The following is a 144,179-nucleotide window of genomic DNA, read 5'->3' as shown; positions in this document are numbered from 1 at the left end:
AAGTCCTCGATTGCGGAATCGTAGTCAAGCCATCCAGCTGGGAACCAGAAGAACACCGAAACTAGCCAAATCAGGAGTCCTTTAGCTAGGTCAGAACAAGGATGGGTCACAACGGGTTAAATCAATCCAAGGTATAGCAGGAGCAATGCCACAGTCTTACACCAACCAAGGATACTTGAATAACAAAGATCTTGTGTTAATGTAGGCTGTAGGCACAAAAAATGAGGAACTAGCGGTCAGAAGGGGTGAGTGTGACCCAAGGTCATAAATGCGCTGCACTTGTGCGCGGGTAGGCGCGGAGTGAAGTGATATAATGAGCCGGTCGGTCGAGAAGACTGCAGGGTAGCGGGTCCGCAGGGGGTGCTGCTACCTCAGAAGAGTCACTGCCGGTGGGTGAAGCCTTGAGTGGGTGCCATCGCAGCAGCAGGAGCCGTGCTAGACGCAGAGGTGAGTAAGTCTGCGCAGCGTAAATTGTTGGCGCTACATAAATAAAAGATAATAATAATAAGTCTTTAGACTGCCATTGTTGTCAGTTGTGTGATCTTTCGAGTGACTTTCCCTGCATAAACACTACACTGAAATTACTGATTATGGCTGTCCTTAGACTTTTATTAGTCAGATTGTCACACTGGGTGATTAAGAATGAGCCATTCTATTGGTTACCAAAGTTCTAGTTTTCACATAATATAAAGTTTTCAGGCAGCTGCATATTAGCTATTCAGAGTTCTTGCTCTGTTATCTGACCTCAATCTATCATACTGATAAGGAGTCGGGGTGTTTGTTTAGTAGATTGGGGGTCAGATAACAGAGTGAGAACTAAATACAAATGGCTGATATACAGCTGCCTGAAAACATTAAAACAGCAGAATATTTATTTCTTATTCATTTATTCTAAATTTGATACTAGTATTAAAAAAAAATGTTTTTTTTAAACTCTCCATGCCTTAGTCTGTCATTCCATCAGAAGAATAGACCTCCGAGGGGCTTGAAATCCTATCGGATCTTTTTTGGTCCTTTGTTGGTCCAACCTTCCACTGCAGACTCCTTCCAATCATAAATCTGTGGGAAAATAATGAATACTTCTCATGATGGGACCGCAAGATCTCAAACATTTGCTGCATACTGGTTTTAAATGCGTCTTTTTCTCCATGGACCGGGGAGGATTGTGTTCCTGTCGGGTTAGGCTTGTTCCTGAAGGAAGTGCAGGTCGGTGACACTGGGGGATTTTCAATGGTTCTCCTTCAGCTTTTGCAAAGTTTATTTTATTGGCAGGGAACCATCTTCCTGTGGTTCGCTAATAACACGTCATATCGTATCGAATTAGCAAGTAAGCTGAAATTAATTAAAATAAACAAATCCGTATTTTTTTTATACACAGAGATGGGTCCGGCTCCTTTTCTGATAACTCTCTGTGTTTCAGAGAAACAAGTGACTTAAAGTAGACCTGTCACTCCCAGGCCCTGTTACAGTTAAGTAAATTAAGTTGTTTTAAGGTGTTTACAGATAAAAATAAAATAGATTTATTTTTTAACAGATTTTGCCCGTTTCATGCGTTCGTGTGAATCTCCAATAACAAGGGGGCCCCCAACGAAACAAAATTTGCATTTCTGGGAGGGTTGCCAGTTAATTAAAAGATGTTACTTTTGTTTGGGTCAGAAATGTATAAACAAGCTGTGAAGCTGTGATTAGCATTTTGGCAATGTTCCCAGATAATGTGGTTAAGGTTCAAAGTGAGTACCTGTGTTAAGCATTCAGAGTCCAATAAATCTAACAGGTGCTGCTTATTAAGCATTAGCAAATGCAAACTCCACAGGAAATAATCAAGGACAAAAAGTTAAATACAGCAAAAGAAAAAGAAAACTAAAGTTAACTATTGCAATGCCAAATATATCTCTTCTGAAAAAATCCTACACGAGAACACTCTGAACTAAATTTTGATATCTTTTAAAATGTCAACCAAACACACCAACTGATAATAGAGATGTGCAATGATGAGAAAAGTGCTCGGGAGTGTGGGAGAGTGTGAGAATGAGAGAGTGTGAGTGAATGTGGCCCACGAATTTCGGATGAAAATTCTGAGCTGTTTGCTCTGTTTTCATCCGATTTATGGGGAGTCTGGCCTCATTTTCATCCAAATGTTATAAGTTTAACTGTAAATTTGCAATTTGTACAAATGTATATGGATCCCTGGGTTAAGGAACTCCATTCCCCCTCCCAGTGGAAAATCCATGCCAGCTTTGCAAGAGACAAAATGTCTGCGGTCCTGGATTCCTATGAAGCTTGCATCGGGTACAGGTGATGGACATTTAAACCCCTGGAGCCTCGCAATCTTTTGAGAGGAATTCCCTCTCTGCTCCTGGGGCAAAGAAAGGCCCTGAAAAGAATCCCTGACCTGAGAGTGGTATTACCTACCTGAACCGCGTGTGTGCTGTCTGAGGGGGGTTTCCAGAGAAGACCATAGTTATGATGGCTGGAATTTGCCCTTGGCTGCTGGGGGTTTTCATACATACAGTATATACACACAAACTACTGTTCAAAAGTTTGGTGTTTCATTGAAAACAAAGACATTTCTAGCTATAATGAAATGGATTTCTAACGATCAATCAACCTTTTAAACTTACATTTGGATCAGCAAACACAACGTGCCATTGGAACACAGGAGTGATAAAGGAGTGATGGGAGTGATAAGGGGCTGTTGGAACACAGGAGTGATGGGAGTGATAAAGGAGTGATGGGAGTGATACATGGCCATTGGTACACAGGAGTGATGGGAGTGATAAAGGGATGTTGGAACACAGGAGTGATGGGAGTGATAAAGGGCCATTGGAACACAGGAGTGATGGGAGTGATAAAGGGCCGTTGGAACACAGGAGTGATGGGAGTGATAAATGGCCGTTGGAACACAGGAGTGATGGGAGTGATAAAGGGCTCCAATAAAAATTGTATTTTCTCTTTAAAACAAGGAAATTACTAGGTGACCCCAAACTTTTGGAGGACAGTGTTGTGTGTGTGTGTGTGTATATATATATATATATATATATATATAATTATGTCCTCCATAAAGTCATTTATTTCTCATTTTTATACATTTGAACAATATTATCCCTGAAATATCCTTCCCACACTCACAAAAATGACCATTGTTTGAATAAACAAAAGTGTCTATTTATAAAAAAAATATTTATCTTTAAGAGTCTAGTCCACTACGTACAGCTGCTGTGATGTTCCCAAAGTTGTGAATGTTTGTGAATGTTATTCCCGAAAGGCACATTAAATAGTTTTTATGTACTTGCTTATCAGCAAAATGCAGAGTAATTAATATGCCAGAAAACGGCACTTACAGAACTTAACTGCTTTTACGTCCATCGGAATGTTCTGGAGGGAGATAAGGAGAAGAGGGGAGTATTGGGTTGGGGTCTCCTTAAAAGGGTCACGTGGGTCAGTGAGAGGCAGTCTGTGTATCAGTCATTCATAATCCACTCTGATTTAATCATATCTGAGACTCCTGATTGGTGCTTTCCTCAGTGCTACATCACAGCTGAAATTCCTGCTTGAATACAGGTGACTTCATTAAAAATATATTTTTCTCTGGACAATTCATGTTTTTTTTTTTTATATACCGTTCTTAGAACTATTTGGTTGGCACCATGCTGTGCAATTGCATCACCAGTGGCGCTAATAGGCTTGTGCAAACAAATTCATACAAATTAAAATTGTAACGAAATTTACCAATTTCATTCATTCGTACAAATGTCCGACAACGAGGAGGGAGCCCCAACAAAACAAACGAAAGTGAAGCTGAAAGCCCCGAATTTCATTTTCCGCACTCATTGTCACCCTCGATCATGCTCTCACACTCTCTCTCATTGTTCGCATCTTGTTGTCCCCTTCTCCTCCTCCTTCCTGTTCTCTGCGTCTTCATTCTTTCTTCTTTGGTGATCCGCTTCTTCTGGTGATCCACTGCGTAACTCTGGCTTACTGGAGCACTTCCGCATCAGGGGGCGGATCCTCTGCATGCACTGTGGGGACAATCTCCAATCAGAGGACAGGTTGTCCTCGTGATGTGCGCAGATGCTCCGCCCTGATGCGTAAGTGCTCCAGAAGCCCAGTGTAACGCAGTGGATCACTTGGAGAAGAAGGTCACCAAAGAAGACGCGGAGAACATGAAGTAGGAGTAGAAGGCCGAGAAGAATCTGAGCCAACTCGGCTAATGGGCCAGTTATCTCCCTTTTATGGAGGTGAGGACCAATCCCCGGACCTGCCACCCTAGGCCAGAGCCGGAATATGCGACTGTATTCACTTCTTTTATAGTTAATGTTCCTGGGAACTCAAACACTGATATCCCTTCAAATACACTTGAATTCATCTAATAGGATAAGTATTCAGCTTTTCCAAGCACGTTATGAATATATAAACGAGCAATGTGCTATCAATTTTAATTATTACGGCGGCCAGAAATAACAACATTTGTGACAGTGGAACAAAAAAAAGATGTTCTGAGCAGAAAATAGAAAGTATATAAATAAACATTAAGAGTTCATTAAAATATATGAAACAAATATCTTCAGGACATGATCCGTGTTTGAGCCAAATAAATAACTAAAATCTGGAAAAGGTGCATTAAGGACGATTCCAATGTGATGGCGGATAATTAGCATACATGGCTAATATATGCAAGTATATATATTCACTTTTTCCCTCCCAATGGGGCACCAATTAAATTAATTTATTAAAATTGTCTACAGCTCTATTTGGTTTTCAGAAATGTAAGCTTTTGCCCAAAGTGACACTTTAGAACCTTCTTGCTTTCTTTCTCTACCTATAATCCCATGAGACGTATGAAAATCTCAGCAGGTCTGACTGTGTCTGACACCTCTGACCTAAAAGGTTCAAATGTCCTGCTTAGCTTCAGGGCTTGCTTGACTATTACCGTTCATTTCAAGTCTCCCTACAGCCTTCGTCACAGGTTGCGTCAGAAGGCGTCTCGAAAACGCAGGCTAACGTGGAATGCTCTGGTCTGTTTATTGTTCTCTAACCGAGTTTTGTTCACTCTTGAACATGACTTTAATTGATTACCAAAGGAAGGAATTTAACCTTTGACATCCCGTAGACGTGCAAAGTGTCCGGCCGTGTAAGCAGCACTCCAACTTGCACCAGTGCAAGGATTTGGGGTAGTAAGGAGATGAACAAATCCTTTGGCTACATCTCCCAAGTTTTACTTATTGACAAGAAGAATGGATATAGCCTTATAAGCCCAAGAGAAAAACACGTCTTTAGGTGGGGTTCATTCCCTTTATTGGGCCAATAAAACACAATCTTCCATATTTGTGTTCTTTAAAATGACATTAAGGAACTTGGAAAAGCGCAGAGACTGGTCACAAAATTAACAAGGCGTATGGGACACCTTAGAGAGCTTAGAGAAGTAACATTATTTTTAAAGTAGGAAGACGGCATCTTACAGGACATATGATGAATACATACGGGGGGAGATAAAAACTGTTGCCTCATTACCGGTTTGTTACGAGGAATGTACAAACAACAAGACGTCATCTATTCAGACTTAAGGAAATAATTATTTGCCTAAAAAGAACAGAAACAGCTCTTTACAATAAGAACAATAAAGATGTGGAATCAACTACCTATAGACAAATTCCCTGGATGCCTTCAAATATGGGCTGGGTGATTTTTTTTTAGCAAAGAAGAATATATATATATATATATACATAATATGTAGACTTTGGCATTCGGATTCATATGAATTCTAATTAAATTTGCCAATTCCGTTAATTTGTAAGAATCTCCAACAGCGAGCAGAGACCCCAATTAAACAAACGAAAATGAAGCAGAGAGCTCTGTATATTTATTTGCTTTTCGTTGTTTTTTTTTCACTCTCTCACTCGCACTCAACGTCTCCAACCTCTTCCATGTCCCCGTCTCCTTTTCCGCAGCTCAGCTTCTTTCCTTTCCTCTTCTGTTTTCTGTATTCGTTGTTCCGTCTTCTTTCTTGATCTTTTTTTCTCACCGTTATCCGCTCCGTTAAGCTGGCCCCCCCGGAGCACTTCACCAAAAGCCCTTTTGCGGAGGTACCCCAAGAAGCCAAAATAATGCAGATAATAATGAGATACAGGATAGTGAAAAGTTTCAGGACTCAATGTTTTTTTTTTTAACCTAAATTACTATTTTTGATGGGAGGAATCAAAATCTAAAATATAAATAATTAACACACTGACATGCTTAATTCCCCTAATCGTTGAGACGTCTGATCATTTTCATCAGTGGGTCGTCGGCCTATCAATCTACCATTTTATAAAAAGGTTAATGTTTATTCTTTAATCGCGGTCTCTTGCATTCCACCGAAAAATATTCAGCTATCTTAAATAAACACACTGAAAATGTCTGAATTTCTTTATCCTTTAATGTGTATTTTTCACACATTTTTCTCTCTCTGAAGTGCATTGCTCACTTTATTTATTGGCTTGGGTCTGGACTAAGTCAGATCTTTTTTCTTTATCTAGAACGGTATTTACTTTTTCAAAGTGTAGAAATCCGGATCCATTAAGCTCGTAATCTCCTTCCCGGACTATTTTATATATTAAACCCTTTAGATGCCATTGGGATGAGCAGAACAATGTTTTGCTGTCATGGAAATAATTGAAGCGTTTTGGGCAGAAGGTTTAACGTATCCTGGTTTATTTTGGTTATATACAGTTTCTATAATACATACGACATATTGGTAGGCCAAAGATATAATAATTAGCGCTTGGAATGACAGACTATGGAGGATTGTTTTTAAGAGATCTGCAGTGGTAGGAAATACATATTTTTGTAATTGTATATTTTCGACATAGATTTTACTAATTCAGGGTTTTAGGGTCAGTTTCCTGAGAGAAGCCATGCCTCACCCCATCATCTTCACAGTGTGGGATGTGGATTTTAAATTAATGTTAAAGCATCCCTACCCCTCCCTGCCCCGGGTAGATGCCCCATTGTCTCGCTTTGACGGAGAGTTGGGACCTTGGGCTGGTTGGGGAGATCCAATGATCCATACCTTCTGCCCACTTACAGGGCCAGTCCTGCCCCTCACCTTATACTACATAACACAGCCCAACTCAAAATCTTGTGGGCTCTATAACCCAGTGTTGTTAATATTATTACTTTAGAGGTTTTGTATGGAGTTAGACATTTGTAGAACATTTATCCTCTTTTTTTAGACTTCAGGAGTAAAACGTTGCTTTGCGGTACGTTACACATGGATCTGGCACTGAAAAGTTTAGAGGTTTAAATCGCTGTTTGATCCTTAACAGTGCTATGCAAGTCACAACTGCGCTGGAAACAATGTTACGCTCATAATACCAGACATTTACTAAGAACAAAGGGCAGTATTGGGTGTGGAGGTAGTGTGCTGGGGCAAGATAAAAAGGGAACAATTATCTCAAAAGTCTAGCAGGTTTGCAGACAAAAATATAAATATTCGCTCTGTAGAACAATGAATTCTGGGAAATGCTAGGCAGGGTTAACTGGGGAATACCCGACCAAGGAAAACAACATATCTGCTCTTTCTAACACTAATGGGTTTCTGTGCAGTCGTAGTGACATGCAAAAATGTAATTCACTAACTCCAGCATCCATTATGGAGGGCCAAACCCAGCTAATATTCACTAAAATGCGAGTTGTTTGCGAGGGCATGTGATGCTAAATGTTGCTAATTTTGTGAATTCAGTAGAGTTTTTATGTTTAAGTGTGTTACTGGGTGTGTTACTTAGTGTGTTACAGTGTGTGTGTATGTTACTGTGTGTATCTGTATGTAAGTATATAGCTTTGACTGTGTTGTGTGTGTCTGTGTGTATGTTACTGTGTGTAAGTATGTGTTACTGTGTGTGTATGGGTATGTGTGTGTAAGTAAGGTATTGTGTGCTGAAGGAGACATACCAAGACACCTACTTAACATTCACTTACAGGGAAAGAAGCTATTGCCGTTCCCCTTGTTTCCTAAAAGCTCTAACAGGAAGCAAAACTAATTAAAAAAAACATATAATGGCTCTTGAAATCCTAGAAAAGCTTTGGAGATTATTGCGAAGTTCTTGTTAAGATGATATCGTTGGGTTGACATGTCAAAAACTGTTTTGCTTTCAATCGTCAAAAAAGGTTGACAAAATATTGCATTAGAATGGCTAAACTGGTTTGGTTTGCAAATCTTACCTTTCCTGTTTTCTGCCAGGAAAATGATGATTAAATAACCTAATGTCAGCATTCGCAAACAGGTATATCCGTCATATCACGTAACATTCTTTACTGGTTATATTCCTTTCCTGCTAACTTCACAACGAGACTTAACAACACACCATGCGATCAGTCCGACATATTCCTTACATATTCCTCCCGCTAACACCTGACCCAAACAGTTTATCTCTGTACTGTGGAGAAATAGTTTTAATATAAAATATTCATTATTCGAATCATTACATCTTTATTAATGCTGGAAAGGCAATGCACAGAGTCCCATCAGCCCAAGAAAAAAGTCACTAGTTAAAGTTGATATTTTTTATCGGGGCCAATATAGACAAAGATTTAAAGTTACTTTTCAGACCTCACAGGTACCAACGTTAATGGTGAGGGTTAAGCAAACGTACCCACACATGCCTTCATTGCATATCTGTAAGTAAATTTCATATATTTGTTAAGGGATACAAATCTTAGTACTAATGCTCAAAGCCTTCCTAGAAATAATTGTTAAGTGGTGTAAAACATTGCCTTATTTATTTTTCTGGGAATGCTTAATTATCATGTGACATGAAAGCAACCACTGATAGGCTGTTGCCATAAATCCCCCCAAAAAGAGGGTTATTGTGGGTGTTAAACCTTCTGATTAAAAAATAAAATAACAGATCTGTTTATTTGCTTAACATACTAGATTTTTGTCTGTTAGGCTCAGGGCCGGCCCAAGGCAAAATGCCGCCTGGGGCGAATTTTAAAATGCCGCCCCCCCCCTTATCTACCCTTCCTCTACCTCTGTCCCTGCCCCCCCATTATCTACCCCCCCATTATCTACCCTCCCCTCCCTTATCTACCCTTCCTCTCCCTCCGTCCCTGCCCCCCCCATTATCTACCCCCCCCCGTACTTACCTTTCAGCAGTCCTGCGGGGAGTCTCCCTGTCGGAAATCTTCCGGCACTCAGCATTACAAGCCGGCACCGAGACCGAACAGGAAGACTCGCCGCAGAGGAGAGAGAGAGGGGCGCCGAGCGGGTACTGACAGCTTGGTAAGCGAAAACCACTCGGCGCCCCTTTCTCTCTCTTTCGCTTTAAAAAAAAAAAAAAAAAAAGGGCTGGGGCGGCAAAGTGTCGCTCCTTCAAAAGTGCCGCCTGGAGCGGTTGCCCCACTCGGCTCCATTGTCGGGCCGGCCCTGGTTAGGCTATCAGTTCCGTTTTCTTTCTGAATCTCACGTCATGTTTTGATTTATTGTGTTCCCCGGATAAAGAAATAGCATTCGTGATCTGGACCTTTGTGAATCCATCAAAAAGCTAGCTGTGTGAAATGGCTTATTGGACTCTCGTGTCAAGATTAATGGGTCATCTTGGTTGAAGGTCAGCGTTGTTTGGCCAAGCCTTGCCTTGTCTCACATCCAGCATGAATCCAATAGGCTCTTATGCTTAAAGCAACAATTACACAGTGAAAATTGAAACAAGAAAAAGAAAAGACACAAAAACAGGAAGTCTTAATAAATTATTTTTTACGTATATCTTCAGAAACGCAGTTCCCACAAGCGTCCCGTTCTAAGTGGAACAGATTTTCAGGCGCTATCTGCTGAAGATCTCCAGCATAGACCTCAATCACAGCTCTCACATGGACAACTTGTCATGTGTCGAAGGAGAGTATTGTGATATGACATGATATGATATGACATCATACCCCAGTTCCAGAGTTCTGCTTTAAGACATAGCAAGGTAGCTGGACAGGTAAGCTGGTCCTGTCCACAGCTCAACCTCTAACGGTGCCAAGAATTCTGTTCATAAGCAAATAATTTAATGAATTTTTATTGAACTGCTGGGAGTTCAAGCTGGGATATCAATAAATTATGACCTGTTTGTGGACCTGGACTTCTTCATCACTAGTCTAAATATTTTATAATTTTTTTTAATGCAAATAAAGAATTTGGCTCGACAATAAAGAGAAAGGTGTGCATTTGGGGGGCAGCCACGTATCTTCTCAAGTTGTCTTTGAGCTCCGAATTTTTGTTGTGCATCACAACTCAAGGCAAGAGTATATATATATATATATATATAATATAATTTCAAAAGGTTGTTAAATAAATTGTGTGAGTGTGTGAGCATGGAGCTGTAGTTGTGTGTGTTTGTGTGTGAGCATTAATATCTGATTGTGTGTGAGCATGGATGTCTAATTGTGTGCGTGCATGAATGTAATTGTGTGTGCATGGATGTGTAATTGTGTGTGTGTGTGTTGATGTGTTATTGTGTTTGTGAGCATGTATGTGTAGGTGTGTGTGAGCGAGCATGGGTGTGTCATTGTGTATGTGTGTGTGAGCATGAATGTGTAATTATGTGTGTGTGCATGGAAGTGTAATTGTGTATGTATGTGTGTGTGCGTGCATGAATGTAATTGTGTGTGTGTGCATGGATGTGTAATCGTGTGTGTGTGTTGATGTGTAGTTGTGTGTGTGTGAGCATGTATGTGTAAGTGGAGTGAGATGGAGTGTGGGTTAGAATTAATGTGTGTGTGTGTGTTAGTGGGTATGAATAAGTGTGTGTAATTTTTGTAAATGTGTTTACATATGTGTGTCAGTGTTGGAGGGGGGTAAAGAAGGCACAGACACGTTGTTTGGAGGCAATGATGGCACAGACCAGCTGTTGAGGGCACTGGAGCAATGTTGGCACCAGGGCCCTGTGGCTTCTAGTTATGCCCCTGCATATATATATGTTAATGTCACAGAAAACTCAGTAACATTTTCCAGAATTCTGTAACCTCATTTTCCACTTTAAACATAATACACATTCTCTACGTTCCAGGGAGGTGAGCAACTTTTCACAGCACTCACCTCTCCTGTTATGGAAAGGTTATCGTCAGCGGACCTGTCAGCAAAAGAAGAAAAATAGTTAACAATAACTCTCGAGGCAAAAGAACCTGCTGTATCCATATAGAAATTTAGATGGTTAAGATTGTTTTAAAAGCTTTCAACTCACCTGCCCCAGGGTTCATAAATCTCATGCCATTTTTTATCCTAATATCTATAAACAAGCTATAGAGTAAATACCGTAGTTACAGAAAAAACAGCAGCCAAGAAATATTATTATTTTTTTTAAACAGAAACAAATTTATTCAAATCTCAATTTACATTGTTGGTGAAATCTAGAATTCCTTTTGCTGACATAGCGATTTCCTGCCCCTACCTGTATATTGGCCTCTTCCAAGAAGTCATCATATAAGCATGGAACATGATATTTTTTAGAGGTTCTTAAACATTTTCCATAATAATGTAAAAATAAGAAAAAACATATTTTTACAATATTACCGTCTTTTAGGGTCGTCCTAAAGAATTTCACAAATTAGAATGATGGCCCCCCCTTAAATGCTCTTCAAATAATTTCAATATTTTCTTTCATTTCCAGAAACCAATATAAAATACTGAGCTTCTTTCATTGTTTGACGTTTATTTATGACGTATATGTATATATTATATTATATTTATATATATGTATATATTATATTATATTTATATATATGTATGTATATATACGTATGCATATATAGAAATATATATACACACACACACATATATATATCTATATATATATATTAATAAGATTAATAAGATCTGGTGGTTTTATATATATATATATATATATATACGCACACATATATATATATATATATATATATATATATATATATATATATACTCCGATTAATAAGATCTGGTGTTTTTAATATAGTTAATGTGCTATCAGACATCAAACACTGTTGAAGAAGAGTTCACACATGATATGAAACATTTGTTCTTACAAAGTTCCTTAGTTCTAAAATATATTCTGAGAACATTCCAGTTTTCAAGAAATTATGCATTTTGGTCCCCAGGGGAATTTTGGCAATGATGGGAAAACTGTAGGCTTTGAGTTAACCCATTGATAGGGGGGCGTATGCTGCATGTCACTGGGACTGATCCCGTAGGGGTATTTTACAATAGGGTCTCCAGGGTACTTAATTGGTGTGAAAAGGGGCAGAACTCACACCGTTCGGTTATACGCTAACCTTTTGTAGGCGCTACTGGAAGTTAATGGCTCTTAATTAGATAGCAAAAGTATAATTGGAAATTTTAGCTATGAATCTAAATAAAACGTATAGTTATGTTTGGGGAATTTAGGACCAGGGTAATTATATTGCTATGTATATAACCCCGATATCCTCCTTTTTAATAGTGTACCCACAAAAATGATATGTAGTATAGGTGGGGATTTCATTTCAAATCATATTTATACCTATAAAATGTAATATTCATAATAAAATTATAACAAAAAAGACAGGCAGTAGGAAAAAACTAAATATATAAGTGCACGGTATAAAAATTTGCTTTATTTACCTAGAGAAACATCCCCGGATTACGGTAATAGCCGACATGCATAGGTTTTTTTTATGGTTAGAGGGCCAAAATGGCTCACATACTGACTATACTTTTTACATTTTTGTTATTACTATTTGGTTGGAGGGCAGCAATTTTTGTGAAGAGTGTCTAGTGTTTAAATACATGTGCACAAATATATATATTTTGCACTTTTTTTAGATACCTCCTGAAACGAGAGACTACCCCGATGATGTCATAATGACATCACTGGAATCCCTTTTTTATTTTGTTCTTTTTTTTTTAATGTGCTTTTATGGACTTCAGTTTCCATGATCCTCAATCAGAATGATGACAAAGCTAATGGGAGTTTTTTATTTGTGCATTTTTACTATTATATAATGTGATGTACATTTTTTTTTTTTGACCTGGCCTGATATATACCTTTCCATAGGTAAATGGTAACCTGTTTATAAGGTTGCCAACTATGAAAGAAGCCTCCAGGTAGGTAAGGGGTAAAAGGTGAGTATGTATGCATAAGTGTGTGTTAGCATGAGTGTGTCTGTATAAGTGTGTCTGTTAGTATGGGGATGTGTGTTAGCATGAGTGTGTCTGTATAAGTGTGTCTGTTAGTATGGGGATGTGTGTTAGCATGAGTGTGTCTGTATAAGTGTGTCTGTTAGTATGGGGATGTGTGTTAGCATGAGTGTGTCTGTATAAGTGTGTCTGTTAGTATGGGGATGTGTGTTAGCATGAGTGTGTCTGTATAAGTGTGTCTGTTAGTATGGGGATGTGTGTTAGCATGAGTGTGTCTGTATAAGTGTGTCTGTTAGTATGGGGATGTGTGTTAGCATGAGTGTGTCTGTATAAGTGTGTCTGTTAGTATGGGGATGTGTGTTAGCATGAGTGTGTCTGTATAAGTGTGTCTGTTAGTATGGGGATGTGTGTTAGCATGAGTGTGTCTGTATAAGTGTGTCTGTTAGTATGGGGATGTGTGTTAGCATGAGTGTGTCTGTATAAGTGTGTCTGTTAGTATGGGGATGTGTGTTAGCATGAGTGTGTCTGTATAAGTGTGTCTGTTAGTATGGGGATGTGTGTTAGCATGAGTGTGTCTGTATAAGTGTGTCTGTTAGTATGGGGATGTGTGTTAGCATGAGTGTGTCTGTATAAGTGTGTCTGTTAGTATGGGGATGTGTGTTAGCATGAGTGTGTCTGTATAAGTGTGTCTGTTAGTATGGGGATGTGTGTTAGCATGAGTGTGTCTGTATAAGTGTGTCTGTTAGTATGGGGATGTGTGTTAGCATGAGTGTGTCTGTATAAGTGTGTCTGTTAGTATGGGGATGTGTGTTAGCATGAGTGTGTCTGTATAAGTGTGTCTGTTAGTATGGGGATGTGTGTTAGCATGAGTGTGTCTGTATAAGTGTGTCTGTTAGTATGGGGATGTGTGTTAGCATGAGTGTGTCTGTATAAGTGTGTCTGTTAGTATGGGGATGTGTGTTAGCATGAGTGTGTCTGTATAAGTGTGTCTGTTAGTATGGGGATGTGTGTTAGCATGAGTGTGTCTGTATAAGTGTGTCTGTTAGTATGGGGATGTGTGTTAGCATGAGTGTGTCTGTATAAGTGTGTCTGTTAGTATGGGGATGTGTGTTAGCATGAGTGTGTCTGTATAAGTGTGTCTGTTAGTATGGGGATGTGTGTTAGCATGAGTGTGTCTGTATAAGTGTGTCTGTTAGTATGGGGATGTGTGTTACCATGAGTGTGTCTGTGCAAGAACCAGGCTTGTAAGTTAAAGAGTGTAATGTCCCTGAGAACCTCATGAAAAAAAAGTTCTTTGAGTATTTTAATATGCATTCTTGAAAGGGTAAAAATAATTTATTAGCATGACCTTAGAAGTCTGTGGGCAACGTCAAGATGCCAATCTTCCGAAGTCCTTTAATACGGTAATATTTGTTAAATAATGTAACTCCACTCTGATACTTTCTTGGTGGTCTTCTTATAGTTTCAGAAGCTCATAGCTCTGGCCCAACTGGCATGTTTGCTTGATACTTTGTCCTGGCAGCTGGAAATTATGGTAGACAAAGTATCCTTCTTTAAGGGCCATCATATGCAATCATATGTGTGGTGCCATTAACTTTTTGTGTATTCCGCCAACGCATTGCCTCTTTCCTGCCCCCCAACTCCTAGGCTTGCTTGAGAAATGTTCGGCCAAATAAAAGCTTTTCGAATGCATATTAAAGCTCTTACAAAGAAGATACTAGCGAGACCCGAACGTTCATTAACAATTCCGAGAATTCCGATTCGGGTCTTTTACCTGCTTCTGGAGTTTAGTAATAAAGAAAATGATTTTAGAAATGTATAAACTGGACACAACTCGCTTATTTTGTGCCGAGAACGAAATGCATGGGAATGGGAACATCTAATATTACACCGAATTTTGAGGTTTATTAAATTTCTTAAGAAAACAACATGTTGGAAAAAAAAAATGTTTGGGAATGTAAGGCGTTCAGCAGCATGTTAACAGCATGAAGCCTGAGTAAGTGATTAAAAATGATGCCGGGGGATCTATTCACGAACCTATGGGATGGGTATATTGAAGACATAATGATTGTTTCTGTAAGTCTGAATCGTTACATTACGTTACCTGTTATGTAGACCCACTTACTTAGGATCCGTAACAACTATAGTGAAGCCAGCATTCTTAAATGAATTGTGCTTTTGATAGGTACAGATCGAGGATTCTTAAACTCATCTCCTGGAATTAGAAACAGACCTGCAGAGATTAAGGTAAAACAGGTAGAGCTCATATATTTTATCTGGCACATCATACACGTTACGACCCTCGTTAATGGGGTCCACAGAAGGCTTTAGATTGCTTGAGGGTCTCTTTTGGGTTAAAATGCGGTGCAGTCCCACTGATTCAGCTCCTTGGTAAGCAATATAGCCGTGATAACGGACATATAGTGTGACGGAATCCCCAGTATTTATGCATTATTATGTTGTTGTTTTTTAAATAGCATATGCTGGCTGTTGTGTGTACATGTTAGTCATTTCAGCAGCACCCCTGAATCTGAATGTGTATGCTTTTTTAGGGTGTGCTATCTGCATTATTCAGATATCACAAGCTATATGTGCTTTCAGCGCATGTTCAATTGATATCTCCTTCCGAAGTGTGCCGGCTTTTAGTATCTCCTCTTAATCTCCTTTCATCGCGTGTTCACCGTTAGTCCGTATCACGTCTCCTCGCTATGTACTAAGCGCACTTAACATTTCCTTTCTCCCCGATGATTGTTTATACCTAATTTCCAAGTTCAAAGGGCTTATCCATCAAACATCTGCGTGTTCTTAACCTCCTAATCTGCTTTTCCTTTCAACATTAATTCAGCCTGCCGTTTATCCAGCGAGGGTTATGTGAGCTGCTATGGAATTTAAGGGAACTCTTAGGCCTGCTCAGCACCACCTTAAATAGGCTGTCGCCTATAGACACCCCGCCAGTCAACTGCATGGATCTGTTGCAATTAGCTATGTGTCCCATCCGTCCTAGCAGTACGTGCTATCTATAGATCATGCCCTATAGGCATATTTTGAACCTTTACATCTCAGGTTCCTGAATCTAGAGGCAGGATTGGGACAGACCAGGGATAGTACCGCCAACCCACACCTTTTGAAGGGCCACCCCATTGACTGTACTGGCCATCTGGCACACTGGGTAAATACCCAGCGGGCCACTGGCCATCGGCTACCCCATTCCCACCTGATCTGCCACTACAGCGGTGGATTGGGTGCTGCAGTGTGTGTGGCCAATGCCACAGGTCACCTGGCCGGGCATATCCAACACTCAGCCCTAGGTATGTCATCAGTTCTACAACGTTTAGCATGAGACGTACCGAAGCAGAAGACAATGGGGTGGCTCTGCTGGTGTTTGTAGCTATAGAATTCTGTGAAAACAACACGCTCAATTCATATACAAAAAGGACATTTTATGGGAGGATGTACCCACCAACTGATAAGGAACACCATACATGACGCCTGGAACTGCTCAGGCTTCCTGTTTTTACCATCACGCCTTTGTTCTTTGTTAACTTTGGAAACCTATGTACTATATCATCACCACAGTATACATTTAGCCGGCGGTGGACGTTCTTTATTTCACATGAGAAAAATAGCTCTTGCATAGAATAATATACCTTATTATCTCGCTGGGTTGAAAATGTTCCTACGTCCTGTTGATCATTCCAAGTGAAGCTCCATCATATAGAATATCCCTTAATCACATAGCTATGGTTTATATTATAATACGTCGGCTACCAGCTGTGTATAGTCTATAGCGACCACGTGCGAATGACTACAGAATAATATTATTAGCAGACTCGCCTGTAAAACATGGTGTTGGTCACTCACCATTGCTGCTGCTTGTGTGTTTGATAGTTTCATGTGAAGCTGGGTTCTCCCCAAGATCTCCACTGCCTTAAAAAAACCAAAACAGGACAGTGCCCAAAAACAGGACAGTTGGGAGTTATGGGCCCCCAGCCTACTCGGTTCTCCTATTCTTGTGAATAAAGGCTTATTTGATCACTGGTAAAAAAAAATTGAAGCTGTCCTAAAAGTAGACATTTTTGATTGTGGTCTTAAACTATGTTTTTGCTCTAAATAGAAGACTTTTTACTCTATGGTCAGTTCCCATAGTCACAGAAAGTTCACATTGATTTGTTTTTTTTTCCATCAAATGTACTTCCGACTGTTTGTTTTATCTTTAATTAGAAACGTTTGTGGACAAAGGGTAGTTTATTTATCTGTCCTACACATTTATTTTTCACTAGGAATGTTTGCACTTTCACAGTCCTGTAAAATCAAGACCCGTGAAACCAAAAAATCCAAAATATCAGCCATAACATTATGAGCACCTGCCTCAATATTGGGTAGGTCCCCCTTTTGCCCTGACCCGTCGAGGCATGGACTCCATTGGACCTCTGAAGCTGCGCGGTGGCATCCGGCCCCGAGACGTTAGCAGCAGGTCCTGTAAGTCCTGTAAGTTGTGAGGTGCGGCCTCCAGGGATGCGTGGGCACCCTGACTGGTCTGCAGCTACACAACCCGACACACAACAAACTGCGATGCTCTGCGTGTTCTCACTCCTTTCCATCAGACCTAAGATTAACTTTTTCAGCAATTTGAGCTGCAGGAGCTTGTCTGTTGGATTTGACCCCACGGGCCAGCCTTCGCCCCCATGTGTCTCAATGATCCTTGGCCGCCCATGACCCGTTTGCCGGTCACCGCTTTTCCTTCCTTGGATCACTTTGGACAGATACCGAGGAGCCCCCCCACAAGAGCTGTGGTTTTGGAGATGTTCTGACCCACTCATCTAGCCATCACAATTTGGCTCTCGTCAAAGTCACTCAGATCCTTACGCTCACCCATGATAACAAGAGTGCTATTCACATCACCGGTCAGCGCTGAGAATGTTACGGCTGATCGGTGTATATTTTCATATAATATGAATATTTGGTTTTGCGTTTGGTATTATCCGTATTCTTGGAATAGAATGAATTCCTTCGATTAACTTGACATTAGTTTCCCAAGGGTCACCTTTGAAGGTTTGATCATCACTTCTTTGCACACTATGAGATCTCTCTCTCCTGAACTGGATGTAAGAAATTTTGGGCACTTGAAACGTCGGGGTGTAAGTTAGAAAAACGCAACTAAATTATCCAATTTCAGGAAAGCCTTCCCTTTACAAACTGTGCAAATAGCTGCCCGTTCTGGATTCCCATCTGGGGGAATTTATCCAATACCATGACACCTGATCCATTAATCGGAAGTCAGAGGAATACAAATAGTCTCTTCAAACCCAGCGTTCCCATCAATGAGGACAATAATCATTTACCATTTATCTCATAGAAAATCCTATTATTACAAATAAATTGTTCTCGTTATTGTAGCTGTAAAAAAATGTACTTTCACATGTTTTTCTTGATGTCTTATAATTCATCAATGGGGGTGGCTGCTGGGTTGGAACTTAGAACTAGATCAGGAGCCAAAGCGTACTAAGGATCCAAAACGGAATATTTGCATCTGAATTTGTTAGTTGCGCAATCATTCATTTAATGTTTGTTTAGTGAATCTGGGCACATCTTTAATAACAAAAAACATCTTTTTTTGCACATACGTTTTAAAGCGTCTATAACACGTTCACAACTAAAAGAAACATAATAGCGAAAGTCTATAAACTAACGTTAAATAATATTAAAGGTGCCGTCCCACTTAGACAAACCATCGAAGCCACTAAACCTGAGAAGATCTGTCATCTTCTGAAGCTTTAATCTCATAAATCTAACATTAAGGCACCTTGGGGGTTCTATGGAACCACAGATATAATGACAAAGTTGTCCTAGAGGTTTGCATGTATAGTTGGTCATCTAATTTGTCATGAAACTCGTAGACAGGAGATCAGTTACAAGAAAGAACAAGAGTAACGCAAGTCGGCGACTATTGATGACCAAGTATATTGGGAAACAGAGACACCTCCTGGTGCAAAATTAAAACACTCCATTTTTAGAGCTTCTACTAAAATTTCAACATGTCAGTGTGCAAATTTGGGGCTGCGCACAGGAAGTGTACCCAGGTATGCTTCCTGTCGTCGGTAGATTAAGCAGGTGGGGGATGAGACAGAGAAGTTACGTAATGTCGGCACTTTAAAAAGAATAATTTAGAAGACCGGACTGTCCCTTAAAAATATTTTACTTTATAGAATTGTTCTTGGGTTTTTGATTATTTAACCTCTAAATCACCAGAAGGGAATAGGACAAAAAAACGTTAAAGCAACATATTTTATGTTCAATCCAAAATCAGAACAATTCGGTGAGTTATGTTCTAACAGTGCTTCACAGACATTGATTGGGGGGGGTCCAGGAATGTTTGGGGAGCATCATGGAGGATGGGTGGTGTAGTTCGTGACATAGAAACAGATGGTTTTAATCCGGAGATATGATTTTCTTTAAGGTTATAATCTTCAGGGGGGGGAAATCCCTGATGAAGCACACATTGTACTGCGTGTGCCGGGGGGGGGGTATTATATTGCCGGACAGGGGAGGAAATATTATATTGCCGCAGAGTGCAGGTAGGAGCGTTGTGTATTCCTGAAATGGTCATCTTATATTGAAATATTTGAATGTTTTTTTGGAGGGGGGGATCACATTATATGTAAACGTTCTTCACAACGCAGGATCTCATCTAGTCTGCATTCTCTTACTGTATTAACCTCTACCACCTCTGCTAGGAGGCTGTTCAGCTTATCTACCATCCTCTCCATGAAGCAAACCTTCCTTACATTACATCTAAGTCTCTAGCCTGTTAGTTTTAGACTGTTGTCCTATCATTCCTCCTCCTTTAAAATGTTCTGTGATGAATACTTTATGTATTTAGGGGTCTCTAACATATCGCCCCTCTCTCTCTCTTCTCTGATGGAAAGACAGCCAATGATATCAGAATTGTTTCCAAATAAAGCAACGCTGGATCTCAAAAACATCGTGAAAAGTGTTAGTGGACGGACACCGATCATTAATGACAATGAGTAAAGTTAAACATTATTAATTAATTTATTCATATTAATTAATGGTACGATGAAATTCAAATTAATTTTTATTTCAATTATTGATATAAAAAATTTCAACTGTTACTGAATAAGCCATAAACTTCTAAGCAGCTTTATGGGCAGGAAAGCTAACGGCGGCGTATCTGTGTATCTCTATAGAATACCAGGAATCATGAATAAATGTCAGGACTGTCCCAGGAAGCACAGGACTGTTAATTTCTATTGGAACAATGAAAGAATTAAGACAAGGCATGTGACACGGTGTGAGCCGTAGAGAGGAAGAAAGCACAATGGGATAGTTTAAAACAGGCTGTTCCTTCTAAAGGTATCGGAATTCTGCTGTCAGTTATTATGATTAGTTATTTTTTTTATATAGCGCCATCATATTCTGTAGTGCTGTACAACGGGTAGGACAGTAAAAGGACAAGAAAATGCTCTCTTTGAAAAAGAATTTATATTAAATAAAACACATAAAAAGTATAGAAAAGTATCTTTTGCACGATTTCTGTTGGACTATCGCACTTTTCACGTGGGCAGCGGATCTGTGATGTTAACTCAAAGGAAACTTCACGTTACGGAGGAACGGATGGATTGACAATGGCAGGAAATAGCTTCCCGAGATACGGCAATCAATTAAATGCAGATAGAATTCCCAGGGGACGGGCCGTGTCAGCGGAACGTGTCCGAAAGGGAGAGCTCAACATACCTTAACGGTACAAGGAGGAAAAAACCCGCACAAGAGGTGACCGACGGTCCAAAACTGGAGCGTACACGACCCGGCGGAGCTGTGTGCCACGTATCCATACATAGCACGGGGCTAGCCCAAAGTCTCCTTGAAGGGGACGGGGAACGGGTGGAACCCGGGTGAGGAATGGGACTTCTGCAATCTACCCAACAGCCCAAGTTCTCTGCTGCGGCATTACCCTTAATCCCTCGCCTTCACTCCTCACATCACGTTCTGCCACCTGCGAAATATCCCGAAGTGTCGGTCCCTTCCTCGCACAAGAGACTAAATGACTTCAATAACGGAACGTGTCGTTGTTACGTGACTGATACGTGGCTGAGAAGTCATTTCGAAGAGTAATAGTGCGTTTTGTAGGTTACAATTTAATTAATTGATGTTTCCTGCTCGTTACCTGCACATTAGTAATAATTAACGGCACTATAGTGACATTGATCTGGACTATACTAATACCGGCAAACATTCTAAGCTAAAGGATAAGAGGGATAAACGTCCCAAAGCGAGACTAGTCCTTTTAAGCAGGGACACTTGGGAAGTATGGATAGCACCTTGCATTATGGTAGCGTCCTGGCATGGTTATTATTTGAGAGTTTGGCTGACGAAGAACTAGAGAGCCTCTGTTTTTTTTATGTCCTTATGTTCTTTTATGGTACCGATAAGCTAGGGCCACGCGTTCCTAAAGGGCTAGCGACGAGTGCCATGTATATAAGCATACCTGGGGACTGGGGGAGTGGCTTTTGTGAGGGGTGGGACTGGTGTGGTGTAAGTGGGCGGGGCTAGCCCCCAAACACTATAAATTGTTTGTGGAAGGAGAGAGAATCGGGCAGGGAGTGGGTACTCCTGCAACCCGGGGGTTAATGAGTACGGCGCTGTACCTGGCAACGTGTGCCCTGTAGGTTTGTGCTCCTTGATGCAGAAGAGCAGGAAAACATCCAAAAAGCGTTTCACTGCATGCAAATAGGTGTAAATAATATCCTTATGTAAATATTCCAAAGCTGCACGCAATGAAAGCAGAGAGCATACCGAGGTATGCCCGTGCACATGCGCAGTCGAACCCCAATTCTAGCCAATGGGAGCTCAGCCAATCACATGTTTTAGGAATGTAGTGTTAGCGCTACTGAGCATGTGCAAAAAGTTTACAAACTAGAGCTCCCTGCGTTCAGTAGAGGCAGTTAAGGAGGAATAAAATTGCTGGGACTAGACGATTCCTTTTAATTTTTATAAAAAATAATTAAAATCGGATATGGTCACATACATTAAGGGACGGGTTTTATTTTGGGACGAGAGAATAAAATGTAATAATCATTTCAAGCAAGCAGTAAAATAATGTTCATATCACATTGAGACCAAAACTAGCATTTTGTAGAAATTGTATTTCTAAATTTGTAAATTAGCTTTTTGTGCCGTTATTTAATTTTTTATGTCCTGCCCTGACGTATTCTGCCAACTTTGCATGATTAATGGAGTCATTTCCAAAAAAAACCAGATAACAGTAATAGAGAAATTCATCATTTGCCTGACGTTTGCAGAAGACAATAATCCATATTGTCCGCTGATGAATAGCGCACTGTCCGTCCCTTTAGCATCTGACAGCAAGCAGGTACCCGGCCCTTCTATTAAGGAAATATTAGACACTTCAATTGTAAATGACTTTCTTCCAGGGAAAGGGTGGAGAGCCGCATGCAAGACTCCAGCGCCTTCCACCGGAAAGGGTAAATGATCTATGATCTGAACATCGTCATATCGTCACATCGTCAACTTTATTTTAGGTCTTTTATTTGATAATAAAATGGAAATTTTAATCTAAAAACCATTTATTTGATTAAAAAAACCTTCAGCATTTTTATTTTCTGATCCAAGCTATACAGCCCATAATATTACTTGTCAGGTGGCCTTTTTTGTCCCACTATGTAACACTTTATGTTGTTAACATGTATCACGAGGTCTTGTTTGGTGACATATTATTTTGTTTATATATTGGAATTGTGCAGATTATCACAGATAAGGGATGACATTTCATTCTTGGTATATATAAATTGTATAGTTGGGTGAGCCAGCAAACAGCTCGGCAGAATAGGAAGAGCGTGAGCTAAAGTCAAATCAATCGTCTCCTCTTTAGTGTTTGGCTCCTCGGGGGCGGGCACACATGCATTATGACTTCCTGTATTGGGTAACATAGAAACATAGATCAGACCCATTCGGCCCATCTTTGCCTGTTTAACCTTCAGTAAAGACTCAGACCTTGATCAGTTGTTGGTCTCGTTTTTAGATTCATGAGCTATATGCTGACCCCATGCATGTTTAAATACCTCGCTGTATTAACCCCTACCACCTCTGCTGGGAGGCTGTTTCACTTATCTACCAACCTATTAGTAAAGTAAAAAAAAACATCGTTTGCACGGTTCAAACCAGCATCAGGAGACCCCAATGGATTTCATGTCCATCGTTTTAATCGCTTGGCCACGACTACATTGGTAAAAGGAGCGTATATAATCACAACTTTCTTCATCACAGTACTGTTTATTGTTTATAGATCCACAAAATGTTTTGCCGCGCTGGATGGGACATCCCTTCCACTCCGAGATAAGCGGGAACTGGTTGCCATAGAACAGAGGTTGGTGGTTTCTATGAATGTAAAATGATGAAAGGTTTCCCCCTACTGCTAAATTTCCCACAATGATACACTGTGGTTCCACGCGCTAGAGCTTTGCATATAGGGTTTCCTATGGCCCCCTGTGACATCTGTACTGGCAGGGAGGACAGACAGGGGGGGCTTGTGTCTGGGCCGCTCTGATTTGGAGACCCCCGGATATACATCAGCATCCTAGTGAGTCGAAACATTGCCACCTGTGCAATAAACACCTCCTTTTTTACACTGGAGAATGTTTATTTCGAGAGTTTATTGCACTGAGGATTGGCCCTTCAGCAATTAATTTAGGCAAGTTTTACTCCCTGACTATATCCTTTCTGTGCTCGCCTATGCAGCAGTCTCTAGCTTAAAAGTGTATCTCACCTGCTGTTTAGCTTTATGGCAAGTAGCCCTTCAAGCTGTCAGTGTGGGTTACCTGGTAGTCCAGCTCCAGCGGTATAAATGACAAATAAAATACATATATTGCGTTACCACAAAGGAACATGATCAGTTTACTTGGACCGGCGCATCTCCAGGTCCGTTAGCATTCAGGTAAATGGATCTATTCTTTGCTACAGGGTAACAATTCCATTGCTTCCACCAAAAAAAGACCCTTGAGGGTTTAGGGCCAATCTTGGAACCTTCTTTACCATCTCCCATAGACACTGATACATATTCAACTGGAAGAAGACAGTCATCATCATCACAGCTATTTGTTTTAACCGTTTGAGAGCCATGGGTTGGAGCACATTTCATTCTTTCAGAGGCCAAGCACATTTTTTGAGTTTTGCTATAGTTACGCTCCTATACACTGCTTATATTGTAACGAAGGAAATCAATATATTATGTTTCTCAGCGCAAGCTACGCTATTCATAGATACATATTCTAGGGTAAACCGCAGGGGGGGGCTGGCACCTTCTGGCTCTGGAGGCAGGTAAAGCACTATCATACAGATATGGATTTACACACTGTCACACTAACACACGTTACACATACTTACATTAACACACAGTTAATTCGCCCTCGCTACCATGTCTATCTGGTTGTAAGTCTACAGCTTCACACCCATGCACATAAACTGCCCTTATACATGCCTGTCCATACATACAGTACACATATTTACTGCCCTTACACACACACATACACTGTCCATATATATATATAAATATATACACATGCACTGCCCAAATACACAACCCATATACACACACATATACACATACACTGCCCATAGATACATATATATACTGCCCTTACACGCACCTGCTAAAACACGCACATATATACATGGACTGCCCTTACACACGCCTGCCCATTTATACACATACATACTGCCCGTATGCAGGTTTGCCCGTACACACAAATATACTGGCCCGCACTTGCTCTTACAGCACCCATTTCTCTCCATCATCGACTCCCTTTTTTCACTATCCCCTACCCCCTTTCTCCATCACGGTGGAAAGGCTTGATGACATAGGTGCGGCAAGGGCTGGATATGCGTGGCAACATGCTATGTTTTTATTCTTGCGTGGTACTCTATCTGGTAAGTGTGTGGCTTTTGGGTGAGTGTGTGGCTTTTTTGGCCAGCGGCCCACCGGACTGGGTGGCACTCTAAGGGCTAAATTTTTTTTTTTTTCACATGCCACTTGAAATTCGAGTTTCTCTCCACTAGATGGCAGTAGCGCCTGCTGCTAGAGATCAGCTCTCGAAACGTTAACACTCCGTAATAAGACTGGACGAGTTCCTCAACATTCTGCACACATAATTATTGGTTTTTTTTTTCTTATTGTCGTTATTATTAAACCACCTTGTCTCAACATATTATACGGTAACACACAATGGGGAGCCGTGAAAAACAACAAAGTAGGTGGTGATTCATCTGTTCCAGCTGTAACAACTTAATGTCCCGTTCTTTCTTCTGCCATACGTGACACTTAAATGCTAATAAAAAATGTTTATGTGTGTAATATTACACGGGTCATTGGTTTCATCGAATGCAAAAGCATTACACCCACGTTTCCATTTTATTTTAATTTTAATTTAAAAATTCTATGGCGGAGAACAGATACTGGGAAAAAATAATATTTTATTAATTACGCATCTTATTAATTACATTTTTTTTTGCTTAAAATGTATTTATTATCATTTAAATTAATTAAATTTAAATGATGATATAATTTATATATTTCTTCATAATGCCCACCATGCTTTGTACGCTAATTAAAAAATCGCTTAAATATTTGCTTGCTTTGAATGTTCATGTCGGGACCATGACCATGGGGGGCTGGAGGAACTGGGCGGGTGATGACGAGGCGGCCCTGGCACTTTAAGGCCAGCAGATGAGGTAAGCATGTCCGACGGCTGGATATAATGTAGCCGCGCGCTACATTATTACGCTCACGTAGCGTGCGGCCAGCTGTGACCATGAGGTACCCACTTATCTGTCACCTTTCTAGACATGCGCTGCGGCCTAATTATGGGTCCTTCCCGCAATTAAGAGATTATTGTCATCAGAGGGAAATATTTTTTGGAAACATGAGTCTTATTATATAATTATAATTTCTCTGCTGCTAAAATGCAGTCATCTCAACATTACTTGTGTAATTTCCTGTTACGGATAACCATCGTTATGTCTACCTGCTCGGAGCAAAGGTTTGTGGTGACCGGCGCTTGGAATGGGGATTTATGTTGCCTACTTGGTTGCCTTTATTTTAAAACTCCCTTCATAGTAAGCGTGTGGGGGGGGGGGCATCAGGCGAGGTATCATCATTTGGACCAGTCTGTAAGAAGCTCAGACGAGTAGAGTCCATAGGTGTCACTTTCAAGTGGTCCAAATCTGGGTATAGATAGTTTCCATGCAAAGGAATTCTGGAAAATAATGTTCCTCCTAAGGAGATGCTTCCAATTCTATTTCAAACGTCAAGAGAGAGGGGACAGAATTTGAGACCCTTGGGGATGCCCTGCAACTGGCTTGGTTTGATATTCTGCTATCATTATTAAATGAATAATAATGCCATGACACCAATATGCGGGTAAGATCGCTGGCCACAGCTTTATAATCCCAGCGATAACAACATACAGATATATAACCAACCATAAAAGACCCGCCAGCTACTGGGCCATCTTTGGTTGAAACTGGTGGTCATGTTTAAACCAGCGTTGGCGCCCATAAACTTTGCTTCCTTAGATTTAATTTCACAAACTTCTCGCTCAAGTTCCCTGCAAATGAACATTAAACAAATGAAGCCCTGTGGCAACTGGCGGCCTTTTTTTACCCTCCTCTTTGGCCTGTCCACCGACTCCTTGTCTTGTTGGTCTAAGGTGAGGACATCCGCAGAGTACCCTCTTTGAGGTGATGGACACACCACTGTTGCCCCTGTAGAGGTTAATTGAGGCACCCCAGGGAAAAAATAGCCCACACTGCTCTGATTCGGTCTTGACAACCTATCTACTACTACATCCACTACATAAGTCCCTCTACCTTCTCTCTCTGTGCTCCTATCCTCAGCTACTCCTTATTTGCCTCTTCCGAGCCCTGCACCCCAGGGCACCATTCACCTGGTGTCCTCTGACTTATAGAGATCTGTCCTGGGCCGCTGGTACCACCAGGCAGGCTGCGGCTTATCTCATGAAGCAATGTTACCATACCTGGGAACTCTCTGGCTCCAACTACCTGGAGCCCCCTTTCAGGATGCAGGTAGGTGGTCCCACTGACAACACCATTTTTGGGGGTAAGTGAGTGAGGAGCGGGGTTGCTCACGCAACCTGGACTTCCCCCGCAGTGACCTGCAGAAGCAGCGCTTCACCTGGAGAGTTCCCAGGTATGGATGCACACAAGGCAAGTGGCATTGGGAACTTCATCCTCTATGGTGCTGCGCTGTAGCGATGGGTTGCCTTGGTCTGCTCATTGCCCGGCCAGCTCTGGAAGAAGAAGAAGGCCTTATCCCTTCAGGTAAAGCCCTGGAAGTCACTCAATGTCCGCTTCTCGGCCTGTGGTACAGCAACAGGCCCGATCCAGGAGGTATCCTGCTGCACCATCCAACTTCTGCTGCGAGCTGCAAGGGTAGGACTGGAGCTTAGAGGTGAAGGAGGCCTCAATCTCCGGGCCCTCTTCACGCTTCTACCAGAGACTGCTTCAGCAGTCTCAGGGGCCGGGGTCACACAGCAGGAGCCTGTGCCCTCCCCAGGATCTGCACCCACCGGTGTCAGGACTGCTGGCATGCCTATCCTAGGAGAACAGTCCAGGGGGGCCTTTCAATAAAATGACATTTTGCTTCTGCTTTCTGACGATTAGCGTAACTGTTTTGTGCATATTTACTTTAAATGTGTATCCGTTTGTTGTAGAAACAGCTTAACAAGCCTGCCTGGACCACTCACCTGCTGCAAAACATGGGAGAGATAACCTAATGGGGGGGAATAATCATGTAGATCCACAGGAAGTTAAGGTGGCTGCTCTGATTGTATACTTGTTGCTTATTTTAATCTGTAATCACCCAGTCAGGCATGACTACGGCCCTCACCCTGTCACCATCTACACGACATGCGCGTGCCGGCAGACACATGCTTCCAAAAGTACAAACATTCCATTAGCGCTCTCGGGTTTAACTGCAGCAATGTCTCATCTCTCAATATTATTTTTTAATAACTTTTTTATTTATTTTTCAGCTTGACTAATCACACAAACGCAGGTGGATGCTGATGCCTGTGACATCACGGCATACCTACAGCACAAATGACAAATGATGTCATTAATTAATACTGACAATATGACGGCAGGGAACCCGGCCGATGTGCGATCGCATGGATTTACGGCCGGCGTGCTGAGTCACGGACAAGAGGCTTTCCTCTTACGATCTGCTTACGCGGCTGGAGTAAATGACTCCTAAATTATACATGAAAAGTTACCTTGCGCCAACGTCCTCATCTGAACCGGCCGCAGATCTCCCCGCCAGCTTCATTTTAAAAGCTTTTTTAATTATTAAGTAAATTCCATATCACTGCGGCCATCATAATACGCTTTATAAATCCACCTTCACCCGTTGTGCTTTCCAACGGCAAATTATTCTGAAGTGTAAATTAATTACATTTTTAGTCCTTTTCTATCTTTTTTTGCAACAAATCTCAGTTGGCTAAAAAAATTGTGTTAATATTTACTTTTTCTAGAGGTGAAAAAAAAGAAGGATAAAGGGTAAATTCCCACCCCATTTCCTCCCTTTTTTCTGGTACTTGGGAGAGAGGAAGGTTTCTTATATTTATACAGAACATCATCCATAGAAACAGTGAACCTGATGGACAGTTTTGCTTTGTAACGGCACAGCTGAAATTTGCCATTTTTCTGAGAAGAAACTCAATATATAAATAATATATATATATTAATATACTTTTTTAAAGATATTGGGCCATTTTTGTTTTTTAAACATTTCTAGTTTCAATAATATAATGTTTTCAGGCAGCTGCATATCAGCCGTTCGTGTCTGTTATCTGATCCCTAATCTACTAAACCCCCCGACTCCGTATCATACTGCCTCTGGGAAACAATAGAATGGCTCGGTCTTAATCACCCACCCGCACACTCTAACTAATGAAAATCTACGGAAAAACAGACTTCATTAGCATCGCCATAAAGCACAAGCTCAGTGTGGTGTTTGAGCCAGGAAAGTCACCAAAATATCAAGTCTGCAGATAAAGGAACTTCTCTTTTTGAGATAAAAACAGTTTTTTTTTTTTAGCAATGTTGACCGAGAATACCGTATACAGTAGGGGGTTATTACTGTATACAGGGCTGGAGGTTATTACTGTATACAGCACTGGTGGTTATATTACTGTATACAGCACTGGTGGTTATATTACTGTATACAGCGCTGGGGGGTTATATTACTGTATACAGCGCTGGGGAGTTATATTACTATATACAGCACTGGGGGGTTATATTACTGTATACAGCACTGGGGGGTTATATTACTGTATACAGCACTGGGTGTTATAATACTGTATACAGTGCTGGGGGTTATATTACTGTATACAGCTCTGGGGGGTTATATTACTGTATACAGCACTGGGGGGTTATATTACTGTATACAGCGCTGGGGGTTATATTACTGTATACAGTGCTGGGGGGTTATATTACTGTATACAGGGCTGGAGGTTATTACTGTATACAGCACTGGTGGTTATATTACTGTATACAGCGCTGGGGGGTTATATTACTGTATACAGCGCTGGGGAGTTATATTACTATATACAGCACTGGGGGGTTATATTACTGTATACAGCACTGGGGGGTTATATTACTGTATACAGCACTGGGTGTTATAATACTGTATACAGTGCTGGGGGTTATATTACTGTATACAGCTCTGGGGGGTTATATTACTGTATACAGCACTGGGGGGTTATATTACTGTATACAGTGCTGGGGGGTTATATTACTGTATACAGTGCTGGGGGGTTATATTACTGTATACAGCACTGGGGGTTATATTACTGTATACAGCGCTGGGGGTTATTACTGTATAGAGAGTTCTGGGGTTATTATCAAGCACTAAAATTTAGGTTTTTCATTTTTTTCTTTAAGAGGTTGTCTGTTCTTGGCTAAGCCCAGCACTTTTTACATATTAACTCTTTAAAAGCCAATTACTTTTTGTAGTGACTCCGAAATCATAGCAACCAAATGGTTCTGTATTTAAGCAGGGATTTCAGCTGTGAGTCAGGTTAGGACGATGTGACCTGAGAATCTGCCCATACACACTGACAGGGCAAAAAGGGGCAGCTGCTCAGGACCCTAACGTTATAACACCCCATTCCTCTGTCTAAAGTCAGGTAAGTAATCTGTTTTCTTCTCACTGTGATCATGAGCTGGAGAGAAACAGAAAACATTAAGAAAAAGTGAATCCCTGGGGTTAAACAAAGTAATATATATGCCTTTTAATTTTTCTAAATTATTATTATTATCTTTTATTTATATAGCGCCAACAATTTATGCAGCGCGTAATACAATACACAAAATCAAGGGGTCTGACAAGACGAGAATTGTCAGACTAAGACAAACCGATACATTAGGTGGATAGGGCCCGGCTCACAAGTTTACAATCTTGAGATAAGATTAACAAAATGTAATTATTTAGACACATGTAAATATATGCATATACTTTAGAAATAAATGCATGCATCACAAAATATTCTTATTGTGAGTTAAAAAAAACCAACAATAATAAATAAATAAAAAACAATTATCCACATATTTTTAGGATCCAAAGTCAGGACTCATCAGAATGAAAAAAATCCAGCCTATTTTAAGAAATACTAATATTACAAAAAAAAACCTGGATATATTAATTTGATTATTTGTTGATTAAAAATTATTAACCAATTACAGTAGTTTGGGGTAGCCGTATTAGTCCAGTGTATAAGAATGCAAAAAAACAGAATGTTGCAGAATCTTGTAATACCTTTTTTATTGGACTAACAGTATTTAAAATAATAGACGAGCTTTCGGGAGTCCTCCCTTTATCAAGTCAAAAGCAAAATGCTTTTGACTTGATAAAGGGAGGACTCCCGAAAGCTCGTCTATTATTTTAAATACTGTTAGTCCAATAAAAAAGGTATTACAAGATTCTGCAACATTCTGTTTTTTTGCATTCTTAACCAATTACATTAACTGATGACCTGGTCCCTCTCTGACCACTAGATGGTGCTATCACTCACATAAAGAATGAACAGTAACAACACTGCTGGAAACATTACATCATTTTATTAAAACAATATAGTATTTTTTTATTACCTTAAATCGTGAACCGTTTTCCATTCTGATGACGATGAATTAGAATTTATTAGAACTCAGCGTTTTTAAAGTAAACGTGACGTATTAAGAAGGTAAGGAAGCTAACCTGGAAACAATGAACATGATATCTTTGCCTACGTGTTTCTCGAAGAGTATTTGCACTTGAGTTGAATGGAATGCAGGGAAGGCTAATGAAATACAATGTCAGCTATTCATAGGAATGCTATGTTATTTACATTAGACTGAACATTTCCATTGTACTTGCTGCACGCTAAGTAATTGCTGTAATAACATGCCCATATAGCCTCAGTGTTTTCACTAGGAATAATAACCGTTTGAATCTGCATTATATAAGATCTATACATTGTGTAGTTGGGTGAGCCAGCATAAGACCAAGCCGGCTTGGCGGAATGGGCAGAGCGAGAGCTGCAGCCAAATCAGTTAGAACCTCTGCTCCCCTTGGTGTTTGGATCCTCGGGGGTGGGCATACATGCATTGAGACATTCTGTATAGGGTAACATAGAAACATAGAATCTGACGGCAGGTCCAATTGGACCATCTAGTTTGCCCGTTTTTCCTGCTGTAAAGACTCTGAATTTAATCAGTCGTTGGTCTCGTCTTAGAGCGAGGAGCCGTATGCCTATCCCATGCATGTTTACATTCCTTACTGTATTAATTTCTACCACTTCTGCTGGGAGTTTGGGCTCGGCTCATGGTGTCCCAGCTTTGACTTTTGAACCTCTGCCAAGTTGCCTTGAGAAAATAAAATAACAAGGTATATTCATGCTCTTTTCCATATATGCTTGTTTTTGGTGTAAATAAGAAAAATTGATTTAGCCAGTTTAGTCCGAGAGAGAATGGAGTCTTTAATCTGAGACCTCTGAGATCTGAAAAGCTTAGGTAACAATACAAAATAAATAATTTGCTCATTAAAGCAAGGGTGCGCTGTATTGTTATGCCCTAAATACAGTGAAAACAACACGTGGGAATTGCTATATGATGAGTTCTAGAGACTTGGTGGGAGTGGAGCCAGTCACAGGGTAATGGTTACCTTAAGATACAAGCTCCCAAGTGCTGTCCTTCTCGCTGCCTCCGCTAGATGAAGGCTTTGGTGCTTTCCTTCCCCAAAGGAAGGTCGGAACACACAAACCTTTCCAACGGCTTTAGGTATGAAGTAGCTGATAATAATATGACCTCCTACACTAGGTCCAGATTAGGGACCAAGATCAGCCCTGCAGCTTTAAGGCCAGTGATCGATAAAATGAGATGCTTGCAGCCACCTGCTGGATACATGCAGCCCACAGTACGCATAGATTGTGTATCCACCAGGGGCCACACGAAAGGACGGAATCTGACAAACGAGTAGCAGTAAAGGTACGGCGGAGGTGCCATTGGGCGCAGACCCTCCAGGCATATGAAGGGCCTAAAAGATCCACAGGATCTATCCAAAAGATCCATTCTTTGGCTGTGGACTTGAGCGCCATACTAACTGGCGTATCTCAGCGTGAACGTATTCAGCATCAGCAGTGTCTCAGACAGGGGGTCTAGTTATTTTCTGGGCAAAATGATTCAACTGGAAGAACCACTAATTTGGTGGATTTTTACTCCACATGTTTCATTTAAATGTATTTTTTTATATTCTTTATTTACCCTTTTTTAATTATTGTATTCTGTTACATGAACCAAACAGAAACAAACTAACACTACAGTATAATATATCATAATTTCTATTATCTGGTTCTGCCATCTTTTTTCAGGTTCTCCGAGAATAAAATCCTTTTTTATGTATAAACAAAATATCTAAAAGAATAATTACACAGACAAAAGTGCAAAATATGGGTAATTTTAATAAATTACGCTAAGAGGTATAGCAGAGAGAGGTTAATAAATTGATAGCTAACCCCCCCCCCCCCCCCCCCCCCATTGTCTGCCACCTCAATGACTTGCTGCAGAACCTTACATGCCCTCGGGATTCAGATAACCTCGTTGAAGCATCAGCTCGCTGATATCTGCTTGGACAACCAGTGACATTGAAACTGTACAAGTGATAAATGGGCTTTGAGACAAAGCTGAAACAGAAGGGCCATTAAAATTATTATTATTTCCAGAAAAAAAGCAAGTAGAACAAGATAAGGACATGTTTTTAACAGACGGTGTGGGTGGAAGATGTATGGTGTGGCAATAGAAGGTATTCTGAGTTGCTCAGCTATAATGGTATTTTATATATTTTTTCATTAAAAATAGTCCCAGTCATACATTATAGGACCGGATCTGCTGAATGAGCTGCAGTAAAGGTAAGTGACCTATACCATCTGTCACTAGCCCATGACAATTTGCCTGGGTTGCCAGGGGGGATACCCCTCATTACAATTGTTTTTCCGATTTTTGTCCATAGTAGTCCATGATCCACAGCCTCTCAAAAGCCTACCTGTCGCTTGCTTGGATACACCCTGAGTATACCCCAATACAATGATAGGACTCCTTTTAGAATGTTACAGTTCTGTAGAGGACTTTATCAATGGGACTAACAATCAGAAGAGAACTGACTGTGAGAAGGAAATGAAGCTGGAGGAAGAAGGAACAGAGCAGGGTCTCTTAAACTCCTCCAGATAAGGATGGCCTGTTTGCACCAGGTGGCATTCTTGTTGAAGTTCTAGCACAGTGTGTAGGTGAGGTGCCAACCTCCTGTGCTTGGTAGCTCCACCAGTTGACCAAAAAAGGTAGAAGAATATCTAAAAATAAAGAGGTCTTGTAATAGCACTAGCTGTTTGTGAACAGACCACCACTATCTTACCACTTATTACAGATCTGATAAAGAACAAAAAGTGCGAAGAAAAAAAAATCTTTAGGGGAAAACAGGGAAGTGCTAAGAAGAGACTTGGCTTAAATGCACAGTTTACATTCCTATGTATCCCCATCAACAAATAATTCATATTAAAGTGCTTAGTAAGTACTAATGGGGGTGTTTTCTGTACATGAGCATAGGTGGCCTTAGTAGACCCCCTGAAGCTCTTGATTAAGCCACCACTGGAGCTGACTTGTGGTGAGCGGTAAGGAGAGACGTTCTCAGTTGAATGCATGTCCTTCAAGCCAAGGAGCTGGGGATAGACACATTATTAATTTAAATGAGTGGTGGCTGGAATGTCCCTGATACAAGAAACTCGTGTAACATTTACTAATTCATATTGCTGACCTGTAAGACTCTTTAGTCTATTTGTTAAAGAACCTCAGTTGCCATTTGCAGCCTGGATGGATTTTTTGAATGCAAACAGCGAATGCAAATTTTGTGGATGCAAATTGCTTTGCAAATCCGGCGGGGACGGTCAAAGTCAGACAGGATCCCGTGTATATGCAGAGTACGTAGAAATTAACAAATATTAACAGATACAAAGTGGAGCATTTAACAGCAAGCCCTTGTTCAGTACGGTGATAAGGCTACTTTTCAAACTTTGCACCAGAATCACTTTTTCTACACAAATCTGTTTCTGGTAAAAGAGAAGTGGGAGCAGCGAATGAATGGCAGGAAAGTTCATTCATTGAAACCAATTGGATTACTTTTCATGCTGACTGGCAATAATCCCTGCGGGGCAGGGAAAGGGCAAATGCAGATAGGAGGATTGTGCAGAATACCTTCATGCATTTGGAAGGGCGTAGAGTGTGCCTTTAATATGTGGTCATTCAATGTTAACTTGCCAAGGAGGCCATTACTTTCTTGCAGCCTGGACTCTCCCCTGTCGACAGAAGCCGGCATTGCTGGCTCAAGGTCATTCAGGGCTATGGAGCCCTGCTTGCTGATCACAGTGTGATCAGCACAGACAGGTCAGGAGGAGGAGAGGGAGAAAAAAAAATAAAAAAAGTAAAAATAAGTCGATGAATAACAAAATAAAAATAATATTATTGGAAGCCCAGTGATGTCACATGACCTCACAGGCATCAAAAACGTATGATAGGTCCCCAAAGGGATCTCGAGCCATACTGAACTGGGAAAAAGTACAGAAAATAAGGAAAATAACTAAATAATTACACAGGATCATGGGGACCCAATCTATCCATTTGCTAAATAAGATATATGTCACTTCTCAATCAAAACTATTGCACTGTATATTGCCTTTACTTTCAAATTACATTTTGGGCTAATTCTTAGATTGTTTTTAAACTTCATTGTATTCTTATGAAAAACAGCCTGCACTTTTACAATTATTTTGTTCTTATTTCCCCCCCCCCTACAAATGGGGTTTATTAGGTGCAGGCTAATAAAAGTAATGTTTTATCAGAAAATGTATAACTGTAACATGTTCATCCAAACACCCACATCGACTAAAAATTCATTATGGCTTTTTCTCCATGATGCAGAATAATTTCTTCCTATAATCCTGAAAAGTCTTTCAAAGAAAACAACCCGTACAGTTGTTCACTCAATTGGCTACAAAGTATTTCATGGTAATGGGCCAATTGTTACTATAGTCATGTGCTGCACATGGCGGACTGTGAAATGTATTGTTAGAATGTAAATTAGTTCGAAGTGTTAAACAAAAAGACTCTTGTGTTTGTAACATTGTGTAATAGCTGGAATAAAGTAGGTTAACGCATGATAAATGTGTGAGCCCCCCCACCCCACCAGTTATGACGAAGGATGTTGGCGTTGGGCTAGGCTGGATTATTCAGGAATGTTTGTATTTCTACGAGCATTTACCAGGAATCCATGTTCTGAATGAAGAGCCGTAAGAAATAATACAGAGGACACTTCAATAATCCAGAAACTATTCTTCAAATACTAATCCATCAATAGCCTATCCAAACCCAACTGCCATTATATGACCAAAAGTATGTGACACCTGACCATCACATCTATATGAGCTTGTTGGACATTCAGTTCCAAATACATAGACATTAATATGTAGTTTTGCAGCTATAACGGCTTCCGCTCTTCTGGGAAGGCTTTCCACAAGACTTTGGGGAGTTTCTGGGGGAATTTTCTCCCCGTTCATCCAGTAGAGCGTTTGTGAGGTCCGGCACTGATGTTGGACGAGACGCCCGGCTCACAATCTCCTTTCCAGTTCATCCCAAAGGTGTTGGATGGAGTTGAGGTCAGGGCTCTGTGCGGCCGGTCAAGTTCTTCCACATCAAACTCATCCAGTCATGTCTTTGGGACACAGTCCTGCTGGAATAGAGAAGGGTCTTCCCCAAATGTTCCCTTAAAGTTGGGTGCACAGCATTGTCCAAAATGTCTCTGTATGCTGAAGCGTTAACATCACCTGAAAAACAGCGTCTGCGTGGATGCTTGAAAGGACCAAAATCCTGACTGACAGACATAATTTGGGCAGACGGGGCTTCTCTCTCCAAAAGCCAACAGAACCCTTAAGCACACAAGATTTACACAACAGATTTACAAGTACTTTACATTCTATATTTCTTACTGATGTTATTAAACCAAAACTGATTGAATTCAGAATTAAAGCTCTTTTCGAGTGTTCAAATTGAGTATATTCCTCCAGGACAAACTTTCTCCCTATAGATAATATATTGTAACAATGATAGTGCTTCTCAGTCATATCCAGTACATTGATGGGCTGTCACTGCTGTCCTTCTTCAGCTCGGTACATAAGGTACCCACTGTCCGAAATCCATTGTAAAGTGAGGCCCCCTCAAGCAATATTGGACGGGACATACTGCAGCCCACCTACCCTGTTAATTAGTGTATAACGATACAAGCACGGGGGATAGGGGCTAATTAGTAGGTCTGCCGAGGGCCGAGGGGAATCATGGTCCAGCTTTGAGTCTATCCACATGCAGTAAGTTAATTGCCACTCAGCTTCTCTTGTCTGCTGGAAGCCTCCCAACAGCGTTCTCCTGCTGCCAGCCCTGACCTCAAACTCCCTTCCACTTTACATAAAATATACCAAACATTGGTCTCGGATTGTATTTGCATGAGCTGTGCCAGACCTTGCCCAGACCACTTACATTATATTCTTTTGCTTAAATATTCTCTCAATTGGGTTTGTTTTCTTATTTCTACTTCACAGCTCGATGGATCCCAGCTCTCCCCAGGCGCGCCCTAATGCAGTTTTTTTGAGGTGGGAAAAGAATAAATATTTGGAACATTTTTCTGTTTTCCTTCAGAGTCACAACTCATAGTTATGAAGTATCAGCTATGGGTGGAACTCGTCATGACTTCCAGGTTCTGTGGGAAAACCTTTATCAGGTGGCGGTCAGTGACGTATCCTGGGCGGCAGCTGCTGCAAAAATGGGGGGGGCAGATCGCCCTCTTGGGTGGTCAGGACCCCCAATGTGCTGCTGCTCAGGTTGCTGGCTGTTGATGATCAGTTGTTGATGATGGCTTCGGAAATGGATATAGATGCTGTCATCACAAAAGCAGAGGTGTTGAGCCCAGCTGACCTCTGATAAAGGAATGGTATAGGACCACCACACTGAGACATAAAGGAAAGTACACTGAAATAAAAGAAAACAGTGATAAGAAAGATATCAAGAAGCGTAGAGCCTTTCCTCCTAACACTCTCAGCCAGCATCCTAAATCAAGCCATCTGAACGTCCAACAACCAACCTCTACAGATCATCCTGACTCGATCCACTCATCCCCATGCAAGCCGTCCTCCCCTACTGCTTCACCTCCCCCTCCACCACCGACTAGATTGTAAGCTCACAAGAGCAGCGCCCCCGTCTCCTCTTGAACCAGTTTCTTACTCTGTGTGACTTTAAATTATTTTACTGATTCTGTTGTAACAGCGCTACGGAGTCTGATGGCGCTATTTAAATAAATGTAATGTAACATGTCAGTCTTCCTTTATGGGCTCTCCTGTGTTCTCCTTTGAGCAACTTGAAATTAATTTTTGACACGCAAAACTTTTATGTATATATATATATATATATATAGAGAGAGAGAGAGAGAGAGTATATAATTAAATCTGATCTTGCTTTGCGGTACTAAGGAATTGCCAGGGCAAGCAGCATAGGAGGCATACGGAGACGCTACAGAGAACTTTCCAATTCAATCAGAAAATCATTTGTATTGTGATTAAATAAAGCAGGTTGTTATAACGTTCCACAGATCCATACCGGACAGCAAAACAGCCGCCGTTTCATGCCAAGCACGTAAGTGAATTATTCTGCAGAAACACCGAGCGTCTTCCAAGCACTGTTTCCCTGAAAGCTTGTAAAACGCTGGCTCGTCGTATTACATCGGGAAGTAATTCTTTGGCCGGTGGCGTAGATTTTAAGGGCACGTCTCATCTCCAGAAACAGACAAAGTTTTTAAATGTTTGCCCCAATACTTCACGGCGACGTCCGGATCGCTTAAAGATTCCATTTGGGCTGGAGACGGTTTCATGAAAGTCCTCAATTATGTTTCATTTGCCAGTGGGGGCAAAAGATTTGGGGCACTAATGTATAAAGGTTCTGAATATTATTAACTGTTTCATGTTCAGAAAAGGGACCAAAACCCGACTGATTCATCCAGACAGAATCAGTACCAGCAATTCCAACATTATGTTCACGGCTAGATGTCGGGGTAAAATCTTACGGGTATAACAGAGTGGAAATCCTGCTTGAAAGTAGGTGACTCAGTTAAGGATTCATTGAAATCTTAATAGGTTATTAAAATATCAATGTTATCACTAATGTCCACCATGGCGGTGGGCTTACACAAGGTATGTATTTTAAGGGTCCCAGTGAACACGCTGCACGAGACCACTGACTTGGTTTCTTCTCCTGCCACAGTCTAAGTAGAGCATTATGTTCTAGACATCTCCTTGTCCCCAGAAGAGTGTGGGCAGAGACAGCATGGGGTCAGCATCACAGTACAGACTGCCCCTTGGCCCAGGTAGCTGCCCCATCGTCTCACTTCTGCAGGCAGGGGGTTAATAGAGCAGTTGAGTAGATCCTCTGATCAATGGAAGACCTCCGCTCCAGACCCGACTCTCTCTCTTCCAAAATATTGGGGGTTATGTGGGTGAGAAGGTCCCAGAAGGTCCAGATGGTAACCTATAGCAAGTTCTTCCACTGCTGGAGGGAGTCAGGACCAGACAGAGATGAAGCAGTTGGAACAGGACACTTGGGGTCATATCTTATCACGTAACTGCAGATCACTCATCCCGGTAACGGAGTCTAATTATATAAATACAGCAACGAAAGCAACAGGAACTCAGTGTTCCCGAACGCCTGATTCCGAGAGCAATTTAAATCCGTGAGACTGCTCGGTGCTTTCCACGAGAGCCGCGCGGGGCGATGAAATGCATTTGCTTATAGCTCACAGCAGATCTTCTTCCATTAAAAGTAAACTGTAAATGCACATTAAAGTACTTTGCGCTCTATAATGCATTCTTTAACCCCTTAAGGACAATGGGCGGTCCCTAAATTCATTGAAAACAATGCATTTTGAGCCCATACATGTACGGGCTTTGTCATTAAGGGGTTAAAAGTAAACAGAAAAACAAAACATTTACCTTAGGGAGAAGCTGCAGCTCCGCAACCTCATCTGTGGTCTGATGATTTGCTTGAAGCAACCAATCGGTGTCGACCAACAAGCCAGTGCTGGAGCGGTAAGTATATCATGGTCTTGGGGATGGGGTAGGTCAAACACAACGGCCAACAGCCGGGAGGGGGGCGAAAGGGGCAAGTGAGAGGCCATGCAAAGTTAAAAGAGACCCCTCTATGCATTAAACTGCATGTGACGGCTGGAGTGTCCCTTTAACTCTTTACTGGTGGTTAGGATTTCTTGTGTCTTTAACTGTAAAATATGTCATTGTGTTGTCCATCTGTCTCCCCCCCCCCACCCCCCCGGTAGAGAATTTCAGAATTCGGATCATGAAGCTTGCAGGCTCCGTTGCCCTTGTGATGAATGAATAATTCCCAAAGCGCGGCTTAACCGATGCCAGGCGCAGGCGGAGGATAAACACAGCCTTAATTAACACGGCACAGAGAATACTCTGTAATCACTTATTCCCAGATTATCCGTTACAACCACAGTCAAGCCCTGCGGGTATCCTATTCCCAACCGGGGCTTCGAGACCCACAAGCCGGGGGAGAAGCAGAAACCCCCCACGTGTAACTGTAATGGATTGAAGTAGTATATGTATATATAATAGTATATACTAGTATTCTGGAACAAGGTAGTAAGAGGAGGTCTGGGTTTATCAGACAAATGTTACCGGAGCGCCCACAATATCCTAAACAGAGAAAAGTAACGAGGATAAAAGTAACGAGGAGCATTGGCCCCAAAGCAGAGGACAGAGGGGGATTTATCTGCTAAAGGGAGGGTTGGGGTCTGAATTGTTTTACTATTCATTGTGAAGGGTCAACACTGGCAGGTGTCTCCTGCTAGAAGAGCCGAGCTGGCCCTGTATAATGTACAGTTCAATGGGTGAGGAGACCTTAAAGAAGCCGCACTGGCTTAACCATACATTATACAGGGCCGGCCAAGTTCATCCTGCAGCAAAAGCTCACAGGGCTTGGATCTTCATAATGAAGTCATAGACGAGACCCCAACTCTCCAAGTCAACTGTCCCTTTAGTGAATAGATCCAAAGGTATAGATGGGATTCTGATCACTTAAATGCAAGAACGGATTATATATCGGTGCACATCTAATTCGACAACCCGAAGAGGTGAGACATACGGGATCCATGATGAGGAGGTCCTGGAAACCTCGCCGTGATGACTGCTGCAGCCGCGCATGTTTATGACCAGGAGGATCTAATCCTATTCCGGATACATTATTTATCAGTCCCTTTCAGGCAAGGAGATCTCTACAGAGCTTGTAAACCATTCGAGAGCGGAAATGGGTTGACCAGAAGACGTTCGACCAAGGACCCAATTTAAAGATGGGCCAGGTCATAAATTCCTTAATCTTCACCAGGTGGTAGATAAGTGGAAGAGCAACCCAGCAGAAGTGGTAGAGGGTAATACAGTGAGGGGATTTAAACATGCATGGGATAGACATACGGCTCCTGAATCTAAGACGAGACCAACGCCTTATTAAGGTCTGAGTCTTTACGGCAGGAGAATCGGGCGACTAGACGGGCCGATCGCCCAACACACAGTATGTTTCTATTTACGTATAATGAAGATACAAAACCTTGATATATAAATATATATTTTTTTTTTATTATTTTCTTACAAAACAATTATTTTTTACATTTTTTTAAGCTTGCAGTTCTTAACATGTCTTGATTGTATATTCATAACGTTACATACATACATCGAAGTATCCGTTGGTGACCTGAATACACTTAGAAGCATTTTTCCGTAACAAACGCCTATTTATTAATAAATTAGTATATCGAAGGCAATTTTTTTTCTCCTGGTCAGAATTTTTGAAGCACATAATAAAAGCACCAGAATTTCAAATAGTTTTCAGACTTTCTTCAAAGAAAATAATTTTTTACATTTTTTTGGGATTTTCACTTTGCTTAAAGTCTGAAAGAATTCCTGTAACAGGTTACTCAAGGTGAAATATGGCGGGGGCCACCAACCGAACAAATGGTAACGTATTAAAAGTGTAAAACAAGAAAGAAAATTCTTAATTCCTGGCAATAAGACTGTTAGTCGCTATAGAAACCGCAGTTCCCTGGCAATACAGTGTACAATCTACCGCCAGGCTGCGGAGAATAAAACATATTAAATGCTTAAATTGATCAAAGTCTTATTTTTAAAGCAGCTTTTTCAATATTTTTCTTCTTTACGAGAATGTCTTCCAGAGATCAGAGTTTCGTTTCCAGTCGCTTAACTACAATTAGCCAATGAATGTTGAGAACGGATATACTAGTTTCCGATTGGCTTAGACCTTCTTGCGCCCCATTCTTATCTTCGAAGTGCAATTTGTCCTTTATGATGCAACAAATGGTCAACTAGTGTCCTGGGGCAAAACACTGAACCATTTTTGCAAACGGCATATGTTCATAACCATCACCTCGATGTTCCAAATGCAGACTCAGAAATAGAGTCGAAAAGAAGAAGCGGGGGGGGGGTTAATGGTGCATATTCACCGTCCTGAGAAAGAAATATTATTGATGCTCGATTCTGAAACATGAACAAAAAAAATTTACAAAAAATAATAAAAATAAGACCTTTCCAAGAAAAACTAAACAAATATCTATATCCGTAACATATTAAACAAAAGAAAAAAAGGCATAGAACTTGTTAAAGGTCCCTTTGACAGCAACAGAAGCAACTGAGAATTCCAGAATTATTTCACAGCCATCTAGCTCTCCAAGGGGTTAAGCAGAAGCATGTTCGTACACAAGGATAATGGCACTCAATGGGTTAACTGTAATTAGAATCAATGCCCAGTTTGATTGCCTTTGGATTGAAGGCAAAGTTCTTCCATCTTGCTGCACAAGTGTCTGATGATGCGGTATGCACCCCCCATCATCATTTTCATTCTTACGGCACTCAAAGGGTTAGAAATATCCCCTGAATTATAAGGTGACAAGCATCGGCCCCCGGGCTTTTCTACTTTAAAATGTTTAGGAAGATACAGGTAGACTCTGCGCTGAAGAATCATTTAGATTTAAGATGAACTTAATGGAATGTTGGTTGTGCAAGAAAAGGAAAAAAAAAAAAAAAAAAAAAAAAAAGATATTACAACCCATCTAAAATGACTGGCTGAAAGCAGGTTTATTTGCAGTAGGTTCCGCACTTGTTAATGAACACTTATGGGTTAATAGAAAAAAAGCGAAAACTTTTAAAATTACATACTTATGTAACAAGGCAGATGGTCGGAGTCATTTCTTCTCGGATACTGTGTGTGTGTAATTATATATATATATATATATATATATTAGTGTGTGTATATAGTTAGAACAATACTATGCAAACCCAAAATTGACATATGTATGCTGGGGTAAGACCTGGTGACGTATGAAGATATGATGTCATCGCCTGATGCTCACCATAGCGGACAGGGTCCCGGAGTCTCAGGTCAGCCCCTGGTCAGACCTAAGCTTCGTTCAGCCAGATACAGCACTATGTACACTACCGTTCAAACGTCTGGGGTCACAATTTCCTTTTCTTTGAAAGAGAAACATATTTCGTCCATTAAAATAACATGACACGATGAGAACTCCAGCGCAGACGGGGTTAATGCTCTAAATGACTATTGTAGCTGGAAACAACTGATTTTTTATGGAATCTCTTCATAAACGTACAGAGGCCATTTATCACTCCCATCACTCCTGTGTTCCAATGGCCCTTTATCACTCCCATCACTCCTGTGTTCTAATGGCCCTTTATCACTCCCATCACTCCTGTGTTCTAATGGCACGTCGTGTTCGCTGATCCAAGTTTACGCTTGAAAGACTAATTGATTGTACGAAGCGAATAACCGTGATGTTGTCAAAAACGAAACAATTATTTAAAACCAATCATCTTTTAAATGTATCAACCACGACAAGAATGCGTTTAGAACCTGTTTTAATGATGCCGTATTTTTTTTTTTGGGTGATGCTGAATTTTTGTCTAAGGCCATCTAACATACAAAAACCGACCCTGATTTTGTAAACCCTTTGAGTGCCAAACTCGCTCAAGATAATAGTCTTTCCATAGCTGTAAAGCAAAGAGTCGCAGCGTTTAATGGAACGTGTAACCGCCGAGTGTCCTGACAAAGGTCGCCGTGTCCAAATGACAAGAAAACGAAGGAGGGGGGGGGGGGGTTGCATGACGTGATTTCTCTGTAACAGAGGATTGGCGGGGAGCAGTCGGGATCCTGCTTGCGGAGTCGTAGACAGGTAAGCAGTCCTGTATATTTATTACGTTACAGCAGGTCGGGGAGATGGCTGTAGACGGAATCAATGAGTTTTTGGCTGGCCTCCTGGCTCTTGACTCCGGCGATCTCGAACAGCCGGTCCAGCTTGTCTTCTGCCTGCGGGATCTTCTCGATGACGTGAAGCTCCTCGGGACTCAAGATATGGAGCATGTCATCAAAGATGGGCTGCAGGTCACACGGGTCCAGGCGAACTTGACGCAGCACCGTGTCTTTCTTTTCTACACAAAGCATATAAAGAAAGGAAAAAAAAAAAATCAGTTTCCATGACGTTAAGATGAAAAATGTGATGTCAACAAACACATCTCGGACTCACTGCAAGCTTAGTTTATCAGGGCTGACCTTCCATATACAAAATGTGGGTTCCTCACCCATGTCCTTCAACTACAACCCATGCCAGGCTGTCCCTTAAAAGAAACATTTCGATAACTTGGGGTGACCGCTGATAACGGCGATGGGGGGGGGGGGGCAGAGAAAGTCGTTTATAAGCAGACGTAAGGCGGCGCCAACATATAGAATATAAACCTGTATAGATAATCAGAATAAAATAAAGAGGAGTCTATTTTACCGCCCAGCGGTCACATCCCATTAAGATTTATATCTTTATATCCAATTGTCCGTGTCGATCGCAATGTTTTGTCTGCTGACCCAGAACGAGGTTTCAGACATTGCTTGACGTGAATAAAATAAATCCACGATTTATAGGCGACAGCCAATAGAAACATATTAAGGAAGCTTTGACAGTTTCTATGGCAACAACCTGTCATAAGTGATCAGAAAAACAAATATAGACATTAAATGACCAAGAGAAAATGGCATCTTTCGTTGAAGTTGATATCTATTGGGCCAACATAAAAAAAAAAAAAAACTAAAAACTTTTAGGACCTTCAGGTGGAAAACAAAAAGAAAATCTAAATTTGATTAATCTTGACAGATTGAGGAAGGACAGCAGCTTTTACGGAAACCATTGTACCTTTGGTTATGAAGGAGCCCGTCCGGCTGAGAGCCGAGGATCCACTCGATGTAGAATCACAACGCAACAGGGGTTCCGACTCATCAGCGAAGAAGCTCTTGCTCTTGTCCATGGGAGATGGTTCCACAGTTAGGGTCGTGGTTTCTGGAGATTTAGGGTCTTGGGCTGGAATCGGCTGGATAACATTCACAGGAAGAGTCAGCTTCTCGTTTTCAATCTATCAAAGAACAAAACAAACAAAAGACATGAACACAATACACTAGAAGAACAACCCAAAAACAACCAAGAAACATTGCAGGATCATCTATGGTGCCTCCAAAAACCAAGAGAAGGACTAAGAGAAAAGGAGAACAATCAGGGCTACGGATTACAGTAGGATGAGGAGATGGAGCTGGGGGATAGAAGAGATGAGAATGAGAAGGACGTCTGATGGAGAAAAGAGAAAAGGTAAAGGCATTGATGGAAAAGGGATGGGGAGAACGAGAAGAGAGCGAGAGGAGGACGAGGGAGGTACAGGGAGCTGGGGAAGATTGAGATCGGAAGCAGTTAAAGTATTGTTTGAATAGTTTAGCGAGACCCCCTTTTTTGTGCACACGGGGATAATCATTTTTGACATTTAGAACGGTTTGGGACACCGGTGAGACCTGAGAGATTACTGGCGGGGAATACTCTGCAGGGTACGGGGAGGTTTCGAGGACGGATCCGTTTAACGTATACGGAGCGTTCGTAAAAACAGACAAAAAATGAGGACTGATCCTTAGCAGCCGGTTGCTAAGCAGTCTCTGATCCTGCCGGCGGCATTGAAAAGCTCAGGTAGAGAGCTGCAGCGCCCATTCCGTCTCAAACACCGGGATCTGCTGGAGCAGATGATCCAATTGCACGCAAAGCAGAGACTTAGTCCTCCCCCCCCCCGTATCAGCCTTGCATTACAGAGACGACGGAGTGCTTCCCGACAGCTGCGATTACTCGTTACATCTGCATAAAAAGTGAAATGTCAGCCATCCTGTGACATTTGATTTAAACGCCCTTGACTAATAGATTAAAGCTACAAATAAGAGGGGAAATCAGGCGATGCGTTAAACCCGGCCCTGCCGAAACCCCCACCGACGGCTTGTGATTCCCGGCTTGTCCTGAGAACGGGGTGACTGCTATTAGGGGACGTCCCCTGGGGTGTCTGCCTCCAACGGGGCCATCATCAGGAATTATGGGGCCCAATACAACCTTAAGGACAGAGGCCCCTGTGCTTCCCTCCTGCTCCTCACCCCACTCTCCAGCTCCTCAACCCACCCCACCCTCCCGCTCCTCGCCCCACCATCACAATGGAGCCACTAGGTCCTAAAGCTTGCAATGGGGCCCCCATTAGTCCCCAATTCCTAGAAAGGGGTCATCGGGCTCCAAAGTCTGCCAGGTCCCAGTCCCAAGTAGAAGGCCGTGAGGGCCAATGAGGGGCCCGTGACAGATCAGGGAGGCTCCTAACGTAAAGATACAAACAAAATGCATACAGCAAAAGTCAGCAGCAATTCAGCAAATTGCCACAAGCCAGCAGTGGGACTGCGCCGTCTCCGTGTCTCCATTTATTTTTCCCCGATGAAATAATACCCACAGTATATATAATACCCACATTAGATTTATGTCCCTGTTACCACCTGACCGTTTTATTCTAATCCCCCAAACAAGCAATAAAGCGATGAGAGCAGGTAATGCATGCGCGGCAGAGACCGGGCCCCGCCGGCTCCTGCGCAGACACTTTGCTGCATGGGTGGAGAGGACATCGCAGTGCGTGCGCCGCCAATGCAGAGAGGGCCCGGAGGAACGGCGCGCATACTAATGCAACACGGCAAGCGCATGCAAGACACGCAGGAGAGCCGCCGGCCCCGCTCCACACGCCTCATATCGTTAACCCCTTCAGTGCGTACAACACAGCCGAAAAGGCTATAAATTAAACATTCCCCGAGCTATACACTACACCGTGAGCATGCATTTATTACGCTCAATAATAATTTTAGTGGCCTCTGCTAGCGGGGTGATAAGAGACTGGGCTTTATTCACTAAGGGGAGAGAGTTTTGCTTTAACCCCTTCACCTCACCACCCGTTACGAAGAGACAACTACGGCAGGTTTCTCCAGCAAGAAGTGACATGGGCGAGGAGAAATCTCCCCGATTTAACTATACATTATACAGGGCCGGCCAATACAGGTTAAAAATAAATCACTGAAATGTGTCTTTCGGCCATTTTTCAGACTGGATAACGGGAAAAGGTTTCTTCCCGCATGGAATCTCTCATTCCTTTGCAATCTTATTTAATAAATACCATTCTGTATGTCCTTTGATGAGGGACGGATGACCAGGAGACAGGCAAGCGGTCTCGGCGTCCCCGCTTTCGTGTGACAGAGCCGCTAACACGAGAATTAAAACAAGATTAAGACGTTTCATTAAACCCTCAGATAGATGCGACTGGGAGCAGAACGTGTAATTACATCAAGCACCGAACGATCACATTATAGAAAGCAAGTCATGTGACCGGCGACTCGTTTAATCCCCGAGCCCTTCATCCCGCAAAACACATGAAGTAAATATCCGGCCTCATTCGGTCTTCCGGGGCCTCAGACACGGCTCAATGACACACGATCCGCTACGTTGATTGGTTGGATATTAATTAGAAAATAATGAAGAAAAACCCAAACGTATAAAAACCATAAACGTGCGGCTGCATTTATGTCATTCGAGCGCCGGGGCCACCTAGTAATCCCCGTCTGGCGCTGATCGAACCGAACTTAGTTCATAAGAGAATAGCACAATTAACGCGACACATTAAACAACGTCTTCTCCATCACCATGAAAACTGCTATATTCACAGCACTAAAAGTGTGAACGTGTCGCACCCCCCCGCCCCCCTCCGACAGGACACATTATCTGAATGATTGAAGGACCGCGGCGCTCGAAGGAGATTATAAAGAGTCATGAAGCACGGAGGATGCCTTTACAGCCGCCATTAAATCGGGCGTTTAATACAAATGCGTGCGTAAAGCCATAGAACGCCGTGATACCACAGTATCAGAGAAGGAAAGAGGGACTGTCCTTACTAAACAGGGACACTTGGGTCCAAGGCGCCCACATGAGAGCTACAATGGAGGCCTGCGCTGCGACAGACCAGACCTTCACTGCCAAGGATAGCGAAGCAGCTATGCCTGAAAACCGAGACTGCCCTGTGAAAGCCAGGATACTTGGGAGGTATGTCACCGCGGAGGAAACCAAAAAGGGACTTAAGGTTCCCATGTAACCCTACAAAGCGAAGAGCCGCCCACAGAGACAGAATAAAATGGAGCCTTTCTTCATAAAGCCGGATTAAAAATAAATCACATTCTACAAATTAAAAGCAGACAGAAATGTATTTTTAGTAAATGGATTTAATCTTTCAACGTTAGGAAAAACACGCGCTGCCCGCCCGCCCCACGTGAAACATTCGCCGAGTCCCTCCGCGCCCTCACACCGCCGGAAGACGTTTCCTTGATTTCATTATATGGGGACGATTCCCTATAAACACACGCACACTGCACGTGCGATCCATACGTCACGAAGAAGAGGACGTCGGAAGATCCTCGCCCCATTTTTATTTAGACGTCCCGTATATTAATCAGGACAGCGTTGGACACGTTCCAGGAGACAGGTCGCCTCGGGTCCTAAAACAGAAGATGGCACCAAAACTTAGGTGGAAGCTTTGATCTCTTTGAACGTATTCCTTCAACGTCACGCCAAGCCCTCATCCTCTCCATGGATGTTCCCAGCCCTTGAACAGAATGACCAACAAATTAATGGAATGAAGAACAATTGAATGGGTTACTGTACAGCCTGGGGTATGGAAGAGACACCGGGACCTTCCTGGCCAACATGGACCTTGTGGTCATCCTAGGTAAGTGGAAGTCAATATGGAGTCTGTGAGTCAAGTGCTCCTAGTCACGCTACAGACCAGACCAACAATCTACCCATCTTATGTTCCCACTCCATCATCATACATGACCTTTGCTGCAATGACCTGGAATGATCGCCATTTGCCCTCAAACGGCATCATGGAGCAAGGCCCGGGTACGGCAGGGCTGCCAGGCCTCGTAAGCTTGACTTCCGCGTAACGGACCACAACAGTAAACGGCTGGGATTAACAGCTACGATATTAAATATCCCGTCCCGCACTCAGTGTCTGGAAGAACCGAGACGGCACAGAGAACAGATACACGGCGGGGCACACGGTGGTCTTCGGGCAGACGCTATGACCTGTGTGGATGGTGTAGGGGGGGGCTTTACAGTCCCCATAGAGCCTGATCCCTGGAAGAGGAATTATATCACCATTTTTATATTCTAAATACCCTTCTGGCCCTATATAAATAAAATATATTACTATTAGATAATAATAATTAAAGAAAGATGTCCTCCTTAGATCTTCGTCGTGTTCCCCATCCCCTGCATGCAAAGAGGTAAAGATCCCCAAATTATATCTATTAGTTTAACTTGGCAAAGAAGGACCCCGTGATGTGTATAACGGATAAACCTCAGCAGCCAAAATAGAGCGCATGCAAATATGTTCCCCGAATTCGTAAGGACTAGAGAGCAGCATGAGATATCTGCTAATTTTAGATGCTGGAATACAAACGGTGCTTTGCATTCGTCTGGGTCACAGGAGGATCCGTTAACATCCGGTTACCAGCCGTATCGGCATAACGCGGGCTGTGTCTTCTAACAAACAATGAAAGAATTTTAAGATAATAAAAGGGGTAATGTACGGCGTCTCCGTAACGTATTAACAGAAAAAAAAAAAAACACAAAAAAAAAACACAAAAAAAACAAACTCAAGGTCCCCGCTGACCAATCAGCATGGAATGTGGACGCAATAATATTATTGCCAAGAACCGATGTTTATACTGCTGACTTCACCGGGATGTCGAGAACCCAAAACATCCACACCTAAGCCGGCCGTGTCAAAAAGGTAAACACGGAGAAAAATAATGAGACGTTCTAGTAAGCGAGGAATCATCCCAATATTTAAATTACCCCATGTGTGCCAGGAGGGGGGGGCGGAATACTGCTTAGCATTTTTATAATTATATATAATATATATAATGAAAAATGGGGGTTCTATAAGCAAAAAAAAAAAAAGGTTTTTACATAAAAAACAAAACACACAAACAAAACAAAAAACGTTTGTCCATTATAGCTCTACATCGGATCATGAGATCCCTTAAATTTTCATATTTTTTATGTTGCCCACAAGTAACATAAGGGGACATATAACCATCATCTACAGAATTACACATTGAGTTTGTCGCACTGTAAGGATTGGTTGTGGTCCCCATCTTCTAATCCTGGTAGCCCCCTACCATACAGAGCTCCATTATTCACAGGGACACCAGGAAACCCCATGCCCACCCCAGCGCCAGCCAGTACCCCGTGTATATCTTCTAGGGCACACCACAAATGCCACAGAACCCATTGGAGAAAACGGCTTCTTCAAACACATCGATAACATTTTGTGAACGTTCCCAAAGAAAACAAACAATTACTACAGAAAAATAAGACAAGGTTAGCGATTTTGACCTTCTGGGAAGAATGGATCAATAAACCGGCCAGTCCCTCGTTTCTTATGACAAATCTAAGTTCTCACGTTGAACGTGAAGGCTTTTTTAAAAAAAAAAAAAAAACATGATATAGCTGGATGTACGCAAAATATCACTTGGCTTGTTACCCTCACCCCACATCTCAAATGGAAAAGCAGCCATCGCATTGATGACCTACTACTGTATCTAGAAAGACTATCTCGGTGTTCTTCATACGGGAAAGTGATATTCTAGAACCACAAGATAAGCTGGTAGGGATATCAACTAACTCAACCATCCACCCGTGCTGGGGCACCTGGTGATACAAAGGAAGAGGACAGGTGTCAATGGCAAAACTGTCCCAACAAAACCAGGAATGGTGACAGCTATGGAAAGGCTACCTCTTCGGAGGCTTTTTTACCAGGAAAATCCATGGTGGGGTTTTTACTTATTGTCTGCCTTGGACTCAAAGTAGTCCAGTCACAGCTCTTCATAAAATGTTTATTAAAAAAGGATGTGAGTGTAAATACTTATGAAATACGGGAATATTATGACATATTAGGCTACTTCTAGAGTAAGTGATGCGGCTGGGAATATCCTTTAAAATGTCACGCTTTGTAAACATTCCGTCTCCCGTCTGCGGTTCCGAGAGCTGCGGAAAAAGCTTATCTTCAGTTTCACATGAATTCCGGTGGCTCGCTGGGGCAAGCAGGTGTTCCCAGGCCGAGTTCTCCTAACGAGCTGCCCACACTTTGTTCCAGACGCTCTCGTAATCATCGCTTCAAGAAGTCAGACAGCCGGGCACATCCAAAACAGATACGGACCTAGGAGAAGCCGGGGGACTCCAAGGGTCCGTCCACGCTGGGGTTACGGTTACAAGCCCGACCGTAACCGACTCCAGACGTAAGGGCGCATTCAAAAAAATATCTGAAACTGGTTTCCCTAAACAAACAAGTTTATTTTTTCCTGTAGAAAGCGAGGGGGGGGGGGGTGCTCACATAGATTCCAAAATGACAAATTTAATCAAACTCTACTGAAGTTCTACTGTGCAAATCCAAGAGTTCTAAGGTTCTACTTTTTATTCAATGCATATTTAGTAGAATAAAAGCACCGGCTCTCTGAATATCCGGTAACAAGGGTTATTTCTTTGACGTATCATTATTTTATAGCCGGCTGTATTGTTTCTGGATCATTATCTTATAACACCTGCCCCTTTCCCTCACTCCCTTGCCGGGTCATGAGGCTCCTCTTGGACCTTTGCCTGGAGTCTCCCTGCCCAGGTTCTGCTTACTCCTCACTCATTAAAGGCTTATTGGGGCTAGTCCTGACCCTGAACGCTGCCACATGCCCCAGAATAGGGGGAGCTCCGTTTACCCTATCCTAGCCGTCATTGTTATAGCGCATTTGGCATCCCTGTCCCTGTGTTCTTGGTGCTACTATTCCTCTATTGAGTCTCCAGTTTCTGACCATGGCCTTCCTGACACCATTGGTGTCCTCTACCTGTGTGTTTCTCAACACCTGGCTACCTGATCCTGGCTAGCCCGACTCCGTGGTGCACCCTACACTACTGGCTCCCCGACCATGGCTTAGACCTGGACATCAGCCTGTCAGCAGTGTCCATACCCATTCTTACACACGTCAGCCCCAGCATATGGATTCCATCTCACCAATGTACCTATGCATTACACAGGGCTAGCTGAACCCTTCTTCCGGGAGATGCTCACCGGGGAGGACTCCTTCTAAAGGCATAGTGAAGTCGGGCAGTTAAAACTCCAGCTCACCTGCACGCTCCCGCTTAGTAAATAAACTCCTCGAAGTGGATGATTTATTAGTTCTAATCTATCACGTGGAACACATTACTGTAATCCGATAGAATAAAGATTTGTAACCAGAGATACCCAAAACCGGAGGAAAAAAGAGAAAAGCATGTATGAGAAAAGGGGCGCTGCTGGAATTATTACAGGACACTCCTTTACAATGAAGGTCTTCTCCTCCTGGAGGGACTCATCATTTGCCCTCTCTCCCCATCCTCCAGCTCCTTGGCTTGCGCGAGATGTGCGTTCTTCGGCTGGATGTCCGAGGACATAGACGTGTCCCTTTACCAGAACGCGCCGCTCCGACCCGCTTTAGCGGAAGCAGCTGGAACGCGGGGCAGGGCTGTCCGGGGCTCTTATTCTCCGGAGGATGGATTACATTGTAACCGGAACGAGCAGGGCAAATACGCCATATTAATTATTCAGAGGAGAGCGAGGAGCCTCCATCAGCACATGCCGCAGAGGAGACCAGAAGAAGACAAACTGGTGGCTTTGCCAACGTCGTTGCATGGACCCCCTCCTGTATTAGCGCTGTATTCCACATCCTAACACCGGACCCCGAAAGGCTGAGAGGTACGGGGTCTAAAAACCACAATGTGCTGCCATCACGTATCACGACACGCATGTAGAACGTAGCAGATACCGGAGCCTCAGACTAATGGAGGCAACGAGCTGTCACGGCGTATAAATCAAACACAGCATGAAAGAGACTCTGTGGCAAAGGCAGTAATGCCCCATGTTACCCCGGGCAAATTTATTCAATTGTGGCTACAGATATCAAAAGCACCGCAACCTTCAATGGTATTTCTACAGAACATGTATATATATACACACACACTAATATATGTATGTTATGTAGATTGTGTATATGAATGTATGTATGTATGTATGGGGTGTGTGTGTGTGTGTGTGTGTGTGTGTACACACACACAGAGAACATACATACATTCATATACACTATCTACATAACATATACCGTATATATACACACACACACACTATATACATATATACATATATATATACATACACACATACAATCTACAGAATATATACACACACACACACACAGAACATACATACATTCATATACACTATCTACATAACATATACCGTATATATACACACATAGTGTGTATATATATATATACACACACACACACACACACACACACACACACACTATCTACAGACACATACATACATACATACTCTACAGAATATACACACACACAGAACTTATATACATATATAAACTATCTACAGAACATCCATACACATATATATTATATACATATATACACACACACACACACTTATATATACATATACACTACAGAATATATATATATATACACACACTATCTACAGTATAGAGCATGGGCCCCTAGGCTTAGTCAGCTATACCACGGATTTGAGGTCTGAACACACATTATCGGGGCTTTTAGGGCCGTAGAACCCTGTAATACCCTCCTTCCCAGCAAACATTCCAATCCCCTAGAAAAGAGGGGCATCAGGGGAGGAAAAAATCTTTTCTTCACAAAGAAACATTTGACAGCAGGTAAGACCTATTCTGCCCATTTAGTCTGTATGTTTTACCTGGCGTAAAAGCCTTATACCGATCCCACGAATGCTTAAATTCCCTCACTGTATTAGCATCTACCACTTCTGCTGGGAGGCCGTTCCTCTTATGTACCATCATCTTAGTAACGATGAGATTTGATATACCAGTCACATACATATATCCAGAATTATATTAAATCGTGGGTTAACGCTTCAAAACCCTGGCAACCCATTTGTTTAATGCAAACACTACAGACATGTGAACACAAAGGCTTACGCTTCAGCTAAACAATAAAGCAGCGGTGGTTCCTACAAGCATTATGTATGGATCAATTCTAGGAGGAGTTATTGCCATGGCGACAAAGCAGGATCTTTCTCTGCTGGGATCAGTTACACTGTAACGAAACACGATGAGCCGTTATCTCCTACCGAGAAGTTAGCAGTCCGGAGCGGCCGGGTTCGGAGGAGGACGTGCGTTGGATAAACGGCATTGAGCCGCGTTCTAGGAAGATACGAGTAAAGTTTCTAGGAAAGCTAAACAGATCCAGGGTCAAACCGGCCGCAGCAGCCAGCGCATGCACATTCATCATGACCAATAAACGGATCCCATCAGCCCCTCGGGGTACCGGGGCCTCTGCTACGTCGTGTCACTCTCCATCCTCCATAGCATTTGTTAGAACAAGAGGCCACAATGTAAAACTGGAGGATCAGAGTGGAATGTAAGGAAGGGTAGTAGATAGGTAGAACAGCCTCCCAGCAGAAGTGGTGGTAAATGTGCATGGGAAAGACATATGGCACCAAAATCACAAGATCAACGAAGTCCGAGTCCTTACAGCAGCAATAAAAGGGCAACTAGATGGGGCTGATCCACCGGCGCACTTTGTTTGCCCTGGGTAAATAGAATTCATTAACAGATTTGATCCATACATTTGCTTTTTCCACATCCTGACAAGTGCTCTATAAATACAGAATTCTAGTTTGCTTTTTTTGCGATATATAAGAGGTCCTGCAGTCTGCGTTGAGGAACACAAAATACATTTTCAATCTGTTATCACCTTGAATTCTAATTATATGCCGACTACGGTACGTGGAATCCATAAGGGACCAACTGAACTTTTCCGTTCAGACACAAAAAGAACGCACAAAAAACATAATGTTACCAAACATAAAAAAACAACATTTCTGGCCTTGCTGTAAAAGAAAATAAAAAATATAAAAAAATAAAATAGATTGTTACATTTTATACATCAGAATAATTATTTTAAGTATGGTATTCATTGTATTATTAAACATACAGACTGCATGATACGCCGTTCAAACATCTAAAGATAAAAATAATCTCGGTGCATTTATTCGATCATTAAAGAAAAAAATCCACAATAAGTACAGAAGGACACTCTCAGTACTAGAACAGGACAGAGTGTCCGTCCGCCGTAAAACATCGTGTCCTAAAACCTCTGAGATTATTATATATATTTTTTGTTTTATTACGAGTAAGGTCATATATGTACCCCGGGGCTGGTTTTAGGATTCGCAGGAGCCACACGCGTGACCACAGGTAAAGCTGTGTTTTGTTGATTTTTTTTTTGTTTTTTTTTAAACAAAAGGTGAATTAAAAATAAAATTAATAATAATAAAATACAAAAAATCACTGGAGCCTAATGCTACTTTATGGGCGACGCTCCCTTGTGTCACAGTAGACTCATTATTTTCCCGATGGCAAAGGAGGTCATGAATGCAGGAAGGGGTTAATCTAATAGAGCATCGTCAGCACAGAAGGGGCAGCATTGATGAAGATATTTTGTATATAATGAATATAAAGCCTGCGAGTGTAAAACGTTCCGAGGTCAAGTATTTGAGAAATCAAGGTAGCTCTGGCGGAGTGAGACAAATGCCTCTAGATCGTAAGCTCTTGTGATCAGGACCCTCTCTCCCTAACGGATCGGTTCGCTTAGTCTGTTGGTTCTAGTTCTGTCTGACCCTTTGAATGTAGGGACTGTAAGAATCGCTGCGGGAATTGTTGGTGCTAGAAATAAGAGATAGCTTTGAGGTTCTGCAGAGTCCGGATAATAAATAAAATGTTTAAATACCTGCACCGTGTCCTCCATGAGGCCTCGGATCTTCTCCACCACGTCATTGCGCCGGTGCTGGCGCAGAGCGCTGATGAGTTTCGCGAGCGTGGCTTCCGGGCCGCGGACGGTCCAGTGCTGCAGAGCCGCGTAGGCCCGCTCGTGGTCCGCGGCGTAGCCGTTGGAGAACGCCGCCACTTCATGGTCGTTCGCGTTGCACAGGAACTGGTAAATATCTTGCCACTGGCTCCCGACCTGGGCCGCCACGAGCTTCAGGATGTCAATGCCTGGGGAGGAACAAAAATAAATAAATTATGAAGGATTATTCCTTAAAAAATTATATACGATATAAATTTTGCTAGATCGAGTGCCAATACATTAGTCTAGCAGTTTCTTTAGGAGTGAAAATAGGTTCAGGAGTAATAAATCATAAGGGTTAGGGCAAGTGACACATGGGGGCGGGGCTAGCACTTTAGTGGGTGGGGAGTGGGCGTGACCAAACACTGCTGAAGAAAGCAGTGAAAGAAGAAAAGTGACCAGGAGGTCCGGAAAGGCAGGGTTTGACCTGAAGACACCGGGGCAAAGCTGGAAAGCGATACTGAGTGGGGCCTTCAAGTGGCTTCCTTAAGCTTTTGCTTTCTTCTCCCAACTCAAAATTTGAGTTTATTTCGTTAATTGGGTCTTGGTGGAGCTCTCCCAGCACATGGTTATTCAGTTGGAAATTCAGGGCCACTTAAGTACAAGGAGGACCCAGCATCTCAATACAGAAGAAGGCTGGTACGGTCCGTATGTCTGTCTATTGACCATACAACACAGACCGCAGCTCTACATAGGAAATTGGGAAAACATTTAAATTAAAAGAAAAATACACACACACACACACACACACACACACACACACAAACAGCACACCGAGAGATGGTTCTTTATGCAAGATTAACCATTCCACGATAGAACGCGGTGAAGCCGAGCACACCGAGGACATTACGTTTACTGTTCTATTTATGGTTTCTACCAGGTCACCGTCTCTGGAAGCAGTTGTCAGGGCTCGCTCCCTCATTGAAGCTTCTCATTATAAAAATACACACAAAAAAAGGCCTTTCCACACAGAACGAGATCAAAGTGGGCTGTAAATGTTTTATAGTCTCCGGAAGGATTTCTTTAACAAGCTGTGCAGACGAGAACCTTCATATAACGCACAGCTGGATAATCTCGGGCACAGAGGAACCTGCCTGGACCTTTCTGCTGGGCGTAGGTGTGTAAGCCAGAAGGTAGCACGATGGCAGACAAATTAACTGGAAAACCTGAGAATTACCTGCTGTGAAGCACGTAGACGGTCTTATAATACATGTTCTGCCGAGAGCCTACACTTTAATGGATGGTACCTACGTGTGTGTGACATCTTATACAGAAAGACCCAAGGACAAATCCCCCCCCAAAGACCCCAGACACACGCCCTCGGCCTTGGATGTCCCATAGAAAGCCCATCGGAACCTTCGGTTGATGACTGTTCTGAAGGATCAGCGAGGGGGGGGGGGATTTAAACATTCAGGCATACGGCCCCCGAATCTAAGGCGAGACCAACGACTGATTAAGATAAAGGGGATTAAGAAGATAAAGGGGGCCTCACAGAGACGGATAAAATTCTCGTAAATAAGCACTTTTAAGCGCAAACGCGTTGTAGACACCACATCGTACATGAAATGGTCTTCATCAAACCGATTGTGGCCGTCTCTGCCACGGCTGCCGTGATAACGTTAAAAAGATGTATACATACGGGCGTTTTCTTATCGCTCGGCCCCTTTGTGCCATTTTTTACTCTTGTAGAGCATTTTAGAAAACGCATAGGGCTTTAGATACACAAAGCAGACAGAAGATTTGTTCCTGGACTCCTACCGACTGACGCATTCACACTTAAACCATACCTGATCTGCAACAACACTGCACATTCATGAAATAAACTTTTTAAGGGGAAATTGCCAGATATTTACATGAAATGTTACTTTTTTATTTTACGTCTCCCTCTCTCCAATTCTGTAAGTATGTACAGTAGACCGCTGCCGATTTAAGCTTAATCAGCGGTTCGTCAGATGTTTTTTTTTTTTGTTTCTTTCTGCGACTTTTGACGCGGCCCACATCCTTGGTCTGGTAGCCACTGGCACAAGCAAAGAGACTCAGACCTTCACACAAGGAAGCCCGTCATACAAATAAATAGACATCAAATCAATACAGCGCATGATTAATAATCTAATACAGAACAAACCGGATATACAGAGAAATAGTTATTATAACCAGTTACTTATACCCGCCTAGGCGGTCTAGGGATAGGGTGGGAGATCAACCCCCTTGGGCAATAAGGCCCTCCCTGGTGTCCCTTTGCTCAATGGCACATCTTCCCAACATCAGTGTCTGACCTCACAGATGCTCTACCGGATGAACGGGACAAAATTCCCGCAGAAACTCCCCAAAATCCTTCCCAGAAGTGCAGAAGCTGTTATAGCTGCAAAAAGGGGGGGGGGGGGCATCCACATATTAATGTCTATGTGTGTAGAATGTGATGTCATCAAAGCCCCTGTTGATGTAATGGTCAGGTGTCCAAATACTTTTGTCCACATAGTCTATGTTTGAGGATGACAAGTATACAGAAACAATGATGAATATTGTACCCCTCTATACACAAGACAATGCGAACTGCTGGATTTATATAAATATTACAACCCCCCCCCCCCCATTACACATATACCCCCACACACTAACAGCTAAATAATAGTCTCTCTAACAAGCAGATGAGATCTCCTGGCCGGCGTTGCTAATGTCAAAACGAAGGGTGCGATTGTTACTGATCGGTGCTCTGAATTAACGATGAAACGCTGCATCTACCCACTCAACAAAAAACCTGCATTTATTACATCCGAGCCGAAACCCCCAGCGTCCGCCGACAGGCGACCTACTTTGCAGACCCGGGCCTCTCATTATAAACTGGACACCAACTCAAATAAATGCACCCCCCCCCATTATATTCAGTGAATGCGAAAGCTTCGAGTCCATGATGAGTTAACGTTGACTTAAAATTATGTCATATTTATAAACACAGACTGTAGAAACTGCACCAAATGTGAGAGATAAGTAAGTAAAGCCGGGGGTTTGATGGTTTTTTTTTTTGTTTTTTTACTGGAAGTGCGTAGCTGTCCGGTGGCATAAATCGCAAGCAGCTTTTTAATCATAATAATCAGTTACATCGCAACACGGTACAGCCTGAGATGCACTATACGGGCACCGGGGAAATGCCGGATCCTATATCATGCGCCTTTAACGCCCGCACAAGATCTTCCCTTTCAGAACGCATCCGCCGCCCCGATTCACGCAGGAAAAGTAGCAGCAATTTATGGGCTACTCGACGTTTACCGACAGGGTGGTAGATAAATGGAACAGCCTCCCAGCATTTCAGACCTTAATCAGTCTTTTGTCTCGTTTTAGATTCAGGAGCCATATGCTGATCCCAGGCATGCTTAAATCCCCTCGCTGTGTTAGCCTCTACCACTTCTGCTGGGAGGCTGCTCTTTTTAGTTATATTACGATACATTGTTCTACCACTTCCTCCAAACACAGAAAGCGATGATTGCTCAAGAGCCATTCGCCGGTAGGTGGAGGTCTACCAAAAGCTCTGCCCCCCCCCCCCGATGAAGCCCTCTTGTTAACAACGACCTCCTAATCGTTCACGTAATCAGATCTGGACTGCTTTCCAGAGGCCGACCGGCACAGCAACAAAAACTCCCGGAGACAAAAAACAAAGCGGTCAAACGAGGACACGGAAGACGCTGCACGTTACGAGCCGTTACATAACATGCGGGCTGTTGGTTATTTAACGGGGTTTTGTTACATTGTAGTTTATCAAAGTTTTTGCATTTTTGCCAATGTTCTCCTTATTGGAGTTAAAAACGACTCCCCGCGAGTACCACGGAGAGCGGCCAGAGTACAGACCTGACCATCATGTGACGGCCGCCCAGACAGACAGACACCCCGGCAGACGGACAGAACACGAGTCGGAGCTTCTTCCGATGGTACCAAAAATGTATTAATAAATAAAAATAAATAAATAAAAAATCCAATTTTATAAAAATGTAAAACAAACAAACAAAAAAAACCCCGAAGTCTTCGCCGAAGGATTACCAAATACGCAGCTTGTATCCTCGCGATCCCTCAAAGTAACGAGGTAAGCGAGCGTCTCATCGGATTATCAGAGCGAGACAAATTCACAACTCGCCCGAACCGTATGTCCCTGCGCGGGCCATCGGCTCTACTGCTTTGAAAGCTGAATGATAATTGGTTTCATGTGCCGGAGCGGCAAAAAAATAAATAAAACCCCCTCTCGGGAAATAATGTTAATAAATAAATAAATAGACGACGAAGGTACACAACGCACTTTGTTAAATCCCAGATTTCACTAAAGCACAGGACGGAATTATATTCCAAAGGAGAAGAAACGTTGGAAGAAGACGCCATCATCTACAACTAGAGGGTCAGAGGCTTAAAAGTAATGTAAGGAAGTTTTACTTTACTGAGAGGGCGGTGACAAGTGGAACAGCCTCCCAGCAGAAGTGGTAGCGGGTAATACAGTGAGGGTATTAAACATGCATGGGATAGATATACGGCTCCTGAATCTAAGATGAGACCAACTACTGATTAAGGTCTTTACAGCAGGAGAAATGGGCAACTTTATAGGGAGAAGGGCCGGCAGGTTCAAGGTTTCTATATTATATTCACATAAAATGACAACAAGAGCGGCTCGGAGGACAAGATCAGGAAGAGATTTATAGATAAAGGGCGCGGAGGACGTACCGGCGGGGAACGCTCTCAGGATGTGGTTACTGGGGTATAACAAGCTGTACAGACGCACAACACCAACAGACCCAAGCAACAGAACGGGCGGCAGATCGGCCCCAGCCGGCCCCAGCCAGTCTGCCGGAAACACTCAGACTCAGTCGTTGGTCTCGTCTTAGATTCAGGAGCCGTGTGCCCATCCCATGCATGTTTAATACCCTCACTGTATTACCCTCTACCACTTCTGCTGGGAGGCTGTTCCACTGTTCAGTATAATAAAAAACTTCCTGACATTCCATCTAAGCCTCTGACCCTCTAGGTTTAACCTTTGAATCTTGAATAAAAATAATCTTAACCGGTGTCTCCATTAAAGTAGCTCTGACACAGCAGGTCCGGTTCACTAAACCCACATTAATCAAAAACATCTACATTAGAAGCCCATCTTATGTTTATACGGTCCGGCTCTCAACATGCACACGATTGTGGGGGGGATTCTGCAGACCCCCATAATTTAAAGGGACCACACAGCTGGAGTGTCCCTTTAATGGCATGTAACTGCTAGTTTTGCTACCGTTTGCCCCAAATCTCAGCTCCACAGCAGTAAAAAATAGTCAATTTTAAACCAGATCTCTCTGAAACAGTTTGTTGTGTTTTGAGATCATCGCAGGATGTCTCGGGGCAAATAAACTCGTTCGGGATCGCCGTGGCTTTTCCAAACACAGGGAAGCCCTGCTGCGCACCGACTATCGGGCTGAATGAACCTCTGCTATTAGACATCTTTTATACATGTTTTAATAATAATAATAATAATAAATTAATAAAATACAATAATATAATTTAAAAATAATAATATAAATTAATACAATAAAATTATAATTTCCCAGAGCTTTGTTGTCCATACATTCAAAGGGTCTTCCATAACTAGAATATCATTTGGCTTTGGTCCGAATACAATAGGCTAGGGGTCATGGGAGTGGTAGTCCATCCAACTAAGTGTTCATCCAACATAGATGTATTAAATAAAAATAATAAATCATTTATAAGCACATTTCCTGCAGTTTAAATATAGGTTTTATTTATCTCGAGCCATGTAAGATGCTTATACGATGATCAATGGATTTTATTTACTGAATTTCATTTAGAAAACCCATTTTCTGCTGTTTCTATGCACATTTCTGGGGCTTTCAGGGCTGCAGAACCCTGCATACCCAGCCAACTTCTTGAGAAAGGCACCAAAAGGAGGGACTGTCCCTCCTAACCAGGGACACTTGGGAGGTATGCTTGATGCACTAGTCATCTTAAAAACTCAGGTTAGAGAAAAGCGAAGCATATATCCGGAAACCGTTCCCAGGGGGTTCCCGGAGTCTTTAGAGAGTATTTTTAACCTCTAGATAGAATTGCGACACATCCAAAAAAAACAACGTGCAGCCGGCGACCGGTTTAAACTCGTCTGATCCGAGCCCGCACCCGGCCGGCAACTCAGCCGGAGCAAATAACCTCCATAAAACCCCGAGACGTGGCTTCATAAAGCCGTGGCCCCGGGAAATCTCACATCAATGCTGTTCCACGCTTTAAATTATGTCCAAGTTTTAGCCCCATGACTGCTAACGAGATGTGTGAAGGGGGGGGGGCGGCAAAATGTAGCTCAGAGATGAAAAATGTTACAAAAAAAAAAAAAAAAAAGAAAAAAAAAAGGAAAAATAAAAAAAGTATATGCTACAAAATATGATAATATATATTATATATATATAAAAAAAACTATAAAAACACACAAAAAATATAGATTATAGAATATAGATTATATGTGGCCCCCTAGACTGTGGAAATTTTAACCCTTCATCAGTCCTGACATCAAAGCAGCTTCATAAACCCCCTGAAACCCAAACATGAGCCGCACAAAAGCACAGCCGCTACACAAACGTCACCGCACGGAGACCACCTCGGATACGGGGGCTCCGTCACTAAACAGCGAACTAAACGGGCTCCCTATAGCACCAACGCTCAGAGGGCTGGTTAGAAGGGATATCATTGACCCCCCCTGGCAGGCTGCTACCATGGACCCTCACACCCTATACATGGGCACGACGGATGTGATGGCATACTGGGCCGCATATAACAGTAAATCCTATTTACAGGAGATCTTCACCCTACGGTCACCCTACCTCCTCAACACCATCAAGATACACTCCAAGGAACATCAAGAAGGCCATCACCACCTCTACAGGTACACGGCTCCGCGCCTTCAACCACAAGAGAATGACTCTCATCCGTCATCTCCTGGGCCTTGCTAATCCCGACAACCAAACGAAAATCCATCCATGGGGCAAAAAACCCTGAGACCGAGGGTAACGTCACAGAACGCCAGGACCCCAAATACACACATCAGATATCATTTTATATACATTAACCCTTTCTACATGCAAGATTCACACAGTCATAGAAAGCTCCATTTCAGACAAACGTCCCGTCCGCCAGTGAACGAACCAAATCGGAACGAGAAAAAAAAAAAAAAAAAAAAGGGTCGTCAACACCCAAAACGTCAAGGAGCTTAGGATATTTACTCCAACATCTCAGCCGGGCAGAAACAGTCTAATTACTAATTAATAATAATAAATAATAATATAACTTAAGAAAGGAATAAAAAATATCAGTCAACATCACAATAAATACAAACGGCAGCTCACCGTGGCCATTGCAGTAGTAGATCCATTTGTCCCGGTTCTGCGCCAGCGCGGTGGACTTTTTAAAGCCCGATTTCTCGACGATGGAGCTGGGGTCCTGCTTTGGTCCCTTTTTTAAGGTCCTTGAGCTTTTCCTGACACTACAGACCACAATAATCACGAGCACGAGCAGCAGGAATAGAACGATCATCCACGGAAGGTGCTCGTTGATGTCAAAGTCCTGGGAGCTCGGTCGCGGGGGTCCCCTTTTAGTGGTCTTAAGGCCAGAGTTCTTCAGCCCTTCCACGGCGTTTTTCATGATTCCCGGTTGCTGTTGTTGGACGCCGTCGGTCTGCTTCGGGCTCTTCGTAACGAGATTCCGCTGGCTTCCTGCTTCTGAATCGCTTGTGATATTCAAGTATTTTGTATCATTCTTTTCAGGTTCATTGTAAACATCAGATGGCTCTGGAATATCGGGGAGGAAAAAAAAAATAAAAAAAAAAAATATATATATATATATATATATATATATATATATATAAACATTTTTGGTGGGCCAGTTTTATTCTAAAAACACACACAAAGTACTCTGTCGGGTCGTGTTGTGAGGTCACTTGTTTACATTGGTGGGATCTGTACAGCGCCACTACTTCGGCAGAGGCACTGTCAGCGAAATAAAAAGCCGTATGAAGGTAAACTGAGAAGAGCTTTGTTCTGCAAGTCCCGGCCACCAAACAGACAGCCACCACCCCGGGTTACATTTCTTTAACGAAACATTGCAGCGTCTGGTTTTACCGTAACGTCCGAGAATGGCCCCTCCACAAGCTAAGTATATTTAAGCAATGATGGAGTATTGGGGTCCCCAACCAACAAAAGCTTCAGCATGAGTAATATTAAAAGTTCCAAATGTAGTCATTAATACATTGAAAAAAATAAAAGTTACAAAGAATTAAACAGCTTTACATTACTAAGAAAATATTTGAAAGTATTAGAGTGGTTTTAAAGGCTCTGCCCCATCTACTGTTTTTAAACGGAGCTTCCAGTAACGCTGAACCCTCTTCTTTATAATATAATTCTTTAATCAAGCAGCTTAAAAAAGGCTTCAGCGCACAAACTGAAATCATTTAAAGGGTTAAATCCAAACCAAGGTGCCAGGAGAGGTCAAGTTAATCAAGCATCGGTGAAAGCGCAGCTCTAATTACTCGCAGGGATTCTGCGGCTAGGTTCAGACGGGGTTAATGAGAACATTGTAAGCAAATCGGCACTCCGGGTGCATAGAGGACACAGCGTTACCCGGAACCAGACCCGGAACCGGGCGTTCTGGATTAACTAGAAATCCACTTTAAGTTACAATATCTAGATTTAATGAATGAATTGCTCGGATCATGCATAATTAATGCTTCATTAGTGATTTTTTACAACCCTTCATTTTAATGTAGAAATAATGAAATCAACATTCTGTGTTTTTACAAAAGGAAAAAAGGAGTCTGGGGGGGGGGCAGAATTTGGCTGCAGATCAATTTTTTTTTTTCTTTTTGAAAAATAGAGAAAAAGAAACAGAAAAAAATAAATAAAATCTGCGGCAGCGGTGTCTCTGCTCCGCATTTCCTTTAAAAGCGGGGCTCCGGGATATGACAGCTGAACACGCCGCCGTCTGAAACCATCGTTCTGTATCTCGCTATGGAGTTTGGGGTCTGCAGTAACTTAAATAAATCCCTGACGGTGTTCCCGGGGCTACCAAATATAAAAGATTTTTATAGCAAAGACATGGGTCAGATGTGAGCAGCTATATGCTTAATTACACAGTGTAATTATATATACACACACACACACACATATATATATATATATATATATATATACACATACATATACACACACACTGTATAATATAATAGATAAATAAGTTGTATAATATATATATATTATAAGCTGCATTATGTAATAGATAGATAATAAACTGTATAATATAACAGATAGATAATAAGCTGTATAATATAATAGATAGATAATAAGCTGTATAATATAATAGATAGATAATAAGCTGTATAATATAATAGATAGATAATAAGCTGTATAATATGATAGATAGATAGAACATTGTGTCCTGGTTCTGGATACTGCAGATTGTTTCCTCATCTCTGGCCACATGAAAATGCCATAATTTATATATTTGTCTGGAGAGGTGTGCGTTAAAATATGTTATAGCATAGCATGATATGGACTGCGATACATTTCACGCCACGCAAGATAAAAAGAAAAACTGCCTTTAGAGGGTCCTACAAGGAACAGAAGCCTCAACTGAGAGATTGTCCACCTGAAAACGGGGATATCCGGACACTCTACTAGACCGTCCCTTTTTTAAAGATGTGACGGAGTAAGAGGCTACGATGAATAATATAGTCAGATTTTTTTATACTGAATTTAATTTATGAACCCATTTTCTGCCGTTTCTATACACATTAATCGGGGCTTTTAGGACTGTAGAATCCTGCGATACCCTCATACCCAGCAAACATTCTGAGCTCCGAGAAAACAGGGGTATCGGGGAGGAAAGAGGGACACTTGGGAGGCATGCTGGTTACAAAAAAATCCAACTCACCATACTCGGCACGGGTTGCGTTTGCACCTGGAGAAGCTGAAGATGGGGGTCCGCAAATATTGTCACGCTTATTCGTACCGGGGCTGAGGACCACCGCACCAAGCTCTGAGCAGTTTGTGTGCGTCTTGCATCTCATGACGCTAGAAGGCACATCAGAATAAGTACCGGCGGGGCACGTCTTACACTTGACGTCTTCCGTCTCACTTCCCTTCTTCCTGACGCCCCATCCGATGGGGCACAAGGTGTGAGGAACACAAGTGTCATTGGAAAGAAACGCGCCGGGGGGGCAAGAGCACTCGCGGTCAGACAAGGCAGTACAAGGCATTTTCTCGACCATGGGCTGTTGGCATGGCGGTCTGCAGACGTGGCACCTCTCGATCCCGTTCTCGTGTCTGGTGAAGGAGCCGTCGGCGCAAGGGCTGCACTCTCTGAGCGCCGACGCCGTGCAGTGTTTGGACACGTAGGTCCCCCCGGGGCACTTGTCGCAAATTAAATCCTTGTTGGACTCGGGGTCTACGTGGTGATACTTCACAGACGGAAGGATGACGGTGGTCTTCTCGTTCAGCTGCACCGATTCGGCGCCCGTGGTGTTCAGATGAAAAAGAACAATCTAAAAAAAAAACAAACAAAAAAAAAAAACGAAAATCAGGTTTTTCACTTGAAAAAATCCCACTGGATTTGAAAAAAATCCCACCGGAACGCACTCTAATCATGGACAAGCTTGGAAGGAAGCAGAAGAACGGAGTCTACTCAGTTTGAGGTTCTCTCCCTTCTCTTCCATCTTTGCAAAGGGTGTCTGAACCAGTCGACAACAATCAGCAACTCAACAAAATGGGAGAGAAAACTTAATGGGGAGGAATAATCCCGAGGTTAAGATGCCATGACTTGTGCTTTATCACTGGTCACCCGTACTGGAAGCAGCCAAAGTATGGCTGCAAAGACCTCCCATTGGACACTTTTGAATGGGGCAACAGCTGAAATAAGGACAGAGGGCAACTCTCATTACCCCAGCCAGCTTGTCTGGCTATAGATGAAGAAGGTTGCGGTCTGCCAGCAAATAGAGGGCCACAACTGTCCAACCCCTAATACAGTAAAGAGGTTGCCAAAACTATGTATAGAGCAGTGCCCTCGAGTAGCCCACGGCTATCGCCCTCGAGGTAACACAGAAAACCACAAGAGGTCTCTGGTGAATGCGCTCATTAACTGGGAAATTATTAGCCCAATTAAGCAGTTATTCTTTAAACGCGAGTATGTTAAGCACCGACATCTCAAGAGTGGACTGTGATGGCGTATACAGCTCACCCGGCGGCCATATTTCTTTGTTTTAGGTCCATGGCGGCTAAATGTTGTTGTTGAGATAACGGGAGGGGGATGTAAAAGTTACTAATTCACTATATCTTTTCTCCTATACATTTCATGGCCAATTAGAACAATGTATAGGTGAAGCCGTCTGTGCCAGAACCTACATCACCTAATTTAGAATATCTAAACTGGAATATTTTCCTTCTCCCCATCCTTACAAAGGCTGCCTGAACCAATCAGCAACGTAAAGACAAGGAAGAAATAATTTCATGGGGAGGAATAAACACACTGATCTTAAGAACAGAAAGTTACATAGACCCATTCGGCACCCGTCTGTTTTTCCTGCAGTAAAGGCTCAGACCTTAATCAGTCGTTGATCTCGTCTTAGATTCAGGAGCCGTATGCCTATCCCATGCATATTTATATTCCCTCACTGTATTACCCCCTACCACTTCTGCTGGGAGGCTGTTCTACATACCTATCGCATTCTCAGTACAGTAATATAATTAAAGGCAGCTGCTTCTATTGTATACACATGGCTGGGTTTATAAATATATGTTACGCGGTATATATAAATGGGTTTTTGTTTAGTATATAAAATATAGGATTTGCGGAAAGGGACAGATTTGCTTCATGTTAGAACAGAACTACTACGTAAAAAGTGTCCCTGTATTTTAGCTAAACCAAAGGTGTCCTCCTGGCATTGGCTGATCCACTGGGAAAGTTGCCAACGACTAATCTAATGTCAGGCAACGTCACGTCTGAGCTGACCAAGCGGCCTTTCCTGGAACCACTGAAGTCACTGCTTGGGAAATATCCAGATAGAGAATACGAAGAACTGGGATAAATAAACAAAAAGTGGTGGTCTAGAAAAAAGCGGACAACTAGACCACTATCTGATCCATGAACGCATCCTGCCCTGGTTATCCTCCTCAATACTTAACACTGCATGTACAAAATTTAACAAAGAGAAAGAGATAACTTAATGGGGAGGAATAATCATCCAGGTCCCCAGAGCAGGAAGTTAGCACTTGATTAGCAGCACCTGTCCTACTTAGCATCTGAATTCCTATGGAAGCGGGAAGGGTTTTTCCACACACAGCTTCTCCATTTTGGCTTTATTTTTGTTGAATAAATGATGACGCGGTGTAATAAGTCATGAGTTGTTGTTCATCTGAGGTTGTTTTTCCCTAATTTGTAGACCCGCTAAAGAACAGATGACGGTTATTATGTCCCGTTATGCAAAACCATAGAATTAAAAGAGGGTGTCCTTTCTTTTTCTCACGGCTGTGTATCTTATCTCATTCTAACAGACGCACGAAACGTGTCCTTCGCACTGTGTATGGTAGACGTTCGCTATGCACAGAAACTGCTTCAAGAAAGAAAAAGACCCCCTTCACCTAATTTTTTGGACTACCCACGGACTGTAGTTTTGTTCTTTATAATTATTTAGGAGATATTTGGTCGAACTGAAATCTGTGGCAAAACATGGCAAACCCTTCCTCATGATAATGACTTTGCCATCAAAAAGTGACCTTCCCAGTGGCTCCCTTAGCCTTACAAAGCCTGTTACAACTTTAAAACGCCATTATAGAGGTTTATTTAGCGTATTTTTTTGCAGTTCAGGTGGGCCACTAACACTTAATGGTTTGCAGGATAAAAACGATGAAAGAAGGAAAGAAGGAGACCTCAACGTGCCTGGTTCGGTGGAAAGAAGATCTCTATGTGTCTGGCTTGGTGGAAAGAAGGAGATCGGGGGGGGGGGGGGAGTGGTAGAAACATTTAAATACATAAAAGTAAAGGGGGGGGTTATTTCACAGGAGGAGAAATGTTAGATTATGAGCTCATAATCTAACACTAGATGTCAGGGGCTAAAATGGAACGTAAGGAAGATTCCATTTACCGAGAGGCGGGTAGAGTAGAAGTGGTAGAGGGTAATACATGATTGGGATAGGCATATGGCGCCTGAATCTAAGACGAGACCAACGACTGCCAACGACATCTCAGATTACAAAATTGGAGCTTCTGTGTTTAGATTATCGTTAAATATCGACAATTTTAACCAAATCTTGGTTAATGAGAAACGAACGTGGATTTACTTCTTTACTTTGGTGTCATTCCTTCCCTTTGCTCTTGGTTATAAAACAATTAAAAAGACATAAAAAATAGGCCGTGAGAAAGCACATTTCATTTCGTCCTCCACACCCTGACTTGGATCAGAAACGGACGCAGGACCAGATGACATGTCAAAACAGCGCTGGGTTGTAAAAGTCCCACAAGCACAGGCCTCCCTACTTTCCTTGAACCTTTTAAACATGTGGCCTTTAAGCCTAGTCCATATGATTAAAGGAGCCATGTTAAACTGCATGGGGCCGATTTATGAAAACTTGGAACAGCCTCCCAGCAGAAGTGGTAGAGGCAAATAGAGAGAGGGGATTTACACATTCATGGGATAGATAGAGGGCATCACCATGTTCTCCGCTATACTAGTAGACACATGGATGCAGAAGGGGGCGCTAGAGACCTAGTTCCCCAAGGCCTAGGGTGCTAGAAGCTGATGTGCTGGCCCTTAGATATAATTAGGATGAGTAGTACGTTGGTTGTCATGGCAATAAAACCACTTGGGCACCACAACTGCACTTTGCTAACCACGTATTTTATTGACAAGATTGGGGACAAAACATGGGCCTCCCAACACATCCCTCGACGCGGTGACTTTAATGAATTCGCAACCGGTCGTCCGAGATAACAGGAACAGAAAGTAGACTCTTCAAACGGATGACATGAATATTGCATCAAGAGACCCTGACGGCAGGGCTTTTATCGCTACCGTCAGCGGGAAGCAAACAGATGTGCGAAGCCACAAGACGTCTAATACCAGAGGACAGGACCGGCTGCTCGATCCTCAGGAGCCGCCGAACACAACCATGAATGTTACAGAGCTACAGCACAGATTGGCAACATGTGATGAACCATGTGCTGGATTATGGATCATACTGGTAAACCGGATTAAGGTATACAGGAATAGAGCTCCTCGGGCGCGGGTTTTTCCCGATACTCTAGGCGAGGTCTGACCAGAGATCTGTAAAGCGGCAGAACCTCCTCCCTCTTCCTGCTATTTATGCCACCGGCCATACACCCCAGCACCCCACGACGTCTTTTTGCTTTGTTACACCGTCTGCTCACCTTATGAAAGAACCCACAATAAACCCATACTGGGATTTTAATGCGTTTCAGGAAAAAAGTCTCCCACTGAATCAACAATATGATCCAGCAAATCAACAGCCGCTGCAGGGCTCTATACCTGTCGTTACAGGTCTGGTTGCGCGGTAACTCCCATTTTCCTTGGCAAGCGTTGATTTTGGATGGGAATTACAAATACTATTTTAAGGGTCCAAGACTGGAAAGCCCGTGGGTCCCAGACTGCCTTTATATATTAAATTATTCACCGGCTAGGGGGGGGGGGGAAGGGATGTGTCTGAACCAAGGCATCGGAACGCTGGCTCCAGCAAGTCATGCCCTGCAGTGACCCCTCATCGCTCGGCTCCTGCCAACGCCAGGCAATGCAGGAACAACTGGTTTTTTGTAGCAGTCACAGTTTGGAGCCATCATAGTCCTTTCTTTGTTTGCTAGTTCATATTATCTCTATGTACATATTAAACTTGGCAAAAAAAGTCTATTCTGCTGTTAACAGAAGCCGCAATAGAAGACGTGGTTACAATGTAGCCAGCAAAAGGGCCAAAGGTTTGAGAGAAGCCATCATGTTCTGCAGCCATCGAAAGAATATTTGGGTTGCTTCTCTTATAAATAAGGCATTTCGGCCTTGGCCAGCTATGTCTAGCGGGGCAGTTCCAGGTCAGGGGTACTTTGAGGTGGGATATGGAGCAATGTGACAAAGCTTAGCAACAGCAGGCAGCGTGAAGAAGTAATGCTGTAGAGGTTTGGGACGGCGGAGGGGCAGATCTCCATCAGACATCAGACCCCATTCGATGCCAAGATGTCTGCAGAAGAAGGGGTGATTGTGGATGGAGGGCTTCTTCAGGTAGATCAGGCCTTGGGCAGCAAACATCACACACACACACACACAACGGGGTAATTATTTTTGCTATACACATGCAAGCACTTTCCAAAGGATCTCCCCTGACCTGACCACTTAGTTGTGAAATTGATCGAGGTCCGTGCTATTACAGTTCAGACCTTAATCACAGCCCTAAGTGGCCGTTTGGTCACGTACTGAAGAAGAGCACCACATTATGACATCATATCCTGCCATTCAGCTTCAATACATCACGAGGCGAGTGGATGGGTAACATAATATTTTGGGTTGAAAAAAGCAGACCCAAGTCCATCAAGTTGAACCATTGTATTGATCCTTGCTGGTTTTGATTCCCAAAACAACAAATTAAGCCCAGTAAAGGTGTCCTGTTTTAGGCAACTGAAATGATGGGGAGGGGGGAACAAATAAAGTTTTAGCTTCAAATTCATTCATTCATTTCCATTATTTAACACGGCGAGGCGATTTAATCTCGTTGACCTTTCCAAACCATCCCGATCCAGAGGAACTACAACTCCCATGATGCTCACCATGGCCGCCGGTATCGTAACAAACTCGTCCAATGTTCCTATACATTAGAAATAAATGTATTTTTACAGCGGATGTTGGTGGGATATGTAAACGCTGGGTTTCCAGGAGCTTCTATCCCTGATTAGGAGATAACAGATTACGGACGGAGCTGCGCATGGAGGAAAATGACTCATCCGTCGCTGATATGAGATCAGGAGAGCCGGCAGATGGGCGCCTGAAATGCCAGGGTGACATCTGGATTTTAACGAAACCGCCAAGCTAGACCCAGCCGTCATCCGACAGCTCAAAACGCCTACTTGCATACTGCAGCTGCTTCCATCGGCGAACGCTGAGAGCGGAGAAGGTTCTTACATTTTTAGTGCTTCGGTTTAACACCGTTTCACCACTTTCTGCATTTATATTAAGGATCTATTACCCCGGACACACAGATTTCTGATCATTTTGATCTATACATTCTGCTAGTCCTCTCACTGTACCCACAACGCGTCCAGATAATAAAAGACATCACTGCATCAGACGTTAAAACGTTCGATCTATGCATTCGCTAACATGTTTAGCGCAGCCTGCAAATACATTTCATAGATATATGCATGGAGACAGCATTCTTACATAGAAACCTAGAATGTGCCCATTCGGCCCATCCAGACTCAAACCTTAATCAGTTGTTGGTCTCGTCGTAGATTCCCTTTATGCCTATCCTGTGCATGCTTACATTCCCCGCTGGGAGGCTGTTCCACGTATCCACAACTCTCTCTGTAAAGAGTAAAATACTTCTAATTAAGTAAGGAAGGAACGTTCCAGGTGATTCGTTTGTTTTTTTTAAGTCTAGCCGGATTTTTTAGCCGGGGTGGAGGAGTCCGGAGACGTTGCAGATTAGCGAGTGCAGAGTATATCTGGGTGTAATGAGATTACAGATATAACGCACACTGTAGAATATTCACGGCTCACAGACAGAGGAAAACCCGGTGTTACGAAGGGGGAGGTCAGAACGGGTCTCCTATATCGATCCATTAAGCACCCCGACGTTGTATTAACAGCGGGACCACCATCAGGGATCCAAACAAGCTGGGGGTCCGGCTTCCCCAATCTGTCATGGGCCCCCCTTATTGGCCGTTGAGGCCTGCTACCAAGAATGGGGGCCACCACAGACTGCTACTTGGGACTAGGCTCTCACCGGCTGTGGGGTCCCAATGGCCACTTTGCAGGGATTGGGGCCCAGGGGCTGTTTCTGGACTTTGGCCTCAACTGCAAGCATGGGTTGGGGCAGCGAAAAGAGCATGTGGCAGGACAGGGGCCCTATACAGAAGGCTATATGTCATTGTGGGGTTTTTTCTTTATTGCTTCCCGTCTCTTAAAAAATGTGGTTAATAGTTTATTCAAATACTACAGTTGCCTAGCAACAGAGTCCTGCCATTTCCCCCAAAGCCCTCCCCCCTATGTATTACATCACAGCAGTCTGACCACCAGCAGCCACGCCCACCTGCCATGTCCTGCTCCTGCGTGTGAAACAGATGTGAGTGAGCGAGGTGTTCCGTGTGATAGATGTGATGAGAGTGATTAGAAGTCAACGCTGTGATGTCAGGAATGGGCGGGCTTAGCAACGAAGATCAGAGAAAATACAGCAAAATTGTCTGTTATTTGAAAAAATGAATACGTTTATTTTAGTTACTTTTCTTACTCGTTATCGACAGAAAGACCCCGTTCAGAATCGCCTCCGGTCCACCCACCCACAAGGGCTACGGCATTGACGAGCGCGAAGCTCCACTCAAGTTTCCGCCCCGGGATAGTTTATCCACCTGTCTCTAAGAACGAAGGAAATCCAGTAACGATAACGAGCGGAAGGTTTGTAAACGAGCAGAAAGGATTTTCTTGTAGTCTATAAAATTCTTAATGGAAAACCAGGAATTGTTGTTAGGAGGTTAAATATATTCTGAATGAAGTCACCTGTGTTCAAGCAGGGATTTCAGCTAGGAGATGCCTTTAGGGCTCGAGACTTTACAATATTTGGGCACTGGAGTTCTGCATTACACCCGCCAGAATATCATCCGATATGCGAGAACACCGACGGTCACCGCTGGATATGTAAATACAACTCCCATCATGCCGAAACTAGTGAGCCCGGTATGTGCGCTCGTTTCCCTGTAACAGGATCTCCATATTAACTAATCAGCAAATATATACAGGGAGGACACGGATTTCCCAATATCAGAAACTGCACGGAAAACACTTTCACAAAATGTACCATAGAAACAATATATACACCATCCGCCAATCCCATATACATCCTATACACCACCCGCCAATCCCATTCACATCATACACACCATCCGCCAATCCCATATACATCCTATACACCATCCGCCAATCCCATATACATCCTATACACCACCCGCCAATCCCATATACATCCTATACACCATCCACCAATCCCATATACATCATATACACCACCCGCCAATCCCATTCACATCATACACACCATCCGCCAATCCCATATACATCCTATACACCATCCGCCAATCCCATATACATCCTATACACCATATACACCACCCGCCAATCCCATTCACATCATACACACCATCCGCCAATCCCATATACATCCTATACACCATCCGCCAATCCCATATACATCCTATACACCACCCGCCAATCCCATTCACATCATACACACCATCCGCCAATCCCATATACATCCTATACACCATCCGCCAATCCCATATACATCATATACACCATCCGCCAATCCCATATACATCCTATACACCATCCGCCAATCCCATATACATCCTATACACCACCCGCCAATCCCATATACATCCTATACACCATATACACTACCCGCCAATCCCATTCACATCATACACACCATCCGCCAATCCCATATACATCCTATACACCACCCGCCAATCCCATTCACATCATATACACCATCCGCCAATCCCATATACATCCTATACACCATATACACCACACGCCAATCCCATTCACATCATATACACCATCCGCCAATCCCATATACATCCTATACACCATATACACCACCCGCCAATCCCATTCACATCATATACACCACCCGCCAATCCCATTCACATCATATACACCATCCGCCAATCCCATATACATCCTATACACCATATACATCATCCGCCAATCCCATTCACATCATATACACCATCCGCCAATCCCATATACATCCTATACACCATATACACCACCCGCCAATCCCATTCACATCATATACACCACCCGCCAATCCCGTATACATCCTATACACCATCCGCCAATCCCATATACATCCTATACACCATCCACCAGTACCATATACATCCTAAACACCATCCGCCGATCCCATATACATCCTATACACCATATACACCACCCGCCAATCCCATTCACATCATATACACCACCCGCCAATCCCATTCACATCATATACACCATCCGCCAATCCCATATACATCCTATACACCATATACACCACCCGCCAATCCCATTCACATCATATACACCACCCGCCAATCCCGTATACATCCTATACACCATCCGCCAGTACCATATACATCACATACACAATCCGCCAGTACCATATACATCCTATACACCATCCGCCGATCCCATTCACATCATATACACCATCCGCCGATCCCATTCACATCATATACACCATCCGCCGATCCCATTCACATCATATACACCATCCGCCGATCCCATATACATCCTATACACCATCCGCCAATCCCATATACATCCTATACACCATCCGCCAATCCCATATACATCCTATACACCATCCGCCAATCCCATATACATCCTATACACCATCCGCCAATCCCATATACATCATATACATCACATCCTATACACCATCTGCCAATATCATATACATCATCCGCCAATACCATATTCACCATCTACAGTATAGCACATACACACACATATATATATATATATACCAATAAAATATACATCAAATATACAATCAACAAATAACATGTATAGCATATTTAGCTTCTTCCAATAACATATGTATCATATATGCCATCTACCAATAGTCTATATAACATCCGCCAATAACATACATACATACATATATATATATATGTATGTATGTATGTATGTATATCCCATTTTCCCTGCCTTCTCCTCATATGCCTATCCCATACGTGTTTAAGTTCCTTCACTGTATTAAACCTCTACCACATCTATTGGGAGGCTGTTCCACATATCTACCACCATCTCAGTAAGTATCATACTTACTCTCAACAGCATCTTTAATATGGAACAGGAGATAACCTGCAAGTTATTTTCGTTGGGGGGGGGGGGGCTGCCCTGATTTAAAGATTTTGAGCCACTACATGCTGCTTGTCTCTTACTTGCAATTCAACATGTAGCCACCAGGGCACCTAGATTAACATGGGCTTTAGACAGCATGTGCATCAGGACTAGATCCTCTCTGGGCTCCATCTATGCATTTTCTATACTGTCTCTTTGTGTAAGGGTAATTAAACAGGACTGGTTCACTCACAGGGGGGTTTATCATCATTCAGCTCCTATACATTACGAAGGGCCAACCCCAGTGAGCTTCTATATCATAAAATATTATTATTATCATTATTGTTAATAAAAAGCCTGAGTTGACTCTTTGAGTGCCAAAGGGCTGGGTATAGGAGTGTATTTGATCTGCAGTCTGCTGGCACCCAAGGTGTTAATGACACTAGTGGTACATGAAGCCTGGGAGTTTGAGTTAATCCATTTACATCACAGAGGAGGAGGGCAGATAATTGCCCCAACAGCCCTCTACTATATTAACTAGAGCCACCAGAGAGTAAAGGCAGCAGCTGGGGCAGGTAAGCCGGTAGCGAACCAATTCGGATGAGCTGTATGGGGCTACTGGGTCCCCATTGGCGCCCTTGTTTTTTTGTATGGTGGCTGCGACTGATAGGTATCAGCGCATTGGGGTGAATCTGGGTGAATGGGGAATCTGGGTACACGGGGGGAGGGGGGGGGATCTATCAGTATTTTAACATAGAGGTACTCACAGCCAATAAACACGCAGCAGACATCTTGCTGACCACTGGAATTCTGCGGCAGCCGGCACCCCTCTTCCAAGTAGCCCACATGGCTAGAGGACAGGAGATGTCAGAGAGTCCAGGACCCCTCATCAGCACACAGGAGGCTAGCTCATGCTCTTTGCTTATTGGGGCAGATCTCAGCAGCCCCTCTGGGGCAGTAGAAGGCAGACGGTTAGCTGGGCAGGGTGAGACCGGGCGGCGCACGGGTCGGTGGCCATAGCTGGGGTAAGAGCAGGTTCACCGCTCCCCTCTCCAGCACCAGAATGCCACGGCACTGACAGCGGCCAGGGGAGCAGCCCTGCGAGCCCCGCCCACCATGACGCTACACAGCGAGACAAAGCAGAGGGGACCCGCCCCCTGCAGCTGACTGCATGAGATTGTCCGATGCGGACACGCCTATCAGGCTATGACATCATCCCCGGCAGAGCAACGCAGGTCAGCTCAGCATTAGTCACACTGCAACTCTCATCACCTCGTCAGGGAATCAGCGTCCGAGCCCTGGAAGCCTCTAGAACCCTGCGACTCGTATCATGCTCAGCCAGCCTTACAAATACCCCACCACTCCGGCTTCTATTTCTTGCCAACATTTTGTCTGGGAAACAGGTAGTTATTCCTCCTAAATACATGTGTCAAAAATATTAATAGTAATAATAATAATAATTGTAGTAATAATAATAATAATAATAATAGCAGTAATAATTATAATATTGTTAATAATACTACTACTAATATTAATAGTTGTAGTACAAATAATAGTAGTAATAATAATAGTAATAATATTAATAATAGTAGTAATAATGATAATACTACTAATAATCGTAGTAATAATAATACTAATAGTAATAATAGTAGTAATAATGATAAAAATAATACTAATAATAATAGTAGTGATAATAATATTAATAATAGTAGTAATAATAGTAATAATAATACTTATAATAATAGTAGTAATAATGATTATAATACTACTACTAATAATAATAGTAATAATAATAGTAGCAATAATAGTTATAATAATAATTAAATAGCACCTGTGTGTAAGTAGACAGTGTCTAGTAAAGAAACTGGCCCTTTTTGTGTAATAGTTAACAAACGTACAGATTTCCTCAGGACAGCCCTGACAGAGAGACTTATGTTCCAGCTGTCTGAACCGGCCCCTGTCCCGATCTCCAGGGCCGGGTTGGGGGATGACTAAGCTGTGCTGGCGCTTTAAGGCCATCAGCCGTGAAATCACGCAGTGTGGGGCCGCGCATATCCAGCCCGAAGTCATCCTCAACAAGACCCCGTGTGCCGCTAAGTAAGCATGCGGCCTCTTTCTATATCTGTGAAAGGGCAGCAGCACTGCACAGGCAGCGTGTTATATGATGTCAGAGGTGTGCACAATAAGGGCAGAGCTGCGTTATGATGTCAAACATTGGCTATATATATATATATATGTGAATGGATTTCTATGATTAATTCTGTGATGTCATGCTGGTCAGACGTCTCATTATATTGAATTTTGTCACAGAGAGCTGGGTATATGTACTTCCTCCTCGGATTCAGTTACCTTTATATTAGGAACCCCTGTTACATCTATGTGAACCCCATCCAAATAATACATCAGCCTAGCTGCCGATGGACCCAAATTTGCTGGGACTCCCTACCATCAGCTGTCCCAACCAAGATACCATCATGTATACAGAATACCATGTATTGTGTGTGTGTGTGTGTGGGTGGGGGGGGGTATATGTGATGTCATAAGCCTTCCAGTGTCCTGGTTTTATAGGAAATATAATGCTGATAGAATGTGACGGCAGATGTGACGGCAGATCCCCCCCATTCTCTCCCCATCTAGTCGCTCGTTTCTCCCGCTGTAAAGACTCAGACCTTAATCAGTCGTTGGTCTCGTCTTCGATTCAGGAGCCGTGTGCCTACCCCATGCATGTTTAATACCCTCACTGTATTAACCTCTACCACTTCTGCTGGAAGGTTGTTCCGCTTATCTACCACCCTCTCAATAAAGTAAAACTTCCTTCCATTACATGTGAGCTTCTAATGTTTTTCCTCCTTTGATATAATCTTCCCTCCTGTACTTTGTTAAATCACCTTACATATTGAAATGTTTTCAACGTCAGGAGCAGGGCTGTCTAATAGTAATTGGGCCCTGACCATGACCATATCTGGGAAATCTCAGGGTGAGGGGGCAGATTCTCGGGGTCACACAGTCTGTGGCTGATTCCTTCCTATTCTCAGTATGTTATAGTTGATTTCCCTGCTTGAATGCAGGTGACTCAAGTGTATCTTTAAATAATGACAAGGTTTCCATGTATGTGGCATGTAACGTTATGGAGCGTGGTGGCAGGACTGCTGCCGTTAGTTCAGGGGAAATCCCCATTGCGTGGCACACAGACACGGAGCGTATATCTACCTGTGTACTGACCTGGATTTATTAGCACTGCCTGCACTGACCTTATACATCGTGTGGACCTGCATTTAGCTCAAGAGCTTGATTGCCAGATGACGGGATACATCAGCCTCTGGCAGGAGGTGGTATTTCAAGGAATAGGGCCACAAAAACCTGACTGCCCAACCCATTAAGGGGTTTTTGGGTTAAAAAGCTGCTTTATTGGCTCTTGAGGTCTCCAGAACTGTTTGGATTATTTATCTCCTTTTAGGATTACCTACTAAGGAGCCTTATTCTGTTCTATGAAAGGTGTGCTGCTGCCACCTAGTGGATAGTTTGAGGAAATATATATATTATTATTATTTATTGTTTTATATAGCACCATCAAATTCCGTAGCGCTGTACAATGGGTAGACAGGACATAACAAGTAGTATATAACATAACAGTTTGATTTACAGAGACAACAGGTGAGGAGGGCCCTGCTCAAAAGTGCTTACAATCTAGATATCTGTATATATATATATATATATATATATATATATATATATACAGTATACCGTATATAATTCTTTATTAAGCACCAACATATTCTACTGCGCTGTACAATCTAAATATTGGGTGGGTAACAATTACATAACAATTATACAGATACAACAGGAGTTGAGGACTGTGCCCGTGAGCTTGCCGTCTATCCTTATAGCAAGGGCACATTGTGAATTTGGAATTTATGGATCAACCCACACGGTCATTTCCTTGGGGCCTTTTGGACTTTTCTGTCTCTCCTCACCATTTGTAATCCAAATTTTGATCGATAAAAAAGTTTCAGACTCTTTATTAGAATTATTTACTGACTAACCCCAAACAGGTAAAATAAATAAATGCATTAATTTATTGACACACATATATATATATATATATATATATATTTATCTGTGTGTGTAAATGTGATTTCACTAAAATGTTGACATGTAGGACCTGATCAGAGAGCCCTGAATTCCACGCTAGCCTCCATGGCCCATCGTCCTCGCCAGCACCACGGACAGCAGCCACATAGCAGACCACTGCGTGTACCTGCACAACACCGCCTAAGGGCAGCCGCTCACATCTGGAATTCTGGAACAGAATCCACCATGGGAAACCGACTGTCACTGATGTTATTTTTTATATTTAATGTTCCATTCAGATTTACAAGTTACGGCTCTGACATCATATCTGCTTACACCAAAATCAGATCACAGCAGGAACGCAGTGCTGAGTGATGTGAGGACCACCTGCACGGGGTCCCTCTCCTGCTGCAGGGGTATTTGCAGGGACAGAGACCGAATCAGTGATAGAGGAAGCTTCTCACTTTCTATCCAGGACAGGATCAACCTGAAAGAAGTGGGTTTTTTTTGTAGTAGAATGCTATGGTCAGTAGGACCGGAAGCTGCATGACTCTGCTGGTCAGGGGCGGGCTGGGCCGCTGGGTGCTGATGCTGCCGGCCGGCGCTACTTTAATACTTTTTAAAAAAAATTTAATATGGCAAGCCGATCTGGCATATTAAATAAATAAAAAAAAAATGATTAAAGTAGCTCCGGCCGGTGGCATCAGCACCCAGCGGCCGTTTAGATCAGTTTTCCAGCCGTCTGATGGCCGCATAGTGATGGGAGCAGCGTGAGGGGTGAAAGGTGAGTGCGAGGGGGCTGAGCCACTTCACTTGACTTGCCCCCCAGGCCTTAGGCTGCCAGCCCTCCCCTGCTGCTGGTAGGGAAAAGACCAGGCTCAGAGTTACTGCATCCAGCAGCCTGCAGTCACAGGGACAGAGATACTCTGTGCTGGTAGAAGCTCGGTTCCATGTGCATGTGTGGCTGTCTCTGTCTAAATACACGCGCTTGTCTCATATCTATGTAAAGGGTATGTATGTATGCATGTCTGGGCGTTATATATTTGGGTTCTATTCACTAAACAAAGAATCTGCAGTAAAGTTAAATAATTCAGCTTCCTAATATCACTAAGAATGGACGATCCCCAGTGCGCTTATCCTGCGCGAAGGTCTGAGTTGCCTTTACATTATGTAAAGGTAATGTGGGTGATTTCCTAAAATCTTCTTAACCGATTTACTTATGCATTATACAGGGCCAGCGCAGGCCATTCTGCATGAGAAGCTCACTGGAGTTTGATTTTTGTATTGTATAGTCATATCGGGGACTTGAAATGTTTGTTCTCAGGATCGACACAATCATTGCTCCACTTTAGATGAGTTGTTTGTTGTTGATGAATTAGTTACTGTAAGGGTAGGGTAAACACAGAGCTTTACTAGTTCATGCGCCAGCATTGTGTTGTAATTCATTAACAATTGCCATTCATTAGTATGCAGTGCCCCCTAGTGGCCATGCGAAAACAGACATGAATAAGTATCAAGTGCTTGAGACAACCTGAGCTTTTTTTTTTAATGTCAGAATCAAATTAAAGAATTGCCTCTGTAAAAAACTGACATTATCCTGGTTCAGTAATACATATGTTTGCCTGTTCTACAAATAAAAGCACTATACATGTGTATTGCCTACTTGAAAAAAGGTACCTAAATCGCCTGAACCTTCGTGAATTATACCCAATGCAGAACATTGTATTTACTGACAGAACACAAACTCTAGCCGGTTATATGGAATCCCACTATTCCTTCCTATGTACATATCGTTTTTTGCTGGTAACACGTTAATATGTATTAATAAAGGTTTTATTGTGGGATTGAGGTATGTGTGACTTCTCTGCAGGTGTGACTGGGTTGGACTTCTCCGCAGGTGTGACTGGGTGGGACTTCTCCGCAGGTGTGACTGGGTTGGACTTCTCCGCAGGTGTGACTGGGTGGGACTTCTCCGCAGGTGTGACTGGGTGGGACTTCTCCGCAGGTGTGACTGGGTGGGACTTCTCCGCAGGTGTGACTGGGTTGGACTTCTCCGCAGGTGTGACTGGGTGTGACTTCTCCGCAGGTGTGACTGGGTGTGACTTCTCCACAGGTGTGACTGGGTGGGACTTTTTTCTCGGGATACCTGGGAGTTTTCTTGGTTTGATGCAGAGTCTCCGGGTGAATCGCCGCTTTCTGGGTCTCCGGGTAAGTTTCCTCTTTCTCTGGGCACTCCCACCACCGCCAACTCACGCCCCTCATGCTAATGAGGCTAGCTCCACCCCTTTGGGAAGCCACTCCCCCAGAAGAGGGGACGCTCCTGGTGGCCTACCATGGGCAGTTCCCTGGGGACGTCAATCACGCAGTTTAATGAATGACCGTCGCTGGCTTCTGTATGTTTCGTGTCTGTAGTCTGTACTCGCGTACGTCTGTCTGCAGGAGGGGTGTCCACAGTCACTGACCCAAAGCACCAAAGACCATCACATTGATTGCCAACAGAAAGCTCCAGCTGTGGGTTGTTTTAATTAATAAATTTAGTTCTGTCAAAAGTTGTGACAGTTGCTGGTACCATTTCAAGAAAATTCTCACCATATTTTTTTTATTTCTAGTATTTCATTAAAGATAAATTTTCAAAAATATTCTGCTGTTTTCTATTTTATAACATTTCTAGCTTTAATAATATAAAGTTTTCAGGCAGCTGCATATCAGCCGTTTGTATGATTCTTGGTCTGTTATCTGACCCCGATCTACTAAACACCCCGACTCCTTATCATACAGCACTGGGGGGTTATATTACTGTATACAGCACTGGGAGGTTATTACTGTATACAGCACTGGGGGTTATTACTGTATACAGCGCTGGGGGTTATATTACTGTATACAGTGCTGGGGGTTATTACTGTATACAGAGCTGGGGTTTATATTACTGTATACAGCACTGGGGGGTTATATTACTCTATACAGCGCTGGGGGGTTATATTACTGTATACAGCACTGGGGGTTATATTACTGTATACAGCACTGGGGGTTATATTACTGTATACAGCACTGGGGGGTTATATTACTGTATACAGTACTGGGAGGTTATTACTGTATACAGCACTGGGGGTTATTACTGTATACAGCGCTGGGGGTTATATTACTGTATACAGTGCTGGGGGTTATATTACTGTATACAGAGCTGGGGTTTATATTACTGTATACAGCACTGGGGGGTTATTACTGTATAAGGCGCTGGGGGTTATATTACTGTATACAGCACTGGGGGGTTATATTACTCTATACAGCGCTGGGGGGTTATATTACTGTATACAGCACTGGGGGTTATATTACTGTATACAGCACTGGGGGGTTATTACTGTATACAGCACTGGGGGGTTATTGATGTATACAGCGCTGGGGGTTATTACTGTATACAGCACTGGGGGTTATTACTATATACAGCGCTGGGGGTTTTTACTGTATAGGGTGCTGGGGTGATTACTGTATAGGGCACTGGAGTTATTATTGTATACAGCCCCGGGGGATATTGATATATATACAGTGCTGGGGGTTATCACTGTATAGGGTGCTGGGGTTATTATTGTATACAGTGCCAGGGGTTATTGATGTATACAGTGCTGGGGGTTATTACTGCATAGGGTGCTGGGGTTATTACTGTATACAGCGCTGGGGGTTATTATTGTATACAGCGCTGGGGGTGTTGTTGGGACTTCCCCTGTAAGGATAAGATGTGTCTGTAGGAGGTGGAAAGAGGTGGAATTCTATTCTGGTTGGTTTTCTTCCTTTCTATTTTGAGAACCCACGTAGCCATAATTACAGGTAACGTAACGTGGTGAGCGCGGTTTCTTATTAAGGCCACTGAATGTGTCTGCGCCAAGACTAGACTTCCGTGAGTCTCGTAGATCTGTGGAAGGAGACAAACAGTCCCTACTTTGTTGGCTGTCCTGTTTTGGTTGTAGATCGTAGGGTGTAGACAGCACAATATGCTTTGTATCCTTGTGGTTTTACCTCCCAACTAATACGTCGGTGACCTGTTATAGTGAAGCTCGGGGTGTCTCAGTGCCCTTATTATGCATTCTGGGTTCCATCCAGCTTCTAATGGTCTCTCAAACCGCTTTCGCCCCATGTTTCTGAATTAACCCCTTAAGGACAATGGGGCGGTTCCTAAACCCATTGAAAACAATGCATTTTGAGCCCGTACGTGTAGGGGCTTTGTCATTAAGGGGTTAATACTTATGTCTCCAGACAGTATCACGTTCAGATACAGCTAAAATAGGACATGTATTCGTGTGTACATGTTCTAGGGTCTATTCAGTTATGGTTTCAATTCCTTGACTAAACTAGACATCATGCAAGGCCAACTCCAGTGAGCTTCGGGAAGAGCCTGGCCAGCCCTGGATAATGTATAGTTAAATCAATGACATTCCTTCAAAGTCTCCTCACCCATTGAATTATACATTATACAGGCCCACCTTATCCCTCCGCAGTGGGGGTAACCTGCCAGCGTTGGCCCCTTCATAACAAAGAGTGAGGGGAGAATTAAGACCAAACTCTCCTCCCAGCTCTCCCTTTAGTGAATAGGAGGAACTCACAAGTGTCCGTGCAATGGAATCGAGGTCTTTACTCTAACAGACACTGTGTGCTAGCAGGGCTCTCTCCACCTAATGCTTGTCTTAGTCTAATAGGGGTTGGATCCCTATGGTGGAATAAACGGCATACTGAAGATGCACCCACAGTTGGAAGTCATATATATATATACGGTATATATATATAAATATATATATATATATATACTGTGACAGAAAGCAGGGGATGATAATGGAGGGAGTGTATATATCCCCTTATATTTTGAAGGGTGGTTACCCACAATAGTTTTACTAGCCCCAGGGAGATGCACTGTTAATATTGGAATTATTAACGTCTGTTGCTGTTATTTGTGTGTTTTGGGTCCCTGGGGTGGAGCATTTGGAGAGTAGGGCGGGCCAGTGCTCCACTCCACAGTTTATGAGCAGCCGAAGACCAGCAGGTGGGAATCCAGTCCGGAGATTATCGGATACTCTCCTAGTACTCACCTGGTTCCACTAATTAATGGGAGAGGCAGTTAAGTAGCCTCCTGGTCTCAGTGCAGAGGAGAGATCATTTGGCTCCCTGAGAGAGAGCTGCCAAAAAACACTGACTGCTGCAATTATTGCATATATTGTGTTATTTTGTTTTGTTGGAACGGATAAGCCGTCCAACTGCAGTTAGGTTGGAGTAACTTGTATTAGTTAGTGCTCACAAGAGCGAGGCTTTTTGTTTTGATTTATTTATTTTCTGTTATGCCTGTGACGAAAAATAAAAACAGGCCCAGCCTTTTATTTTACCCTCCTCGTGTCTGAGCCGTCTCTGCAGCCTGGAAGACTGTGTGTAAGTAAAGATTCCCGGACAGAGTACCAAAGTGAAGGGGTATTCTGTCACAATACACATACACATATACACACTTTACATAAACAGCTATTTCTGGTCTCTGATTTCCACGAAGAAGGCAGAGCCGAATCTCCTGTCTGCCCATTGTTTCCGCTCTTGCAGGCATTCTGCTTGGTAGGCACTGCATGTTGCCTGTCTACATCCGTCCACGGGTTATGCGTTTGGCTTCACAATGAGGAAATGATAGGGTTTGGAGACAGGCTCTATACTGGAGGTATATGTGAGGTCATGACCCATGGTATATATGTGAATGATAGGTCACGACCCGCCATATATATATATATATATATATATATATATATATATATATATATATATATATATATGCCAATGTGAGGACTGCTCTGTTCTCACTCAGAGCCCGAATCTACTAGACAAACACATTGTCTCCTTATCATACTGCCTTTGGGGAACAATAGAATTGCTCAGTCTCAATCACCCAGTCACACACTCTGACTAATGAAAGTCTATGGAGGAACAGACTTCATTAGCATCGCCTTAAAGCATTGTCTCAGTGTGGTGTCTGAGCCGGGAAAGTAAAAAACGACTGACATCAAATTACTGACGGCAATGGGGACTTATTGGAACAAAATGAGATAGAACTGCACACCCTCTGGGTTAAAGCTAAAGGGAAAAAATGTTTTCCCCTTTAAAATGAGAACAAAAGAGTCTAGGAAGTAGATGTGAATAATATGTATTGTGTTGCAGACGAGTCAGTAGTGCTTCTTCTCAACGAGGTTGACAATGGACAATAGTAAGTAGCTGAACCGCTCCTAAGGATTATTTTAGCTGTATTTTATTTTTATTATTTTAACTTCTTTTGCAATATATATATATATATATTGTATCTTTCTGTAGATTAATTCGGAGTCTTGTCATTGTGACCTCTGTCTTTGCCTTTTAATATATTTATTTTTAAATATTATTTTAAGAAATATTTTTCCATCTATTGAAACATTTTTTTTTATTTTTTTTTTATAAACTTTTGCCTGCTATACATTTATAAAAAGGGAAGTAAAAAACCCAGACAAGCTTTACTAATCTCAGAACACCAGAATGCAAAAATTTATGAAAGAAGTGTAAGTTTGCGGTTCATTAAGAAAGCACTGCAGCTTTTTTTTTTTTTTTTTTTTTTTAAGTTAACCGCTTCTTCCCTGCTGCGGTTGGACCATAACTCTTGCAATCCCAGCCAGCCAGTTCGTCTTTGCATAGCTCATGGTCTGCTGTATACATTGTACAACGCTACGGAATTTGATGGCGCTATATAAAACAATAAATAATAATAATACATTGGTCCTATAACAGAAGGGTCTATTCACAACAATAGGTTGTGAGTTGGCAGTTGTGTCGCGTTTGCACGGAGAGGACTAAATGGTCCAACTCACAAATTCAAGAGATGGCCAATCACTAATAGGCATATTACTTTAAGGATAAATGGTGCTTGCTCATTAATAATTAATTAAGAGGTTCCCACGCCTAATTAACGGCTATAGAAAGGGGGAGAAGTGTCATGGTCGCTCCCTATGGATAGCGGTAAAGCACTTGGCCAAATAGTCACAACCGCAAGAACCTCTGAGACATTTTGAAGGACAGTTGGAGGACGTTTAGGAGGGTTCGGAGACACGTGTTGGCTCTTTCTCCTATGGTCCGTGCGCCTTGGACCGTCCAGGAGGTGGACACCAAATGACCAGAATATTAGGTGTTTTAGGTAGACCCAAGTGATGCTCCTGGGTCAGGAATCTGATAAGGATTCTTGCTTCCATGTCGCCGCTTGATCGATTGTGAGAAGAAATGTCAGATCCCTGCAGGACCTCTTCTATCAAAGAGGCTAAAATGAGTGTTTTGGGGTTTTTAAAGCCAACGGTCTGCCTTCCCACTCTCTAGATCCGGAATGATGACGATAACGTCCCGGCTAAACTTTAGGTTTATAATCTTATAAACAATGATTTCCTCCATCTGTTGGCATTGGCGTTCTGTCTCTTACTCTCCTGTCTTATCTTCCTTGGGATCTGTTCACGGGGTGAGGCCCTGTAACATGACTCCTCTATACACTGTATCCTATGTGTTTCTCGCATTGTCTCTGTTACACGGGCGGCTCATAAAGACTGAAAAGCTGCTGACGCCCCCACCAGACAAGGACAAAGGGCGACGCTCGCCAAGAAAATGAAAAATAGGTTTTCAAAAACATTTGTATTTAGTTCTCACTCTGTTATCTGATCTACTAGACAAACACCCCACTCCTTATCATAATCAACAGAATGGCTCAGTCTTAATCACCCAGTCAGAGACTTTCACTAATGAATGAAGAAACAGACTTCATTAGCATCGCCATAAAGCATCAGCTCAGTGTGGTGTTTGTGCCGGGAAAGTCACCAAAAATATCACATGACTGACAGCAACGACGGCTCCAGGTCTGCAGATAAAGGGGTTTATTGGGGCAAAATGAGAGATTATGGGGGATTATAACTGAATACAGCGCTGGGGGTTATATTACTGTATACAGCGCTGGGGGTTATATTACTGTATACAGCGCTGGGGGTTATATTACTGAATACAGCGCTGGGGGGGTTATATTACCGTATACAGCGCTGGGGGGTTATATTACTGTATACAGCGCTGGGGGTTATATTACTGTATACAGTGCTGGGGGTTATATTACTGTATACAGCGCTGGGGGTTATATTACTGTATACAGCGCTGGGGGTTATATTACTGTATACAGCGCTGGGGGTTATTACTGTATACAGCGCTGGGGGATTATATTACTGTATACAGCACGGGGGGTTATATTACTGTATACAGCACTGGGGGGTTATATTACTGTATACAGTGCTGGGGTTATATTACTGTATACAGCGCTGGGGGGGTTATATTACTGTATACAGCGCTGGGGGTTATTACTGTATACAGCGCTGGGGTTATATTACTGTATACAGCGCTGGGGGGTTATATTACTGTATACAGTGCTGGGGGGTTATATTACTGTATACAGCGCTGGGGGATTATATTACTGTATACAGCGCTGGGGGTTATATTACTGTATACAGCGCTGGGGGTTATATTACTGTATACAGCGCTGGGGGTTATATTACTGTATGCAGCGCTGGGGGTTATATTACTGTATCCAGCGCTGGGGGTTATATTACTGTATACAGTGCTGGGGTTATATTACTGTATACAGCACTGTGGGGTTATATTACTGTATACAGCGCTGGGGGTTATATTACTGTATACAGCGCTGGGGGTTATATTACTGTATACAGCGCTGGGGTTTATGCTCAAGGGGATTTTTTTTTATTTTTAATGGGACTTTACTTTCAATGCTAAAAATTGTCTCTTGTGGGAGGGTAGAGGTGGATTTTCTGCTTTCCCTTGAAGTATTCGGTCAGGTTGAAGTATGGGGGCCGAGCAGATGGTGGAAGGGCCTACGCTCATCATAATCAACAGAAGCGATACTGAGAATAGGTTCCCTCGGCCCCTGAAGATCTAGCTTCATATTTACACGGCCCTTACCGCTGAGTTAATAATTAAATTCTGAAATTGTTCAAATAACTCAAAAGGTGTTATCCCCCCCCCCCCGAGAAACCGGTTTCTTTTTCTGGCGTGACGAGAAAGTCTTGATTTTTATCACCGTGAATTTATCGATAATTCAGAAGGATTGGTTCTTGCTTAAAGTAAAATTGCCATTTGCTCTAAGGCAGTGGCAGTCCTGTAACCCCTTAATGCACCGTACATAGTAATGTGCCCCACCACTGACGTATACACGTATAAAGGGGGTTATTGTATATAGGGGCCAGGGAGGGCTTGTACCCTTTGGTCTGGAGGGCAGGCCATTAATATACCCGTCTAGGAACTTTCCAGCCATGATAAATTACAGGAGGCAGGAAGGGACAGTGTGAGATTGGGGGTGGGGCTAGTCACATTTGGAGGCGGGGCTAGTCACATTTAGAGGCGGGGCTAGCCCCTAGTAGATTTAAAGGGGGCAGTAAGTGGGCAGAACCTGGGCGGGAACTGGGTGTGGTCAAATACACTTGGCTTGTTTAGTGTCATACAGGGCAGGGCTGGCAAGGTGGGCTAAGACAGGAATTGCCCCCTGGGCTCATCTGCCCCGTGAAAACCAGGACTGTTGGGAGGTATGAGTCTACATATAAAAAAAATACACATTCACTTCGAGACTCCCCTCTCCTTAGTCTGCCATTTCATCTGAAGAAGAGACCCTTGAGGTCACCAAAGCTTAAGCATTTGAAAATCTTTTTGCGTCGGCCCAACTAAAGACTCCACGTTACATATTGCAATCGGCTTCCTGTAAATATATGATTTATTTTAATGACATGGCCTAATGGGATTATTTTAAAGCCAGCATTTTGTATGTAAATCTTTATTGAGCACTTACAGCTATGTACAGTGCTTTACAGAAGTGCAGTCGTACAATAATAATGAATATATAAGGAAATGAGATCTCTGACCCACAGAGCTAACAGTTTACACGATTAAAGGCCCAAAGAATAAACGAAATAAAAAATAAAGCGTGGGGCAAACAGGCAGAAACAGCACCAGGAAGTAGAGTCCAAGAGGCTCCGCCCATCGCAGTGACGTAATTTCACCTGGCAACAGCCACAGGACGGAGTCTCCCTGACTGGAAAAAGGGATAGAGTCGGAGAGCGGCATCGTGTTGTGATTGGCCGGCGGCTGTCATGTGACCTGTCCAGTCTCCGAGGTGGCGTTCTAGCCGTCGTGGATGCTGGTTGGCGGCAGTAGAGGAGACCGGTGTGCGAGGAGAGTGACGGGACACGGGTACTGGAGGGGAGCCTACCGGATTGGATGGGCTGAGTTTGCTGGGGAGTAACGGAGTGAGAGGCCAGAGAAAGAATCCCCAAATCCGGGGGCCGGAGACAGCCGGGCAGCATGGGTAAGTTTCCCGTTACAGGGGCCGGCGGTGTGGGGGAGTAAAGGACTACCGGGTGTTGGGCCTCGGCCTCGGGTGCGGGTGCAGCTCTGACCCTGAGGCAGGGATTGAATGTAATGGGGGCACATCCTGTCCCGGGGCAGTAACTCCTGCCACCCCTTTGAGTAACTCCTGCCCCACCCTCCCAAAAAACTTTGAGGCCAGGATCCCCTCTGTGGTTGGGGAGCTGGGTGACTGGGCCCTCTTATCAGCTGAGTAACCCCCAAAATGTGTGCGCGCGCCTCTTTGTCAGGTTTTTTTTTTGGGGGGGGGGGCTCGTGTTTGTGCCATGGGGGTACCTGGCTGTAGGCTGTTCTGTAGGACCCCGTCCAAGTATTTGTGTGTGTGTGTGTGTGTGTGGGGGGGGGGTGTTAGCTTGTGGGACCCCAATATTCTTTCGCCCTGTTGTATATTTAAGAGGGTCTTCAGCTTCTACAGGTTGTGACCCCTCTTAAGGTCTGTCTCAGGTGGTGGCATTTGAGGCTCAGTAAAGGTTTTACTGATTGCCGGGTGGGTATAATGTCCTGTTTCACATTAATAATAAATTGGGGCGTTGCATCTCGGTAATCAAGCGTCTAATAAGAGGCTCGGTGTTTGTAGAATTCTAACGGCATTATTTAATGTCTGGTCGCCCCATTTTTCCTGCTACCGTCTTGTTAACGTAAAGCTTCTGTTCCTTACATCTGGTAACCATTTTATTTCGTCGGCTGCTTGTTGCATGTTATATAGCTGGCCTAGGAAGAAGTTTTACTTTACTGGGGAGGAGGTAGATAAGTGGAGCAGCCTCCCATCAGAAGTGGTAGAGGCTAATACAGCGGAGGAATGTAAACATACATGGTATAGGGATATGGCCGGGCGACTAGATGGGCTGAGAGTCCGTCTGATCTTTGACCTTGAACAAGATAGACAACTAGAAACGACCATTTTTTAAATGATGTGCTGTTTATTTGTCGGTTAAATCCTGGACACATCGATGAGCGGCTCGAAGCAGTTTGGAAACTCTTACAGCTTAATAATTCTGATAATAATACAATTATAAAAATGATTATAATAATGATAATGATGAGTCAGACTGAAAACCGAGTGCCTGGAAATGCTGTCTGCGGGTTAATATGGTAATCGCCCACCGACAGACAGGAAGCGGCCCGTCGAGCATTGGAGTTGCTTCAAAGCTGGCAGATCGGACCCCGTTCTCCCCGTCTAGTCGCCCATTTCTTCCGCTGTAAATACTCACCCCTTAATCAGTCGTCGGTCTTGTCTTAGATTCAGGAGCCGTATGCCTATCCCGTGCGTGTTTACATTCCCTCGCTGTATTACCCTCTACCACTTCCGCCAGGAGGCTGTTCCGCTTATCTACCACCCTTTCTGTTAGCAGAGATCCCATGGTTTGGTGTTTTGGCGCTGGAGCTGGGTGTATTTCCCAAGGAGGCTGCCTTAAAAAGATTTTTATTTAGCAGTAAAACAGGACTGCGATGCCGTGTCTTCATTGTGATCGGGCGTGTGCGTGTGTGTGTATATATGAGTGTGTGTGCGCGTGTTGTTTGTTATTGGTGTTGACAAAATAATTGCGCTGCCGGAAGAGCTGTCTGTGTTTGTAAGGTTACGCTGTGAAGGCTGCGCTGCATCCGTCGTCTTTGGATCGCGTAGCAAAGTAAATGTGGGTAGAACTCTTGCCAGTTATCTTGGATTTAACTATGCATTATACAGGGTCCCCTCGTCACCTTGGTTTGAGGCATCTGCATATTAGCCATTTGTATTTAGTTCTCGCTCTGTTATCTGATCCCCAATCTACTAAACACCCCGTTTCCTTACTGCCTGTGGGAAACAATAGAATGGCTCGGTATTAACCGCCCAGCCAGACTCTCTCTGACTAATGAGTCTAAGAAGGAGCGGACTTCATTACCATCACCATAAAGCAATCAGCTCAGTGTGGAGTCTGATTAAAAATCTATGCACTTGGCTTACTATAAACAATGGGTTAGGGCATTTCTTTGTTTTGTTGATAGAGTGGTGGGTGCTTGGAATAGCCTACCAGATGAGGAAGACCAGTTATTATGCTGTTCGGGTATGTAATGTAGACTAGCTGCTTGTAATTAACGGCGTTTCTGCTGACTCTGTGTCTGTAATAAAGTTTCTGTTACGTAGAAACAGCTGATGGACACTGAAACGTTTCCATGGAGACGCCGGCCCCCTGGAATACACTCGGCGTCCCTTCTAGATTGTAAGCTCCTTGCCTATTGTATGCACGCATTATTGTGACGTTATGCCCTTTTGACTCGTCGTACAGCGCTGCGGAATATGCTGGCGCTATACGAATCCGTTAAGGACCTGAATGTCTGTCTCGGGGCATCGCAGGAGCCGCGTGGAGCCGTTTAGGATGCCGGCAGAATGTGGAGGGTTTGGGCTTTCAGTGATTTCTTATTAGCCTGAGAATGCGGGCTTCAAACTGTCCGACCATGAAAGGGGAGGAAAGCTGCAGCTGTAGAGCTGCAGCTTCTCGCTTATGTAAGCCTTTTAGCCCCCCATTACTTTTAATCAGCTGCTGCTTTAGTGTTGCTGTCGGACATTACCCTGTATCTTTAAGGGCTTTTCCCCCCCTCAATAGTCCTGGTACTATTAATGCAGCTACACCCTGCGGCCCGCATCGGCCCCCGTACCCCAATTAAGTCGCCAAATCTCCTAACGTATACAGGCTGGGCGTCCAATCAGAGAGCAGTCATGTGTGCGCTGGTGAACATCGTGTTCTAAACACTAGAGACATGGATGTGTAAGTGGGTCATTCGTGTATCTTTACATCTGCCAGATGTTAAGTCGCTTACCGCAGCGCATGCACTCCTGGCTTAACCCTTTGGGTGCCATGCGGTCAGGGCATATCCGGGGGAAACGTTTGCCGTTTTGGCAGAGCTCAGTGACAAAAGTAGTTTTACACATTTACCCAGAGAAACCAGTATTCTGTTACCATGGTAACAAAGGTTTCGCTAATGTCTATAGGCTCTAATTAAATTCTACGGGTAATGTGAGAGAGGGTTGTAGATAAGTGTATCAGCCTCCCAGCGGAAGTGGTAGAAACTCTAATACAGTGTGGGAATGTAAACATGCACGGGACAGGGACATGGCTCGTGGACGTAAGACTGGACCAAAGGCTGATTAAGGTCGGATCTGCCGGCAGGGCCTAGGTTTATGTATAACATGTTAAGCAACGGACTGTATATAGATATAGCGCTATATAGATTTATATTGAGCCAATTGAGAAGGATTGCATAGGGTGCGTGAAAAATTAATATAGCTGTATTAGCCCACCTGAAGAAGAGACCTCTGAGATCTTACGCTGCTTTACAATAGTATGGACTTTGACTAAACATGTAGTCGGCAGATACTAGAATGAGAATTTGATGGCAGATACGACCCGTTCGGCCCTTCTAGTCTCCTTGCGGGTTTGATCTACAGTACACATTGTGCTGGGCCAGCTCAGCCCCTGCCTGGGTTATGAGAGCAGAATTAAAACTGCAGTTCCCCTGCGCACTCCGTTTAATGAATAAGCCCCAACCCGGCAAAGGCTCCGATCTCGCCTACCCCTGCAGCTTCCCTTTAGGTCTCCATTTCTGACTCGAATTTTGATATATATTTTTAGCGCGTTTTCCTGTGATTTTGGTCGCCGCCTGCTCCGCTCACGGCTTGCTGGAGATTCCTGGTTAAAATGTTTGTCGTTGGCCACATGGAGAGGGAGAAAAGTCCGTTGAAACCCCGTTTGCAGGCGATGTGTGCGCATCGGCACTGATCGGGAGGCAGGTAACGGTCAGCAGGGGGCAGGCTAGTGTCGGAGCTTATTTCATTTATATCGATTATTATTCATCACGGCGTAATCTCTGAGCCTTGGCACCGATCACAAAACAAAGTCCCGAAACAATATACATATAATATATATAATCACTCCAAACTCTTATGTGCCAAACATCAATCAAATCAACCAAAATAAATATTAAAAGAGAAACAAAAAAACACGCAATCAGTAATTCTCTGCATCTTGCTTTCCCACATTACCTTTTCCCTTAGACACAAAGTTAACAAAAAATATATAGAATATAAAAAACTTTTTTTTTTTAAATTTTTTTTTTTTTTAAATTCAGTTTTTCACAACTTTAATACAATCACCTGAAACAAAGATCACATTGGAAGCTGAAGAGAAACTCCGCAGATCATTTCCACAGAACCGCCTTACAGCTTCCAGATAGAAACATTCCGTCCCAAAACAACCGCCCAACCCCCCCCCCCAAAAAAACAGCAAAAACACCTTTTTAACAAAAAGCACCCATTTGATCCGTGGTTGCTATTCGCTTACTGATCTCCAAGTGTAGGGATGCCTCTTGGCGACATCAGAGATGACTCTACTTTTCCTCAATCGATTAGGACGCCTCTGTGATGTCATTAGAAGGCATTACCTCATACTGCATCCAGATGCCTTTGGCCGTTCATTGGGCGTCTCGTGGAGAAATAAAGATAATAGAACTTTTTGTTTTTTAATAAATAAAAGCCCCTCAACAACGCTTACTGCCCAAAATATGAACTGCACGTCCCTGGCTCTTCGGGGGTTAATCCGTGAATTGTCAGTTGAGTTATGGTTTAACTCCTTCACTTTGATTATCGTGAAGATCCAACTCTCCCCCCCCCCCCCCCCCCCGTATAATGTATAATTTAAGGCTTTGGAGAAATCTTGCTGATTTAACTATACATTATACAGTGAGGTCAAGGAACATAAACTACAACGCTCCCCTTAGTGAATAAGCTTGCTTCTTAGAACCTTCTCCTCTGATATGAATCTCAGACTTTGACAGGGGCGAGGTGAGTGTTATTTATACAGGTTCCTCCTCTTTTAAGGCTACAGACCACACACTTGTTTGATCAGGGCCAAGGGTGTGATAGATAAGCCGGGGAAGTTTTATAGCTCGGAGTACAAAAGATCAATTTAAGTTGTTTGCGGGCAAACGTTTACCGTATTATAAGGAGCGTTTCTCGTGGAGCGTGTGCGTATTTACACGGAAAGCATGTGAAAGAATGAAAATCTGCTAAACGCAAAAAAGAAAAAAAACATGTTGTGGCCCTGAGCTCTGGAATGTGAATAATGTAAAGTATGTAGCATTGTTTCCCCTTCCTCAAGTGGTGGTGGGGGGGGGGTGACCCTCATCCCCTCCTTAATCACAAGGATATTTTGGGACTCTATTAATCCATTTCCTCATTTCTTCATTTATTTTTTTGCACTTTTTAAAATTTTTATTTATTTGTTGCACTTTTTTTCATAAAAGTTGAAAAAAAAATATATTTTACTAATAAAATAAACACTTGATAAATCGGATCCCTTCTAGCCGTTCTGAAGCAGCCAATGAGTAGCAGTTAAGAGCTCCCATTGAAATCAGTGGGGGTCCTGGCTGCTCGTTCACCTGGTGGTCTGTCGGGACCCCCGCGGTAATTATATCGCTTGCCCGGTCATGTGTTGGACGACAAGCTGCTGGGTGAGGAAAGGGGGGCAAATACAGTGTGTGAAGGGGTAAATTAAAAGGGACCTCCCAGCTGTTGTATGTATTAAAGCCCATGCGCTGGCAGGAGGCGTCCCCTTAATGGCTATTATTTTGAATCATGCCAATCCTCTATAGGTAATTCCTGGTACATGTACGGGGCGAGGTGCCGGACCAATCAGACACAAGCATGAGGTGTGCTCTAATTGGTCCTCGTGTCCCTTGTATCGCCTCGTGACGGCATTTAGTCAGATTTTTCCTTTCCGTGCTCTCTTCTGCTGGGTGTCCTTGGACTGTAAGGAGGTTTGGTAAGGCAGCTGCTGCCTGGCTACATGCTTATAAGTAATTATTATTTTTAATGGATTTCCTTTTAAGCGGCTGAGCTGTGTCCGCACCCAGAAACCGGTTGCCGGCCCGTTTAATGGATAAGTGATACTGGAGCGGGGTTGGAGAACCGGTTCGGAGAGCAGGAGAAAGAGGCCAGACCACAACATCATCAAATCATCTGAGAACCAACTTTTTTAAATGTATTTTGCCAGCGGAAGCTTCCGGCTCCAGCTTGCTCTCAATACATGCAGACTTAAGAAAGTTAATAAAAACAAAGCGTTTAACACACGGAAGTTATTTGTTGAAAGCGCTGTTATTGTTAATTGTAATCCCAACAATTCATTCCAGAAAGCAACGCGGTGCTCGTGCTTAACTAATGAGAAATGTTAAGACGAGAGGTCATCATCTGACTAGAGGGTCAGAGGCTTGGATGTCATTTAAGAAAGTTTTAGTTTACTGAGGAGGTGGTAGATAAGTGGAACAGCCTCCCAGCAGAAGCAAACGGATCTGTTTTGTCCCGTCAGTAGGTCGGATTGACCAAAAAGTATAGAAGGACTGAAATATCCGTGAGCGGGTCGATAAGTGTCGGCAGCGCGTCTATAATGTGAGCTCGATCCATAGATCCACCGAAAGCACGTAATTCATGGGGTTTAGGCTTCAGACCATCTGCGTTTCCACCCAAATAACCAAACCGCCTCTCTGTGCGCCTGTTTAACCGGTGACAGTGGGGGTGTGCGCGTGCGTGTGCGGTGCCCTCTTTCCCTAATTTATCGCTACGTTTTAGCCAGTCCTAGTTCTGTCTGACCCTTTAAATGTAGGGACTGTAAGGAGAGCTGCGGGAATTTTGGTGCTATAGAAATAAAATAATAATAAATGCATATAAACATCCCCTATATCGCCCCCATCGCCTCCAATGGCACGTTGTGGTCGCTGATCCAAGTTTAAGTTTTAAAAAGGTTAATTGATTACATTACAGCCAGAAATTGTCTTATTTTCCAAGAAAACAGCTGAGTGACCCCAAACATTGGTGTATTTAGCTAGCAAAGCGGGCTACATATCGCCTACATACTCCGAAGCGCTGTTTTCAGTGGCCGCATAAAGTCCTGGCAACAAACGATGCATCGCAAAACCTAAAAAGGGAACAGCGACCTCTGATTCGCTAAGAGATCAGAGGGAAAAACTCTGACCCCCCCCACAACTCCCATCACCTTCATCCTCAAGGATGAGAAGGGTTGTGGCAAGTTAGGGCTTGCGTGTGTGGGCTGCCACACGGTCTGCATGTGTAGCCTACATATATGTAAACACATCAGTTGGATACATTAACGGGGGTGGGTGGGGGGTTTTTATCGCTCTATATTATGTGCCGCCCCACATACCCTAAAACCAGGTATCCACGTATAGCCTGTTTAGTCCTGAAATAAACGTTATTCAAGCATAAGCTGCTTCTAATGTAACAATAGCAAAAAATATAAAAACTGGCCCGGCCTTCCCCTGGCACTCAAAAGGTTAATTGGCGATTATGACCCGGCTTGCGTGCGATCACTGATTGGTCTCTGTGTTCTTGCAGTGGAATACGTCGTGGAGTATGACTATGATGCGGTACACGATGACGAATTAACCATACACGTCGGTGACATCATCCGCAATGTGAAGAAGCTGGAGGAGGAGGGCTGGCTGGAGGGCGAGCTTCACGGGAGACGGGGCGCCTTTCCTGATAACTTTGTTAAGGTAAGGAGCACCCCTTAAATATCTGGCTGCCCCGAGCCGGAATACAGAGCGATCGGCCCCGTTCTCCCATCTACTTGCCGGTTTCTCCTGGTCTAGAGACCCAAACCTTAATCAGTTGTTGGTCTCATCTTAGATTCAGGAGCCATAAGTCTATCCCATGCATGTTTAAATCCCCTCACTGTATTACCCTCTACCACTTCTGCTGGGAGGCTGCTGCACCTATCTACCACCCCCTAAGGAAAGTCAAAACATTTCTCCAAGAACACAAGTTTTATATCCTGCTGTGATTACAAATCGATTTAGAACAGGGGGGAAAGCACTAAGTAAGTTCAGGACCAAAGAAAACTTCACTTGAGCTATTTTAAAAAAAACAAAACAAAAAAAAAACTGAAATATGCTGATATTTTGGAGTTTGGGTTTATTTTTTTTTTTTAAACAACTTTTCTATATTTTTATAAAATCACACTTTTTGTTTTGCTTTCTGAAATAGTGATTTTTTTTTTTTTTCAGTGGAAGTTTTTATTTTGGCCGCAGCTTGTTTTCAGTCCCTGATCGTTTTACGAGGCGTATAAACGCCGGTTGATATTGGTTGTTATTGATTAGTTCAGGCGGCCTTTACAAGGTTTGGGGGAGGATAATAAAGAAAACTCCGAGGCAGGAAACTAATTAAATAATACTGGCCCCGACCCCCCCCCCCCCCATTAAATTATATCTGACTTCTTTGTTACCTTATTGCTTCCCTTTGAGGCAGTCTCTGTAATGGGGGAAGGGATTAGAGATAACATGAGATAGTGACATATTATATATATATAATTTGTTTTGCTACACATAGTCCCCTGCTTTGAAATTAACCCAATCACATCCATCATTCACTCAGGATTTTCAGGGGTTCGTCGTGCATCTATGACAGCATAAAATGATTTTAAAGGTACGCCCCAGGGTTGGCATGTAATAGATGTTTGGTCATGCTGTTTGGAGGTGTACGCTATCCCTTTAAGAAAGTTCAGCTGAGGTTGTTTGTACGGAGCAAAGCAATAAATATAAATGCACCTACACATTATACCTGTACTAGAAATAAATATAAATTAAAATATATAAAAAATAATTTATAAAAATAAATTAATATTTAAAAATGCACATACACATTATACCTGTACTAGAAATTAAAATACCGTGTATATATATATATATATATATATATATATATATACACATTTATAAAATGTCCCCCTCCCCCAAAAAACAAAAAAAAATGATTTATATAAGCACTTAAGAACATGTTGCTGTATTTTGACGTTTTTTTTTCTTGTGTGTGTATATATAATATATTGCTGTATACATTGGCGGCTATTCTGAAGTTGTTTTTTGTGTGTGTGTGTGTATATATATATATATATATATAGATATATATGTGTGTGTGTATGGAAAGGGGTGATCGCATATGGTGCAAATATGGCAAACGTGAAGCAGAAGCCCCTGGCAGTCATGGAGATAACAAACATCTACTTTTGCCATTGCGCAATCTCTTAAAGTTTGCGTAACGCCTAAGCAGCGCCCTGGATGTATTATTTGTCTGCGGGTTTCGGTGGGATCTGGCAGTGAAAGGGTTTGGAACTTTGCAGGACAAGACAAACAAACAAAAAAAAAAAGCATTGGGACCCAGGAGCCGGGCCGTGCATGCGCGTTCTGGCAGTGCCGGTAAACAGCTGCCTGCCAGTTACCGAGAGTCATGTTCCTACATGATTGCTGTCTCTCTTTTTCCTCCCCTCCTCTTATCCACTCCCACAGTAGGAAATCTTAGCAGGGTGTGTGCAGGCAGAGATGTCTCTGGAGTGGGTGAGTGCGCCTTTTACTTGCTGATCTCCGGTTTGAGGGTAAAAATAAGTTTTTATGTGATTTTTCTGAAGTGGTCACCAGAGCCGGTCGCAGAACCGGTTCCCCCGCTCCTGTCACGGGGAGGTGCGCCCGCGCCGAGGAGGCTCGTTCACTCGCTGACGTTTCATTATCCGGCCCGTGGGTTCTGTGCCTGCGCCCGTCTCTCTTTTCTTTTATACTCAATAACAACATATGTTGAGTTGCGCATTCCTACAGTTAAAGGGGCACGTGGAGGGTTAATGCGTCCATGCGCTGTTTGACTTCTTATCAAAATCAGGCATTTGCATGGTGTGTCTGGGTTATTTATTGAATTATATGGCGGCGGCGTATTCCGTAGCGCTGTACGGAGGGGGCCGCCAGCAGATGTTTTAAAGGGGAGTCTCACTTTACGATATGGTTCGTGGGATGATGCTGAGGATCCTTTTATACGTGGGGGGGGTCTTTATTTTAAGGACCACTGGGGGGGTCTTTAGTTTTAAGGTAAAGTAGAGACTCAGAGCTCTTACCTGACACAGAGGTTGCAGCCCTGCTGCTGCAGCTGCCCTCCCTCCTCCAGGATCTGAGGATTCTTGCCAGTGATTGGCTGCTTGAAAGTATGTACTTTTAATTGGTCGTGTTTCTGTTGTGTTGATTGCTATCTGGCCATTTAAAAACCAGCTCAATAACCCTTCGCGTGCTGTATGTAGTGGGGGTTGGGAATCGGGTGGAGGATATAGGGGCAGCGCCAGCAGCATGTCGGTTAAAACCTGGCATCATTAAACATGCGAAGGCGCCCCTCTTGTGATATTATCGAGTTTGTCGCGGTGGGTCCCGGCGGGCCAGAATTCAAACTCTTCTTATCTAGTCCCTGAGGCTGAACGCTTTACTTATTGGAATTTGTGGGTGAGACTTGAGTCCTCCTGCTCTCATGATCCTGCTCTCAGTAGAGGTGGCCTGGAGCGGAGTCAGGAGACGGACGTCTCATTCCGGCATCGAAAGAACGCCTGCGCCGAGCTACGTTCAGTAAAATGCGTCGGCGTCCAAGGAAGCTGTAAGTTACATTTACAGAGAAAAACGAGAGAGAATACGTTATTATTTAATATACATCCTTCGGTATTAGGGCTGCCGGAGACATTAAACTGTCCTCAGACCCCGGATACTGTGTATTGTGCGTGGCCGGCGCTTCGGTGAGTATTGTGTTTCTTTTCCCGTTTCGTACCGTTGGCTCTTTATTGTATTCTATTAAGTCTCTTGTTTAAAGTGCGAATGAATTAACCCCTGCTGCTGATTGGCATGCATACACGTCACATGATCAGAGTAATTAAGCCGATCCCGGTTAGTCCTTCGCAGCGATTGTCCGCGTTCGCTGCCTCTCCAATCCTGCGCTGGAGAGACGGAGAAAGTGCTACGCAGGGGAACGGCTGCTGTTTGGGCAGCATAGTTATGGGGAGGAAAAAGGTTGGTCATTTGGCACTTAAGTCTTAACGTGGTTCTAGTTAATTGTCTGGAGCGGACATATGCCAACCCTGGCACTCCAGCCGTTACATGCTTCTTAATGCGTGCGAGCTCCTTTTAAATTCACATGCTGCTCCCCTTGTAAATGTATGGGGGGGCTGCAGAATCTCCCCATATGCATTTGCCCCTTTGACTGCACTCGCAGTCATATATATATATATATATGTGTGTATATATATATATATATATATATATATATATATATATATATATATATGTGTGTGTGTATATATATATATATATATATATATATATATATATATATATATATATATATATATATATATATATATATATATATATATTGTATTAAATGTATAGAGCACTGTATAAGGAATGCAGAGAATAGCGTCTGTTCTTTAGGGAATGGTGGGTCTGATATGGGGGTCTGATGTGCCGATACGCTCTGCTCGCCTCCTGGATTGCGTGTTGTTGGGCCGGGCGTTTTGGAAACCCGTGATTAAGGAACGTGAAGGGCGTGCGGCCGGAGCGGCTGAATGCTTTAATTAAGCTGCCTAATGATACCGTAACGAACGTTCTTATGACTTCATCACTTAATAATATACACAGCATATAATCACAGGCAGTAAAATCCCGCGATACCCGACTGATCCCAAACAATACTGCCGGGGATCCCGCTCTCTGCCGCCCGCCAGCCTTTCCGTGTGACGAATGAAATGGCTAATGGTTTTTCTGAAACGTGCCGGTTCCCCCTTCCGAGGAAGACGATGTTGTATGGAAGATGGAATGATGATGTCATAGGGACCAAATGAAGTCAAGGGAAGATTCCAGAGAGCAGAAATACCTGCCGCCGCCGACACGCGTTTCTTGGTGTAATCTATTAGGAAGGGAGATGTTCCGGATTTCAGGGATCTGCTCACCTGCTTTTCCTCTGCGTTCCTCGCGGGCGGGGGTGGGGAATCACTTTAGCAGCTTTTTTTTTTTTTTGTATTGCTTTATATAGCACCGACGCATGCCGAAGAGCTGTACAATGTGCTATTCTGTAACCGTTTAAAGGAAGCTTTTTTGGTTTATTGTAGAGATCAGAGTGAATATTCTCAGGCTTTATTTTTTACGTCTCGATTTTTGTGGTTATATTAAGTAACGCAGGTGCTGCCGGAGCGGTGGCGTTGCTGTAAAGTCGCGCTCTGTGGCTCTGTTTCCTCTCGCGACCTCCTTGCTGCCGCTTCAGCCCCCATCAGGAGTCTCAACGGCTTCTTCTTCTGAGCTGGAAAAAAAATCAGCCGACCGCTGAATAATCGTCTCCTCCATCGTAAGTTTGTGCGGGATCGTCATGTGACCGGAGAGCCGGCTGACGGGGTTCTCGGGATAGATTTTCTGGAACGCGCTGGAAATGTTGGTTGTTTCGGATACACGCGGAGGATCACCTTTTACTGCCGTCTTGGATCCGTGTATAAAGTGGACATAGAGGCAAAAGGTGATTGTTGTTAGCCTTATTTGCATGCGCCTACCCAGAATCCCTTGTGGTTGTGGCGGCACCATGAGATTTCTGAGGGAAAAACAAGCCCTCTGGCTCGTCTGGTGTCGGAGACATAAGTTTGCAGGCATGGCAGGTGAAGGCGCTCTGGATTCCGGTGACCTCCGGAGAGGGCCGAGCGGTAAATATTAGTGGTCCTCCGGTCTCTACACGGTTACTTTAGGGTCATGACGGAAGAAAGAGAGCTTGTCGTTTTTATGATTGGCTGAAACACTGAATGTATCTGTGGCCTGGATGACATCATTATCTTTTTCCCCTTAAACCCGAGAATTCCCGTGCTTTTCCCAGCCCCCCCCCCCCCGTTTTGTTTTCTCTGTAACGATATGAACGTTTTTCGGTGTTGAAGGCCTGTTTTGAGGCCGAATTCCGTGGATGGAACCTCCTCCGATACGTACTTTCTTGTTTCAGTCCTTTCCCAATCTTCACTCCTCCTCTCCTTGCGGCCGCTAGAACCCGTTTAGTCCGACAAGCCCCGTGCTGATCCCTCGGGTTCCGTATATTTATCTATTCCACGAGAACACATCTAGCGTTCAGCAGCACACATGCGCGGAATAATTACTGTGTGCATGCGCAGAGTATCCCGTCAGTGTAATTGTATTGTATCTTTTTATCCTAGGAAGTGAAGAAGGATCCCGAAGTAACGGAAGACCAAATACCCGCCAAACGGGAGAAATCTGGGAATGTAGCCAGTCTGGTCCAGCGCATCAGCGTGTACGGCATTCCGGGACTGGGACCCCCACCCCCGACCAAGTCTCTCAAGAAAAGTACGTGAACGCCATCATGCCGTAAAATGCTGCCGGCGGCTGCCGCCAGTATAGTGCAGCGGTCAATATCAGTTAGTGCTAATATAATGTATAATAAAATAATATCGACACTAAACAGGGCTGCTGGGAAACGGCCCGTGAGCCACGATTACCTAAGTATCATAGTCTAGTGAATGAGATGTTCGCACTACTATGCTGCATTTGTAAGGTTTGGCTACTTTAGTTGTAGGTAAGCGGAACAGCCTCCCGGTAGAAGTGAGTAAACGTGCATGTTATAGACATACGACTCTGAGACGAGACCGGCGACTGATTAAGGTCTTTACAGCAGGAACAACAAATGTCAAAAACCAGCAGTGAGCGGCCGGGAAATCCAAGCTAAGCCTAATCTATCCGCTAAGTGCGTGATGATTTAAGAACCGTTCCGGATAAGCAAATAACCCCGCAGGCCCTTACCCATCACTGCCGGTGCCTCTGGGAGCAGAGAAACTGGCCCCTGGGACAGACTCTTATAATATAAAGCCGGTGCCTCTGGGAGCAGAGGAAACCGGCCCCCGGGACGGACACCTATAACATAAAGCTGTTGAGTCCAGACCATCCCCTCACCATATTACATGCTACCACCTCTGCTGGGAGGTGGTAGCATGTGATACAGTGTTCAGGTGTCTTGTGTAGGTGAAGCCGTGTATTCCACGCCTCTACGCCTGCAATCTACATGCCGAGCGTCACATAATCGCATTTATTTCGTTCACAGAGTCGAAAAAGAGACGATGTAAAGCGCTCTTCGAGTACATTCCCCAGAACGAAGACGAGCTGGAGCTCAAGGTGGGAGAAGTGCTGGACGTCATCGAAGAGGTACGTGGGGGAAATTAACCAAAACCTTCCAAACCGACATTACCGCGGTAACCCTAGTAGCTTTCCGGAGAAGGCTACTTATGGCTTTAACTACCGTATTGTCCTGAATATAGGCCCCCTGGTGACATTTTTAAGGGAATTAAATTTTTTGAAGAAAGGCACCCTCTAACTAACGGTGCCTCGTCTATTAAGGAGAGAATCTTAAAATGACTCTAAATATGGGGCTGCGATACTTTATAACCTTTTTAAGGAGGAACACTTTTTGTCAGCTCACGTTGCAAGGGGACCGCATTACCGAAGGACCGCGCTACTGGAAGAGCTCCATTCCCGGCACCGTCGGCCAACCCCTGTCATAGGCCACACGCCTGATTTTAATATTTAAATAAGCGCAGAAAAGTCGGGCCTATATTCAGGACAATATGGTAAATGTCTTACCCCACCAGGGCCGCTCCCTGGTTTTGCTTTTCTTATAACCTAAACGTATACATCGCACCCTTATGGAAGAGGTCCACGGCCTTGTGCAAGACGTCTTAATGTATACATATGGCGTGTAAGAATGCATATCTCTTTAATTCCAAATTAGTGTGTGATTTATAGTGTGATTAATCGGGCCGTTCTGGGGAGATTGTGAAGGTTCCGCCGAGTAACATTTTCTGTAGAGTCTGATTAGATAAATGAGATCTAGGATGTTCTTCCACCATACGGCGTGCGAAGCCAAGGTGCGTCGGCAGGTTTCCTGTTGTTGAGGAATCCGGACCAGTGGCTTAAAAGGAACCTTTTCGGACTACCCCCCCTCTGTGTATTAAGTACGATCCGGTAGAAGGATCCCGGGATCGGGCCGCTGATCCGCCGGCGTGTAAGATTTCCGATGGATTACATACGATTGGATATGTGATGCCGCTGTTGGGAAGGATTAGTATGGGCAGAGCGGATTCTCCGGACCCTTTGCCTGCGGGTCGAGAACTTCAGCTGCTCCGAAGGCACCCCGACGCGGCGGATGCGCATGCTGGCACATCAAATATTTGGAAAGCTGTTAAAACAATCTTCTTTCCCGCCTGCCAGGGTTTGTTGACTACATGATTGCCTCGGGCATTGTGTTTCCTTATCCAGAATGATAAATGTATTTGTACAGCCGCCGCTTCGGCAGTATTAGCCCGGTTGCAGCTATAAGGTGTGCCTGGTTTAATGCAAGCATTTTGTGAATGCATGTTTTGAATTGGCTCATATTATACTCGCCTTGGATAAATCGTAAGGAACTCTTACTTTGCTGAGAGGGTGATCGTTAAGTGGAACAGCCTCCCAGCAGAAGTGGTAGAGGGTAATACAGTGAAGGAATTTAAACACGCATGGGACAGGCATGCTGCTCCTGACTGGGGAGAATATGTCTGATCTGCATTCTATGTTTCTCTGTGTGTAAAACTGAAATGTATATATAAATTTTAAAAAAATGTGGGCGAGCCTCTTTCCTGCTTCTTCACCTTGACGTATATGTAATGCGCTCGGTCACGTTCTCACCTATTTATAGTGTGCATACTGCTGCCTGTCAGCTCTGACTAATTTGTTTAAAGTCCAAAGGGATGTGGCCGTGCTGTTTACCCGGCCGTGCGATGTCATTTATCTCATGTGATATGTGTGTGATGTCATTTATGTCACATGTCACGTGACGTGTGTGATGTCACCAGGGCTTTCTGCTACCTTTTGGGCGGTGATGACTTCTTTTCACTCCCTGTTTCTTGTTTTGTTTTTTATCCATAAAGCTAAACTTTGTCTAGCAGGAAACCTGCGGAAACTCCTCGCGTTATCTGCCCTTATCCTCCTACATCGCTACGCGGTATCACGCTGGGTTCTAGATTATTCTAGATCTCTCTATTTCTAGTATTTTGGGACTGCCTTTACCTCACCTTCCTTACCACACAAAAGTAATATTTTCTTAGTTCTTTCAATTAAAGCCCCCCCCACACTTCATAGGAACGTTAAGAAAGCAGAATGCCGATAGATTGTAAGCTCACCAGGTCAGGGTCCTCTTCTCCCTCTCTATCAGTATGTCTTAACATGTGTTCAGCTCCTGTGAGATTTCCAGGACATTTAATGACCCCCCCCCCCAAAAAAATGTAAAAAAAATCTAAAGGGTATGAAACGTGCCCGCAAGAAATCGCTCGCATTCCCTTCATAAATAATATAGAAAAATAACAAAATATATAAAAAAAACGTTTTATTATTCGTCCGTCTCCTCTTTATGATCTCTAGCATCTTTTGTTATGTGCCAAGATATCGGAAACGCATGTTGCGGGACGTCCGTGGTTTTTGGTCACGTACCTGATGTGGGCTCTTGGCGGCTGTTTACGATTCCCTTATGGCATATAAATATATAATGAAACTTAATACAGCGACGGGATCAGCAGTGGCGCGGCTTCTTCCTTTCTCTTTCATTTTTTAAGGTAACGATTGTGCGAATATTTTAATGAAGGTAATTGGTGCGAGTTATAAATAAGCTTTACTGACACTTTAATGAGGGTCTCATAAATTAGCCTCCGAAAATGTAAAGAAAAAGAAAAATTTAAAGTGTGTGTATATATAATATATATATATATATATATATATATATATATATATATATATATATCTCTCCCACACATGCATTAAAGGTCATACTTTTCAGGCTAAGAATTGTTGCAGACTTAGCTCACTTACAGAAGTTCTTGTTTTTGAAAGAAAAGCTAATTTTGTCCTTTAAAATAACATGAAGTGGATTGAAATCCAGCTTTCGAAATGCTGTGAGTGTGCGTTCATAATATAATCATTTATTTGATAAAACATATTAACCTCTCCTTAAATACCTTCCAGTTGTATAATACGTACTAATTGTATTTGTGTTCCTGTACCGCGTGTAACACAATCCCGTTTATGTGTTTAATAAATGTATTTATTTATTTTTAAGGTTGAGGAAGGGTGGTGGAGCGGGAGCAACAACGGAAAATCCGGCCTGTTCCCATCCAACTTTGTGAAAGAGCTGGAGCCGTCAGATGACGGGGAGAGCCAGGACCTCCTCGAAGAGTCAGGTAATCGACAAATCTACAGAACGGACGTAAAACACGGCCAGCATGTACATAAAACGCCAAGCGATCAGCTCGCGCCAGCAAATGCTCGCTTATCCACGCTTACGCTCGCTTATCCACGCTTACGCTCGCTTATCCACGCTTACGCTCGCTTATCCACGCTTACGCTCGCTTATCCACGCTTACGCTCGCTTATCCACGCTTACGCTCGCTTATCCACGCTTACGCTCGCTTACACACAAATACTAACGGTATAAAGGCGATCTAAAGTGGAAACATTCTGGATTCCATCGCTATCCGGGTATACATGTGTAGTGTGTGTGTATTATAGCCATATAGTAATTTATATATAATTTAACGTGTGCGTTTTGTGGCCCACCTCGTACCGGAGGGCTTAAACTGCCGCTTCTTGACATGCGCATGGACGCCTCTTCTTCTGTCTTGGGCAACAGGGCCCAGGGATCTGGCCGTGACCGGCTCACCCACAGGACGGGTTATTTGGTTATATCTCACAAATGAGCCCCGGGCCGTATTATGCATTAGAATAGAAATCTGCGTATTATACGTTCCTTGGTTGTGTCCATACAACGGGTGCCGCCATCTTGAATCCTTTTTCTCTGGATTTCCATGACTCCTTCTCCCCGTTAAATCATCTCTCTCATCACGTTGCCGATTGTCTCATGGAGATAAGAGTTTGGAGAATAAGGGAGAGAGCTTTAAAACAAGAAAACGGATTAATTAACGCTGGCTGCCATTCCAAGACCTTTCTCAGCCCCGCGATCCTTCAAACCGATCGCTTACACTGCTTGTGGGTAGTTTCAAAATATTCGTTTAGGAAAAAGTTGGACCCAAAATGTCGTCCTCCTGTAGAACGTCTACTCCCGAGATCTGGTTGAGCAAAGATCTGATAAGGAACGGGGTCTTCAGACTCGGGGTTGTAGCCGTGTCCCGAACGCCATTCCCACCTCCTTTGTCTGAGGTCCGCAGTTGGGCGATACGACCTTTGGAACCATAAATCCGTCCAGGCTTCTGGCGTCCTCCATTGTTCCTTATCATGTACCCGATGACACATTACCTGCCGTGGGGTATATTGTAAGCATTTAAAGTACACCAAACTGAGGTGGAAGCTGCAGCTGCCTTCCTCCGTGGTCCAATGGTTCTTACCATTGATGGTCCATAAAGCAAGCTCATTGAAATCAATGGGGGCGATTTACTCGGGGGGGCGTGAGAATAGCTGACAGGCATGCAAAGGGGCAAATCCGTATGGGGGGATTCTGCGGACCCGTGTGGGTGGGGATCATGCTATAGAAAGGACTAAGTTTTAAGAAATTCATCCAGCCACCCAGGGAGGGTCGCTTGGTGCTCAAGTGGTTAAAAGATGTACAAATAGAATATATATATTTATATAGTTTTCCTTTCCTTCCCCCATAGCTGAGCCGGGGGCCGTTACGGCCTCCCCTGCCTCCCCGGTACTCTCCCCGGGGAATGGGCCGGAGGCGTCCCCCTCGCCTGTGGCTCCGCCAAAGAAGATCATCGGCGTCGGGTTTGGAGATATTTTCAAAGATGGCTCGCTGAAGCTTAGACCAAGGATGGCAAATTCTGACTCGGACTTCAAAAGGATCGAGAAGGTGAGTGGCGTGCGGACATGGCAGGCGTCCTATATATGAGCGAGCCCTCCGATCGCCAGCCGGCGCGTTCCCCGCTGCTCTTCCCCCGGTGCCGGGTGCTACTCTGAAAAGCTTCCGAATGGATTAAAGGGTAAAACCAAAATCAGGCAATGTTTTTAGATTTTATTTTTTTGAGATTAACGTCCTGTTTAAGATTTCTTGTATTTATGCCGTAAACGGCACAAATTCACCCCTTTATGCCGGCAGGGAAGCCGCCCTGTAATTCTGTAACCCGCCATATTAAATATATTTATATAATATATATCCCTCCTCTGAGCGGATATCAGAAAATTATGTGTTCCTTTAAATGAGAATGAATGCAGAAAGCTGGCCGTCCTGCTGTAATAATAATATTAATAATAATAATAATAACTGCGATTCCTGCGGAAGATGCTTTATGGCACGTTGTGGCGTCTCGGGGCTTCTGACCCTTTTTGAAGTCCTTGGAAGCTCCGTTGCGGAAAGTTTCACCGTCTGGGTCTGTAAAACGCTGCTTCCTGCCTGTTTTGGGGGAAAAAAAACACATTTTGCCGCCCTCTCCTCTTACATATTCCCCCCACCTTGTATTAAATAGGCTGCTCATCACAGGGGGGTTTACTCACAAGGCTGAGAGCCCCTTCCAAGCAGTCTCACTAATTTCACTATGCATTATACAGGGCCGCTCAAACTTTAATGCCTGGGGGAGCTCCCTGGGGCTGGCCTCTCGTAAACACAGCGTGAGCTTAGCGACCGAAATCCACAACACGTGGTTGAGTGAATACTGCCCTAAACTTGGTCTTCCGTGTCCCAGTCACGGCAGGTGTTCACACGCCTCAACTTATTTATAGTGCTTTAAAGCCACGAGACCTTCATGTGCTGTAACAACGCGTCCTAGTGCAGAATAATAGTACGAGACGCCTACCCATCGTATGCCCTCTAAGTTGTCCTCGTTACGTTTTCATTTTGTCCCCCGTTTCAGTATCTGTTATTTGTTTTATATATATATAGCGCCATCGTATTCCGCAGCGCTGTACATCTGGTTCTGTCTTATTTCTGCAGCCGTTGCCCACCCCACCTTCAGGTTCTAGATTATTCCGCACCTCGAGCGCCGAACTCTCCCGGACGGAGACGGACAGCAAGCCTAAAGGTACGAGTATGATCTGCCTTCAACCTTTCAGCAAATATTTACACCTTTTTCCCCCGTTTTTATATGGATCGTGATCGGCCTGTGCCCTATCGTACCTGAACGTTACTGACGGAGGGAGCGGGTCGCGCACGTCTAACCATTCATCTCTTGTTTGTAGCCAAAGAGACCTGCCGAGCGCTGTTTGCCTACGTGGGAGTCAACGATGACGAGCTTACCTTTAAAGAAGGGGACATAATCCAGATCATAAGTAAAGTGCGTTTCTGCGAGTGTTTCTTTATATACTGATAACCAGGTATATAATCCTAGAATCCTGACCCATTCTGTCCGTCCGTCTAGTCTCTCCTGCTGTAAAGATCAGACCTTAATCAGTCGCTGGTCTCGTCTTAGATTCAGGAGCCGTATGTCTATCCAGCGCATGTTTAATACCCTCACTGTATTACCCGCTACCACTTCTGCTGGGAGGCTGTTCCATAACTTCCTTACACCTAAGCCTCTGACCCTTTCGTTTTAGATGATGGCTCCTACCCCCCCCCCCCCACTGTGTTAAGAAATAATAAATCCTTTTAAATATGTAAAAAGTTCCTCCATGTGGAGCGCAGCTGAAACTCCCCGTTCCTCGCTTCCATCGCGCGTCTCTCTTGCAGGACACCGGGGACCCGGGCTGGTGGAAAGGAGAGCTGAACGGTAAAGAAGGAGTCTTCCCCGATAACTTTGCAGCCTTAATCCCGGATTCCGAAAGAGAAGTACGTTTTGAACTTGTCCGTTTCTTTTGTTTGCGGCGCATCCGTTACCCCGCCTGCTATCCGATGATATCGGTCGGCATATGTCCTCAGCGCCTGCGCCGGTCCGGCACGTGCTCGTTTTATATGTCATTTATATGTTATATGTCTTACTGACAATGGATAGAGACAAGCCGACAAGAAGTTATTAAAACTTTCCAGCAAAATATGCTTTTTTTTTTTTTTTTTTTTTTTTTGTAACACAATAATAATCTAACAATCTGCTGCGACCGATCATCCTCATGTTTTCAGCCTGTGGGGGTTTTTCCTTTATATTTTATGCAATAACTTGGTGCCCCTAATATGCTGCTGTTGGTTATCGGTAATATTTGTGCTGTTATTATTATTATTATTATTATTATTAGTAATATTATTGATGTTTGTATTGTGCTAATACTTCATATAGTGCTTTAGACACGTGACGTGTTTCTTTTTCTTTTAGAAACCAAAGAAGCCCCCACCTCCTAGTAAAAGCCCAGGTATGTGAATGACGTGTTGGGAATAAAACCCGGCGGGGGGCATTGCTGAATCAACACAGGCAAACGCAGCGTGGCCGGTTCAGACGGGTTATTCAGGGCCGTATATTAGATTACAAACTATTGTTCCTCTGTTAAGGGTCGAGCCGGTGTAATTAATGGCACTAAAGTTGTGGGGAACTTCGGATATTACTGTAACTTTGTGGTTTTTTTTTAACCCCTTCATGACAAAGCCCGTACATGTACGGGCTCACAATGCATTGTTTTTTGTTTTTTTTTATGGGTTTAAGGACAACCCATCCTAAATATTAATATATTTGTACTTTTGGATTGTAAGCATAACCCGACTACATTTTTAAGGACCGGTGGGGGGAAAAAAAGTCCAAGAAACGTACTAAACTCTCACAAAACCGATTTTTTTCCTTCAGCACCAAAGCCGGAACTTCGCATCAGCGAGAAGAAGTTTACCCCGACCAAACCGGAAGACAAAGGTGATCAGTCAATGCGGGGTTAATGTATCGCGTGGTGACCATTCGATGGACTTCTCCATACGGCCAGGCTGCAAGGAGTTAAAAGTCACACATTAACCCTTTCCTGTGTATAATCTGTTCGTTGCAGATGAAAAGTCATCTCTGGATTCTAAGCCTTCCAAACCAGCCGCCCCTCAGGTACCACCCAAGAAACCCTCCCTCTCAAACAAGTCGAATAGCCTGTTGAAGTCCGTCTCCATCCCACCCAAACGACCCGAAAAGCCAGCCTTACCGGTACCTACATCCAAGTGAGTGCCTCCAGATGTATGTAGCGCGTCGAGTCCAGGTTGTTACGCGATGCTCTGCTTTTAACGTGCCCTTTTCCCATGGTACAACGCTTTAGAATATGACAGCGCTATATAAATTAATAAATAATTATTTCAACGCTGAGCGCTTTACAGAAGACCCAACGAAGGCGTCTGTGGTGGTAAACGATGCATGGTGTGGTGGTTTATGAGATATTAACCCCTTCATGACAAAGCTACTCACAATGCGTTGTTTTTAATGGGTTTAAGGACAACCCATTGTCCTTAAGGGGTTAAATATATTAAATTGTGGTCCTGTTCTATAGTTCGGCCTCGTTTGGACGGCTCACGGTCTCCCCTCAGACCCGTATTGGTCTATTGGGTACCAGGCGCCTGATTTCCCCTCCTGTTTACTTGAAAACATTTATTTTGTTCAAGCATTTTTGTTATTTGTAGTTTTTTTTTTTTTTTGTTTTTTTTAGCTACCTTGTTTTACTTAGTTTTTTTCTTTACCGCTTTAGGTTTTGCTGTTAAGATAACAGAAGGTTTTATTATATTTTGTAGCCTTTGGTTTCGTTGTTTTGCTTTGTATTTTTCCTGTACGATAACGCCGTTCTCTTTCAGACCCAACGGGGATTCGCCTCTAACTCGACCCAAATCAGAACCTGAGCCGCTTAGTAAAATGAAGATGGACCTGGAGCAGATTCTGAGCCGGCCAAAATCCGTAGAAGTCGAGCCGTGTGCCGCTAAAAGCCCCAGAGAACACGGTACGTAAAACGCGTTTGCCGGTGCGTCCTTTACAGACGGCGGAGAGTAAATTCTCGCGCTCGCCGAAACCGGCTTTGTTCAGGTGGCAAACATTTCATTACATTGCAGACCGACCTTCACCAGTCGCTGGTCTCGTCTTAGATTCAGGAGCCGTGCGTCTATCCCATGCAGTTTAAATCCGCTCGCTGTATTACCCTCTACCACTTCTGATGAGAAGCGGTTCCGCTTATTTACCACCCTCTTAGTTAAGTACTACTTCCTTGCGTTACATCATGTTATCTGTAATAAACACGCGTCTCTTGTATAGCAAGCGGAGTGTTATCTTAATTTCCATTCACACCCTGTTAAGTTGCTGATTACTGTAAACTAGAGTAAGATAAAACACCTTAACTGTATACTACCAAGGGCCGGTTTTGGCCCTGCATTATCCATAAAGATTACGTGGTGAGGAAATCTCCGCAATCGCTGCTCCTCGCTGCTCCTCGCTGCTCCTCGCTGCTCCTCGCTAACTATTCGGACGCCGCTTAGTTCCTTATACAGGTATACATCGCCACCTAGTGGTTAGAATACGGTCTGCAGTCTTACCCCTTTCACATCATTCCATGATCCATTTAATTCCTAGTTTTAATTCTGCTGGCTGTCCTTAAATTACTTATAATGTACTTTCTTTTCTGACGCGGTGTCCACAAGTGCCGTTTAATTTACATATGATTTATAGCTACAGGTTTCCTTCCCTGCGTGCATAATTTTTGTGTTCACGATCGCACCACGACCCATAAAAAAAATCTTCATAAGATCCACTTCCCATATACAGGCAAAGTTAACGGTTATCATATTGAAGTTTTGAAACTGCGGCCATATTTACACATGGTAATCGTGGAGCAGGTTTGAAGACGTAGAATAGTTGCTATGGAAACTGATGAGTTAAAGCTGTGATCACTCTGGCTCTTAATATGTATATGCGCAGGCATGTTCTATACATCTCCGTCACTGTGTAGTGGGTCACGTTGGGGACAGTAACCTTAGGATATGGCACCTCTGAGATATTCCTTTACACATCGGCTCATTCTGTTCCTTCTGCAAATGTTTCATTCTCCTACTTTGCAAGATATTTTTTTTGTTTCCGAAATTTCCTCTCCTTCGCTTTTCTTTCCAGATTTTGTTTCCTCTCCTGTTTGCCATGTTTTCCTTCTTTCGTGTCAGGACCTTCCCCTACCCTTCTTCATTTTGGTAAGATCGCATTTTTTTGTCACCGAAAAACCCTAGACGGGTCCGTTAGAGAGGCCGGGAGCACGTAACCTAGGTATTCTTCGATCACTCCTCTATCGTGCCTACGTGAAATGTGAGGGGCTTCTTCCCACCCAGCTTCCCATTAATAAAAGCTCGGCTTCCTTTTAGGTTAAACTGGGGGCAAATCGGATGTATTCTGCCCATTAGTTACACAGTTAAGTAGAGAGGCTCCACCTTCTGGACTAATTATGTATTGCATGTATAGCATGTGTAGTTGTTGTGATGCTAATAGCAGGTATAAACATGTTAAGAGTGGGGCATATAGTCGGGCAAGGGGCAGTACTGTACGTTATTGTAGCCAATCTGTGTAACGTATGCATGTACACTGTTTTAAAACTTTTGGCCCTCCTTTGCACAATGGTCCTCAAACTCGTATACATAGAATACATATATATCTGTGAGGTGCATCAAGGGGTCGCCTGGAGGTCGTAAACCCTGTTTTAAAAGAAATCATGCCATGCGTTGTTGCTTTTTAACCTCGCAAATGAAAGGCCCACTGCAGTTCTGTTTTCATATTGTCGCAGTTCATCTTGCATGGATTCCGACGCATTTTACTGCATGCAGATCGGTGCAGGTGTTGTGTAGTTACTGGACTTACAAAGTTTAGCTCCTCCCCCTGGCCGGCTCTGCTGGAACCAGGAAGCATACGTGTGTACACTGGGGGGAATTCAATGAAAGGTCATAGCTTCAAGGTCTGGTATTTAACCCCTACTCTCCTGTGCATACAAGTCATTTAAGGACTTCAACAGGCATTCAAAAGTAATAAGAAAGGTTTGAGGACCATGGTGTCAAATACAGCAGGCGCCGCCTGTCCTTTATGCAGACCGGATACTATGTGTCACCACGCGGTGACATCCGCATAACATTACTGTTCATCCGTTGTGTGAGTTTAACGCACGATTGGTTTACATTTGTTTTATCGCTGTGTGTGTGTTTATTCCGAGTATAAAAGAAAGGATGTTCTTTACATATGTTAAGAACTGAGTTGTAATTTTGTCCCTCCCTATTATTATTGTATATAAAATGGAAGTTTATCCCTGGAGCTTGATTTCATTGAATAAATTCCAATAACTTTACCGTACATTCTTTGTTGGTGAGACTGTTTATTCTTTTAAAGCCCAATTCTGTTTACAGGTCACAGCGCTCACAAATGGCTTACATTTAAATTTGGCAGCTAATATTGGCGTTATTTAATCAGCAGTATAGAGGGGGGGTCTTCTAACTTAAGCCTAACTCCCTGGGTTTCTTTTGAAGCTGATGGATCACGTTTTGGAGTCATGAAAAATTAAGGAAGCTTTTATTTATATTAAAAGTAACGTTTTGAGAATCATTTCCTTATAGGTGTAGAAGGGGGCGGGGAAACTAACTACTGATGCCCCCCCCCCGCCGTCTTGCCCCCTGGTTTTCAGCCCAGAAGCAGATCAGATAATAAAATATTATATTTTTTTTATTATTTACAAAACTTATTCTGCAAACCTCACTTTTAATACACTCTAGATTGTAAGCTTGTGGGCCAATCCCTCTCTAGTTTTGTGAGATCCCGTGATTTATATGTATTCAGCGCTGTGTAAAGGGTCGGTGCCATATAAATAAAGCATGATAATAATAGTAAGTATCTTTTGGGTGGTACGTGTAAGGCAGCGATGCACCTGTTTGCAGCCATGTTTGCTGCATTTAATGTACTGAATTCAGCTATTGCTCTTCAATCAACAAGGCAAATCAGTACAGCTTAGAGCACAAATAGCAGACGCATTTACAGTATAAATCACCCCGAGAAGTGCAAGGAGACGGCTTCAACTCGTGGCTGCGACCCCAGACCTGGTGGAATTCACTGCCGAGTACAGGGGCTGCCGCCGAAGATTGATTGATCTGTCATTTCCACTCAAAACTGCACTCCTTTCTCTCTCACTCTCACACAGAACAATGTTGAATAATTACCCCAATTTATACAAAAAAGAATAAGAGAGCTGCGAACGCAAATTGTAATTGGAGTGGTTAATGGCATTATTTGGGACTTGGAGCAAGTGTCTAGTGTCTCATGCAACCTCACCAACAAATAATGTATATTAAAGTACTTTAAGGAGAAGCTGCAGCACACCGCTCCCCCCCCCAGTCCCATATTTGTTCCGCTGTTGGGTGCTGGAGTCCACCCGTCGGTGCCATCACACCTACTGAGGAACCTTCTAAAGATGGTAGCGGGGTTTCTCACTAGAGCTTCTTGCGTAATCCGGCGGTGGAGCTGACCGCCAGTGAGTATACGGGGGCCGCAGTGGTGGCAGGAGCTAAACGTACCCCGTGTAAGCAGAGGAGCTGGGAAAGAGACGAAAGGGGGTATTCTGCGGGATTTTATTATTAACATAGGGTTGAGATGAAGGCAGTTCTACGTTGAAGTCCGTAAAGCAGCATGGACAATGATTGGCGATGGTGTAATGAGAAGGCTGCGGCCGGGGGCCGAATATAATTAGGTAAAAGACGCCAATCAAGTAGATTGATCGGGGAGAGAGAGAAAGCCGATGCAGTAAAAGGGCTGGCTGGCTGGCCAAGGGATAATTGGTCTAATAATGGTCTGGGGGGCTCGACATGGTAATGGACGGAAGGGGAGCGGGTGTATTGGAATGATCTGTCGGTGTATATGCATCGCGCGCTACTCGCTGAAGATAAATCACATATACTCACCATACTTATTCTACTCATTATACTGATTGGCCGCGCAAAGCGTATGACGTGGTCTTCATCATGGCAACCATGGAAAAGGTGCCGGAATTGTGGTCCCCCCCCCCCCATACATAACCACCTGCTGTATTTAAGCCGTAATCCATACCACGAGTGCTCGGAATAAATGGCGATGGTTTCTTTTTTCCTTTAGATCCACTGAGTTTTGATGATGTGCTGCCTACCTCAGAGAACTTGTCTCACCCGACCGCAAGCAGACCAAAGATGCCCGGAAAGCGATTGCCCGGCCGGTTTAACGGCTGCCCTCCCCCTGTAAGTAATGAGCTTTTCAGTGTGACCTTATAATCACCTTCACGGAGGCGGCAATAGAACAACATTTACTGGCTAATTACCCTGCCGACGGAGATAAAAGCATCACCTTTGATTTATTCATTGTTTGTTTTATATATATCGCCACCAAATTCCGTAGCGCTGTACACCTATATGTTTTAATTTATCGTACGGCAATCTTGGAATTTTTTGCTGAGAGATCTTGGCCGTCTTCCTGTGAAAATAATTCTAGGATACATTGTGTCTAAGAGCCGCACATGTTATATTGTAAATGTCTTAAGGACTCGCCCGTAGTGTTTTATATTTCAAATCCGTTCATTAAAACGACCCACGGCTTGGGCTTTTTATCGCTGATTTGTGTAATTGTTTAGGCGATATTTAGATTAAATGTTAACCGTATGGGAGCCGAGATTTGTTTCCCGATGGCAGAGCTGGCGTCACCTAATCGATTTCCATTCCCAAAGTCCTCTCCCACCCCCCCCATCCACAAAAGGCTGCCTGAACCAATCAATATCAATCAACGACTTAACAATAGGTGAGAGATAACTTAATAGGCAGGAATAATTACGTGAGTTACCTCTCACCGTCGTATTCACTAAGGTGGGTTTCCAGCAGACGTATTGCTTATTGGAATCCGTTCTCCTGGAGCGATCGTTGCACAGACTCCTCTCTCCGAAGGTAAAACGTAGACTAAGATTGGGAAACGTGGATTACGATTCCAGGAGATTATTCCTCCGTCACTCGGAGAAGTGGAGAAAAATGTGGACCCATCACCCAAAATACCGGAGTATTCAGAATTCTCCATTCAGAATTCTGACGTTCGTATTGATTACTCCTTCCAGTGAAAAACGAGATATTTAGTAATTTCAGTAATGCCGTGTATTACGGGGTCTAAGCCGATGACGGCGATTGTTAAATGGTTTTGGTCCTTGGCTCCCCATCTGTCACGATGTCGTGTTTGACATTTTATCTGCTTTGCATACAGTCACTCGCCTTCCTCCAGTAATTGCAAATGTGCCTCGTTTTATTGCTTTCTTGGCTAAAGTGTTACAAATGTGACAGAAGCGGTGTCTAGCACCAAGGGTCCGAGGGGACGCGAGTCCTCTGGCAGCTTGACTTGCGACACGTCTGCCCGCTGTAACCTAAGAAATCCTGTCCTCCTGCCCCTAGGAGAACCTTCGGGCAGCGGAGCGTTCCAACTCCCCAGCTATTTGCCCCCGTTGTTGCTGATATAGTTTAACGCTCTGTACGTGGCTTCGAGAAGCGATGCTTTCAGCCGATCGGATGCATCACCGTTCATCAAAGACTATTGATGTCCAATAATGATGTTTTGCAGGACGCTAAAGATTCAGCCGAAATCATAAAGGTTGCTAGAGAGGAGGAGGATGAAAGTGCCAAAGTGAAGACCCCTGAAGTTAAGAAGGTGCGTCTTGATCTATTAAAGCTCGCTTCTAGATGCGCATGTATTTTCTGAGCTTATGTCTCAAGCCCCATCGTGAGCATCTTGGAGAGAGCGAGGAGTCAATAAAGTGTCTGCAAGCCTTTTGTTTGCTTGAATAGCTCATGTTGGAACTATAATAGAAGCTTTTATGTTTTTGTGTCAATGTATGAAAAAACATTTCGTGTTTGTTTGCCTGAAAGCGCTGTTTTTGTTCTTAAACTTCCAGCCACCTGTTTCCATCTCGACTCCACCTGTATTCACTCCCACGCCTTCCGTCACCACGACTTCCGTTATCTCGCCTTCCGTCACAGCGCCTTCTGTTTTCTCGCCTTCCGTCACCACCCCGACGTCTTCCCTTGCCAAGTTCTCCAGTCCCCTGAGCCCGGCTCCTGCGGACGTTAGAGGGAAAGTGGATGTAACCGACAGTAAGAAGAACGAAGTGGAGGAACTGAAAGCCCAGATCTGCGAACTTCTCACTATTGTGGACGCGCTCAGGAAGGAACACCGGTAACGTGACTTCTGTTGAGATTGGTCGCCGGGCTTTGGCCGTCTTTTTAACGTTTAATGAGCAACGTGTGGGGATTGGAGGAAAGCGGCAGCTTTAGTGATCTCTTTTGTATAATGCACTGTTTATGTGTAATATGTTTAATTGTGTCCAATTCTTCTCATTGAAGGAAAGAGCTGGATAAGATAAAGAAAGACCTAGAGGAGGAGAAATTGTTGCGTACCAGCCTGGAGGTGAGTATTTCTTTTTTCTACACACCGGCGCCCTCTACTGGAGAGGTGGATGCAACATGATGGGAGAAAGCATGAAGACCCTGTACATATTGAACTTAGCTTTAATGTCATACCCAACTTAACGCACTCTCCGGGGCCACACACCACCACACACAGGGTAAAACGCGCATGTCAGGAGAGATCATATGGCCAGGCGACTAGAAGGAATAATATCTAGATGTTGATTACCGCAGGCTTTTTAGGGAATGGCATTTTGAGTTACGAGGGTGTTAGTAATGTCTGTATACGATTAGGCAACTAGTTTCTTTCCTTTATATGACGCCAGCATAGTTATCCTCTATTTCCATTTAGATACAATGGTGATAAATGTAAGGTTATGCATCTGGGTAGTAAAAACACATGTGACATTTACTCGCTTAATAAGTCACTAAATGTATTAATTGATTAATGAATATGTGATAATTTAGTAAATAATTAAAATCATAAAAAATAAAGCAACGCTGAAAAATAATGGAGCCGGCTGTGATCTTTCAACGACGCTATAGTCGTACAAAGTAGCACCATTGGATAACGTGAATGCTATATAATGTCATGTGACACCATACACTGTGTGTAAAATTTTAAAATATATATATATATATATATATATATATATATATATAATTATTTATTTTTTTAATTATTATTAACATATATACTTTTTAAATAACCAAAGTTAGTATTTCTTTTTCTTTTCTTTTTTTTTTTTTTTTTACTTGATTTCTTGATTCTTATCTAGTGATTAGTCACGTGGTACATAAAATACATAAAACAATGTTTCTTTAGTTAAGCACTTTTACCAAGGTGGAACTTCACTTTAGGATTTGGGAGATCTTGGCTGATGCTGCTTTTTACTTCTTCTGTCTGTACGTGAAAAATAATGTGTTTATTCACTCAGGGTGAGATTGACCGGCTGAAGAAGGCCATCCATCTGACATGAAACATCGCCTTCCTGTAATAATCCGATCTGGACATCGGAACCTCACACCGCGATGGAAGCTGGTTCAACACTTACTGGCATTTTTCTTATATAAAAAACAAACAAACTTTTATATATAATTTTATTTCCTTTTTTTTTTTTTTTTTTTTTGCCAATAAGATAAAGCGGCCTTACTTCTCACTGTGCTGGAATAGCAGACCTTTTTGTCGGTTTGCTTAAAAATACTACTGAACTTATGTGTAAAGAGAGGGAATTCTGTATTAGACTTTTATCAAGTACTTACGTCATTTTTAAATATGTTTAATGCTCAGAATACGGTGATATATCTTTACAAATCTGTAATATAGGTGGGGGTGGGGAGGGGGGACAAAATAGCCTTCTTGTAACAGTAGCTTCGACTTTTCCTGCTCTTGGAAAGCGATTACGACAATGATATATATATATATTATTATTTTTTTTTTGTATATTTTTACCCTTTATTTCCCTCCCCAGGACCACACACTGTTGTGCCTGTCTGCAGTCAGAGTATTAATAACCGATCTGTGTATATTTAGATTTCTATCGGATAGTACCTATGTGTTCATACTGTATGTAGGAAGCGAATCACCTATGCACAATAGTAACAATGTTTAGTATTTTTTTATATATGTTTATGAGAAATCAGGTCACTTGCACTAAAAAAAATTTACAAGGGATCCGCGTTAGATGCGCTTTGGGCTTTGGGCCTCGATTGCACTTAAACACTGGATAATTCTGTATACTCTTTATAAGTATATAGAAGTATCATTCCTGTCTGCTCCTGTAATTTTTCTCCTAATATATAGCATTTCTCCTATTTTTATATTTCAAAATGATCTGCAACAATACAGTTCAAATATATATATATATTAATAATATAATTATATATATATATATATATATATATATATATATATATAATTAATTTTATTATACAATATTACGTTGATTACCCGCTCCGTATTGGCCAAACGATGGATTCCCTTGCTGTTAAATATGTATATTGTTACCTGTGCATTTAAGTGACAGTTTCTGAGATCGCCTTCAGTGTTGGGGCAGATACGCAACGTCCGCGATTTATAAGGAAATACTGTAATCTGAAATATATATATTTTTTTTACCATTATCTCGACAGAAGCTCTCGACTGCTTGAATTAAATCCTTTTCAGGAACTGAGCCTCTTAATTCCAAGATTACCTATGGGATAAAAGCGCGACCCTTTTTTATTTAGTTTTACCTCTAAGTGACAGCATGACAGAGGTGCATCTCGTAAATGAAAGAGAACGGGAAAACAGATTTCATTAGCTAATCCCTGTCCTTTTGAACAGGTATCTGCATGCACGCTCGCGCGGAGGGAGGCAAGACAATCTCTTTCATCCGAAAAGGAAAAAAAAATACACCAAAATGTAATGGCCTTGTATCTTGTAGCAATAAAATTGATAAAGTGCAATGAGATGATTTAGCAAAATGAATCCTTTATAAGCTGCTATGGGTATTTGTAGCCATAAAGAATATTACACTAATGTATCTTTCATGTTGTCTTAAATGATTTATACAAAACATTCCAAATCCTACAGGAGCCCCTTAAACCAGTGCATTCAATTTACTGTTTACAGGTGCTGTAAAATATCGCATGCTTTCTGAACAGTTAATAAAATGATTGAATTTTCACTCTGGTGCCTTTTTTTTTTTTTTTTTTTAAATGTTTGTATTTTTGTTTTTATGGCTTAGAGATGGAACCCCAAAAACTTCCAGACCTACTCATTGACAATGGAGGGTCAGAGGTTTAGATGCAATGTAAGGAAGTTTTACTCTACTGAGAATGTGGTAGATAAATGGAACAGCCTCCCAGCAGAGGTGGTAGAGGCTAATACAGGGAGGGAATTTAAACCAGCAAAGGATATGCATAAATCGATCCTGAGTCTCTGCATCAGGAAAAAATGGGTCGATTAGATGGCTTAATGGGTCTTATTTGCCATTAAATTCTGTTCTTATGCCTTTTTAGGAAGTAAAAGGGGGGCTTTATTAGGCTGTATGTGCGTCAGTATCAAATTTTACCACCTTTTATGGAATTAATAAAACATAAAAAAAAAACATGCTACATCTAGGACTTAATTTGGTCCGACACAGCTTGTTGTTTTTAACAAATATACAGTCAGAGTGGTGCAGAATCACTGAAATATTTAAAAAAAACTAAAACCATCATAGTTTAGTGTATTAATCAGATACAAAATAAATATCGGATATAGTGTGATAAGGGAGCCTTTCAAACAGCACTTGGGCTTAAAGCGTTTGGGGGAAAAAGTCCTAATAAAATTTAAAAAAATAAATAAAAGTGCACATAGTGCCAGATCCGTTATACACGGAAAGTCCAGAGTGTTCGAGTCGCTCGCAAGATCTTATCGCACCCTTAGTTTATTGCATTGATGGTGATATCCTAAATAATAGAATCTGGCAGAAAGCAGCAGATAGAATTGGATACGTCTATTCACAGCGATCTTCTTCTGATGAAGCCATGAGCCGCGAAACGCGTTAATATCCTGAAAGGTCCACGTTCTTCGAGGATATACCCAACAGCTCCATGAACACCACTCCCAAGAGCCAGGGGAAGAGATGGAGCCCATTCATCCCTCTCATTCAGGAACCCATTCATCCCTCTCATTCAGGAACCCATTCATCCCTCTCATTCAGGAACCCATTCATCCCTCTCATTCAGGAACCCATTCATCATAAATCCATTCAGGCTTAAATCTCGGGAAGTCATTCCTTCCGACCACCTATTTTCATGAAGGATCCAGTTCAGATAAACACTAGAGCTCCGTATTATACGGCTATTCTATGAAAAGCGCCCTTGTGTTCTATACCCCAATCGATTATTGCATTTGAATGCGGAACGTAATTCGTATGTGATTTCGTTAGCAATTCAAGCAGTTTATCTTTGGCATGTGACACAGCGTGATGTTTTGATATTAAATGCGTTCAATTGTTAGCGGTCGGGAAATAAAATTTACCAGTTGAGTCAAATGACAGGTTTGGCTTGATTTACCTCCGCCGGTCAATGCGTGTGATAAAACGGCGCTGATTTTCATGTAAACCAGAATTCAATTAATCCAAGCAGGGTGGTGATTGGAATTTGTACTGGTATTTTTCAGAACGTTATCTAAAACCAGGTTCTTCCATGTGGAGTCCCCCAATAACGTCCCGGCGGCGTGGGGGTTTAATAAATGAATGTGTTTAGTAATATCGTAGGGGTCAGTTATTCTTTCCTGTGCCGGCACGGGGTCCATCTGTGGTTAAAGCGGGATGCCACCCTTGCCACGAGTCCCTTTGTGAAAGATAACCGTTCAGATCTGCATAGACACCATTCAATATGTTTAATGTTATATATTCCAGAGTCAGTTATTAATTGGATGAATGTATGTTTTTAATTTAAGAAAACTTTTTGGAATGCGTTGTAAAATTATCTTTTATTCATATAGCGCCAACACTTTCCACTTCAAAACTAACATCATAAATTATATCTCTGCTCTAGACCTTAAAAATATCTTTATATATATATATATAATAAATGCATGTTATTTAATGAGAGGGGCAGAGGCTGTCAATGGAACAAAACTAAAAAGATTGATGTTTCTCATGGGACCGGCTCATGACCACCAGTGACCTGAATGCTTAGCGAGGTCTTAAAAATGCTTCATCATTTTCATGTTTTTCCGAGGATACTTCCAAAAAGTTAGAGAATGTTGTTTACCCCACGAAGGAAGAATGTATATTCCGTGCTGCACCCCTTCTGTACTCCACAGTCCCTCCGTTCCGTCAGACTTTCTCTCTGAAAACTAGACTTGCGCATTCGTCTTCGGGCGAACATGGAAACGAGCACGAAGAGGCCGTTTTTTTGTTCGTTCCGAAGACACGCCGAAGAGAATACAGTGCCGGCAAAACGTAGGAGAAGACGAAGACTCACAACCACGAAGAATCGAAGATTTCAAACAGGAGTGAGCTGATCTCGTCTGTCCAATCAGCTCACTCTTGTGATGTCACGCTAAGGGTCTCGTCCAATGCCTGTGCTGCTGTTTTTTGAATTCTGAAGGCGCCTTTATAAGACCAGAGCTTGCCTGAGAGATTCATTCATTTTTCGCTGTGACTGCTTTGGCAACACTGCTGTGCTGCATCCGAGCGTTACAGAGAGATTGTTCTGTTCTGTGTGAGACTGGTAAGCCTTAGCCTGCCATTTCTCACAGTGTACTTCATCCTCACTTCAGTGCTACTTAATATAATTAATAATAATAATTTGATTAATTTAATTTTTTTTATTTAATTTGTCATCAACTGTAGTGTAAGTGCTGTTGAGTTGACAGTGCACCCAGTGCCTCAGTGGCACTGGGGTGCCCTTGCCCTGGGCTGGCACTAGTGCCTATTGCCTGTCCTGCTTAAATAAATTAAATAGAATTTATAAATAATAATTTAATAGAATCTATAATTTAATAGTTCATTATTATATATATATATATTTGTCAGTCATATATATATATATATTCTATAGTATACTAGTGTAGAGTGTACTGTAGACATTCATCTACTAGTGTCTAATTTAAAATCAGTAATATTAATTAATATAATTAATAATTGAATTCATTATAAAATTATATATATATTTGTCAGTTATAGTTAGTAATAGTATACTAGTGTAGAGTGTACTGTAGACATGCAAGACATCTACTAGTGTCTAATCTAAAATCAGTAATATCAATAATTCTATAATTCTTTCTTGTCTTAATAGTTAATTAAATTAGCTATAAATAAAAGTAATAATATTAAATAATTACTACTAGCGTATAGTTCAGCTAATCTTATTAGTACTGGTGCTGCAGCTCTATAGTTTGTGCTTTGTTTTAGCAACAGCAAGAGACCAAGTCAATTTTTCTTAATTAATCTTTCATTTTATTTCATTTGTTTTGCTCACCTCAGTCCATCAGTGAAGTGAACTTGTTGGGCTAGTGAGTGCAGCCGCATAAGTGCTGTGTTTTTTTTTGATCAGCAAGCAGTGACGTTAACTGTTTTGCAAAGATTTTCTCATTTATTTTACATTTTATTTCAATTTTATTAAAAGTACCCTTAGTGTTTTGCTCACCTCAGTCCATCAGTGAAGTGAACTTGTTGGGCTAGTGAGTGCAGCAAGCAGTGAAGATAACTGTTTTGCTGTGACATTTTATTTTATTTCTAATTCTTTTCAAGAAAAATTGACTGTGACGAGCTGTACTAAGCAAAGCTTCAAGCTACTAGCTGTAGTACTAAAATAATTCTAATCTTCTTTAATCTTAATCTATAATATATTATAAATAATATATAACAATATAAATTCTAATTCATAATCTATAATATAAGTAATTCTAATTCTAAATTCTAATTCATAATCTATATTCTTCTATCTATAATACATAATATATAAGTAAATTAGTTCTAATCTATTAATATTATATAACTTAATATTAATTAATAAATCATATCTGATTTAACCTCACTTTAGCTTAGTGGGTTTGAGAGCGTCTGCCTAGAGGTAGACTTATAGTAAGGAAATATAGCTTTAGGCTAGCATAGTAGTAGGCTAAGCTCTTAGGCCCGTGTAAATTCAAATTAAAAATAAAATACTGCTAGTTATTAAATAGTTAATCTTGAGTTAATAATTTAAATAACTTTAGCACTTTGGCAGATTGCACACAGCACAGTGCAGTAGTGCATAGTTTTACTTTTTAAGCAGTAGCACTGAAGAGAACTTCCTCTAATTTTTTGTCTTTAATTCGTTTTTCCTTTTTTTTTATTTTTATTTTTTTTTATTTTTTTTATAGTTTTTTAAACACTACACTACACTACACACACAACACAAAATTTGAAATGGATCCTCCTTTTGGGACTAAGGAGGGACAAGCTCCATCTACCACCGCCACCACCAGCACCACCACCAGCACCACCACCAGTTCTAAGATGCAGCCTTTGCGTCAGTCTAGTCGGCCAAGTAGGCCAAGCTCTCGCTTATCATTTGGGGAAGCATTGCTTGAAGGATCATCAAGTAAAGGAAAGGCACCAAAAGCAGGCAGTAGTAGTGCGGCTAGGCCCACAAGCTCTATGGTTTTTTACGGAAAGCCTAAAGCACCAGAAGCACGTTCAAAGTTAAAGGGTAGCACAAGTAGTACCAGCCCAGTGACTAAAAAGAAGTGCCTTTTGCCCCAAGCAGCATCTTCCCCATCCACCAGCAGCATGCAAGGTACCAAGCAGAGCCAAATTAGCAGCAAGACTCAGAGGGGTCCCAAACCAAAGCGATCTCATTCCTTTGTAGGGAAAACCACCACCACCACCACCACCCCCACCTCTACCGCCTCTACCACCACTAGTGCTGCGCCTACTGTTCCCACTGGTACCGCCACGCCATGTCCTCCTAGTACCTCTAGCAAGCCACCAAGTCCTTACAAAATTTTTGTAAAGACAGTTAGAGAGAGGGCTACACATAGTGGAACTCCACCTAGCGATGTAGCAGAGGAGCCTGAGACTGAGAGGCCAAGTGCAGAGTCTATTCTTCCTGCTCGCACTACTACTAGTCACGAGTCTCACGACGATATCAGTCTTAGCTCCAGCCTAGCAGGAATTCCATTCGATCTGGCTAATGAAGAGCTAGACTATGAGCCAGAGGAAGTAGAGGAGATGAGTGGTCAGGAATCAGATTCCTCAGGGAGCAGTGTCCAAATGACTAGTGCACAATTTTCCCCTGAGCCTCCACCTTCTCCGCTACGATCATCACCACCACCACCACCACCAGCAGCAGCAGCAAAACCTAGCAAATCTAAAGCAATTAGCAGTCCCACTATGGCCAGTACTGTTACCACCAGTCCCACCACCACTAGTTCTGCCTCTGTTCATCCACCCCGAGCAGTAGGAGCAGCACCCAAGGCACACTCCAAGGCTATGCGCGCCCCAATTTGGGAGCACTTTGAAAATGTTGAAGAAGGGCGCTATGGAAAGTGCAAACATTGTGGGAAGCTAATAAGCAGAGGGAAAGTGTCTGGCCATTTTACCAGTGCTAGCATGAAGCATCACCTCAGCACTCAACACAACGCTGTGCTATTGGGGAAAGATGCAGAGGGAAAACTTAGTGCAGGCAGCATAGCTGGTGGCCGTGGAAAAACCCCAACAGCTTCTTCTTCTGAGCCAATAGCAGCAGCAGCAGCAGCAGCAGCAACTAGTGCTGGCAGCCAGAGACCAAGGCAGGTTGGAGCACTGCATGTCCAGCCCACCCTGGAACAATTTGTGGCATTCCAATCCAAAAGGTCAATGCCCAAACAGCAGGCCAATAAAGTAACGCGACTGATTGGTCAGTTCATTGCTGTTGGAGGGGCATCCTTCTCTATGATCGAAGGGGAGCCTTTCAAACAATTGATGGCGGCTGTGGCTCCACAATATACAGTTCCGTCACGTTCCACTTTCAGCAGGAACATTGTCCCCTCATTGTATCGGTCCTGTGTTGCAGCAGTGAAAGAGGAGCTTTCCAAGGCTGCTGGTCAGTGTGTTCATTTCACTACAGATTTGTGGAGTGCACCTAGCGGCCAGCATGCCTTTCTTTCTTTGACAGCACACTGGTGGCAGCCCGGTGTGTCTAAGGAAGCTGCTGCAGCAGGCTACCGATCTTTCCTTCTCCATGCAGAAGTGATGGATGAAAAGCACACTTCCCAAAATATTCTGCATGCGATGAGGAAAATGTTTAGCCTTTGGGTGGGAGCAGAGGCAGGCACCAATGTTGAAGTTGGTTTTGTGGTAACTGACGGAGGTGCCAATATGGTGAAAGCGCTGCGAGATGGTCATATTGTTGGTGTGCGCTGTGCAGCCCACATCATCCATCTTGTAGTGAAGGCAGCAATGTCAGAAGGAACTAATGTGGCAGCAGTAGTTCTGTCCCGCTGCAGAAAGATCGCTGGGCACTTTCACCATAGTGTTAAGGCTAGCCAACTTTTGAGGGAAGAGCAAGAGAGGTCAGGTCTTCCCGTACACTGCCTACGTCAGGATGTCAGTACTCGGTGGAACTCCACGTTAGACATGCTCGAGAGGATTTTGGAGCAGCAGAGGGCAATCCATAATCTTGCCTCAGAGCACAATATTGGGATTACCTCTCCATTGAATAGGGAGGATTGGACAGTGATCGCCCAGCTAGTGGCAGTCCTTAAACATTTCAGGGACGCCACCGAAAATTTAAGCTCAAACACTGCCAGTCTGGCCCAGGTAATCCCAGTGTTCTCCCATCTAGGCAGCAAGATGGATGTGTTCCTTGGAAACCGTGAGGCTGTTCAAGGTGGCACTCTACATCCTGACATAGCAGCCATAGTCAGGAAGCTGAAGGATCTGCTAAAAGTACACCTTCGCAAACGAATGGAAGAGAGTCCCGAAATGATGCTAGCGTGCCTTTGCGATCCAAGAATTAAGGGAAAGCTAGCTTTGAAATTTAATGTTCTCAGTAGCTACCGGGAGCAATTGGTCAACAAGGTGCGTGACTGGCAGCGTAAAATGGGAATGCTGTCCGAGGAGGGAGAGGTGCAGGAGGAGGAAGAGATGATGTGGTCTGCTACTCCTAGCAGCAGCATCAGCAGCAGTGCCACAAGCAGCACAACACAGCTGAGTGGAGCAGCTGCGTTTTGGGAAGAGGCACTTGGGAGTATAGTTGGACCATCTGACAGAGCTAGCAGCAGAAAGGAGAGTAGTGCTGCTGAAATGGTCAAACTTTACCTCTGTGAAGTTCCTTCTGCTCCTAATGTTGATCCTCTTAGCTACTGGGATGAAAAGAAGAGTGTGTGGCCTGCACTCTCATGGGTTGCGCAGCAGCTTCTATCATGTCCGCCAACCACTGTTCAAAGTGAGCGCGTGTTTTCTATGACTGGAAACATACTGAGTCCACAGCGCTCACGCATGGCACCTCATCTGATGGAGCAGATTGCCTTCCTTAAATTCAATCTGCCCAAGTTGGGTTACCCAGCTCTTAGCTTGGAAAGTTAATTTTTTTTATCTGTAATGTTTAAGGTAGTTTCTCCCCCTGGTTGCACGTGTTTGCGGTGTGGCAACGTCTGCTACCTCCGCCGGTGTAGCCAATTTACGCTAGGGCCTAGTGTCTGAGTTCTGGAAGTCCGCTCCCAAACGCCATGGACTGACAGACTTTCATGCTTTGCCCTGGGGTGAAACAGGTGAGCGGGTCGTCAATTGCCCACTCATTCACCTTTTTCCTTTTCCAACGGTGCTGCTGGTGGTGGTGCCAGCATCTTTTGCCAGTTCGCTTCCTGGCTGAAATCATGCCTCAAATGTCCCTAATGGAGAGGGTAGTTTCTCCCCCTGGTTGCACTTGCTGCGGTGTGGCAATGCCTGCTACCTCCGCCGGTGTAGCCAATTTACGCTAGGGCCTAGTGTCTGAGTTCTGGAAGTCTGCTCCCAAACGCCAAGGACTGACAGTCTTTGGATGCTTTGCCCTGGGGTGAAACAGGTGAGCGGGTCGTCAATTGCCCACTCATTCGCCTTTTCCAATGCTGCTGCTGCTGCTGCTGCTGGTGGTGCCAGCGTCTCTTCTCTGCCAGTTAGCTTCCTGGCTAGTGTCATGCCTTAAATGTCCCTAATGGAGAGGGTAGTTTCTCCCCCTGGTTGCACTTGCTGCGGTGTGGCAACGCCTGCTACCTCCGCCAATGTAGCCAGCTTACGCTAGGGCCTAGTGTCTGAGCTCTGGAAGTCTGCTGCCAAACGTCTAGGACTGACAGTGTTTGGATGCTTTGCTCTGGGGTGGAACAGGTGAGCGGGTCGCCAATTGCCCACTCATTCGCCTTACCCAATTCTGCTGCTGCTGCTGCTGCTGGTGGTGGTGCCAGCGTCTCTTCTCTGCCAGTTCGCTTCCTGGCTAGTGTCATGCCTTAAATGTCCCTAATGGTAAGGGCAGTTTCTCCCCCCTGGCTGCGTCTGTTTGCGGTGTGGCAACGCCTGCTACCTCCGCCGGAGTGGCCAGCTTACGCTAGGGCCTTGTGTCTGAGCTCTGGAAGTCTGCTGCCAAACGTCTAGGACTGACAGTGTTTGGGTGCTTTGCCCTGGGGTGAAACAGGTGAGTGGGTCGCCAATTGCCCACTCATTCGCCTTTCCCAATTCTGCTGCTGCTGCTGGTGGTGATGCCAGCGTCTCTTCGATGCCAGTTCGCTTCCTGGCTAGTGTCATGCCTCAAATGTCCCTAATGGTAAGGGCAGTTTCTCCCCCCTGGCTGCGTCTGTTTGCGGTGTGGCAAAGCCTGCTACCTCCGCCGGAGTGGCCAGCTTACGCTAGGGCCTAGTGTCTGAGCTCTGGAAGTCCGCTGCCAAACGTCTAGGACTGACAGTGTTTGGATGCTTTGCTCTGGGGTGAAACAGGTGAGTGGGTCGCCAATTGCCCACTCATTCGCCTTTCCCATTTCCTTTTCCATTTCCATTTCATTATTTTCCTTCTGATACACAACCAACCAAACATAACACACACAATAACACAAATAACACAGTGACATAACACATAACACACATAACACAGTGACAAGTGACAACACACATAACACACATAACACATACACGTACAATGCAAAAATCACAAGGACCTTTCCTCTTGTTATTTGTCCTGGCCTTCATTTCTACACTCACTAGCATTAACGCTATAACTCACACTTCATACTATAACATTTTTCCATCCACATACCTGCCAACAGACCCAACTTTTTCAGGGACAGTCCTACTTTTTTCCAGTCCTGTCCCATCTAATTTAGCTAAACTAGGTATGCAAATACACGTTGGTAGTTATAGCTCGGTAGGTAGCACTAGTATAAACATTAAATAAATATAATAAAGTACTAAATAATAAATCTAACTTTAAAATACATTTAAATAAACCCCTAATTTTTTTTTAAAACCCATTAAAATTAAATTATTATTTAGACATAATACATCTTTAACCAAAGCAGTGCACTGCTACTAATCTTAAACATAACCGTACATTAACCCTAAGCTATTTTTTAGTTCTTGTCCAACATTTTTCCATCCGCATACCTGCCAACACACCCAAGATTTTGGTGGACAGTCCTGCTTTTTTCCAGTCCTGTCCAGTAAAAGTTGGGTTGTTGCAAAGTATGCCATTGTAAATAGGTAGCAAATGTTAGGCATGTATTACAAGTGGTCCAAAATCAATTTAAAAATGTAAAATAATCCCTATTCTTTTATTAAACATCTATGGATGTGTGATTGTGTATGATAAACGGAGGCCAAGTTCCTTGGAGCATTTGTCTCTAGGTCATTTTGTGTACAGTACACCTCAGTACGTGTGTGCAACTCTATTGGTCGTTTCGGCAGGGGGCTGGCCTGCCATCAACGAATGAAGTGCGTTCTGCAATTCACTAGTTGATGCCAGACCAGCCCCCTGCCGAAACGACCAATAGAGTTGCACACACGTTCCTTCACGGCAGCTGCTGCTGCTCCGATGTGTTGTTAACCCCGTATTAACCCCTGCAAGGCAACCGGGAAGGAAACGAAGATTAAACGAGCACGAAGAATGTCCGCGAATATTCGCCCGAAGAGAAGACAGGAACGAAGGTTTTTCCCCCCCGAAGACGAGCACGAAGACGAACACGAAGAGCCCCCTGGTGCCCAAGTCTACTGAAAACCCACTTTTCAAGAAGCGTATAAGCTTTCCTCCCAACACTCTCAGCCATCAACCTCTACAGATCATCCGGACCCCATTCAACTCATCCCTATCCAAGCCGTCGTCTCCTACTGCTTCACCTCCCCCTCCACCACCGACTAGATTGTAAGCTCCCAAGAGCAGCGCCCCTGTCTCCTTTTGTACCCGTTTCTTCTTGTGTGTGACTTTAAATTATTCAGCTGATTGTAACAGCGCTACAGACTGTGCTGGTGCTATAGTAATAAATGTAATATTAGAGGACTAACCCTTCATTCATCCAACAAATTGTCGCTTGAGCAGCCAATCAGTGGCAGGTTATGTGCTCCCATTAAAAGGGGCACCATCTGTACCTATGATGGCTGGAGTGTCTGTCCCTTTAACTGGTTTAACGTGATCCCTAAAGGGCCAAAAGGGCCGCCCTTCAGGTTTACTTTAGCGGTGTCTGCAAGTGTCATTGTGCATGAGAGCCGGTTATGACCCCCCCCATCTTCCTTTCATAAAGTTATATAAAAGATGGAGGGCGACAGGGATCACAGTGGGTCATGGCCGATCATACATCAGAATGCACGCTGGGGGCCCGCTCAACTGGCCTGGACTGGGGACCCCACCAGAGGAAAAGTTCCAAGGGCCCCATTATTATTAAAGATGGTCTCCCTAGTGTTTATTATTATTATTATTACTTTATTGTTTGTAGTTTGTTTGGAAGCAGGCTGCTCGGACAGCAAATTATTTTTAGGGTTACGCACGCACCCCTGGATAGCGCTATCACCCATTTATAGCGTGCAATACACACATTTCTGCCCCGTTACAATGGAGGGAATCAACTTCCTGCGTACAATGTGAGGAAGAAGGGCTGCCGCCCTGCAGGGCCGTCACATTGAGATGACCATGATTGAATCCAGCACTAAAAGCACCCGTGTCATTATTATTATCGTTCAGTTATTTAGGAATGCATGATCGGGGCAGTTCATACACATTTCCCATGATCCCTCAGTGCAGAGCGCTTCGACTCCTCTCAACCTAAACAGGAAGTTCTAACCAGCTTCCTGTACTCTAACGGCCCATTTATAGCAGACGGCATCTAAGCTTTTAGTACCCGACATTTGAAGCTGTACAGGTCCTCTGCAACATTACCACAAATTACTGCTTTCCTAGCTGCCAACAGCCCCGCATTTTCCAGATCAGTCCCAACCAATGGACTTATGTCCTGGCAGCTTTCTTCACCAATGTCTTTACTAAAAATGTCCCGTTTATTGGTGCTTTCTACAGATTATTTAGCATTATGAATGCAGAAAAATGGGAAGAACTGGGACGTTCCATGAAAGGGGTTCCCTGATGACATCATAATTCTTTCCCACATAACATAGATGAAGTCACGTGGAATGTCTCGCCACGCCCACTCTCAGGTTTTGGGATATTGTTCAGATTGGTTCAAATATTATATTTACACACTGTTAGAGCCCCGGCAGAGGGCTATAAACCCAGGGAGCTTCTAGAACTGCGCAGAGCAACAGAAAATGACAGTTAATTTGTATATTAATATAAAAAAACAAGATTTTTTGTTTTCTGGTGAAAAAATTAAGATTGGGAATAATTACAAAGCATTTAAATAATATATAGAAAAAAATAAAGATTATTATTTACCCCACCTATGAGCAAACTGGCGGTAATCATTCTAGTGGGCTACCTAGAATAATACACCCAGCATAATATAAGTAATATAATATACGTAATTTGTAAAAGATGGTAGGTAAGCAAAACAGCCTCCCAGCAGAGGTGGTAGAGGTTAATACAGTAAGGGGGATTTAAACATGCATGGGATAGACAACGACTGATTAACGTCTTTACAGCAGGAAAAACGTGTGACTAGATGAACCGAATGCCGTCAAATTGAATGTTTTTTATAATTGAAAGTCCTTATATTGATTCATAAAAATTCCTTTAAACAGCATATAGTACCCCAAATAATTTTTATTATTATCTAGGAATTAGGGTTAAAAAAATGTTCTGTCTTGACTTTAGGAGGACCATAAATTGAATTTTTAGTAATTTATTTTTAACATTTTCTTTGAATATTTCATGAACGTATTTTAAGGGAGAGATTTCTCGGAGACCTTGTCGCGCGTGACGGGCATTTCTATTCACCGGGATCAATAGCCGTCGCTTTTAGGCTTTAATCCAATAACCCCACGGACGGAAAGCTCAGATTTCCTAATCAATTATATCCGTCTGATCACAAAAAAAGATCACATATATTCTGGAGCAAACGCATTATCCTAATCCCCAACCCAAAGGAGAACATTTCAAAGATGGCGGATGTTACATCATCAAAATAACTAGATCTTAATTAAAATACACCGCTTGACGGAGAAATCCCCTCCAGGCTCTAATATGCCCCACAGTTATTTTGTGCGGCTTTAATGTTATAGACCTAGAGTGCTAGAGAGTCAATCATTTAAAGATAAGGCCCAAGTAGGGAAGGCAAGATGGCGGCAGCACGTCGTTTTATTTGCAATACCACGCACGGCCAGAGGGGGCAGCGTGTGGTCGATTAATTTCATGTCCGACAGTAAGGGTTTCCAATGTGACCAGATTACACATGTTCCCTCCGTAAGAGTCCTATAGAGTTTATGCCAGCCTGTGGGGCCTCTTCACAGATGTATAGGGGCCACGGACGTCTATGTAACTTTTTGAGGGAGGAGTGACAGATTCCTGAATTCACAGGTGTATCTGGATTATTTGCCATAGACCTGACATTTCATTGCCTTAGGTCAAGGATGTTAATTCTTATGTCCAGTGGGCAAGCAGGACATATCTTGGACCCCCTTTTCAGTTGTCTGTAAAGCAGCAGCCTTGCGGTCGGAGACCGAGTGTCTTCTTTTAATGGTTATTTGTTGCCGTTGCATCTTTGAGCTTTGGGAGCCAAACAGATTTCAATAGAAGATCATTTCTAACTAAATTGTTACTATTTTTTAGCAACTGGTGCATTTGTAAACTTAGTAAATGTCACCATTGGCCTTAAAAGGACAGTTTAAGGTCCCTGACAGCCCCACTATAGAATGCATATTAAAGTACTCTGTAATTAACCTTAATCCTCCTTTGGGCCAAACGGTTCCCATCTACGGCCAAATTCTATGTCATGCCCCAGCCCTCCGCCACGTAAGAACACGCATCGCCGCGTACAGCGAGCTATGGAGGCTGTGCTGACTTAGGGGCCGGATGGGGAGATCCCAAACGTCTCTTGATATCAGCCTATTGAGCAGTGGTGCACTAGTGAGCCTGATCACCCCATACAGATTACAGGGCACTGTCTCAGAATTTGAGAGCCCTCTTTAGCTGTGTCCTTTCCTCTCATAGGAGACTAAATACTAATCCATTCCACTGAAATATCCCATCTGGATTATTGCAACTCCTTACCCATTATCCTGCCTTTCAATCCATTCAGAACATCTCTGCCGGACTAATTTGCTTACCCTGTTTCTCTCCATCTGCTGCCAGACCCTCTGCGGGCTCCTCATACCCCCCAGAAAAAAAAAAAATATAATCCTGAAAAGAAACCCTCTGTCCTGCCCACCTTTAGGACCACCACCGTAATGACTTCTTCAAACCACCTTCACCGTAACCCAGCCAGTCCCTCTCCTTCCATCTCCTTCCCCCTCAACCTCTCAATAGACTGTAAGGTTGCGGGACCAGGTCCTTCTTCTCCCCTGACCCACGATGCCAATTTTGTATCTTGCCAATAATGTTACTGTTAAAGCAAAAGCTATATGTTTTAGTTTTTTTATAGTTTTAATAAATGAATGTAATCGCACTAAAAAGATATATGATGGAAACAACCGCGAGCCGCTCTCTTCTCTGGAGCCGTGATGATGAATCTTCCTCAATGGCTCAGTAAAGCCTTCCTTATTATTAACTCCGCGCTTTCAAACATAACACCGCTAATTGCTATTACATAGAATCGAGCCATACGAATGCGTCTATCGACTGATTTCTACATAAATCACCCATTTTCTCATTTTTCCCCCGTGTTCTATCTGTTGGATGAGGTTCTCCTTATTTGATATTCCATTTGTTAGTATAGAGCGTTCCGTTATAAAACATGTAGAACTTTAAGGTTCTTCTTTTAGATTTCTCCTAAGCCAACCAAATAACTTGGCGTTTTGGGAGAGTGAAAAACACTGGCAGGTTTCTCCAGCGTAAAGGGCTGACATGGCCCTGTATAATGTATAATTTAATGCGTAAGGAAATCTCTCTGATTTAACTATACATTATACAGGGCGGGCCAAGCTCTTCCAGCAGCCAAAGCTTACTGGGGTTGGACCGTCATGATCTAATAGTGAAGTCAAGGAGGTGAACTCCAGCAAACTCTCCTTTTAGTGAATAAATGCCTTTTGCTGCTGCTGGTATATATTTTTGCTTCCCTTTTATGTTTCCATATATATTTTTATCTATTTTGACATAACATATAATATATATAATATATATATATATATATATTAATTTTATAATAATATTGATAATATAATAATATTTTTTGAACAAAACTACTTTTTTAGTAATTTTTTGTTTTTTTTTAATCTTTGTGCCACTTAGATGGGCTTATCCCTGCTGGGCTGATTGTTGCCCGGTCCTCAGCTGGAAGAAAACCTAAATATTAGTGAAGAGCGTTCAGTGAAGATATTTATACCAAAATAAAAAAAAAACTGCAGCCCACACGCGGCGAAAGCGCACTTTTGGCCCATCGCAGATTGCCGTGTAGCGTGTTAAAAGCTGATTTCACATCTGTGAATTTGTAGGAAGTTGTAAAATGCCCTGAAAGGTGAAAATGGATGCAATTTGTGCTACCGCTTCCACAAAAACCCTTTTCACACTTTTTTTTTCTATCTGATTTTCTTCTCTTGTGTCAGCTGTAAAAAAAAAAAAGAATGCTTGTAGATTAAAATAACTTTGATTATTGATATATTTTGTATTATAGGCAACATTCCGTTCTGTAACTCTGCTTTCCAGTTTGCACCATAGGAGCTAAAGATTGCTACATGACAGCTTGTGACATCCTAGCATGATAAGTATGACATCACCTATTTGGTCGTATAACTGCCTGGTTATCAACTCATCGCACTTTTAGCTTATTTATTAACTTATTAGCTCTAAAGGGTTCATTCTTTAAAGGGACAGTCGTCAGGAGAGTTTGAAGCAGAGCTGTGGTTTAGGCTCCTTCACTTCACTATTCATTATGAAGGGCTGAGCTGGCCTAGTATAATGTATAACTCAATGAGTAGGAGATCGAAGAAATGTCACTGGTTTAACTATTCATTCCACAGGGCCAGTCAAATGTTTCCTTCAGGAGAAGCTCCCTGAGGTTAGACCTTCATAAAGTAAAATGAGGTCAAAGAGTTGAAACCACAACTCTCCTACAAACTCTCCTGACAAGTAATAAACCCAACTGGACCAGTGACTCCTAGATGTTTTAGTGAATAAAACCAGCTTTGCTCCACTGCCCGTGTATGACTATAAACCACACGCCGAGAAACCATGCTTGGTTACTTTATGGCTGCCTCCTGATGTCACGGGTTCACAGAATAAGCCTCTTCCATTAGGATATGTGTTGAACTGGCACTTTCCTGGGGCAGGTCTGGGGCGTCTTCCAAGTTAAACACGTCTCTCCTGGGGATTACTAAGGAACCAGGCCAAAGGACCTGTTGGTCCAAATTCTGATGAAGCCCTCTTCAACCTTCCAGGGACACAAGGACCTCATCCTGGGTTGGCCTGTAAAGGTCAAAGCGGCAGGGTTCTTCACAGGGTGACGGAAGTATGAAAAAAAGGCTCGACACAACGACAATATGTATAAACAAGACTTTTCAACACTGCAGACTCAATGTGACTCTTTATTAGACTGTGACAACGTTTCTACCCAAAAGGTCTTCGATTATAATCCTTGGGCTTTGCCTTGAAATGTTCCCTTGCCCGCGCATGACGGTCTCTATACTAGTTGGGATTTCCCTGTTCCATGCAGAATCTTATTTCTTGTTTCTACATATTCTGCCAAGAGTCTGAGTGTAATTAGGACAGTGTGGATATTTTTTTTTTCATTTTTATCTTCTCAACTAAATTGTGCCGAAACCGTTTGTTCGTAATTTGTACCGTTCCTGAATGAATTCAATATACGCTCGCAATGTGATGTTAATTGAAATCACATACTGAAAATAAGTATTGTTCTTCTCCGCTTATTACCATGGGAAAAAAAAGTACATACTTGGCATGTGTCAAGTACAGTTTACCAGAAACCCTTTTCCCTAGTTTGTGCAAAATTGGAAAGAACCAATAATGGTTTTTTTTTTGCCTTCTTTTGGATCAACAGCAAGAAATAAACGGATATCTAACTATGTAACTATGTAACTATGTAACTATGTAATATGCAAGTTCATACAAATGTAACAAGGACATTGATATGTGCTTGACATGTAATTATATATCACACCCAAGAGGTCAACAATCGGCTCAGGTGACCAACTTTGAAGCGGCAGGGATTCTTCAATTGTTAAATTAGCACAAAGACCAAATATCCATTTGGAAAGTAAGGATGCATTCTTGTCATTCCATAGGGTTTAATAATAAGAGTGATAATAATAATATTAGTAATAATGACAATAACCAATTTTGCCTTAGAAGAGAAGAAAAAGTCCCACTCTAAAAGCAATCAGATTTTTTTAGGGCTTGCATGAAATGAAATTCACCATTATTTGGCTAAAAAAGAGTTTGAAGAAAGAAAACCCTGATTTTTTACTTGTATTCTTAAACTGACGTTGTTTCTTTGGTGCATACGCTCACTGGTACACCTTGCTAGTACCAGGTTGGACCCTTTTTTGCCTTCAGAACTGCCCTTTTCTTTGTGGCGTACCTTCTACAAGGTGCTGGAAACATTCAATTGGTACTAAAGGGCCCAAAGTGTGCCACTAGCCTGAACCGTTGATGGATCCATGCTTTCATGTTGTTTACACCAAAGTCTGTTCCTGCCATCTGAATGTCACAGCTGGAATCGAGACTCCTCAGACCAGGCAGCGTTCTTCCCGTCTTCCATTGTCCAGTTTCCTGTTCTTAGCTGATAGGAGTGACAGGAGTGGCACCCGATGGGGTCTTCTGCTGCTGTAGCCCATCTGCTTCAAGGTTCGACATGTTGTGTGTTCAGAGATGGGATTCTGCATACCTTGGGTGTAACAAGGGGTTATTTGAGACAATGGGTTGTCTGCCCATTCTTCTCTGACCTCAACAAGGCATTTCCATCCACAAAACTGTCGCTCACTGGATATTTTCTCTTTTTCAGACCATTCTCTGTAAACCCTAGAAGACAGTTTGGGTGGAAATCCCAGTAGATCAGCAGTTTCTGTCTGAAATACTTAACCCAACAACCATGCCAAGTTCAAAGTCACTTAACTACCCTTTCTTCCCCATTCTGATGCTCAGTTTGAACTTCAGCAAGTTCTCTTGAGCGCGTCTACATGTCTAAATGCATTGAGCTGCTGCCATGTGATTGGCTGATTAGCTATTTGTGTTAATAAGCAATTGAACAGGTTACCTAATACAGTGTCCAGTGAGTGTATGTTTATATATCATGACATAATATATAAGAATATATAATGTGTACACATATATAAATATGTATATATATTTCTTTAATTTTAAATGTAATTTTTAACAATATATTTTTATATTCAGTCTTATTTTGTTTTAGCCGCAGAGAAATCATCAACCAAGGACACATTCTCGTCTTTCAATTTACGAAATAGCAGAAACGCATTTGTTTAGGAGGCACAGAATGAACATTTTAATTATAAGAAATAAGATAGCAGCTTTTTACCATTTACACCTACGAATATACATTTGAAATTACACAATTTACACGGTGGCCTTGGTGATGTACATACTTATACTGGACAATAGAAACCGAGTGATCTTTAGTTCCGCTTCCACCCCTCCATTATTAAGCCATCACATGAAGCTGGGAACATGGTCGGGTGCGTGGGGTAACCAAAGAAAAGGGTTTGGGAAGAAAATAGACAGATGCATGAAGGTACGGACAGCCCACCTTAACGCTGGCTGAGCGCTATCAATAAATACTGCGGATTAAGTGACATTAAATAACTCTACGTTCTATAAAGTATTAGACGGAGCTTAAAGTAAATACGAGAATATTTTTAATCTTCTTGAATTTAAATTTGAATTTAAATTTAAAAAAAAAATCTGAAATAAAATGATTGTCAAGACTTCTACTTGACCGATTATTAAAAAATAATATAATATAATATGCCTAAAAAATAAAAATAAATATATAACAAAATAAAAAAAAAAAAAAAAAAAAATATGCATAAAAAATAATATATTGGATCATTTATGATGGTTTTGCCTCATCCGTTACTCATCCTCTCCAGTTTAAGGCTATTATTTAATTAACCTTTAATATCTTTTGGTGACTCTGTCCTTGAGACACGCCGCGTTTCACCTCCATCATTCTCGGTCCTGAAATATTCTACCAGCGTACGCCGGATAACTTCCTATATTGGAATTTTCTAAAGGTCACTAAGGATTCTGCATTCACATTTCCGATTAACAACACGAGACAGCCTGTCAGCGGTGAGATATTAATTAAGGAGGGGGGGGGGGGAAAGCTTTGGGGTCAATTTAATGCGTCCGCAATCAGTATTAGTTGTCTGAAGCTTTTTGCCCACTGAATCAGAAAATTCAAGTGTAAATGGACCGGTGATTTCAGTGACACCGCTAAGTGCCGGGAAGAGCAACATTTTCTTTAAGGGTGAGAAAAATAAATGCGTCATTCTATATTAACTGTTAATGTCCCAGGAAGAACAGAAATGAGATTTTATTAAATAAGTTAATAAATAAATAAATAAAGCAAAATGTCTAAAGGTCTATAGCGAGGACATAAAGTTGCAGACCAGCAGCCATCTCTCTCTTCATGTGTATTCCTTTACAAACACACGTCTTAAGGGCTGTGGGGTATTCTGGCCTAGGGGGGCAGGAGCCAAGGCCAAAGTAGCCCCCTTTAATGCCACAGAGGAGAACAGGGTTCCCAATCTTTTTCTTCTGGTGCCACATTACCCGAAGGGACCTGTTGAAGCCAGCTGGATCTTCTTAATATGGGCCAAGGATAATTGACTAAGTGTGTTGCACGTATGGCCGAGTATATGTGTCAATCCTTGAGTGTCCGCAAGCAGCTGGGTTCTTTAATTAATACATGTTTTAAAAATCCTATATATTTATTTTTCTATTTTTTCCCCCAAAAGGAATTCAAAATAGGAATGCCAATTGATTTAATATGAGCAAATTTACACATTTTAATTTATAGAATCACATCGGTGAGATATGACATAAGGCAGCAATCACTGTGATTCCTGAAGGCTGAAATCCTGCCCGGAATTAATTATTCGGTCATGTTAAACCATAATTCTAGGTTGGGGGGGTCACAAAAGAAGTACCGATACCGATGTTTCAGGGTGTTTCTAGCAGAAATACTGTAAATGTGGTTATTTATTATAACATATTTGGAATAAAATAACTCATAAAATTATTCAAAATGTAAAATTGTATCCATCAGAGTTCTGGAAACATTAAATCTACCTGATTATTTTTTACTGTAAATCTAAATTTGTGAAATATGTACAATATTTTCCCATGGGTGGCTGCAAGTAGAGATGTAAGCTGCTTCGGCTGAATTAATTTTGCTGACATCCATACCTTGACATTAATTAACAAAAAATGATCTAATATCCTTACGGTAATCGGTAGAAGCGGTCATAGCGTGACTTAACGGGAAGAAGCTCTTTCCGCCTTCGGGTTCCATGCAAAAGGTATTTAATATGCCACAGTCGGTAACAAGTCGAAAATACTTGTGGGGGGAGAAACATCTCATCATCTATATAATGCAATCAAATATTAATATATATATATAATAAATTCTTATCACATGGAAACAGACTCAGAAATGGAGGTTATTGTCTTCTGGATCAAGATGCTGGTAATGACATTGATGGCCGACGTGAAGTGGGATAAGGTGTCAGTTGACCTCTTGACAGGTTTTGTTGGGTCGTCTTTGGCCCGGTAGTCTACAGGCTAAACCCCAGAATGTATTTTCTGTTACCCGGGTATGTTTCATAGAATACTTTATTGAATGAAGTCTACCGGCTAAATCCAGAGGGTAGTTTCTCTTGCCAAAGTCCACCTTAAAACCTGTTTCATGGCATATTTGGGTAAGAGTAATTTAATAACGTGATGATAAATCACTTGTGATGAAATAAACACGGCATAATGGTAGTTTGTAATTAAAGGCACCCGGCACTTTGTGTCTCAACTCTAACCCAGGGTCCCGGCTAGGGTTCTGGGCAGACAGCCAAAATAGTTTAGAATGCCTTATGCGGGTCATAAACTGGCCTGGAGGATTTAGATAAAAAGGGACCATTGTGGCCATATTTCCTTTACCGTTTTAGGCATTTCCCCCTACCATATTAACTCTTTCCCCTCTTAACCCCATCTTCTGCTCAGGTAGCCCACTTTCCTCAACCATTTTCATCTCATTCTCCCTTAAGGTAACATCTCCTTTCTTTAACCCATTACTCCTTTCCTTTATTCCTTTAAACCTTCACACGCATGCCACTTCTGTATCCTCTCTCTCACTCACTTTCCCTTTTCTTCTGATTTCTCATCCTTAAACCCATTTTCAACTTTTAGCATAAGTATATATAGTTGTAGGAGGGTTCATACCAATAACTGATAGATAGATAGATAGATAGATAGATAGATAGATAGATGTAGCCAAAAAAATGGAGGATGGTCTCATTGATAGTTATGGCTGTGATTGATGAGTCCAACAACCTGTGAACACATCAATCACAAACAATGGGTAAACAGAACATTATTATTATTATTTATTGTTTTATATAGCGCCATCAAATTCCATAGCGCTGTACAAGTAGTATATAACATAACAATTAGACATATTATAAGTGGATAAGCGCAGTAGTTTAACTACATCTAAAAGCCCGGCCTGTCTTGAAGATAGCATATCTTAATCTTTATTGAAAGTTATTATTGCTCTATGTGCTACAATTCTATATAAATTATTAAGTGAATATGTTGGGTTTTTTAAAGTAATCTATACACTGCAGAGAAATGTAAGGACTGTACGTAAACAATAAAAAAACATCCTTTACGGAAACATCTCTCCTGATTTGGGTAATGTAGGTCAATTGTTATAATCGCTAAGGAAATAGAAAAACATTTAGTATAGAGACAGCAATGTATATGTTAAGGATATATGTAATTAACCACATAGAAATGTCAGTCCGCAGGCAAATCATTTCATTACTGATACAATCCCCCCAGTGTTTTAAATGGGAAACCGTCTCATGTGCCCGTCAGCAAGCACAGGACGGCTTCTGTACTCAGTGACCTGGGGCTGGCCTTATAACATTAGATGGTTTAAGAGC

General features: G+C 42.9%; 2 protein-coding genes across 2 annotated transcripts; one reads left to right on the top strand and one right to left on the bottom strand.

Moving 5' to 3' along the window:
* Positions 1–44,074: 44,074 nt before the first annotated feature.
* Positions 44,075–77,450, bottom strand: TNFRSF21 (TNF receptor superfamily member 21). Its single transcript, XM_089499203.1, has 8 exons — positions 77,392–77,450; positions 77,100–77,182; positions 73,232–73,302; positions 66,069–66,780; positions 63,593–64,033; positions 56,109–56,374; positions 45,057–45,273; positions 44,075–44,304 (listed from the first exon to the last, which is right to left on the bottom strand). The coding sequence occupies exons 1-8, from the start codon at positions 77,448–77,450 to the stop codon at positions 44,075–44,077; spliced, it is 2,079 nt and encodes a 692-aa protein (XP_089355329.1).
* An 869-nt stretch (positions 77,451–78,319) lies between these two features.
* On the top strand, positions 78,320–120,963 carry CD2AP (CD2 associated protein). Its single transcript, XM_089499202.1, has 20 exons — positions 78,320–78,429; positions 82,301–82,435; positions 82,517–82,611; positions 98,222–98,382; positions 103,866–104,013; positions 104,765–104,865; positions 107,804–107,924; positions 109,353–109,549; positions 110,627–110,714; positions 110,872–110,966; positions 111,359–111,457; positions 111,936–111,972; positions 112,398–112,460; positions 112,588–112,747; positions 113,369–113,511; positions 117,669–117,787; positions 119,142–119,232; positions 119,558–119,753; positions 119,921–119,984; positions 120,922–120,963. The coding sequence occupies exons 1-20, from the start codon at positions 78,320–78,322 to the stop codon at positions 120,961–120,963; spliced, it is 2,265 nt and encodes a 754-aa protein (XP_089355328.1).
* Positions 120,964–144,179: the final 23,216 nt, after the last annotated feature.

Source organism: Sceloporus occidentalis, unplaced genomic scaffold (assembly GCF_023333645.1).
Source record: "Sceloporus occidentalis isolate IW3139 unplaced genomic scaffold, rSceOcc1.0.p SCAF_131, whole genome shotgun sequence".
Taxonomy (NCBI): domain Eukaryota; kingdom Metazoa; phylum Chordata; class Lepidosauria; order Squamata; family Phrynosomatidae; genus Sceloporus; species Sceloporus occidentalis.
This window is presented reverse-complemented; position numbering and strand designations above follow the sequence as displayed.

Bases quoted from the DNA above. Each gene is read 5' to 3' on its own strand.
- TNFRSF21 (XM_089499203.1), bottom strand. From the start codon at position 77,450: ATGGTGGGCGGGGCTCGCAGGGCTGCTCCCCTGGCCGCTGTCAGTGCC. The intron at 73,303-77,099 runs GTGAGTACCTCT...CCATGCTTGCAG, and splicing joins CTGCTGCGTGTTTATTGGCT to TTGAGGCCAAAGTCCAGAAA. The intron at 66,781-73,231 runs GTGAGAGCCTAG...TTTTTTTTTTAG, and splicing joins CCATTGGGACCCCACAGCCG to ATTGTTCTTTTTCATCTGAA.
- CD2AP (XM_089499202.1), top strand. From the start codon at position 78,320: ATGACTAAGCTGTGCTGGCGCTTTAAGGCCATCAGCCGTGAAATCACG. The intron at 104,866-107,803 runs GTACGTGGGGGA...TTTATTTTTAAG, and splicing joins TGCTGGACGTCATCGAAGAG to GTTGAGGAAGGGTGGTGGAG. The intron at 107,925-109,352 runs GTAATCGACAAA...CTTCCCCCATAG, and splicing joins GGACCTCCTCGAAGAGTCAG to CTGAGCCGGGGGCCGTTACG.